General features: G+C 37.8%; 9 protein-coding genes and 1 pseudogene across 9 annotated transcripts; 5 read left to right on the top strand and 5 right to left on the bottom strand.

The window, feature by feature from the left end:
- Positions 1-12,394: 12,394 nt before the first annotated feature.
- LOC122012846 lies at positions 12,395-13,207 on the bottom strand. The gene has a single exon (XM_042569504.1). It carries the CDS (start codon positions 13,025-13,027, stop codon positions 12,431-12,433), a length of 597 nt encoding a protein of 198 aa, XP_042425438.1. The 5' UTR covers positions 13,028-13,207; the 3' UTR covers positions 12,395-12,430.
- Positions 13,208-14,032: 825 nt separating this feature from the next.
- Positions 14,033-19,127, bottom strand: LOC122010227 (exportin-2-like). The gene is made up of 2 exons (XM_042566691.1): positions 16,162-19,127; positions 14,033-14,289 (listed from the first exon to the last, which is right to left on the bottom strand). Exon 1 carries the CDS (start codon positions 19,066-19,068, stop codon positions 16,162-16,164), a length of 2,907 nt encoding a protein of 968 aa, XP_042422625.1. The 5' UTR covers positions 19,069-19,127; the 3' UTR covers positions 14,033-14,289.
- A 3,446-nt stretch (positions 19,128-22,573) lies between these two features.
- On the bottom strand, positions 22,574-28,414 carry LOC122011247 (annotated as a pseudogene).
- A 45,404-nt stretch (positions 28,415-73,818) lies between these two features.
- On the top strand, positions 73,819-79,701 carry LOC122010226 (starch synthase 1, chloroplastic/amyloplastic-like). Its single transcript, XM_042566690.1, has 15 exons — positions 73,819-74,112; positions 75,216-75,661; positions 76,251-76,328; positions 76,418-76,542; positions 77,599-77,680; positions 77,775-77,948; positions 78,062-78,143; positions 78,250-78,341; positions 78,425-78,487; positions 78,569-78,658; positions 78,748-78,872; positions 78,947-79,055; positions 79,133-79,188; positions 79,277-79,316; positions 79,403-79,701. Exons 1-15 carry the CDS (start codon positions 73,896-73,898, stop codon positions 79,556-79,558), a joined length of 1,935 nt encoding a protein of 644 aa, XP_042422624.1. The 5' UTR covers positions 73,819-73,895; the 3' UTR covers positions 79,559-79,701.
- Positions 79,702-79,869: 168 nt separating this feature from the next.
- Positions 79,870-80,709, top strand: LOC122010225 (phytolongin Phyl1.2-like). Its single transcript, XM_042566689.1, has one exon. It carries the CDS (start codon positions 79,981-79,983, stop codon positions 80,707-80,709), a length of 729 nt encoding a protein of 242 aa, XP_042422623.1. The 5' UTR covers positions 79,870-79,980.
- Positions 80,710-81,469: 760 nt separating this feature from the next.
- LOC122011245 lies at positions 81,470-82,798 on the top strand. The gene has a single exon (XM_042567640.1). The coding sequence runs from the start codon at positions 81,470-81,472 to the stop codon at positions 82,796-82,798; it is 1,329 nt and encodes a 442-aa protein (XP_042423574.1).
- A 3,209-nt stretch (positions 82,799-86,007) lies between these two features.
- LOC122012843 (reticulon-like protein B18) lies at positions 86,008-87,504 on the top strand. The gene is made up of 4 exons (XM_042569500.1): positions 86,008-86,252; positions 86,335-86,506; positions 86,908-86,973; positions 87,044-87,504. The coding sequence occupies exons 1-4, from the start codon at positions 86,036-86,038 to the stop codon at positions 87,045-87,047; spliced, it is 459 nt and encodes a 152-aa protein (XP_042425434.1). The 5' UTR covers positions 86,008-86,035; the 3' UTR covers positions 87,048-87,504.
- A 2,454-nt stretch (positions 87,505-89,958) lies between these two features.
- Positions 89,959-91,340, bottom strand: LOC122011244 (uncharacterized mitochondrial protein AtMg00810-like). The gene is made up of 2 exons (XM_042567639.1): positions 91,325-91,340; positions 89,959-90,977 (listed from the first exon to the last, which is right to left on the bottom strand). The coding sequence occupies exons 1-2, from the start codon at positions 91,338-91,340 to the stop codon at positions 89,959-89,961; spliced, it is 1,035 nt and encodes a 344-aa protein (XP_042423573.1).
- A 7,616-nt stretch (positions 91,341-98,956) lies between these two features.
- On the top strand, positions 98,957-100,469 carry LOC122010224 (uncharacterized protein At4g28440-like). Its single transcript, XM_042566686.1, has 2 exons — positions 98,957-99,368; positions 100,038-100,469. Exons 1-2 carry the CDS (start codon positions 99,122-99,124, stop codon positions 100,226-100,228), a joined length of 438 nt encoding a protein of 145 aa, XP_042422620.1. The 5' UTR covers positions 98,957-99,121; the 3' UTR covers positions 100,229-100,469.
- Positions 100,470-100,667: 198 nt separating this feature from the next.
- On the bottom strand, positions 100,668-110,988 carry LOC122010223 (nuclear cap-binding protein subunit 2-like). Its single transcript, XM_042566685.1, has 8 exons — positions 110,852-110,988; positions 110,520-110,743; positions 103,430-103,568; positions 103,303-103,336; positions 102,260-102,364; positions 101,179-101,232; positions 100,997-101,091; positions 100,668-100,911 (listed from the first exon to the last, which is right to left on the bottom strand). The coding sequence occupies exons 1-8, from the start codon at positions 110,867-110,869 to the stop codon at positions 100,840-100,842; spliced, it is 741 nt and encodes a 246-aa protein (XP_042422619.1). The 5' UTR covers positions 110,870-110,988; the 3' UTR covers positions 100,668-100,839.
- Positions 110,989-144,179: the final 33,191 nt, after the last annotated feature.

Below are 144,179 nucleotides of genomic sequence, written 5' to 3'. Positions count from 1 at the left end.
AAAATGACTTTGTAACTTCCATGAGGTGGCACCCATGATGATGTGGAGTAACATCATTGGTCCACATCAATGCCAACTCACCAATGAGGTGGCATAAAGTCAAGTCAAACTTGACTTTTATCTTCCTCTCAAGTCAAGTCAAACTTGACCAAATCTCTTCCATGGTTGATCGAATCCAACCATTTGATTCAAGCCAACTTAATATAATGAATTTAATTCATTTAATTAAATTGATTCAATGAGTCATAATCTAAATTAGACTCATTGAACACATGAATCAACTTGAGTCGAACTCAAGTTAGCCCAATTAGGATTACTCTTAATCCAATTTGATTCATCAAATGAATCTAATCCTCTTTGTTCATCATATGAACCTAATCTCCATCTAATTGTCCTTAGTGTGTGACCCTATAGGTTCTTGTAACGTTGGCAATACCCTAAATCCATTTAGGAGCATAAGTAATGAGCGGTATCTAGCAACACATCATTACTACCCAAGTTATAAGAATGTTGAGATCCAACATCACCTTGTGACTACTAATTGTAACTCCTCACAATATATGACAAGTGTCCTTCTATCCTAGACATCTAGATTGGTCAATGTGAGGCATAGACCGTGTCATCCTCTGACCAATCTAAATCTTGAACTCCAAGTAGACTCACTAAATCAAATGAACTCAATATCCTATATTGACTCATTTGGGCATGGCCATGCACTTCGTGGTCTCACTCTATCAAGAATACTGATGTCTCTCCCGTCATATAGGAGGGATAGTGTTAGAGTGTATACTAAAAGTCTAGCTTTTGGTATAAACATTTATCTAGAAATAAGAATCACATTGGTCAAATGTCTACATTTATGATAAATGTAGTTGTTCAATTAATTTATATTGTAGATAACATGGTGTGTGGTGTCACACACAGAGGATCATGTTATCAGTACCTTATAAATTATAAACAGTAACTCACGACCATAATGGAAAGGAACAAACCATTGGAAGGTCGTAGTGTAATTAGGTATTAGTTTATCTTAACTATATAATTACACTAGTACACTTAGAGTGTATTGAGGAGGACCATTAGAGGTCGTTTCTTTTATACTGACTTTATAAAGAAACAAATACCTCAGTTATTATGGAAGTGTGTGCTCTTAATCCTAATATAATAACAAGCACATATATTTGATATTTATTTCTTTAATTTATCAATGGGTGAGATTTAGTTCGATGAATCAATAAGCCCGATAAGTTGGGAAATGATATCACTTATAGTGTGTATTGTTGATTATAGAAGGAAACTGTGTCCTAGTGATCTAGGTTGAGAATGTCCTCAAGAGGAGCTCATAAGGATTGTCATGTTAAACCCTGCAGGTGGACTTACTCCGACATGATAATAAGGTTGAGTGGTACTACTCTTGGACTAAGATATTAATTAAATGAGTTGTCAGTAACTCGCTTAATTAATGGACATTTGACATCTTAAACACAGGGAGACTAACACACTCATAATAAGAAGGAGCCCAAAATGTAATTTGGGATTGGTGCGGTAGTTCAATAATAGTTCTTTAGTGGAATGAATTATTATTGATGGAATTAAGTTGTGTGTTCGGGCGAACACGGGAAGCTTAATTTCATCGGAGACCAAAACCAATTCCTCCTCTCGGTCCCTATCGTAGCCTCTTGTATATAGAGATTTATACCCACACATACTCAGCCTTCTGCTACCCAGCTCTCCAAGCTAGGGCCCCCTAAACAGTGAAGTCTATATGTACTAGGGCAAGCTAGCACTCAATGATCTCGTCATATGCGCTAAGGGAGGTGGTCCAAGCTTGGGTCATATCTACCCCTATGGTAAAGGATTTTTAAATTATTTCTTATGTGGATATCATAGTTTTAAAAGAGAGTTTAAAAATTAAATCTTTCCTTTTAAAGCTTTCTACAAAGATTAAGAAAAGATTTGAAATCTTTCCTTATTTGTAGATTGAAAGGAGATTTTATTTTAAGAAAACTTTCCTTTTAAATCATGATAATAATTTAAAAGAAGTTTAAAATTAAATATTCTCTTTTATTAGTTTCTACAAAGATTAAGAAAAGATTTGATATCTTTCCTTATTTGTAGATTGAAAAGAGATTTTAATTTTAGAGATAACTTTCCTTTTGGAAATTATCCACATGTTTAAAGAAGAATTTTAATTTATAAAATTTCCTTTTTATTAACCAATCATGAAGGGATAAAATTATTGGAGAAATTTTATAAATTTCTAGAAACAAATTAGGAAGTTTTAATTCTTGTGTGAATTAAATTTTCCTTGTTTTGGAATTAGAAGTCGGCCATTATTATTAAAAGAAGAAAATTGTTTTTAATTAAAATAATTTTTCTTTTTTATGACAAAAGAATTAAGGAATTTTTATTAAAATTTCCTTATTTGTCAAGACCAAGGATTATAAAAGAGGGGTAGAGGTGCCTTCATGGGTGATCAACTCTATTATTCTTCTCCTCTCTTTTCCTCGGTGGCCGGCCCTAACCTCTTCCTCTTCTCTTCTTCTTATGGCCGGTGGCAACCTCTCTTGGAGCTCTTGATGGTGGCCGGTTCTAGCTAGGAGAAGAAGGAGAGAAAGGTGGTTTTGTTTCTTGCATCCCTTGGAGCTTGGTGGTGGTGGCCGGACCTCTACTTCTCTTGGAGAATTGTGGTGGGCGAAACTTGCAAGGAAGAAGAAGGTGCTTGGTGGTTCTCATCTCGGAAGATCGTTGCCCACACAACGTCCGAGGTTAGAAGAGGAATACGGTAGAAGATCAAGAGGTCTTTTTAGAAGGTATAACTAGTAATTTTTCCTTTCCGCATCATGCTAGTTATTTATGGAAATAATACCAAATACAAGAGGCTTACGATTCTAGTATTTCGAATATGTTTTTCGAAGTTGTGTTCTTTTATTTTTCTTTTCCTTGTGATTTGATTGTTCTTTTGGTTGACCTAAAGTTATTTTAGGAAATTAAATATTAGCTTTCCATAAAAGGTTTTGTCTAGTCGGTGGTGGTTGTTCCCATATCCAAGAAGGTCATGTGCCTCGCCACGTCAGTACTGGGAACCAATTATGGAAATTAATATTTAATTAAATTAATAACTTAGGTGATTTGGATCAAACGTGTTAAGTTCCGCAGGAGATCCAAGTCTAAACCTTAAAGAACAAATAGATTAAGTTTTGGATCAAACGTGTTAAGTTCCGCAGGCGATCCAAAATTTAATTTAAAAGAACACATGGTAGCTAGGAAAATGTTCAGACCTTTGTACAAAATTTTTGTACAGTGGAACCTCTAGGTTTTCCGAGTAGCAACCAACAATTGGTATCAGAGATAGGGTTTTGCCTCTGTGTATTTGGTATTTAGTTTAATTATGCACATGTCATACATAATTTAGGCAGGTTAATAGTAGGATGTGCTAACTTTGTGGATGCAGGATCCAACTATTATGTCTTTTAGTTATTATGTGTGTGATTGGACCCTTGGACATGTCAAGGGCATTTATCTGTGTGTGCATGATTGTATTATAAAATACAGCAGGAGCTGTATTTAGTTTTATTAGGATTTTATTTTTGATCTAGATACATGTACATTCCTTTTATGGAATATAGGATCAAAAATGTAAAATTCTATTTATGTCGCGGATCGAATCTTGCAAAGCGTGGAACCTTCTAAGGACCAGAGGCGCAGCGGAACTAGGAGCAAGATGGATGCGACAGCTAGACCCGGTGGCGGTGGCCAAATATGGCAGCAGCTTGGGATGACAACACACGGAGGACAACTAGAGATAAAAGCCATAATAGTTGAAAATTAGATTTTCTATTTATTGCTTTTATATTGTCTTTATTGTGCATGTTGGTTTACATATTTAGTAGGCTAGCATAGTTAAAATTCCTCATTTATAAATAACTAAGTTGGAGAGGGATTTTTAAGTAAATCCCATGGTCTCCATTACTGGTTTGTAACTGATGCAAACAAGTTTGCGCGTTGGCTCTGAGTGCCTTCCTCCATAACGGATGAGCTTGTTTGTGGATCACTAGAACAGACTTCCATTTTTAGATGATTATAGGAAGTTAATTAAGAGCGTGTGATCTTCCCCAACGGAAGGAGCATAATCTTATTAATGGACTTAGTGTCAAGTAATGGTATACACTTAGACATATTTAATAGTATCCTCCCCAACGGAGTCACTACTATCACTTGTGTGACCAAAGGGAAACCAACTATTGATTTGTCATAAAACTAGATTGGCAATATAATAAAATTAATAAACCCCTCTTACAAATGTTTGAATTTGTATACGTCCACACTAACGTGGCATACAAGATTCATGGTGTTTGAGGTAATTTTATTTGTCAAAAGATTATATTGACAAGATAGTCAATGGGTAAAACCCTCCTCTTACAAATGATGAATTTGTATACGTCCACACTAACGTCGCATGCAAAATTCACGGTGTTTGAGGTGTTGGTGAATTTAAATAATATTGTTTGAGGAATCAATGTTATTTTAAATTCAAAGAGTTTTGACCAAATATTTGATCAAAGACAGATCAACTATTAATTTTATTCGTTATAAAGTAAAGTTGACGAGATAATAAAATTAATGAATAAAATCTCCTCTTCGATTTTGTATACACAAAATTCATGGAGATTTTAAGGAGTTGATCTTGACCAAATATTTTTGTGATTCTTAAAATATTTGTCAATCCCCTAGTAGTCATACTATAAGAAAGACTTAGCAATCCCAATTGTAATGATTGGAAATAGGACTTGGACATTAAGATAGACTGTCTTCTTAGAACTAAGAACAATATAGGTGTATTTAATTCATTAGTTGAAACATGTTTAGTGGTGTTATCTACCAGAACCTGGAGTGTAGATACAGATGTCATTAATCATGTCCGCAATTCATTGCAGGGTTCCAGGAAACCCATCAACTAAATGAAAATTAAAACACCGTCTACATGGGCACTACTGTAAAAATGGTAGCTATTGCAGTGGGAGATGTTTATCTTTTGATAAGAATAAAATATGGATTTTTTAGTAATTGTCTTTACGCACCAAGTTTAGAAAGAACTAGTTTTCAGTTTCTAAACTATTCAAAGAACTTGATATTCTGCCTCTTTTAAATAACAAAGTTGTTATTAAGGAAAAGAGGAAAGTTATCTGTTCTGGTACGTTGGTTGGCAATTTATAAATCCAATAACTCTCACGATGCAACAAATGGAGATTAGTAACACATCTTCTAACTTTAAGAGAAAGTAACCTTCGAAAATGAACCAATTATATCTTTGGCTTCTAAGACTAGGTTATATTAACTCAAGTAGGATTCATTGGTAGCTGATGAACTTTTGGGTTCATTAGTAGTGGAAATCTTTCCAACCTACGAGTCTTACTTGGAAGGAAAAATAACCAAGAAGCTTTTAAGTCTAAGGGGTAAGGAATCAAAGATATATTGGAATTGGTTCATTCTGATTTGTGTGATCCTATGAGCATCCATGCAAGAGGTTGTTTCAAATATTTCATCTATTTTATAGACAACTATTTGAGATACGGATATGTTTACTTGATGTACCGCAAGTCTAAGTGCTTTGATTAGTTCAAATAATACGAGGCTGATGTGGAGAAACGGCAAAGTAAAAGTATCAAGACACTACAGTAAGATCGTAGTGGCAAGTACCTCTTGGGAGAATTTAGGAATCATTTATCAGAAGTAGGGATTCAATCCCAACTAACTGCACCTGGAACACCCCAACAGAATGGTGTAGGAAAAGGAAGGTATAGGACTCTTATGGAAATAAGTAGATTGATGAGTTATTAAGAATATTATCAAAATCATTTTAAGGATATACTCTGGAAACAGGAGTGAATATAGTACCTTCTAAAGTCAGAACTCTCTACTCATATAGAATTGCTGAATAGGCGTAAGCCTATTTCGAAGCATATTCGGATTCGGGTAGTCCAGCACATATGCAGAAGAGAGACAATGATAAGTTGGACAGGAATTCACTTGTTTGTGGGTTATCCTAGTGAAATGAAAGTAGGTTTATAGTCTTAAAAATCAGAAGGTCATTGTTAGCATCAATGACCGATTTTTAGAAAAGGACTATGTAATAAACCATGTGTTCTTAAGGAAATAATAAAAGGCATGTCTAATCTAGTACCAACTGTATAGGATGAGATATCACAAGGAAACTGCAACACGTATCACAAATGATACACAATTGTAGAAAGTGCCTTGTCGTAGTGGGAGGGTTGTTAGGCAACCTAAAAAGATTCATGTTTTGGGAGAGTTTTTGGACTCGATCCCTGGAGGACATGAACCTGATCTCCGGACATATGACGAAACACTCCAAGATAAAGATGCAACATCTTGGCAAAGAGTAATGAATAATAGAATTAGAATATATGTATTCTAATAAAATCTGGAAGCTTGTGAAACCACCAAATGGTGTAAAAGCTTTTGGGTGTTAAAAGGTCTATAATAGGAAAAGAGGGATAGAAAGGAAGGTAGGAACTTTCAAAGCAAGGCTTGATGAAAAAGGAAACTTTTTCACTGGTAGTCATGCTTAAGTCTATCCGGATTCTTTTATCTATTTGGCAAGTGGATGTCAAGACAGCATTCCTTAATGGAAGTCTTGATGAAAGCATCCATATAAAGCAACCAGAAGGGTTCATTGCAAAGGGCTAAGAGCATCTTGTGTGCAAGCTTAGTCAGTCTATGGACTAAGGCAAAGCTTCAAGATCTTGGAATATCCGGTTTATCAAAGTAATCCAGACCTTTGGATTTATTGAGTAAACGGATAAGTCTTGTGTAAAGGTGTGATGGAAACGCGGTGGTATTTCTTGTACTATACGTAGATAGCATTTTTGATAGTTGGAAACAATATCAAAATGTTGTCAGAAGTAGGGGTATGGTTGTCCAAATAATTCGATATAAAGGACTTGGGAGAATATATATATTCTTGAGATCAAAGTAATAAGGGATTACAAGAAAAGAATATTTTACTTATCCCAAGCTTCATACATCGAAAAATCCTTGCTCGTTTTAAGCATGCAAAACTCCAAGAAAGGTTTCTTACCTTTTCAGGATGGAGTAACTTTATCTAAAGATATGTCTCTGTAGACATCAAAGGAGATAAAGGAAATATAGGCAGTTCTTTATGCTTCGGCAGTTAGACAACCTAATGTATGTTATACACGAGATCAGAAATCTGTTTTGCCAAGGGCATAGTTAGCAGATATCAAAGTAACCCTAGACAAGGACATTGGACTGCAGTAAAGCATATATTAAAGTACCTTAGAGGTGCTAGAGATTATATGCTAGCTTACAAGGCAATTAATTTGGTCCCTGTGGGTTACACGGATTTTGACTTCCAATCGCATAGGGACAATAATAAGTCAACCTCGGGGTTTTGTGTTTACTTTAGGAGGTAAAGTCATAACTATGGAAGAGTGATAAGCATAGGTGTTTTTCTGGACTCCACCATAGAAGCTTAGTATATGGCAAGCCTCTGAGGAAGCCATAAAAGCTGAATGACTTAATTACCTCAAGAAAGACTTAGATATGATTTCTAGTTTGTCCAAAGATTATTACAATTTATTGTAATAATAATGGTGCAGTAACAAACTCGAAGAAACCATGAGTCTATAAGGCAAGTAAACACAATAGAGCGCAAGTACCACCCAATACGAGAAATCGTATAAACGAGGAGAAGTTGTTGCCGCCTAGAATGCATCAGATGATGACCTATAGATCTTTTCACTAAGGTCCTTAAGGCGAGAGCTTTTGATGGACATGTTGAAGGGTTGGGAATCAGATGTATGGCAGCAGATATGGCAGCTTAGTCTTTTAGTATAAGTGGGAGATTGTTAGAGTGTATACTAAAAGCCTAGCTTTTGGTATAAACATTTATCTAGAAATAAGAATCACATTGGTCAAATGTCTACATTTATGATAAATGTAGTTGTTCAATTAATTTATATTGTAGATAACATGGTGTGTGGTGTCACACACAGAGGATCATGTTATCAGTACCTTATAAATTATAAACAGTAACTCACGACCATAATGGAAAGGAACAAACCATTGGAAGGTCGTAGTGTAATTAGGTATTAATTTATCTTAACTATAAAATTACACTAGTACACTTAGAGTGTATTGAGTAGGACCATTAGAGGTCGTTTCTTTTATACTGACTTTATAAAGAAACAAAGACCTCAGTTATTATGGAAGTGTGTGCTCTTAATCTTAATATAATAACAAGCACATATATTTGATATTTATTTTTTTAATTTATCAATGGGTGAGATTTAGTTCGATGAATCAATAAGCCCGATAAGTTGGGAAATGATATCACTTATAGTGTGTATTGTTGATTATAGAAGGAAACTGTGTCCTAGTGATCTAGGTTGAGAATGTCCTCAAGAGGAGCTCATAAGGATTGTCATGTTAAACCCTGCAGGTGGACTTACTCCGACATGATAATAAGGTTGAGTGGTACTACTCTTGGACTAAGATATTAATTAAATGAGTTGTCAGTATTTAATTAATGGACATTTGACATCTTAAACACAGGGAGACTAACACACTCATAATAAGAAGGAGCCCAAAATGTAATTTGGGATTGGTGCGGTAGTTCAATAATAGTTCTTTAGTGGAATGAATTATTATTGATGGAATTAAGTTGTGTGTTCGGGGCGAACACGGGAAGCTTAATTTCATCGGGAGACCAAAACCAATTCCTCCTCTCGGTCCCTATCGTAGCCTCTTGTATATAGAGATTTATACCCACCACATACTCACCTTCTTACCCAACCAATAGGGGCCGGCCAAGCTAAGCTTGAAGCTCAAGCTTAGGGTCGGCCAAGCCTAAAGGTTGGCCTTAAGGTGGCCGGCCAATAGCTTGGAGCCCAAGCTTAGGTGGCCGACCACATCATATTAAAAAGGATTTTTTAAAATTATTTCTTATGTGGATATCATAGTTTTAAAAGAGAGTTTAAAAATTAAATCTTTCCTTTTAAAGCTTTCTACAAAAGATTAAGAAAAGATTTGAAATCTTTCCTTATTTGTAGATTGAAAGGAGATTTTATTTTTAAGAAAAACTTTCCTTTTAAACCATGATAATAATTTAAAAGAGAAGTTTAAAAATTAAATATTCTCTTTTATTAGTTTCTACAAAAGATTAAGAAAAGATTTGATATCTTTCGTTATTTGTAGATTGAAAAGATATTTTAATTTTTAGAGATAACTTTCCTTTTGGAAATTATCCACATGTTTAAAAGAAGAATTTTAATTTATAAAATTTCCTTTTTATTAACCAATCATGAAGGGATAAAAATTATTGGAGAAATTTTTATAAATTTCTAGAAACAAATTAGGAAGTTTTAATTCTTGTGTGAATTAAATTTTCCTTGTTTTGGGGAATTAGAAGTGGCCGGCCATTATTATTAAAAGAAGAAAATTGTTTTTTAATTAAAATAATTTTTCTTTTTATGACAAAAGAATTAAGGAAGTTTTATTAAAATTTCCTTATTTGTCAAGACCAAGGATTATAAAGAGGGGTAGAGGTGCCTTCATGGGTGATCAACTCTATTATTCTTCTCCTCTCTTTCCTCATTGGTGGCGGCCCTAGCCTCTTCCTCTTCTCTTCTTCTTATGGCCGGAAACCTCTCTTGGAGCTCTTGATGGTGGCGGTTCTAGCTAGGAGAAGAAGGAGAAAGGTGGTTTTGTTTCTTGCATCCCTTGGAGCTTGGTGGTGGTGGTCGGACCTCTACTTCTCTTGGAGAATTGTGGTGGCCGAAACTTGCATGGAAGAAGAAGGTGCTTGGTGGTTCTCATCTCGGAAGATCGTTGCCCACACAACGTCCGAGGTTAGAAGAGGAATACGGTAGAAGATCAAGAGGTCTTTTTAGAAGGTATAACTAGTCATTTTTCCTTTCCGCATCATGCTAGTTATTTATGGAAATAATACCAAATACAAGAGGCTTACGATTCTAGTATTTCGAATATGTTTTTCGAAGTTGTGTTCTTTTATTTTTCTTTTCCTTGTGATTTGATTGTTCTTTTTGGTTGACCTAAAGTTATTTTAGGAAATTAAATATTAGCTTTCCATAAAAGGTTTTGTCTAGTCGGTGGTGGTTGTTCCCATATCTAAGAATGTCATGTGCCTCGCCACGTCAGTACTGGGAACCAATTATGGAAATTAATATTTAATTGAATTAATAACTTAGGTGATTTGGATCAAACGTGTTAAGTTCCGCAGGAGATCCAAGTCTAAACCTTAAAGAACAAATAGATTAAGTTTTGGATCAAACGTGTTAAGTTCCGCAGGCGATCCAAAATTTAATTTAAAAGAACACATGGTAGCTAGGAAAAGGTTCAAACCTTTGTACAAAATTTTTGTACAGTGGAACCTCTAGGTTTTCCGAGTAGCAACCAACAGATAGATCCCATCTACATCACTCACATCCCTCTGCATAATTTGTTATATACCCAGTAATCGCCTTTATAGTCCACCCAGTTACGGGTGACATTTGGCGAAACCAAAGTACATAACTCCTTATGCAGGGATCTATGGTGACTTCAGGTCTAAGGACTAGTAGTCATACTAATAGTCACATGAGAAAGTATATAACACTCATATAACGATCCATGATACTTTCTCATGGCGGGTCATTCAGTATACATTCTCTAATGTATACCCATGTGTCAACTTGATATCTCTATATCCATGACTTGTGAGATCAAGTCATCGAGTTGACCTACATGCTAGTCTTATTGCATTAACATTGTCCCTGAATGTTAATACTCGAATAGGAATGATTAAGAGTAGTGTTCCCTATAGCATCTCACTATCGATTCAACCAATCGATTGATATAGGTAAGAACCTTCTACTCAAGGACGTTATTATACTTAGTTTATTTGGCACCAATACAAGTAAGTATAATAACCAAACAAATGCCTTTATTAATATATAAAAATATGATACAATAAGTCCATAATACAATCATCAAATGATTAGCTCTAGGGCTCTAGCTAACAGTACGATCTTCTGGTTGTCCATGCCTGGTGTCGGCAGCACCAACTCCCAAAAGGATATCACTGGATATCAGAGGGAGTGTACTGGAAGGCCGAACGGGTTAGCCGCTCGGCCAAGATATCGCCTCTCTGGTGCCCCCATCGGTCGGCCAAGACCTCGCTACTTCTGCGCCTGTGTTCGCTCTGTGTCCACTCGACCGAAGCTACCCTTTGTCACTGTCAAGCCCTGCTGTTAGGCCAAGCGGAGTAGCTGCTCGGCCGAAATTGAACTTGGCCCATATGAAGCTCTGTTGTCTGGGCGAGCGAGGGAGTCGCTTGGCTCGACTTCTGCACATCGTCTCCCTTGAGTGTCGGTCGTTTGACTTCTCTTTGTAGCGAAGGCGGCGGCGGGTCGGAACCTTTCCTTGGTCGGGTATGCTTCGCCCGATCGGCGGGTCGTGACCTCCTCTGTGATCGAGGCATGCTTCGCCCGACCGGTCGATGTCATCTACACATTAATCGTCTTGATTTTGACCCCCTTTGACCTTCACCGTGGCAGCGGAATTGAACCCCTCATTATCATCGCATCATCGGCAAAGCCGAGGTAAATGTCTCCCTTATGTGCTAGTCATTATTCCAAAGTCTAATAGTCACCCGTTATTTACTTCCTTCGTGTTAGTTTTGGAACGGATTAGTGAAAATACTAGAGACGAGCATATTCACTTTTTACCATCATGATTCATAAATTTTGATTTATCTATATTTATATAAAGATTTACTTTAAATCTTGGATCAATTCTCAGTAAATATCTCTCTCAAGCAAAGAAATTATAGGTAAAATATCTTTCATCATTTATTTATCTATATTTGTACCGTGAAAGAAATTTTTACTGATTAACAAATTTTGATGCCCACTATCCAAGTTGAACAATTCGATTCGATTTATTTTTTCAATTCAACAAGAATTTAAAAAAAATCAAATTCGATATTTTATCAATTTAAAATCAGTATTTAACAAAATTTATACCTCTTTTCTATGTTTTTTGAAAAATGGAACGGTACGCAATAATAATCGACGTTCAAATTTAGAATTATTTATTAATTTATAACACTAATGGTAGAAAATGATTGATTAAATAAAAAGAAAATAAATCAAGAGAATAATTTTAAGTCTGATTAGCTTACAATGACACGCAACAAAGGGTTTAGCAAACAAAAGCTATCGAAAATCCATCGAGTTTTCCTGCTCATGGACTGAGTTGATCGTCCCTTTTTTTTTTTCTTTTTTTTTAGTTGGGGTTTCAGCAGATCTCATGTGGCAAAAGGTGCCCGACCCAAGGCCATCCTGAGCGAGGGGTTTCAGCAGATCTCGATCTCCGCCGAGATGGATCAGCAGCGGACTCCCAGCACGGATCCGTCGGCGGCGGAGACGGCGACGCGGCATCCGGCGGTGGCCTGTACGTGGTGCGTGAAGAAGCGCAGCACGCGGACCCGGCCCTTCACCCGCATCCTGGAGTCGACCTCGATCGCGGTGACGGCCCCGGGAGGGGGAGGCGGCGGCGGCGCGGCGGAGGGCAGCGGGAGGGCGTCGACGGCGAAGGAGGCGGCGACGTGCTGCGTGCGGCCGCCGGCTATCTGCCCCGCGGGAATGAACGCGAACCCCACCTGCATGCCGGCGTAGGCGAGCTGGAGGGTGCTGTCGTAGTGGGAGAAGGCAGCGCGGTTGGGGTTGCGGACGGAGGCGTACTGGTTGAACGTGAAGCGTAGGGTGCCGTTGGCGACGGCGAAGCCGGGGAATTGGACGGCGGAGACCTGGATCTCGGGTTCGCGGGGACGGAAGAGGACGAAGAGGGCCACGGCGGCGGCGGCGGAGACTAGGAAGAGGAACGCCGTCGCCAGGAGGCAGGAGGCGAGGTTGGTCCCGCCGCCGCCTCCGCCGCCGCCGTCGCGAAGCTGGCGGTGGTGAGGCGGGGGCGAAGTGGCCATGGCGGAAGCCGAATTGGGGTTTTGCCTTGGATTTCCCCTAACTGATTCTCCCAAATTGTGGTAGGGTTTTGTCCTTTGTGTTGTCTCTCATTTAAAAGCTAATAAATCAAAATTAAATTGATTTGTGTAGAGGAAGAGAGTGGGGAAGAGACAACTTTTTTATGACTACTGCTTTCACCTAATGCTGTACTATCAGTTCTATTCAACTCAAACTTTAGTATTTTTTCACATATTTTCTTAATCCTTGATCAATTTTTTTAATGAAGACAAAAGCAAGGCTTATAATTAACACATGGATTAGGTTTGGTTCCATGACAATGGATTCCAAGTAAAACTAAGTATTCTGTTAAAATTTAATTTAATTTGAATAAATCAAAAAATTTTGATGTCCTATACGATAGTCATGGCTTCCTATCTTCTCTATAGTCGCAGCTCATTGAGAGCTAGATCAACACAAACATGTGCATCTCTTCAGTGAGAGCTAGATCAGCAAACATGTGCGAAAACAATGTGGTGTGACACAAAGGAATGAGGTTGCTAGTCTGCTTGGATACTTACAATCCTAGCCATGGTCAGGGCATCTCCTTTTCCTAGCTGGTTTGACACGACCAGGTTGAACACCTTTTGTCCTAAAAGAACACTGCAACTCGCAACTGCAGCTCTTTTGCTTTCTTCTTTAGAAGACACGCAACTACCATCTTGGAGCACCTGTAGGGTCGTCTTAAGAGCTAGTGGAGGCAAAGCCAGACAGCACTTGAACTCGGCACTGGATGAAGGCATCAATGTGACAAGTTAGATATGTTTTTCATAATCTGATATTCAATTATGCATCCGCTAAAAAAACGAAGATTTTTTTAAAATAGGTTTTGAGTTTGACCATTCACACCTCAGAGAACAACAAATACAATCGCAACATGATTTCCTCAAACAGACATCACTCTTGCAAGTTGCAAAACATTAACATGCTCTGTATGCAAAACATGAGTGGTATTTTTCACAACTAAGAACCCTAACAAATAGAACCCTTGGAAACAAAACTGCAGGTCATCCTCTTGAACGTCCAACCCACACACCACTGTTTCAAGTTCCATAATATAAAATGACCTTCGAGACAATGCAACATGCTTTAAAACAGGTACCAAAACCCAATTGTGCAGCTTAATCCGTCACAACTATGTAATCCTGGAAGTTGAAAGAAGTGCATTTGTACAATGTATCCTCTGAGAATAACTATGGCACGTCACCTCCAGTTCGTCCAGTTTCTGTGAAGAAATAAGAGAGCATTCAGCAAATGAGACCAACTAGACATGGCAAGATGAGCATTTTTGTGCGCTAAAAATTGTCATGTGATCAACATTGTACGCTAGTCAAATAAATAAACCTCTGCCAACATAATGAATAGAGCAAATGAGTTAATTTGAAGCACTTAATTTAGCAAATGAGTTTCCCCAGTACAGGAACAAAGTAACACCAATTCTCTAAATATAAGATTCTCATGGGCTATTCTGGAAGAATTTTTTAGCCCCCGATCACAGAAAAGGAAGCAAATAAGTAAGAAAACATGCTCAAAAAAATTACATAAATTAGATATCCAAACTGAGGTATAAAATAGATGACATGAAGAGCAAATGGTAGTGATTTATCAATAGGAATGACTTTCGACTCATGAAGTTTGATAAAAGAGATTTTCCTTGATCGAATACCAAGAAATACATAGAGCAGACTTCAGAAAGTGCAGACATTATGGATTCTTTTTTTGCTGTCTATAAGAACAGGCATAATTGATTCTGGCAGGACAGTTATTAAAGTCTGTAATTGGCTATGAATGAATCAAGAATATCAGTTCTGACAGAAGTGATATCCCTCTAAATCCTATAGCTATTCCATTTATCAATCCCAAAAATCACTTATTATGTCAGGATATTTATAAAACTATTTCAACTTGGTTTCGATTTTAGTTCTACTTCCATCCACATAGGGGATTGACCTGTTAGAATAATGGGTTACATCCAGGTATCTAATGACTTGAGATAGCAAGTCAGTGGCAACTTATAAAATGAAACTTTGAGAAATGAGAAAATAACCCAAGAATGAAGATTTTTTAGTATTTATTTATATGAATGGAAATACTATACAATGCTGTTTCAATTATATAGGAATCAAGTCAATGAATCAAACGGTGAAACTTTAGGAAAGGAGTTACTACAAGGAGAATAATAAAGGAGACCAACATTTCTGAAAATAAATATGATCTTGGAGAAATCAATCAAAAAAGCTATTTATTTATAAAGACAGCTAATTAAAAAAAAAATAAAGAAAAGAAGGATTTACAAATGTTTTTTTTTAAAACATAGAAAATTTATGATAGTGTCCATAGATAATTCTTGTGGTGCTTTTAGAGGGACAGATTGGTGTGATTAAAAATATATAATGAATGTGAAAAATGATTTATAGCCTTTAGTCTTACATTAAGAAACAAAATAAAGATAGAATTTTGAAAAATTGCATAATTTTTATGAGTGTGGCACAACCAACGATACATTATAGATCAAAATGATAGACAATTAGGAAGCAATATAAAATGTAACAAAGATGAGAATGTGAAGATGGATATCTAGTATTATTAGAAATAATCAAATGAAAATACTACAATGTGGAGAACACTTAAGTGTAGCTTCAAGAGATGATTCAATGAGAAAAAGAAAGATATGTTGAGATGGTATGGACCTATTCAAGAGGATTAGTGATTGTGTTATTAGAATTGTTGAATCAATTAGAGTGAAAGGTGTAATGGTGGCATCAATGTAATTAAAAAGGTTGTAATTGATCTAAATATTGCTAGTAAGATAACCTTATATAGAGTACAATGAGGAATAGGATTTATATAGCTGGCTCCAAATATTTGGGACAAACAAAAATTGAACTACTAAGATTACCTCAATTAACTAACTAGGATATAGATGAGCAGATTAAACTCCTGATCTGGCACCAAGGAAGATTCATTTTTCTATAACTTAAATCAATCCAAAAATTTAAAACGTTTCAAGAGAGAATATAGTGTCCACGATATAAAGAAACAACACTTGCGGAAACCTATATACTAATAAATTAAAAACCACAACAAAACTTCTTACCTAAGCAATTATACAATTGTAGGTGGCACAAAGCTGGAGTAATGCAGTTTGATTAGCTGTATCAACATACGTCTGAATCACTGGCCCATACCTACCAGGAGAACTGGACGACAGTCTTGATACTGATGTCACAAAAAACTCCTTTGGATCCCTTATTTCCTTAAGAGGGTCTGATTCTTTCTTTCCACCATAATGAAGACGAGCAAAGGTTGCTGAGTAACCCACAGTTTCAGGAAGATCTGGCTCACCATTTTCTAGTTCCACGTATTGGTCTGGCTGAGCCAGCAAAGAGATGATACTATTGAGCATTCTGCCCCATAATTCACTGTATTTATCATCTGAAAGGATTGAAGACTCGCAGATCAGCCTTGTTGCAGCCACCAAAGCCAGCTTCCTTTCAGTGGCTCCTGAAATGAGCTTGAGATTAGGAATCCAAAACGTCTGAAGAATATTCAGGAATAACCCATTTTGAAGAGTATCTATGGACTCCACAAGCACACTGGGACCATGCTTAACCAAAAACAATGACATAAATACCACAAAAGAATTCACAAACTTAGCTACACGCCTGCTCTGTAGGCGGATGAAAATCGGCCTCCATATATCTGTAAGGTAAGGCGCTATAATTTCACAAGGAAGATTTTCCACCACAGCATTGAGGACATAAAATCCCAATTCTTCAGTCTTAGAAGCTGAAAGCAACCCAGTAGACTTCGATATGACCTGTTCCAATCTTCCTTCAGTCTTGAGCACATTGGGAATCTTCTGCAGATATGCCTGGAGTAGTTGAACTAATGCAGGGACATTTTCTGATCTCTTCCATGAATCATCAGAGAGAAGCATCTTGAATATCAGCATATAAGCTTCGGAAAGAGGTGGCTTACTCACATCAACAAGTTGGGAAAATATTTGGAAAGTATATGGCCAGAACTCAGCCACATCTTCAGCTAAAATTTTCTGGAGGATTGGGAACAAATGTATCTCAAATACTTGGATAAGTAACTCGTCATTCTCACAGGATCTTCCAATCAGGGCAGCAATAGACTCAAATAGGTAGTGGTTGAAGGTTGGGCTCCTTGGATTATTGCATACCACTGTCAGCACATAAGCCAAGCGATCAACACAATGTTCAGCAACCTTACTACTTATATTGCAAAGGCCAATTACTCTCATGATGCACTTCATGATATATGAATTTTCCTGTGACTCAGGCAACTGCAAAGCACTGAAGAGATTGGTCATCAACTGGAGCAGGAAAGGATTGACATCTGAAGCACTATATCGAGGAGTCAAACTGACTACATTTGAACCAGATAATGTTACTTTGTCCTTCACCATTAACAGCTTCTCAATGCAATTTGCTGCGTATGAATGGACTACATTTGATTCGGCCACAAGGAACCTCGCCAAATGGGGGAAAAGAGCGAGGACTGCTGGCTTAGGTATCTGCACACGGAAAACCGTGAAGAACTTCAAAGCACCAGCTTTCAGCATTGGAGAACCATTTATATCTTGTTCTTGTAGCTCAGGAACAATGACTGATGTGAAGAAGCTCTCTACATCCACGAGGTACCCAGCACTGCTGCCCACCTTTGGAGCAAGTGCAACCACGAGGTAGATTGCATTGTCCTTCTCCTTCCAGTTTTCCATCGGGTTGGCTGCATATAGTTTCAGCATCTCCTGTATCTGCATTGACACTAATGTTGTAACTTGTTCTCTGTAATTCAAGGCTATACCCTTCAGAAGCTCACAAGCGATCCGCCTCCTAGTATCAATATCACTGCCTTCAATATCCCTCCTAATATATTCAATGTAATTCATATCAAACAGCTCTTCATCCTCATCTCGAAGCCGGATGTTAGGGAAGACGATGCTTGAGCATATACCTTGGAGAAAATTAGGGCTACTAAAGAGTGAATGGTGAACGCTAGTGCTGACCGTCGTCAGGAACTTGATGGCTGTGACAGTAAGCTGATCGCGGGTAGGGGAAGAACCTGGAGTCATCAATAGCTGACACACGGTTAAAGCAAATTTTTCAAGGTAGATCTTGAACTCCTCCTCATTTTTCTCCATGTAAAGCTGAAGGTTCTCACAAATAGAAGCTCTGAGGGCATCTAATGCTCCCTCAGCCTCAACGGCTGGTGAGTAAGAAGTACCGAGGTAAGCGAGGAACTCGCTCATCCACTCGTTCATGTGCTCCTCGAAGAACTCAGGTAGCTCAACAGAATTGAGGGAGTGGAAGATTTCGGAGCAAAGGCGTTGTGACTCAAAAAGTGGGCGGAGGGTCTCAGGAGGGCCCGTGACATTTGAGGAAATGAGCCGGGAGGTCTTGAGGAAGATCTCTAGCAGAGGAGCAGCAAATCCGTCGAGGCAGTACTTGAGGTCGAGCCGAAGGGCGTTGTCATCGAATGAGCTGCGGAATTTGGAAAAGAGGGAAGTGGCGGCTCCGAGTAGGCCGTTGACAGAGTGATAGTCATCGGCAACCGCGGCTTTGCGGAGGGAATCGACGAGCTCTGGAAGCAAGGAAGGCCAGGACTTGGGGAAGTCGTGGGAACTGACGGCGGCGAGGGCTTCGGAGAGCTGTGGCTGGACGCGAGGCGGGGCGTTGAGCATCAAGGCGACGATATGCGCCTTGATCTGCTCCTTCTCGGGGGCGGATATTGCGTAAGCCGCATCGTCGGCTGAGGGGGCCCAGTGGGAGCGAAGGTGGTTCTTGAAATGAACGGCGGCGGCGAGGCGAATTTGATCCTCGACGGCGGGAGCGGCGACGAGCTGAAGAAGGGCGGTGGCGAATCCTGGCCGCTTCGCGGAGTCGGAGAGGGAAGCCTCGGCGGCACGGCGAGGCTGGGGTTCCGGCGAAAGCGATTGCAGGAACCACGTCGCTAGGGTTTCGGGGCGGATGTCCATGGGAGAAAGAGAGAGTGCCAAAAAAGGGAATAAAATATTTAATAATCGCGATGCGAATTTGAAACGGGGACAAGGATTGATGAGAGCCTTTTATAGGGAACGGGGAGGAGGGTCTACAGACGGGCTTCGACGCACAGAAGGTTCGAAACCTAGATCGGACGACTCCTATCTCCCTTGAGCTAGAAACATACCAAATAGGTTAACCCAGCCCAATCCAACCCAACCTGCCCTCAGCTCCATGGCTAAGAGATCTCATACGGGTGGGACCACTTATCGTCTAGCCCGACATGGCATACATTGGGATGTGAATGTTGTTATCGAATTGTGAATGAAAATTTTGATACAGAGATTATGTTAAGCATGGCATGTGATCTAGTCAAGAGGTTCCTAGATGAAGCACATCCAACGATGCCTAACTCATGGTTTCAAACTTGATTGTGCTAATCATATTTGAGATTGTCGACAATGCTTTCTTCTCATGATGCAGTCGACTAAGCGAGAATACTTACCTCCGCGAGGTATCTCTTCCGATGCTTAAGTCGTCATGGGTGCTCCAAGAAAATATATATATATAAAATATATGATCCGACGGTAAGAATAGGGGATCCACTTCCTGAAGGGTCCCAGTCTGAGGACGGATGGAGGGCTAACTAAGCGGATAAGAGCCGCGCCGAACAGTTGAGCAGGTCCGAGCGGAGCCAGATATAACCCAGCCATCGGCTTGGGTTTCCGACGCCAAGGCGGGAGGACTGAATGGCCGAGCGGGTGTCTGCCCGGCTGGAACCGAAGGGCCGAGCGGGTGGTCCGTTCGGCCAGGATAAGGGCGAGGACACAAAGGTTAGCCGAGCGGCCTATTCGTTCGGCTCGGGATATGGGATGTCAGCAAGGTAAGTCTGATGATTATGCCGTACACAAGATTTCACGATAAAGGATATTGCCGTCACATCATGGAGAGGTTGATACAGTAGCGGTATGGCCTTATGGATGCCCTTTTGACAGACCCATATGCCCTTCTGACAGACTCATACCTGGGCATGGTCGAAAGCAAGTGATTGCTTTGATTGACGCGCCCAGACTCCTTCGAGAGGTCTATATAAGGTCTCCATTTCTTCACCGGAGGTACACAAGTCTTCTGTTTCTAAGCCACCTCTTTGTTATTCCTCGCCTGACTTGAGCGTCGGAGGGCCATCGCCGGGACACCCCTCCCGGCTAGGTTTTGTTGCAGGTTCGCCAGAGCACTCGAGGATCCAGCAGGGAGCGCCACATCCTCAGCGTTCATTGATCCCTGATTCGGACAGGATCAATATAGATTATGAAAAAAATTTAGAATTTATATGAACATACCTCCTATTAAATTAACATCTTTCTTTCATAGTTGTGATGCACCATTTTATGACATTAATATCCTCCTTTTATAATGGTCGTCAACCACTATTATTATCTTCCTTCTAACAACGGTCACCCAAAACTTCCACCCGTTATTTCCTTTCCTTTAAACCTATGGATTCTGAATCTGATTTCAGAGCACCCTCTAACTTGGGACCCACATGATCATGTTAAGTTTCCGGAACTTAGTTCTTTCTTGAATCCCATGTATTGAGGGCAATAGGTGAAACCGTGAAAGGGGCTCTAGGGAAGGGTTTAACCGTTTAAGTGGCGTTCATGCATTTTGAGAAAAAGAATGCTCACCAACCAAAATTAGAGTGAATTAGTGTGTTTAACTTTGAATGAATCCAATAAATATGATAAAATAAGACTAAATCAAGAGGTTAATAAGTTAATTGAGACGTTTGACAAATTAAAATCCAATAATCTACTTTTTGACTTGTTTTTTTTTCACTGCAGACATTTTTATTTTGATTTATATTTTTTAAACCCTGAAACCAGATTTTATTCAAAAATTTATTTTTTATAACCTGCTTTTTTTACATTTTAATTTAATATCATCCGCAATATAACTTATCAACCCATAAATATAATGATATGATGATGATAAGTGGTCCCATCTTACTGTCATGGTGGAGGTCAAAGGAGGTCAAAATCAAGACGGTCAATACGTATAGGACATTGTCGGTCGGGAGAAACATGCCCCGACCGGGGAGAAGGATCCGATCCATCGTCGCTTTCGACACAGGGAGCAATCAAACAACTGACGCTCAAAGGAAACAAAGTGCAAAGGCCGAGTCGAGCGGCTACCCCGCTCAGCCAGACAATAGAAATATGCAAAGTTCAACTTTGGTCGAACGGCTATTCCGCTCGGCCTGGCAACAGGCCTCGGCCGAGCGGCTACCCTGCTCGGCCCGACGATAGTCTTCGGCAATAACACAGTGAACCTTCGGTCGAGCAAACATGCACGGAGGAACAGCGAGGTTTTAGTCGGCCAGACGGGCACTAGGGCGACAGAGTTCCGGCCGAGCGATCAACAAGCTCGGCCTAGCAATACACTTCTGATGATATCAAGTAATGTCCTTTTGGGAGTTGGTGCCGCTGACACTAGGCATGGGCCGCCAGAAGATCGTACGGTGGAAGCTTCCACTGTTACTTCAGAGATATGCTTGGCCTGTTAAGATACTGTGTCAGAGACACTTTACTGACAAGTCTTTTCAGGGAAAGTTTTGAGAAGTGTGCTCGCCTTAGGAAGCGTGCACGTATGCTACCGGAGCTCTATATAAAGGGGGGTCCAAGCATCGGCGGAGGTACGCGATACATGCGATATTCACTGTTTATACTACAGTTCTCTTGTTGCTCCGCTTCATTACTCATCGCTGGTAACTGACTTGAGCGTCGGAGGGTCAACGTCGGGGACCCCTTCCCTGACTCGGCACTGACATAGTCTGTGTTACAGGTCCGCGCGGAGTCCACCAGAGGTCAGCGTGACCACCACATCCCCGGCTTTCCGTCTCTTCGACTTTCGGACAGGATCATATTTGGCATCATTTGTGGGAACGTCACCTGCATTCGAGCCGAGAAGATGGAGGGCGTTGAACGACTCACCACTGTGACACTCGCTTAGGAGGAGTTTGAGATGCTCGTTCAAGCCCGAGCAGTAAAAATGAAATAGCAACAACAACAACAGGCACTAGTCGATCAGCCAGCGCCGCAGCCTACAACATCGGCAGCCGATAGACGAGCGGGGTCGGAAGACCGAGCGGAGCAAATCTCCATATGGGGACAGAACCAAAGGCCGACTAGCACACAGGGGGAAGCGTCGCCTGCGTCGATCCCCTTCCATTGAGCCTTGTTCCAAACCCTCTCAGAGATAGCCCAAGTGCATCAGGAGCGGGGATCATCTTCAGATGATGCTCCCGTTCGAGATACACGAAAAGGCAAAGCGCCCCGAAGCAACATGTCTCCCGAACAGATCAACCGACAGTTCTAAAAGGAGATCTTACAAGACCCTCTGCCCTGACACTATACCTCGCTGGCACTCGGGACGTACAACGGGTCGACCGACCAATATACAGACGGAGTAAAGTGCCGAGTCTTCCTCACGACTCTCTCCGGATCAATGCAGCATTGGTTCAGAAGACTGCCGGACGGCTAGATACGAAGCTGCAAGGATTTTCGAGCTGCTTTCCAGCATCATTTCGCCAGCAGCCAACGCTATCAGAAGACGAGTGTCAACCTCTTTGCCCTAAAGCAAGAGCCCAATGAAGCGCTCCAAGTGTACATCAAGCGCTTCAACCAAGTCACCATGGACATCCCCTCGGTCTCGTCTGAGACAATGATGAACGTCTTCACCTAGGGGTTTACCGAGGGAGATTTTTTTCCTGTCACTCATTAAGAAGCTGCCCAGGGACTTCGACCACATGCTCAAGAAGGACAACGAATACATCAACATGGAAGAAGCTCAGGCGGCCAGAAGAAAGGAGGCCCCGACCGAACATTCGACGCAGACCGAGCACCGACCGTCAAGCAGCCATCAACCGCCGAAGGGGTCGAGGGCTGAAGGAGCGCAGTCATACCAGGAGATTAGGATGCATGTCGTACAACATGTGGCTTCCGGTCAGCCAAAGGCATCGAAGGGCAAGGTATGAACGCTGATGTTTTATTCATTCCACCAGTCGGTAACCCACAACACACGGGATTGTCACAAACTAACACCAATCGTCAGCCGACCGACCCCAAGAGAATATTGTTGCTGATCACCTTCTCTCGATCGGCGACAGAGACACAGATCCGCTGAGCGGCGGGAGGACGACAGAAGGGCGCTCGAATGTCATCACCAACATCAGTGGAGGAATGAAACCGATCTCGCCCGAGCCCCGACCGAGCGAAATAGACTATCCGCTCGGGAAGAAGAAAATAAGAATAATGCTTCCTGAGGAGAGATATGTAGGTGCAGTGGAGGCCGGCAAGAGAGGGTGAATTACTAAAAACAAGAAATAAAACTACCCTCCTCAGATTTCAACTCAGAACAAATGCAGTAGTAAAATAATAGAGACGGAAAAAGCAGAAACAGAATTTTAACCTGGTTACAACCAAGAGGGTTGTTAATCCAGGGCAGTGAAAAACGCACTAAGAAAATTCTCCTTTGCTGAAGACGGAGAAGCCTTTTACACTCTAAATGCTCAGAACTACTGCTAGGAATTGCTTACAGAGTTGAATGTAGAAGTTGTTGTGAATTCCTAGCTCCAGGGGGCTTTAAATAGCCTCTGGAAATCTGATCTCGAGGGTCCAAGGCGCCTCCAATAGGGGTCCAAGGCACCTCCAAGAGGTGAGTGGATAAAACTTTATCCACGGCTTGAAACAGTCACTTTGACCTGTTGAAGGCGCCTTCAACAAGGTTGAAGGCGCCTTCAAGCTGGAGGCGCCTCCAAGCCTGTTGGAGGCGCCTCCAAGCTGGCAGCTTCAATTTCAGCTTGGTTTCTTCAGCTTCCGACGCTCCGTTCTTTTAGGTGATTGCGGCCAACCGGAATAGGGCTCACCCGAACCCAATTCCCGGCCTTCTCCTCGAGCAGCCTTCCGTCCCGGCTTAACGTCCCTCGAACGCCGCACACGCTCTTCACGCCCACCGGAGTACTCTTCCGCAGCTCTCTCGTACTTCGGACGCACCGAGCCCGTCGGCTCCCTTCCCGTGTCGTCCTTCTCGCTAGCTGCGTCTTCCGCTCGACTTCCTGTGCTCCTAAGCTCCTGCACACTCAGACATAGGGATCAAACACAGCAGGACCTAACCAACTTGGTTGATCACATCAAAACTACCACGGGGTCCAATCTCTCCCTTTTTGATGTGCATCAACCCAAGTTCAAGTTAGGGTTAAAATTGACATAAATAGTAATTTTAAAGGAAATTACTAAACTAACATATTAAGCATAAATTTGTAATAATTAAAATTGCAACACATTTTCAAAAAATGGGTAAAATTTTCATTTTGTAAAATTTTCATTTTCCTAACTTCCCCTAAACTTGTATTTTTCTCTCCCTCTTTGATCACAGCAAAAATGGGGTCCTAATTCTGAGAAACAAGATGAATTTTTTTTTTTTAGAAAACATTTCTAAGTTAAATTGAATTTTAAAAAAAAATTCTAAGCAAAAATGAATTTTTAGAATTTACAAAAAAATTTCTAAGTTTAAACTGAAAAAAAAATTCTAAGTCAATTAAAAAAAATCCTAAGTAAACATTTTTGAATGTTCCCAAAAAAAATTTCTAAGTCAAATGAAGTTATTTAGAATTTCTTTAAGAAAAAAAGATTTCTAACCAAAAAAAAAAATTCTAAGTTAGAATTTTCAAGAATAGTTAAAAACTGTTTGATAAAGTTTTCAAAGCATTATTTAATTCTTGTTTTCAATGTTTTTTCAGAAAGTTAATTAAATATTTTCTTTCAATATTTTAGCTTCCAGGTCGTAGCGAGGCACTAGACCTTCTTGGTTATTAGAGCAACAACCACTTCCTTAGACAAAGCTTCCATAAAGAATTTCAATGTTTAATTTTCTCTCTTAAAGCCTTTAAAAAAAATAATTTAGCACAGATTTTGGAACCCAATAGAGGTTCCTTCCTACAGGGTTATTCAAAAATTTAGGGGGTATATAGTTTCTTGGTACTTTTCTAAGTTGACCCTGATGGTTTCTAATGTACCAGTTCAATTTTTCATAAACTTTTAATTTTGAGTGTGGAAATTGATTTAAGCATGTAGTAGATTTCAGTTTTTCAATTTCTAATTTTAATTTAACATTTTCTGATTTTATACTATCGTACATTTCAAGTGGACATGCTTTTGCTAATTTCATTTTTAATTCTTTATTTTCTTTTTCTAATTCGAATAAGTCTTTAGAACGCGATTTAATAAATCAAAAAGACTGAGACAGAGTTAGATTGCGTACCTTACTTACCTGATCTGGTGACGCTCCCCTTCACTGCTGCTTCCTTCTTCTGATGTTCCTCCCCCTTCATCGATGCTCATCTCTGAGCTTGAGTCTTCTAGCTGATGGTTGGCCATCTGTGCTAGTCCCGAGAATTCTTCGATTTCCGATTCGGAGGATGATGAATCATCCCACGTGGCCTTTAGGTTGTGTTTGGTTCGAGCTGGCTTCTTGCTCCTTTCCTTATCCTTTTGTTTGCTCTTCAATTTTGGGCAGTCCTCCTTGATGTGCCCTTCTTCGTTGCAGTTGTAGCAACAGACTATCCTTCTCTTTTGATGATGTTTACTTGACTGCGATCTAAATTTGTTAGATTTAAAAAACTTATTAAAACGTCTTAGCATTAATGCAGCTTCGTTTTCGTCGATTGTCGCTTCGGAGTCAGGATCGTCCTTTTCGGCTCGTAGGGCAATGTTGAGGTTTGACTTCTCTACTAGATTTTCTGCAAGTCGAGATTCGTGAAGTTCGAAGGTTGAAAGCAATTGTTTCAATGTACTTACCTCGAGATCCTTAGAGATGTAGTAAGCATCTACTAAGGAGGCCCACTCGGGAGTTCTCGGGAAGGCGTTGAGCGCGTATTGAATTGAGTCCCGGTTCGTTACTTCTTCTCCAAGGTTGGTGAGTTGAGTGATCAGCTCTTTGATCCTCACTTGGAGTTGCGCTACCTTCTCGCCTTGGTTCATCTGGAGGTTCGTCAACTGGGTCCGGAGGATGTCGCGTCGCGCCAGCTTTGCTTCAGAGGTACCTTCCTGAAGCTCCAGGAATTTCTCCCAGAGATCTTTCGCGGAGTCGTAGCTTCCGATTCGACTTACCTCTTGTGGTGGTAGTACACTGAGCAGGTGGAACTCTGCCTTTCCGTTGGCGACGAAATCGGCTTGCTCCTTCTTGCTCCATGTATTTTCTTCTTTGTCTTTCGGCGCTGCAAAACCATATTTCATTGTAATAAGAATATCAAAATCCGTTTTAAAAAATACCTCCATTTTGTGCTTCCATGTGGCGAAGTCTCCGTCGAACTTCGGGGGATGGATGTTCGCTCTGGCCATCGTCTTGATCGTAGTGCTTCAGTTGGCGGTTAGTCCTTCTGAGGCGATCTGGCTCTGATACCAATTATAGGTGCAGCGGAGGCCGGCAAGAGGGGGGTGAATTGCTAAAAACAAGAAATAAAACTACCCTCCTCGGATTTCAACTCAGAACAAATGCAGTAGTAAAATAATAGAGACGGAAAAAGCAGAAACAGAATTTTAACCTGGTTACAACCAAGAGGGTTGTTAATCCAGGGCAGTGAAAAACGCACTAAGAAAATTCTCCTTTGCTGAAGGCGGAGAAGCCTTTTACACTCTAAATGCTCAGAACTACTGCTAGGAATTGCTTACAGAGTTGAATGTAGAAGTTGTTGTGAATTCCTAGCTCCATGGGGCTTTAAATAGCCTCTGGAAATCTGATCTCGAGGGTCCAAGGTGCCTCCAATAGGGGTCCAAGGCGCCTCCAAGAGGTGAGTGGATAAAACTTTATCCACGGCTTGAAATGGTCACTTTGACCTGTTGAAGGCGCCTTCAACAAGGTTGAAGGCGCCTTCAAGCTGGAGGCACCTCCAAGCCTGTTGGAGGCTTGTTCAACACTATACTTTGATTCTGCTCTCCTAAAAGGAACATCGGCTCTCACAATTCCGTCTCCATCCACCAAAACCACCGGAAATGTTTCAAAAAAAGTAGGCATACGACGTACAAAAAGCTCGCGCCCTTCTTTATCTCTAAAGACAGGGTGCCCTAACCATCCAACAGTTATTCCATCCCCGTTATCCATTGACCCTGCTCTGAATAATCCCCCTTTTGCCGGATTATTACCAATGTAATCATAAAAAGCTAATTTTTCGGGAATTTTAGACCAAGCTTCCGATAAACTTAGATTTTCGTCTAGTCCGGCGCTAACTCTTCGGTATATTTCTTGCTGAAAGTATCCTTGATCCCACTGATAACGAGTGGGACCAAATAATTCGATTGGAGTTGTTGCTGAACCATACCATATAGTTCCAGCAACAACGAAAGCTACAAAAAAAAACAGCAGCGATACTACTGGAAAGTACAGTTTCAATATTGCCCATACGTAATCCTTTGTATAGACGTTGAGGCGGACGGACACTAAGATGGAATAAACCCGCTAATATGCCCAATGTACCTGCTGCAATATGATGAGAGGCAATTCCTCCGGGAACAAAAGGATCAAAGCCTTCCGCGCCCCATGCAAGACTTACAGGTTGTACTTTTCCGGTTAGTCCATAAGGATCGGACACCCATATTCCAGGACCATACAAACCTGTTACATGAAATGCGCCAAAACCAAAGCAAGCCAATCCTGAGAGAAATAAATGAATTCCAAAGATCTTAGGCAAATCCAAAGAGGGTTTGCCCGTACGTTCATCGCAGAATATTTCTAGGTCCCAATACACCCAATGCCAGACAGCTGCCAAGAAGCACAAACCAGAAAACACAATATGTGCCCCTGCCACACCTTCATAACTCCAAATACCTGGATTCGTTATAGTTCCCCCTGAAATACTCCAACCACCCCACGAATTGGTTATTCCTAAACGAGTCATGAAGGGTATAACGAACATACCTTGTCTCCACATTGGATCAAGAGCGGGGTCAGAGGGATCAAAAACCGCTAATTCGTATAAAGCCATCGAACCGACCCAACCAGCAACTAGGGTTGTATGCATTATATGGACCGAAAGTAATCGACCAGGATCATTCAATACGACAGTATGAACACGATACCAAGGCAAACCCATGGAAATACCCCTTTATCAAAAAAACTAGACACTATGTCACTTTATTTTATCGCATTGGAATTGGAAAAGACTATACTATGTACCTAACTTTTCAGTAGATTCTGTATGAGAAAAGGTTAATATTTATTCCGTTTCATTGAAAATAAGGTAAAAATTCTGTTCGTAAGAACAAAGAGAAGCGGATCTATTCTATACCCGATAAGTACCAATACGCAATGGGAGGATTACTCCTACTTTCGGGAAACAAATACATAGATACTTGTTTATCATTCTAACGATTGATACGTTAGTTAAATTTTCTCTTTATTCATTCTGTCTTACTCTATAAACCTTTCAATCTATGTATAAAAATCTATGTATAAAATACAATACAAATAAAGAGAAAAAGAGATAAAGATGATAAAGTCATTGTTACGTTTCCATATTAACGTGAAGTATAGTACTCAATTTTGTCTTTAAATTAATGCCCGTTGGTGTTCTAAAAGTACCTTTTCGGAATCCGCGCCTCCAAGCTGGCAGCTTCAATTTCAGCTTGGTTTCTTCAGCTTCCGACGCTCCATTCTTTTGGGTGATTGCGGCCAACCGGAATAGGGCTCACCTGAACCCAATTCCCGGCCTTCTCCTCGAGCAGCCTTCCGTCCCCGCTTAACGTCCCTCGAACGCCGCACATGCTCTTCACGCCCACCGGAGTACTCTTCCACAGCTCTCTGTACTTCGGATGCACCGAGCCCGTCAGCTCCCTTCCCGTGCCGTCCTTCTCGCTAGCTGCGTCTTCCGCTCGACTTCCTGTGCTCCTAAGCTCCTGCACACTCAGACACAGGGATCAAACACAACAGGACCTAACCAACTTGGTTGATCACATCAAAACTACCACGGGTCCAACAAGATAGGCATGATAGTCAGAGGACTGACCGGCGGCGGCTCCAACCGAACCAAGAAGTTATACGCTCGGTGATTGAAGATCTACACCGTGGGATGCAACAAGGAAAAGGCCAAAGTGCCTCAGATCAGCTTCGGCCCCAACGACTTGGAGGGGGTGGAGATCCCCCATGATGGCGCGCTGATTATCTGAGCAGTAATCACTAACTACACAATTCACCAAACTTTTGTCGATATAGGGGAGTTCGGTGAACATTATTTTCAAGAAGGCGTTCGATCAACTACAAATTGATTGAAGTGAGATGCTACCTATGACGACCCCGCTGTACGACTTCACGGGGAACGAGGTACTGCCGCTCAGACAGGCCCGCCTGGCCATCTCACTCAGAGAGGAGCCACTGAGGAGAACCCGGACCACCAACTTCATCGTGGTGGTCGCGTCATCGGCCCACAATGTCATATTGGGCCAACCCACTCTCAACGAGTTTCGAGCGGTAGTATCTACTTACTGCCAGAAAATCAAGTTTTCGTTGGATGACCGGGTGGGAGAAGTCAGGGGTGATCAGCTGGTCGCTCGTGCGATGTTACGTCGAAATGGTCAAGTCCGAGGCTAGGAACGCTCGGAAGGCTCCGCGACTAGAGATAAACGCGATCACTGAAAAACCTCCTACATCCTACCTTGGCATATGAAGAAAAGGAGGAGGTCCAGATCCACCCCAGTCGAGAAGAGGCAACATCCTTCATCGCCGCCGACCTGGAGGAAGAAAAGAAGGCAGAGCTGGTCGCCTGCCTTAAAAAAAATCACGACGTATTCGCTTAGTCGACCCATGAGCTTCCCGGCATCTCCCCAAGTGTGGCTCAGTACGAGCTTCATGTTCGACCGGACGCTCAGCCAGTGAAGTAAAGAAAAAGGGATTTCAGCGCGGAGTAGAATGTGATCATCCGGGCAGAAATAGAAAAGTTACTGGAGGTCGACCATATTAGGGAAGTCCAATTCCCGAGCTGGCTAGCCAATGTTGTGTTAGTCTCCAAGCCGGGCAATAAATGGTGGGTCTGCATCGACTTCCGCGATCTGAACAAAGCGTGCCCGAAGGACTTCTATCCGCTACCCCGAATAGACCAGATGGTGAACTCGACGACAGGCTGTGAGCTAATCTGCATGCTCAACGCGTACCAAGGATACCACCAAGTGTTGCTCGCCCGGGAAGACCAAGAGAAGGTCTAGCTTCATTACAGCCGACAGAACATATTACTACAATGTCATGTCGTTCGGACTCAAAAACGTCGGAGCCACCTACCAGAGGCTAATGAACAAGATATTCCGACGACAGATCGGCAATAATATGGAGGTATACGTCAACAACATATTAATTAAATCCCTCCGAGCTGCTGACCTATGCGCAGATATCAACGAGATCGGGCATTGGAAGAATTGAAGCAATATCTGAACTCCTTGCCTGTATTGGCCAAGGCAGTTGCAGGTGAGCCACTGTGGATTTATCTGTCATCCAACGAACATGTCGTTGGATTGGCTCTGGTTAGGCAGAACTACCAAGATCAGCGGCTTGTATATTTTTTGAGTCAGATATTGAAGGATGCTGAATCTCGCTACACTGGTCTTTAAAAACTAGCATATCCTTTTATTCTCGTCGCTCAGAGGCTTCGTCCATACTTCATAATGCACACAATCATCGTGCTAACTAATAGTGCCCTGGGATGAGTCCTCCTCAACCCAAAAGCATCAAGAAGGCTAATCAAATGGACGACCGAGCTAAGCAAGCTTGACATTCAATATCAATCCTGAGCAGCAATCAAGACTCAAGCCTTAGCGGATTTCATCATTGAAGTTTAAAGCGAGGAGTCGGCAGCGACATGGAAGATATATATGGATAGCTCATCCACTCGGCAAGGGAGTGGAATCGGCATACTGCTTATCTCACCACAGGAAGACCGGATGCAGCTCTCCGTTCAGCTAGACTATCGAGCCACTAATAACGAAGTAGAATATGAGGCATTGATAGCCGGCCTGCAAGCTGCTCAGCATGTGGGAGCAGTTAAAGTTCTCATCCACTCGGACTCCCAATTTGCCGCCCAACAGCTATCCAGGACATTCGAGATAAACAACGCTCGGCTAAGGCTCTATGCAGAGGCTTTCGAGAAGCTGAAGGTCAACTTCCAAGAGATCATTATACAAAAGATCCCCCAATCAGAGAACCAGGTGGCGGATGAGTTAGTGAAACTAGCTAGTTCGTTGACTCTGATCATCACAGGTAAGTCAATTAAACAAGTATCGCTTGTGGCGCATATCGACCGAATGGAAGAAATAACATTCCCAAACAACTAGAGGGCAACTCTGACGAAGTTTCTGTGTTCGGGAGCTACACTTGTCGATCCGGAAAAAACCCGCTTATTGAAAAAGAGGGTCGGGCGATTCACCTTGATCGACGACCAGTTTTACAAGAGAGCCTTTTTCAAGCCCCTTCTCAAGTGCGTCAGATCGAAGGATGTCAAGTACATTCTACGATAGGTGCACCAAGGCTCTTGCAGAGGTCATCCGAGCGGCCATCTATTTGCCCAAAAGATACTCCTGGCAGGATATTTTTATCCAAGAGGATGTCTCTCGGACGGTGGTCACCTGCTTGTCCTGTCAGAAGTTTCACAACACGCCGCACCCATAGACCGAGGAAATGAAAGCGTCCACGCTATCATACCCATTCAAACAATGAGGCATGGATATCGTAGGACCTTTCCCCATGGCGATCGGGCAGCAAAAATTTCTGCTCGTCGCGGTCAACTACTTCTCTAAGTGGGTGGAAGTCGAGCTGCTTGCCAGAATCATCAAGCAAATGGTCATCAAGTTTGTTTGGTAGAACATCATTTGTCGGTTCGTCATCCCACGCTGACTCGTATCCGACAATGGAAGGCAGTTCGCCGACTAGAGGCTCAGAGAATGGTGTGAGGGCTATGAAATCCAACATGCCTTCACCTTTGTGGCCTACCCCCAGGGCAACGGGCAAGCCGAGGATGCTAATTGAGAGATCCTCAAAGTCTTATGCGCTCGGCTCGACCACGTTGGAGGCAGCTGGGTCGAAGAACTCCCAAGCATGTTATGGGCCCTCCGCATGACCCCGAAGGAGGCAACCGGTGTGACCTCCTTCCATTTGGTGTACGTTGGCGAAGCAGTCGTCCCCGTGGAAGTCAGAGTATAGTCTAATTGGGTGCAACACTACGTCGAAGGAAACGCTGAATGAAGGCTCATGGAACTCGACTTGGTGGATGAAACGCGGGCGAAAGCAGCGGTTCGGCTAACGGCGTACCAACAACGAATAAAATAGAACTACAACCAACGGATGATTCCGAGATCCTTCTAGGTTGGCGATCTCGTCTAGAAGAAAGTGAAGTTGGTCGGCGACGTTACCAAGCTCGAGGCCCCATGGGCAGGGCCTTTCAAGGTCGTGCAGAAACTCCATTCAGGCGCTTACTATCTGGAGGATGAAGAGGGAAGACATCTCGAGAGACCATGGAACACGAATCATCTTCAACCCTACAGGGCAGGATGAGAGGTGCGCGAGTAAATACTATACTTTTTTGTATTTTTTGTATGCCTTCCGAATGCAGGGCAACATATGAATAAAAAACGAAGACCTCTTTGAAGTGCATCTCCCTCAACGGTCGAGTGATGATCTTAAACATGAGTATGTGTCAACGGTCGAGCAACGACCTTAAACGCGAGAATGCGCCAACGGTCGAGCGACGACCTTAAACGAGTGTCTCCATCAACGATCGAACGACGACCTTAAATGCGTATCTCCATCAACGGTCGAGCAACGACCTTAAATGCATGTCTCTATCAACGGTCGAGCGACGACCTTAAACGCTTGTCTCCATCAATGGTCGAGCGGTGACCTTAAATGCTTGTCTCCATCAACGGTCGAGCGACGACTTTAAACGCTTGTCTCCATCAATGGTCGAGCAACGACCTTAAACGCATGTCTCCATCAACGGACGAGCGGTGACCTTAAACCCTTGCCTCTATTAACGGTCGAGCAGCAACCTTAAACCCTAGTCTACATCAATGATCGAGCGACAACCTTAAACGCGTGTCTTCATCAACGGTTGAGCGGCGACCTTAAACCCTTGTCTCCACCAGCAATCAAGCGGCGACCTTAAATGCGAGTCGTCATCAGCGGTCGAGCGGCGACCTTAAACTCGAGTCTACGTATATTCTTCAATAACGGTTGAGTGGCGACCTTAAACCCTTGTCTCCATCAATGGTCAGGCGGTGACCTTAAATCTAGGATCACATTAATGGACGAGCGGTGACCTTAAACCCCAGTATTCACACAATCCTCCTTAATGGCCGACCGACGACCTTGAACCCATGGCTCAGTGAGGAGACTCAAAAGCCCAAGTCTTCAAAATATAGTGACCGTTCGACACTATTCTTCAAGACATCCTTGGGACTGATCGGAGGTCCATGGAGTCAGTATGTCACTGAATTCAAAAGGGATCAGTCGGCTGGATGGACTAATTACAAACGATTGGAGTCACAAGGCCACGAGTTCATGCAATACTCAAAGAAAAAGAAGTCGAAAAAACATGCAAGGAGATAAAACTCGTCCGAACGGATGAGCATTCATTAAGACTTCAAAATTTTGATATTTTACAGAACCCTCAGCTCACTCAAGATAGTTCAGGACGTCGTCCGACAGTGCAACAGTGAGCTCGTCCCAGTTGATGACGCTGCTTGTCTGAGCTGCCGACAGATGGCCACCCTCCCTGAGCTGCCGACAGATGGCCACCCTCCCTGAGCTGGTCGATCATCCCATCGACGGCTAGATTAAAAAGGCGCAGAGCCCGATCGGTGACCTACTCGTTAAAAGCATCCGAGTGGAGGGAATTCTTCTTCATGACCTCAAAACGGCTCTACTCGGAATCTTGATAGGTCTTCAGGGTTGCTTGGGAGCCCTCTAGCTCATCCTTGGCGGTGGTCAGTGCAGTGTCATTGGAGGCGAGTTGGCCGCGAAGGGTCGTTTCTTCGGTCGACTGACTGTGCCGCTCGGCGACCAGGAAGTCTTCAGCTTCCTTGAGCTTTTGGGCAAGGGTCTGGGCTTCCTTATTCTTCTCCTTAAGGTTGGCAATGGCCCGGTTCTTCCGCACGTTAGCCGACTCGATTTTATTATCAAAAGTAGTGACCTACTTGTTTAGCCGTTCCAGCATCGTGGTCTGCCCGGCGCTCTTGGTTTGTTCGGCCTCAAGCAGTTTGTTGCTCTTCTCCAGAGCAGCTCGAAGCTTGGCGATCTCGGTGTCTCTTTGTTCCTGAGCGGCGAAGGATTGATCGCTCGATGCCTTCATTTGTTTTACTTCCTCCTCCAAAAAGGCGAGCCTATGGTACATGGCCAGGCTCTCCACCCAGTACTACAAACAACAAAGCGGATATGAGTGTCAAGCGGAAGTAAACTAGGCAAATGTAATAACTAACCCCAGTAGACATCTGGATATAACTGTTCGTAAGTGCCCCGGAGGCATCATCGCTGCACGAGCCCATGCATCCTCCCATATCTTGGCAAGCGACCCTCGAATGATGATCTGATGTTCGAGAGCCTGGAACTTGACGCCAAATTCTTGTCACTCCTTAGTCGGCAGATGTAAAATCACTGTAATGTAGCACTGGTCTTTCGGAGCGGACTGTGTAGAAGTGGCACGCTCGAACGACCGTGATGAAGAAGCCGGTCGGATACTCGACTTCTTGGTCTTACTTTGGTGGCAGGAAGGCCACCGACGGCGCGCAAACCGTCCCCTGAGGCAGATCAGATAGTGAGGGTGTTCGATCTGACGATTCGGGGGTAATGGGCTCTTGGACATAAGTAGGGGTCGATGTCTCCATCAGTTTTGCGGAGCGCACCCCTGAAGTAGCAGAGCACGAGGAAGGCTTTTCCCGGTGCCTCTTACGTCGGGCGAGTGGCTCATCTGAGGAAGCGGAACCCAAATCCTCAACTGGAATGAGCGGACGCCGTTCAAAAGCTTGGGAGCCCCCGGTCGCTCCCCCACTCACCAAAACGGGAGTCATCTGGCTCTCATCCTGCGGCTCCTCATGCGAGCCGATCGGCTGGAGGCCTCGGCTCCCCAGTTCTTCAATAGCGACCGCATTGATCGTGACGTCTGCGAGCTTCGTCTTGCCGGCTAGACGTGTATGTAGCATGACTTCGGCTGCACGAAAGGAAGAAAAATCAGTTAGAATCAAAGAAATGAGTAAAGTGGTCGCATACCTAGGCTGAACAGGAGCTGGGTGCGGATCGGACTCAAGCTAAAGATGTACAGGACACCATCCAGCAGCAGCTTGTGGATGTCATACTTTTGAGCAGCCAACATGAAAGCTGCGTTCAGGTAGTCTGATCGACTCTTGTACTTCTTCAATGGAGGCTGAGCCGCTACGTCAAGCTGCCAATGTGTGGAGAAATTCGGTCACTCGGGAAAGCACACATAGAAGAAGTACTCCTTCTAGTGTTTATTGGAAGTTGACATTTTATCAAAGAAAACCAAGCCCACTCAGGTTTGAAAAAGAAAGGTCCTCGACTCGGACGACTTCAAATAGTAAAAGTAATAGAAGAGCCGGGGAGTGAGTGGAATGTCGTGCAGGCGAAAAAGGACAACCACTCCGCACAACAGACGAAAGGAGTTCGGCACTAGCTAGTGGAGGGAGACTCAGAAATATTTACACATGGAAGAGAAGAAGGGATGGATGGGAAACCGCAGACCGGGAGTAAAATGGTCTCGATAGAAGGTGATACAACTAGGTGACGGAGAATTCGACCGATCGGAAGGAGAAGGAAGGATAACTTCAAATTCAGGAGGAAACTCGAATGCAGCCATTAAACTTTCAGCATCGCCGGCGTCAAACCAGGACTCGGTAGAAGTGTATTAGGGCCCCAGGATGCCAGCGGAGGGCTGCGATGAGCTTGCCATTGCAAAACAAGAAAAAAGGAGAAGGAATGGAGTGGCGGAGGGGTCGCCGGGACACAGACACCGGAAAAGACGAAGACAAGAAACACAGAAGCCAGAAGACGTGAAAACGAGAGATCAACGGAGGGAGCTTACTGAAAATGGGTCGTCGGTGAAATGAAGAAGCAAGAAGAAGCGACGGAGGGCAGTGGAGGAGAAAGATCGCTGGAGCACAGAGAGCCTGGCATCGAGGAGCACGAAGATGAAATAGGCAGAGACGGCGACACGCACGGGCTTATATGCCTGGTGGCCGGTCAACCAGAGCCGTCCGATCTAGGTCTCAGAAACCTAGGCTGAGATCTGACCGTTGAATTCAAACTGTCAAATGTCACGTCAATTCCCTATCACGTCAGGCGTGCGGTGGCAACGGTCGTGACACGTGGCGCATCACCACGGGTCGACAATTAATGAAGGCATGGGAGCGTGCTCAGCCTTAATGAGCGGAGATTTGTACAATTTCCAAGAAATATGGGTGACGTCAGCCTGGCTCGCGCTCGCTCGAGAGAGTCCAAGCAGAGATTTTATAAGTGTAAACCTTCTTCATGCCGATCGGATGGAGGGCGCTTACCTACGACCGAACAACCAACTTCAACAGGCCGACCAACAGGGTGGAGTCTCATCTCAATCAAAAACCACACAGTGTCGAAGACCGATCAGGAGGAAATCTACTCAGACAATTTTCCAGTCAGTCGGACTTACAGCCTCCTTCGACTAGGCTTGAGGGAGAGGCTTGTGATGCGGTGATGATGAGGGGTCCCACCCTGCTGCCATGGTGGAGATCAAAGGAGGTCAAAGTCAAGACCGTCAACATGTATAGGGCATCGGCCGGTCGGGCGAAGCATGCCCCGACCGAGAAGAAAGATCCGATCCACCGTCACCTTCGACACGGGGAGCAATCAAACAACCGACGCTCAAGGGAAATAAGGTGTAAAGGCCAAGCCGATCGGCTACCCCGCTCAGCCAGACAACAGAAATATGCAAAGTTTAACTTTGACCGAGTGGCTATTCCGCTCGGCCTAGCAACAGGCTTCGGTCGAGCGGCTACCCTGCATGGGCCGCTAGAAGATCGTACGTCGGAAGTTTTCACTGTCACTTCAGAGATATGCTCGGTCTGTTAAGATACCGTGTTAGGGATACTTTACTGACAAGTCTTTTCATGAAAATATTTGAGAAGCGTGCTCATCTTGGGAAGCATGCATGCGTGCTACCGAAGCTCTATATAAAGGAGGGTCCAAGCATCGGCGGAGGTACGCGATACATGCGATATTCACTGTTTAGGCTATGGTTCTCTTGTTGCTCCGCTTCATTTCTCATCACCGTTGACTGACTTGAGCGTCGGAGGGCCAACGCCGAAGACCTCTTCCCTGGCTCGGCACTGACGTAGTATATATTGTAGGACCAAGCGGAGTTCACCAGAGATCAGCGTGAGTGCCATATTCCCGACTTTCCGTCTCTTCGACTTTCGGACAGGATCACATAACTTTATAGCACAAATATTAACATTTAATAGCATTTGCAATTTAGCTTAATAACTATTATTAAGTAAATATCTAACGTGAAAAGATTACTTTTATACAATTTTAATTTTACAAGGTAATTAAACTCTTCACATTGATCATGTGAAAAAAGAGACTAAATAATTATCTAAATTATTTAAAAGAATATAATATGAAAATATCTCTTAGATAAAAGTTAAAAATAATAATAATAATATTTTTTTATTTTAACTTTAAAATTAGACCGATGAAGTAGTTTTACAAATTAAATCTAAAAATAAAATTTTGACTTGGTTTTTAATTTTTATAAAAAAACATAAAATCAGATTTTATTCTAATTTGTACATTTTTACAAAAGAGTCATCGGACATGCGCATGGGAAAATCACGGGCTTTACGCCCTAAGTAAAAGGCTTTTAGTATAATATAGAAACTAATCATTTTTAGCTTCTCCTTCTTCTTTGTATTTTTTTTCCTTATTCGCTTTAGTTTTCTCGGTCCTCATTTTATTCCTTTCTTATCCGGCGGGATAGTGATTAACAAGCAGATCGGTAAGAAGATGAAATTGGGAAGAAAACCAAAAAGAGAAAATCAATAGAACAGACAAATCCGAAAATAGAAACTTTATTATCAATAGAATAATTCTTCGAATATTTATATAAATTTTATAAAAAAGAGAAATAAATCCTAAGTTTAAGAGGTGCAAAAAAAAAATCTAGGGTCTTCAAATAGAAACCTGTCGACAAAAATCATGCAGCAAAAAAAAGATGACAAATCAACTCACCTTGCTTTCGGTCACAAAAAAAATATTTAAAAAAAATGAAAACAAGGACAATTTTGATTTCTGATTGATTTTGTTTTTTTAGCTATAATGTCTTTCAATTTTGAATTTGAAAAAAATTAAACTTAAATTAGAAATAACAGTTCGAAGAATATTTACAATCAAAATATATGAAATAAGTCTAGTAAAAAGTAAACTAATTCAGATGTGAACAATTTAGTACCTTGAGAAGTAGACCTTGGATCTTTGGGTTTAAAAGAGAAATCCGTGGCGTAATGCGAAAGGAAATCGTGCGTTACTTTCTTCTCTGTGCATTTGCCAAATTACAACAATTTGCCAACAAATACGCACAAAATCGATTACTGTTCTAATAAATCCACAGCCTTACCTTCAAGCTCCATCAATTCGAATATATTTCCATATATTCCACCCGATCGAAATGAACAACTTAGAGCAGAATCAATATGATAGAATTCTGCACAAGCCCTAGCGGAGAAATTGCAGAATCCGAATGCATTAAAGAGGGCAACAACTAATGAACCATCAAAATCGGAGAAAACAAAAGTGAGGAGAGATTACAAGGTGGCTCTGCTTTAGCCTTTGAGACGCCAGGAACAAAGCGAGGGGTCTCGACATGCCTCTCCTTATCCCGTCTACCTTTCGTTTCCTCCCTCGCTTTTTTAATCACTCTTCGTTTATGTCGCCGAACGCCGTCTAACAAACAGCCGTCAGCGTACCATTAGCCCCCAGCGCTCGTACAAGACAAACAGGCGCGCTGCCTTACATGGGGAGGGGGGGGTTTTGTCATGTCGTGGGCAGTAGGCTAGTGGATCCAGTGACTGCAGTTTGCTCTGTTGCTCGAGCTCGTCTTCATCCTCACCCCTCACCCCTCGACCTCGGACTACAGCTTGCAAGTAAACATTGAAAAGAGCCTCGGCAACAGCAGACCAATCGATTGTTGTCATCTCCGTGCACCCTCCGTGTCATCAACAGACACCGACATCCTTAATCTGCCATCTCCGTGCACTCTACAGTCTATTGCATATTGATCGATCCCTAATTTTTGGTGAGCAAGGGGGAGTTTCCGCACACCCTCACATCTCCTTGCCTCCGCCACTACATACCTCAATTCCTATTTCATAAAAAAAAAATTATCAAAAAATAAAATATTCATAATAGAAGAAAATTATCAAAATAAAACAATAACATTTGACAACCCATGACCCATAAATATCAAAAATATCCTAAATATCATAAAAAAAAAAATAGTAAAAAATCTTTGGATTCTCTAAAAAAAGGCCTAAATGATTGATTTTAAGCTTGAAATTTACTGATTATAAGTTTCCCCTAAAAAACATAGATTTTAAAATTCTGCACACACGAGCGCTGACATAGTATATTTCTGAGTCTTGAGTCAAAAATTAAACCCTTCGAAAGATTGGATCCTCCATGTTGGTCTTACATCAATCATCTCGGGTTGAAAATAACTCATCTTCGAATTTATAATAGTATCATCAGTATCCACAGTGTAAGATGTCAAGTGTTTCATATTGAAGACATCAGAAGTCTTCAAATGATTATGAAGGCGCAACTTGTAGGTATTATCATTGATTTTTTGCGGTATCTCACACAGTCCAATCTTCCAATCCTTCAACTTATTATACTCGTCAACAGGGAAACGATCACGGGTTAATATAATCCAAAAAAAAAATCTTCAACCTCAAAATGTACCTGGCAATAATGACTATTAACATGTGTTGTACTTGGTATTGCTATTAAGAATTGTCAGTTTCACTTACTTATGAATGCTCTGAAGATGCTCTACAATCTGATCAGCTTTAGGATTGAATCATCCTACATGAAGAACAGGGGCTAAGTTCAAAATTTCGGATGGATTTCACCCATAGATAAACTCAAAAGAACTCAATCCTATGGTATTGTTTATTGATTTGTTGTAGAGAAACTTTGCTTGAGTTTCTCCATTATTTTGGCTTAGTTCCTATGAGATATTTCAGAAGGTTGTCCATGTTGGATCGTGATGTTTCGTTAGAGGGGGGGGGGGGTGAATAGCGATTACGAAATTCGTTCGAAAAGAGTTACGCGCAGCGGAAATAGAAAAATAATGCTAACACAAACCAGTTTTACTTGGTTCGGAGCCTGTGTTGACTCATACTCCAAGGCCCGCACACAAGGGTGCTTTTGGTGGGCAATCACTAGCAGTTCGAAAAATTATTACAAACTAAATGCTGAAATGCTAATGAAAATTAAAGCGATACCGACAAGAAAATTAAGCAAAGAAGAAAGAGCGCGTTGTCAGAGCTTTGTTAGCGTCGCAGGAGCGCAGAGCAGCAGGGCAAGCAGTAGAAGATCTCTCTTTGAATTATTGTTCTGAAGCTCTCCTCTGACCCTCCTTTTATATGAGGCTCGGGGCGCCCCAGATCCCTTCCGGGCGCCCTGGTGAGACGTGGCAGGTCCAACCAGCGAGCTCCATGTGGCGATGCGCGATCTGGATAAAAATCACCTCCCGGGCGCCCGGATCCCTTCCGGGCGCCCGGACCTCCAGGCGCCCGGATCCCCTCCGGGCGCCCGGACCACCTTTCTCCAGAAACCAGCTTTCCTGCAAGACAAAGTTAGTCTGAGGTGAATAAATAGTGTATATCCTGCAAAACAGAGTGTTAGCATAGTTCATAAGTTTGGCATAAAAAATATGACTTAGATTCTGTCTTTCTGAGACTGGAATCTAGTCACGATCTCGACTTAGAGATCCGAAATGGATCTAAGCCGGATCGACGCCTAATGTTCCCTTCCCGAGAACGTGTCCTCACAGTCACTCCCTTCCAGTGACTTACCTTCACTTACCTGCCAGACGTCCGGTCAGCCCTTCGACCCGTCTGGACTTCTCACCAAGCGTCCGGTCAGCCCGTCAACCCGCTTGGACTTCTCGCCAGCTATCCGGTCAGCCCGTCAACCTAGCTGGACTTCTTGCCAAGCGTTCGGTCAGTCCATCGACCCGCTTGGATTTTGTGTCAGACATCCGGTCAGCTCGTCGACTTGTCTGGACTTCGTCTACACACTCGGCCAGAGTGTTAGATCACAACAAACCTAACTTAACCCGATTTGTCATTCATCAAAACCTGAGTTAAACCGTTAGTGCTAGCCGCACCAACAATCTCCCCCTTTTTGATGGAATGACAACCTGGTTAAGTTAGTAAAAATATACGAGAGAAAAAAAAATTAAGCATTTTGTTCTAGCATGAGGTTTAAGTTAGTTTTTAATTTTGTTTTTCTAACTTAACCATCTATCCCTCCCCCTTTGGCATTCATCAAACAAGGATATATTTTAAACTTAAGAATACAGAATAAAAAAATATGTAGAAAGCGATGTCAAGTTAACTTGGGGGAGTTTGAACATTCAAAGATTTGTTTAGAATGTTAAATTAATTTTTAAGACTAAGTTTTTAAGGTAGCCAAAATAGTCTTTTGGAAAATAGCTAAGTTTGAAAGAGTGGCTAAGCATTTAAAGACTTGCAAAAGTTAATTTTCAAAAATGACTTTGCAAATTCATAGAGGATTTTCAAATCAGAAATTTGAAAAGTTAATTTTCTAATATAAGTATAAGTTTCAAATTTTAGGATCAAGGTGAATTTTCAAAATATGTTTCAATTTTGAGGTGTTTTTCAAATATAAGTTTTCACAGTCAAAGTTTTAAGGCAAAGTTGAATTTTCCAAACATCATTTTTCAGATTTGAAAAAGGATTTTAAAACTGAGTTTTAAAAGATATTTACCTTTCAAAATTGATTGAAACTGAGTTTAAAAAAATATAATTGAAGAATTTAATTTTATAAAGGCTAGTTTTAAGAGAATATTTGAAAAATAATATTTCAAAAACTAAGTTTGAAAAAACTTTTCTTTTCAAGACTTATTAAGTTTGTCAAAGTTTTAGATTTGAAACCAAAGACCAATTTGAATACTGAAAAAAAATATTTGAAAAAATATTATGTTTAAGGTGGAGAAAATAATTTTGGTGTTAAGTGTTGATTTAATCCTCTCCCTAAACCTGACATCTAAAATAGCTGTCTAACCAATTAGGTACTTACTGACTATCAGAAGATAGCAGCTTTCACTTGGTTAGTCAAGTTAAGTTCATTGTGATCAGTTTAGCGATTGACTGAACTGAATAACTTAAATTGATCAATGTATGTTTTGTATTTAACGCCCAGACTTATATCGATGGATTGATATAAGCATCTTAAGTCCAGGCAATTGGCCTATACATCTCACCCCTTTCTATGTTTGTCAAGTACAAGCAACGTAAACCTAGGGTGTTGGTGAGATACTCAAATACTAGTCCTAGGGGAACATGATTTCTAAAGGGATTTTTCTAGTCTAAGGCTAAAGTTGTTTTGAAATTCTAAAGGTATGAAGGTTTTAAAACAAATGGAAACAAGTTTAACCTAGAATTTAAAACAAATTAGAATTTTGAAAATCCTAGTCTATTAAATTAGAGTATAACCAATCAGATCTGAAAATGAAGATCAATAGAATAATATGTACTACAAAAAGTTGTAATAGTGTCATAACAATGCTACGTAATAATCACGACTACTGAGACGATGATGGAGGTGGTCCGGAACCCATCGATCGAAGCAGTGCCAATATCTCAGTGTGACGAGCCCGGTCGTCCTCTCGTAGGTCTCGTCGCAGGTCGGAGATCTCCTGCCGCACATCTCGCCGTAAATCAGAGACCTCCTGTCGCACCTCTCGTCGGAGATCGGAGACCTCTTATCGTATGTCTCGTGGAACTCGGAGGACTCCTGCTGGAGGCTTGACATGGCTCTCTCTAGTCCGGATACTCGATCGGCTAGAGTGCGAGGAGCGGGACGTGGGGCTCGAGCTGGTGCTGGGGCAGGAGCGGCCTCGTCAAGAAAGAGTGCGAGAAAGAACTCATCGGCCTCCTCCTGCTGTGCGTCTGGGTCAGGCTGGTGTTGTGCCCCCCTCTGCCAGGTCATGATACCCTCATCATCTATATGAATACTAGCTAGGGAAAAGTTCCTAGCTCCTATAATGTCAAACTCGGTCATATAGCAGATGTCATCTCTGGTGACATCAATGCCCAAAGAGGACATATATGCTGTCAGAATGTGACAGTAGGGCATATAAACTCGCCCACTCGTCACATATCCAACCGAGTAAATGATGGTGGAAAAGATATGCAGGCTAATGTCAATATCTAGCCTATGACACAGAGCATAGAGGAGAAAGGAATGGAATGGAATGGGCGCATCATCGCGATGTCGCGAGTGCTTAGTGGTAGAATGCAAAAGACTAAGACCCTATAAAGGGCGTAGTCCTGGACTCGAAGCGTAAGTGACCTAAACTGGGTCACTATGGGTACTCGCTCGCCCCCGAAAAAATACGAATAAATCGTATCAAGAGTGATATGCGAGTAGAGATCTCCAAAGGGTAGCTCCCTGGGAGGATAGCACTGAAAGGGACAGGTAGACTCTCGTAACTCCAGAAACTCTCGGATGGCAGTAGGGGACCATGTGATATCAGTCCCAGCTGCCCTAGTAGTGTAGGTAAAGTCATCTACTTTCACTAGGTTGTTATAAAATTCTACACGCAAACTTATGTTTACTGGGATAGTACACTCAACAAGTTCTGAAAGTTGTAGTGGTTTATGGCTTCTATAGCTGGAACGCAAGAGCATAAAAAGAACGCTTTATCTATACATTTAGTCCTAATGGCCATGTAGATGGTTGACTCAAACTTAATCCTAAGCTCATCAGTGGGAAACCTAGGATCAACACTGGGAATAGAGGGACCAGCACCAGATTTAGAACGTTTCCTAACCAAAATTATACTAATTAACGAAAACAAACATGAAATAATATTCTTAAACTTTAAATAGAAGACAAGAATTTTACCGAGGAGCCATTGCTAAAATAATTTTAGAACTGACGACCTCGGTTGATTCACGACCGCGTAATAACCGTAGAACGAGAGAAAAATTTAACTTTGAATGCTTTCGTAATAAAGCTTGGAAAAAGCTTAAACGGAAGCTTGGAGGTGCAAAGGTAGGGGGCGCTCTGCCCCCCTATATATAGGGGAGTCCGGGCGCCCGGACCTGTTCCGAGCGCCCGGGGTCAAGTGGGGCGGGGCCCGTATCCCCTCCGGACGCCCCGGGTCCATATATCAGGGGCACCCGCCCCTGGTTTTTGACTCTGGTATTGGTTTTTTTTTTGAAATTTAAGTTTTTTTTATTTAAAATGAATTATTAGGTTTAGAAAAAATTTAAGTGTTAATTTTAAAATAAATTTTTAAGTTTTTTAAAAAATTTAAGTTTTAATTTAAAAATAACTTTTTAAGTTTAAAAAAATTTAAGTTTTAATTTTAAAATAAATTTTTAAGTAAAAAAAATTTTAAGTTTTAATTTTAAAATAAATTTTTAAGTAAAAAAAATTTAAGTTTTAATTTAAAAAAAAAAGTTTTAATTTTAAAATAATTTAAGTTTTAATTTTAAAATAATTTTTTTTAAAAAAAATTAAGTTTTAATTTTAAAAAAAATTTAAGTTTTAATTTTAAACTAAAATTTTAAGTTAAAAAAAAAATTAAGCTTTAATTTTAAAATAAATTTTTTAAGTTTAAAAAAAAATTTAAGTTTTAATTTTAAAATAAATTTTTAAGTTTAAAAACAATTTAAGTTTTAATTTAAAAAAAATAAGTTTTTATTTTAAAATAAATTTTTAAGTTTAAAAAATTTAAGTTTTAATTTTAAAATAAAATTTTAAGTTTAAAAAATTTAAGTTTTAATTTTAAAATAAATTTAAGTTTAAAAAAAAAATTAAGTTTTAATTTTAAAATAAATTTTTAAGTTTAAAAAATTGAAGTTTTAATTTTAAAATAAATTTTAAAGTTTAAAAATTTTAAGTTTTAATTTTGAAATAAATTTTTAAGTTTAAAAAAAATTAATTTTATTTTATTTTAATTTTAATTTAATTTAATTTTAATTTAATGTCCTTAGCCTTCTCACCCGATCTATGTTTTCAATCAGGGAATCCTATAATTTTGTGAGATGAATTAGATTCAATTTTGGAGTTTGTTTTTAACTTGTGTTAGATTCAGGTTTAGTTTTGGGTTCAACAAATAGACGTTCTCTGGATAAACTTCTGCGCTATGGTGAGTCACTCGGACATCATTAAAGTAATCATGCCTTCGAGGTTTTCCAAATAGTCCTATCCACTGGACTTAGTACAAAACCTTGGTCTAATTGGTTAGGATTCATAAAGGATAGCTTCGGTCAGTTCCACTTAGCCAAATGCACCAGGTTGAAGCCATATCTTCCTAGACATGCATAGACTAAGCTTCCCTAACATACTATCATCTAATATTTTACCAGTACCATTTTTCAAGTTAAACTTGAACCCTTTTTAACTAATCCTAATTACCCTACCGGGTAGGTTGGTTAGGGTTACCCTGCTGAGTATGTTAGTTTTGGAGGTGCCAGCTATTCTGGATCCTCCCCCTGAATTAATTATCATTTAATTTAACTTTGTTCTCGGTTTATGTCTATTTCTTTTATAATTAAATTTCACTTGATGATAGTTTACATTTTGTTGAGTTTTAATATGTTTAGATTTTAAACCTTTTGGTTCAGGTTTGTATTCTGGTTTATTTGATTTATTTGACTTTATATAATATATTTTATCTTTAGGGATGTAGTATTGATTAAGTCCTACTTGCGTGATTAAACACGCTTTCGGAATCCAAACTTGTTTTGTTGGTTTGTGTTGGGTTATTAATGACTTGAATGTTTTATTTAAGTTTGACTTATAGCCAAGTCCGATTTTATTATAAGTTGCTTTTTGATTATTTAATATTAAGTCTAAGTTTTTGGATCTTGTTGTGAATTTTTCTAACATTTCTTTTAAATTATTAATTTTATTTTTTAGTGATAAATTCTCCTCCTCAAGTGTTAAATCTTGAGTTGGATTTGAATTTTTTATTTGTTTCTTGATATTTTGATTTTCTTCAAAAAGCAACTCATTTTCTTTTTTCTATTTTAACTAATTTATTGTTTAAGCAAGAAATAATTTTTAAAAATTTCTTATTTAAATTTAGATATACCTCTTCAGGACCTTCGGAAATGAGTACGGACTCGTGGCTTGATTCGGGTTCGGACCCGTCTTTCGATTCTTCCTCCGATTCTTCTTCGCGGGCCATCAGCGCGAGGTAACTCTTGTTCTTTTGTTCTTCGGCTTCCGATTCATCTGAGGAAGTGTCATCCCACGTTGCTTTAAGGATCTTCTTTTTGGTCGTCCTTTGTTTCTCGTTTTTCAATTTCGGACACTCGTTCTTGTAGTGGCCCTTTTGTTGCATCCAAAGCATGTCACAGTCCTCGGGTCGGTTGGAGAGTTGATCTTGTGAAGGTCCTTTTTGGTAAAGCTCCTTTTCCTCCTGGTGAACATTTTCCTTACCAAGTTCACCAGGTGCTCTTCATCTTCAGAGTTCTGATCAGAGTCGTCTTCAGGTTCAGACTTGTTTTTTATCTTCTCCTTGGAGGAACCTGCAAACAAAGCTATACCTTTCTCGGCTCCGACGTTAGTTTGTTCGTATAGTTCTAATTCACAAAACAACTCGTCTAATTTAAGTTTAGATAAATTTTTTGAATTTTGTAGGCATCCACAATAGATGCCCACAAACTATTACGTGGAAACTGTAGGACCGTTAGATTCGATAGAGGGGGGGTGAATATCGATTCGAAAAAGACGAGTATAAACGCAGCGGAAAAATAAAATAGACACAGATGTTTTTACTTCGTTCGGAGCCTGTGACGACTCCTACTCGAAGGCCCGTGGTCCTTGACCACTTTCGTTGGGCAATCACTAACAAGTCGAAATATGATTACAGAATGAGTACAGGAAATGCAAGTGAAAATAAAGCAATACCGACAAGGAAATTAAATAAAAACCGAAGTAGCACTTTGTCGGAACTTTGTTGGCGTCGCACTGAACGTCGAGCAGCAAGACCAGCAGTAGAAGAGTTCTCAGCTTAAATTGAATTCATCTGAAGCTCCTGTCTGGGGCTTCTTTTATATGTTGTTCCAGGCGCTTGGATCCCTTCCGGGCTCCTGAAATGTGACATAGCTGCACAAACCATGATGCTCCACGTGGCGACGACTCGGCTGGATAGAATTCGCCTTCCGGGCGCTCGGATCCCCTCCGGGCGCCCGGACCACCTTGTTTCAGAAAACTCCCTTTTCCTGCAAAACAAAGTTAGTCCGAGGCAAATGTATATCCTGTAAAACAGATTGTCAGCACAGTTAAAGTTCAACAGATAAAATAAAAAGAGTATGACTTAGATTCCGTCTTTCCGAGACCGGAATCTAGTCACGATCTCGACTTAGACATCCGAAATGGATCTAAGCCGGATCGACGCCTAATGTCCCCTTTCTGGGAACGCGTCCTCACAGTCACTCCCCTCCAGTAACTTACCTCACTTACCTGCCAGACGTCCGGTCAGCCCGTCGACCCGTCTGGACTTCTCGCCAAGCGTCCGGTCAGCCCGTCGACCCGCTTGGACTTCTTGCCAACTATCCGGTTAGCCCGTCGACCCGCTTGGACTTCGTGCCAGACATCCGGTCAGCCCGTCGACCTGTCTGGACTTCTCCTGCACACTCGATCAAAGTGTCAGACAACAACAAAACTAACTTAACCTATTTGTCATTCATCAAAACCTGGGTTAAATCGTTAGTGCTAACCGCACCAACAATCTCCCCCTTTTTGATGGAATGACAACCTGGTTAAGTTAGTGTTAACATATGCAAGAAACAACATGCATTTATGTGGTTTTTAAAGTTAGTTTGTATTTTCAAATTGGTTTAGCTAACTTAACCACCTACCACCTAACCCTCCCCCTTTGGCATTCATCAAAAAAAATAAGCAAGGGTAAATAATCAAAGTGTTGAGTTACTGCAAAAAGTAATTAGATATTTTAAGTTTGGTTTAATTTTTAACACCAAAAAATAGTCAAAATGACTTGGGGGAGACAAGTTGAATTTTTGAAAAATATAAAGTTAATCAAGTTTCACTTTTCAAGTGTGTAAAGATTTCCAAGCATATGTTACAAGAACTGAATAAGTTTAAATATGCAATAGTCAACTTTTTAAATCAGGTTTAAAAATTAGGTGGGATTAAACTTCCAATTTTGCAAACACTCAGATAAATTTAACTTTTTTTTGAAAAATAGTGTTCAAAGAATAAATTAGTTTTAAAATAGATTAAATTTTTTTTTTTAAATTAATTTCTCCCCCTGAACTTGACACTTAAAATTTGAAAATATTTGCTAAAAATATTCAAAGTAGATATATATATATATATTTTTTTTAAATTGAGGTAGAATTTTCTAGAGAGATTTTAAAGAGAAGATTAAAAAATAACACTTAAGGAGATAATTAAAAAATAAACCTCCCCCTTAATTTGATACTCCTTTAATTTATTAATCCTCCTTATTTATTACTTTCCCTTAATATAAAATTTTACAACCGTAACATATTTTTGTACCTAAGTGCTTTTAGACGATTGTATAATTATCTTTATAAAATTGTTCATTTAAATTTGACTAACCGTAATTAATGTTAGATTAAGTTGAAATAAATTAACCTTTAGTGTAATGTTAAGTAAGATAAGTTGTTATTAATTCAATAATTGATCAATATTAATAATTTATTGATTAAATTTTGCTATAATCTAAATTTTGTATTAATTGATGAAGGTGTTAGTTATAATTTAACTTTTCATTTACTTCTTTTTAAGTTGGATTGACTTAGTTTAAAGTTGGTGGTAATTTGAAGTTAAACTCGTTATTCAACAAGGTTAAGTAAGGTTCAATTTAAGTTAAACTTTAATTATGTTTTAATAAAAATAATTAATATTTTAAAGGTTGATTAAGAAAAATGACTTAGAGTAATTTTAATATTTTTACTAAGGTTAAACCTAGGTTCTGATCAAATCAAGCTTAGTTCTCAAATAAAGTTAAACTTAAATAGTTAAGTTCTACTTATTAATTACATAATTAAATTTAAAGTTAAAGTTAACAGAATTTAAGTATTTAAGTTAGGTGTCTAAGTATTAAATGAATTTAAAAGAATTATAATAATTATTATTTTTAAGGGATTTCTAACAGAATTTTAAAATGATTTTTATAATTATTTAATGAAAATTAATATACGTTCAATTCAATTTTGATTTTAGATTAAAATTAATATCAGTGATTAATTTAGCTTTAAGTTTTAAGTTTAAGTTAAATTTTTAAGTTTTAATTTTCAGTTAGGTTAAATTAAGTTGAAAAGTAATGTTTAAATTAAGTTTTCATGAGTTTTAATTTAAGATCTAATTTTCAGTTAAGTTAAATTAAAAAATAATTTTAAGGTTAAAATGATATTTAAGATTAAAAATGAGTTTAAAGTCAAAATAATAATTTTTAAAGTGAAAACGGTCTATAGAAATAATTTATTATTATTACTATTTTTTTTAAATTAAAAGAATTTTATTATAGTGAAAAAATAAGAAGAATTTTTCAAAATGAGACATAATTTTTAAAATAGTTTTTAAATGATTTTTAAAAGTTTTTAAAATAATTTTTGAAATAATTTTTAAGTTAAAATAATTTAAAAATATAATTTTTAAGTTTAAAATTAAAATTTTGAAATTAATTTTTAAGTTTAAAATTAAAATTTTGAAAATAATTTTTGGGTTTAAAATTAAAATTTTGAAATTAATTTTTTTTTAGGTTTAAAATTAAAATTTTGAAAATAATTTTTAAGTTTAAAATTAAAATTTTGAAAATAATTTTTGAGTTTTTAAAATTAAAATTTTGAAATTAATTTTTAAGTTTAAAATTAATATTTTGAAATTAATTTTTAAGTTTAAAATTAAAATTTTGAAATTAATTTTTGAGTTTAAAATTAAAATTTTGAAATTAATTTTTAAGTTTAAAATTAAAATTTTGAAATTAATTTTTAAGTTTAAAATTAAAATTTTGAAATTAATTTTTACGTTTAAAATTAAAATTTTGAAAATAATTTTTGAGTTTAAAATTAAAACTTGAAAATAATTTTTAAAATTAAAATTTTGAAAATAATTTTTAAGTTTAAAATTAAAATTTTGAAAATAATTTTTAAGTTTAAAATTAAAATTTTGAAAATAATTTTTTAAGTTTAAAATTAAAAATTTGAAAATTATTTTTAAGTTTAAAATTAAAATTTTGAAATTAATTTTTAAGTTTAAAATTAAAATTTTGAAAATTATTTTTATGTTTAAAATTAAAATTTTGAAATTAATTTTTTAAGATTAAAATTCAAATTTTGAAAATAATTTTTGAGATTAAATTTAAAATTTTGAAATTAATTTTTTAAGTTTAAAATTAAAATTTTGAAAATAATTTTTAAGTTTAAAATTAAAATTTTGAAAATAATTTTTAAGTTTAAAATTAATATTTTGAAAATTATTTTTAAGTTTAAAATTAAAATTTTGAAATTAATTTTTTAAGTTTAAAATTAAAATTTTGAAATTAATTTTTTAAGTTTAAAATTAAAATTTTGAAATTAATTTTTAAGTTTAAAATTAAAATTTTGAAAATAATTTTTCAGTTTAAAATTAAAATTTTGAAATTAATTTTTAAGTTTAAAATTAAAATTTTGAAAATAATTTTTAAGTTTAAAATTAAAATTTTGAAATTAATTTTTTTAAGTTTAAAATTAAAATTTTGAAAATAATTTTTAAGTTTAAAATTAAAATTTTGAAATTAATTTTTTAAGTTTAAAATTAAAATTTTGAAAATAATTTTTAAGTTTAAAATTAAAATTTTGAAATTAATTTTTTAAGTTTAAAATTAAAATTTTGAAAATAATTTTTAAGTTTAAAATTAAAATTTTGAAATTAATTTTTTAAGTTTAAAATTAATTTAAGTTTAAAATTAATTTAAGTTTAAAATTTTAAAATTAATTTTTAAGCCTTATTCATCTCACCCGATCTATATTATCAATCAGGGAATCCTATGATTTTGTGAGATGCAATTGGTTTGATTACAGAGTTTTGGTTTAACTTGTGTTAGATTCAGACTTAGCTTTGGTTTCCACAAATAGGCATTCTTCGGATAAACTTCTAAGCTTGGTGAGTCACAAGGACATCATTAGAAATAACCAACTTTTCAAGGTTTTCCGAATAGTTCTATCCACGGAACTTAGTACTAAATCTTGGTCTAACTGGTTAGGATTCGTTTAAGGGTAGCTTCGGTCAGTTCCACTTGGCCAAATGCACCAGATCGAAACCATATCTTTCTAGACATGCGATGCCCAAGTTTCCCTAACGTACTATCATCCAAAAATTTCACCAATACCATGATTCAAGTTAAACTTGGTCTCTAATTCTAATTGCCCAGCCGGGTTTGTTAGTTTTGGGTTACCCTGTCGGGCAAGTTAGTTTTGGAGGTGCCAGCTATTCTGGAGCCTCCCCCTGAATTATTGGTCATTAATTTAAGTTTTGATTTTAGGCTTGTGTCGATTCTTTTTATAGTTGTAGTTAACTTGGTGATAATTTTGTTGTTTTTTAAACTGTTTAGATTTTGAATTTGATTTAGGTTTGTATTTTGGATTTTGGTTTGGTTTATTTAATTTTATATAATGTATTTTTTCTTTAGGTATATAATATTGATTAAGTCCTACTTGCGTGGTTAGACACGCTTTTGGAACCCAAGCTAGATTGGTTGACTTGTATTGGGTTATTAATGATTTGAAGGTTTTATTTGAATTCGACTTATATCCTAGTCTGGTTTTATTATAACATGCTTTTTGATTATTTAGGATTAAGTTTAAATTTTTTGATCTTGTTGTGAATTTTTCTAACATCTCCTTTAAATTGTTTATTTCATTATTTAATGATATCTCCTCCTCAAGTGTTAGATCTTGAGTTGGATTTGAATTTTTTAATTGTTCCTTGAGGTTTTGATTTTCCTCAAGAAGTAATTTGTTTTCATTTTCTACTTTGGTTAATTTACTATTTAAACAAGAAATGATTCTAAAAAACTTTTTGTTTAAATTAAAGTATACCTCATTCGAGCCTTCGGAAACAAGTACGGACTCGTGGCTTGTTTCGGGTTCAGACCCGTCTTCATCTTCCGTTTCGGCTTCGCGGGCCATCAGTGCGAGGTGGCTCTGATGTTTCTGCTCTTCTTCCTCTGATTCGTCCGAGGAGTCGTCCCACGTTGCTTTGAGTGCTTTCTTTTTTGTTGGTTTTGGTTTGTCGAACTTTAGTTTTGGGCATTCGTTCTTGTAATGTCCCTTTTTGTTGCAACCGTAGCAAGTCACGTTCTTTTGTTCTGAGGGAGAGCTGATCTTTTGAAGATCCTTTTTGCTGAAGCTCCTCTTTCTCCTGGTGAATATTTTTCTTACCAAGTTCACCAGGTGTTCTTCGTTTTCGGAGTCTTGGTCAGATTCTTCTTCAAATTCAGGCTTGCTTTTCTTTTCTTTGGAGGACCCTGCAAATAGAGCTATACCTTTCTCGGCTCTAGCATTAGTTTGTTCGTGTAATTCTAATTCACAGAAAAGCTCATCTAATTTTAAGTTAGAAAGATCCTTAGAAATTTTGTAGGCATCCACTATTGATGCCCACAAACTATTACGTGGAAAGGCGTTTAATGTGTACCTTATTAAGTCTCTGTTCTCCATCTGGTTGCCTATCGCATGGAGCCCGTTGAGGATGTCCTTGATCCTCGCGTGTAGTTGATTCGCCGTTTCACCTTCCTGCATTTTTATATTAAAAATTTTATTTAAGAGAAGGTCTCGTTTTGTTACCTTGGCGTTGCTCGTTCCCTCGTGCAGCTCGATCAACTTGTCCCATAGCTCTTTAGCGTTTTTGTGTGGACCGACTCTGTTCAGTTCTTCTCTTGTCAATCCGCATTGTAGAGTGTTGATCACCTTATTTTCTGTTGATGCTTTTTTCTTGAGATCTGCTGTCCAGTCTTCAGGATCCACTAGATTCCCGGCGTTGTCCACTGGAATTTTGTAGGGTCTCGTGATGCTCATCCACTGGTCGAAGTCTGTTTTGAGGTAGACCTCCATGCGCTTCTTCCAGTAAGGGAAGTCGTCCCCGTTGAAGAGTGGAGGTCGCACTGTGCTGAATCCTTCTTGTTGGGACATTCTGTGCACAGGTAAATAACCAAAAAAAAACCCAAGACTTGGTCTTGGATTAGTAGTGCGAGAAGAGAAAAATAGAAAGGAATCTAGATTCGTGTTGCACTAATTTAAATTGATTAGAGAAATATTAAGTTAACGAAACAACAGTTTTAAAGTTAATTAAAAAAAATTCACCCCCTGTCTGATTGGTGGTTGCACCAAATCAGAGCGGTACCGGCTCTGATACCACTTGTAGGACCGTTAGATTCGATAGAGGGGGGGGGGGTGAATATCGATTCGAAAAAGACGAGTATAAACGCAGCGGAAAAATAAAATAGACACAGATGTTTTTACTTCGTTTGGAGCCTGTGACGACTCCTACTCGAAGGCCCGTGGTCCTTGACCACTTTCGTTGGGCAATCACTAACAAGTCGAAATATGATTACAGAATGAGTACAGGAAATGCAAGTGAAAATAAAGCAATACCGACAAGGAAATTAAATAAAAACCGAAGTAGCACTTTGTCGGAACTTTGTTGGCGTCGCACTGAACGTCGAGCAGCAAGACCAACAGTAGAAGAGTTCTCAGCTTAAATTGAATTCATCTGAAGCTCCTGTATGGGGCTTCTTTTATATGCTGTTCCAGGCGCCTGGATCCCTTCCGGGCGCCTGAAATGTGACGTAGCTGCACAAACCATGATGCTCCATGTGGCGACGACTCGGCTGGATAGAATTCGCCTTCCGGGCGCCCGGATCCCCTCCGAGCGCCCGGACCACCTTGTTTCAGAAAACTCCCTTTTCCTGCAAAACAAAGTTAGTCCGAGGCAAATATGTATCCTGTAAAACAGATTGTTAGCACAGTTAAAGTTCAACAGATGGATAAAAAGAGTATGACTTAGATTCCGTCTTTCCAAGACCGGAATCTAGTCACGATCTCGACTTAGACATCCGAAATGGATCTAAGCCGGATCGACGCCTAATGTCCCCTTTCCGGGAACGCGTCCTCACAGTCACTCCCCTCCAGTGACTTACCTCACTTACCTGCCAGACGTCCGGTCAGCCCGTCGACCCGTCTGGACTTCTCGCCAAGCGTCCGGTCAGCCCGTCGACCCGCTTGGACTTCTCGCCAACTATCCGGTCAGCCCGTCGACCCGCTTGGACTTCGTGCCAGACATCCGGTCAGCCCATCGACCTGTCTGGACTTCTCCTGCACACTCGATCAAAGTGTCAGACAACAACAAAACTAACTTAACCTATTTGTCATTCATCAAAACCTGGGTTAAATCGTTAGTGCTAACCGCACCAACAGAAACGCATTCAGTGCATACCTTATTAAATCCCGGTTCTCCATTTGGTGGCCTATCGCGTGGAGCTCGTTGAGGATGTCCTTGATCCTCGCGTGCAGTTGCTTGCAGTTTCCCCTTCCTGCATTTTTATATTAAATATTTTATTTAAGAGTAAATCCCTTTTTGTTACCTTAGCGTCGCTGGTTCCTTCGTGCAGCTCGATCAATTTGTCCCACAGCACTTTGGCGTTCTTATGTGGGCCGACCCGGTTTAGTTCTTCTCTAGTCAATCCGCACTGTAGGGTGTTGATTGTCTTGTTCTCTGTTGATGCCTTCTTTTTTAGGTCTGATGTCCAATCTTCTAGATCCAGTAGATTCCCGGAACTGTCTACTGGTATTTTGTAGGGTCTGGTGACGCTCATCCACTGGTCGAAGTCCGTCTTGAGATATACTTCCATTCTCTTCTTCCAGTACGGGAAATCATCCCCGTTGAAAAGAGGAGGTCGTACTGTGCTGAAGCCTTCAAGCTGAGACATTTTAAATCCTGCACACAATCAAACAAATAGACAGGCAAATTCCCAAGACTTGGTCTTGGATTAGCAGTGCGGGAAGAATTAAAAAAATAATAAATGAACTAAATTGGTGTTGCACCAATTTAGATTTAATTGTAACGAGAAAACTTTCCAAACAGATAATAATATCAGTTTGGAATTAAACGTAAAATTGAAAGCGAAAGAAAGAGAAGAAAATTCCCCCCCCCTTTTCTGATTGGTGGTTGCACCAAATCAGAGCGGTACCTGCTCTGATACCACTTGTTGGATCGTGATGTTTCGCTAGAGGGGGGGGGGTGAATAGCGATTACGAAATTCGTTCAAAAAGAGCTACGCGCAGCGGAAATAGAAAAACAATGCTAACACAAACCAGTTTTACTTGGTTCGGAGCCTGTGTCGACTCCTACTCCAAGGCCCACACACAAGGGTGCTTTCGGTGGGCAATCACTAGCAATTCAAAAAATTATTACAAACTAAGTGTTGAAATGCTAATGAAAATTAAAGCGATACCGACAAGAAAATTAAGCAAAGAAGAAAGAGCGCGTTTTCGAAGCTTTGTTAGCGTCGCAGGAGCGCAGAGCAGCAGGGCAAGCAGTAGAAGATCTCTCTTTGAATTGTTGTTCTGAAGCTCCCCTCTGACCCTCCTTTTATATGAGGTTCGGGGCGCCCCAGATCCCTTCCGGGCGCCCTGGTGAGACGTTGCAGGTCCAACCAGCGAGCTCCACGTGGCGACGCGCGATCTGGATAAAAATCACCTCCCGGGCGCCCAGATCCCTTCCGGGCGCCCGGACCACCTTTCTCCAGAAACCAGCTTTCCTGCAAGACAAGGTTAGTCTGAGGTGAATAAATAGTGTATATCATGTAAAACAGAGTGTTAGCACAGTTCATAAGTTTGACATAAAAAGTATGACTTAGATTCCGTCTTTCCGAGATCGGAATCTAGTCACGATCTCGACTTAGAGATCCGAAATGGATCTAAGCCGGATCAACGCCTAATGTTGGCGTCCTCACAATCACTCCCTTCCAGTGACTTACCTTCACTTACCTGCCAAACGTCCAGTCAGCCCTTCGACCCGTCTGGACTTCTCCCCAAGCGTCCGGTCAACCCGTCAACCCGCTTGGACTTCTCGCCAGCTATCGGGTCAGCCCGTCGACCTAGCTGGACTTCTTGCCAAGCGTCTGGTCAGTCCGTCGACCCGCTTGGACTTTGTGCCAGACATCCGGTCAGCCCGTCGACCTGTCTGGACTTCGTCTGCATACTCGGTCAGAGTGTTAGATCACAATAAACCTAACTTAACCCGATTTGTCATTCATCAAAACCTGAGTTAGACCGTTAGTGCTAACCGCACCAACAATCCAGACTCTGATTCACCACCTCGGTTTGTCCATCCATCTGAAGGTGATAAGCACTGCAAAAGTTCAACAGTGTACCTAATTTTCTCCATAAGTTCTTTCAAAAATGACTGATGAATTTGGGATCTCGATCTAAAGTCATGAATCGAGGAACATCATATAAACATACGATCTCCCTGAAGTAAGGATGGTCAATCCAAGCATCCTCCATAGTCTTCCTATAAGCTATGAAATGTGTCATCCTTGAAAATCTATTAATCACAACTAGAACCAAATCTAAGGTTCCTTGGATATAGGGTAATCCCAATATAAAATTTATGTTGACATCAATCTAAGGAGCTTCAAGAATCCCTTTAGACTACATTGGTGAGAACCCCTTTAGACTGTTGGCATACAAAATATTGATCTACAAAGTGAGTCATATCACTGGTCAACTTGGGCTAATAAAAATCGACAGAGATAAGGGTCAACGTCTTATAACATCTGAAGTACCTCTCATTATAAAACGCACTCATGATCTACTGCCTTAGAGAGCAATCTAGAACACACAACTACAACCCATGAAATAAATGCCATTATGCAAAATAAAATCATGTATCTCCTGGAATATCATAATGAATGAAGAGTCAGTTACATACATATCTACGAAAACTTCAAAGCTTACAACTTTGGTCCTCATGGTAGTAAGTAATGAAGAGCAATGGCTTAAAACATATATGACACGGTTTAGACTCTTGGATTAGTGTCTTAGTATAAAAGTGACCTCTTGCAAATAAGTCACCCACTTTGCATGTCATCTATGTTAGAGTGTATACTAAAAGTCTAGCTTTTGTATAAACATTTATTTAAAAATAAAGAATCACAGTGGTCAATATCTACATTTATTTGTTAAATATAATTTGTTCAATTAATTTATATAGTAGACAACATGGTGTGTGATGTCACACACAGAAGATCATGTTGTCGGTTCTTTATAAATTATAAACAGTTGCTTGCGACGAAGATGGAAAGGAACAAATCGTTGAAGTAGTCGTAGTGTAATTAAGTATTAGTTTATCTTAACTAATAAATTACACTGATACACTCCAACTGTATTGAGTAGGACCATTTTAGGTAAGTTCTTTTTGTATTGACTTTATAAAAGAATTAGACCTTAGTTATTATGGAAGTGTATGCTCTTAATCCTAATATAATAACAAACACATATATTTAGTATTTATTTCTTTGACTTATCAATAGGTGAGATTTAACTCGATAAGTCAATAAGCCCGATAAGTTGGGAAATAATATTACTTATAGTGTGTGTTGTTGATTATAAAAGGAATTTGTGTCCTAGTTATCTATGTTGAGAATGTCCCCAAGAGGAGCTCATAAGGATTGTCATGTTAAACCCTGCAGGTGGACTTAGTCCGACATGATAATGAAGTTAAGTGGTACTACTCTTGGAGCTAGATATTAATTAAGTGAGTTGTCAGTGACTTACTTAATTAGTGGACATTCATTATCTTAAACACAGGGAGACTAACACACTCATGATAAGAAGGAGCCCATAATGTAATTTGGGATTGGTGCGGTAGTGCGATAATAACTCTCTAGTGGAATGAGTTATTATCGATGAACTTGAGTTGTGTGTTCGAGGTGAACACGGGATACTCAAGCTCATAAGAAGGCCAAAACTAATTTCTCCTCTAGGTCCCTGTCGTAGCCTCATTAAAGCCTCAAGTCCATCCAAATATAAGCCTATCTTGGTGTCCAAGAAGGGGTCGGCTCAATGCTTGGTGACCAAGCAAGGGTCAGCCACATTATCCTCTTAAGGGGCCGGCCCCTTGCTTGGTGCCCAAGCAAGAGGGGGTCGGCCACATTAATTCAAACAAGGAGGGGTGTTTTGAATTTTTTAAAATCTTCTCTTTGTAGAAAACTACAAGTTTTATTTAAAAGTTTTAAAACTTTCCTTTTTTAACCATCCTCATGGTTTTAGAAAAAGGAAGAGAAGTTTTAAAATTTAAATTTTTGTAAACATGTTAAAAAAAGGGAATTTTTAGAAGAGAAGTTTTAAATTTTAAAACATGGTTTTAATTTTTAAAACTTTCCTTTTTAACATCTACTTTAGAAAATTAAAAGAGAGCTTGTAAAATTTTATAAGAGTTTATAAAATTTTTACAAAAGATATTTTTTCCTTCCTTATAGGGGCCGACCACCCTTGCTAGCCAATAGGATTAAATCATCATCCAATCAAATTAAAACTAATCTATGGTTGGTGATTGATTCAATCAAGAGGAAAGAAAAGGAAAAGTAAAAGGGAAAAGGAAAAATAAGAGGAAGATTTTAATTTTTTATAAAAATCATTCCTTATTTGCCTTGGGCAAGTATTATAAAATAAGGGGAGGAGAAGCTTCATGGGTTAATGAATTTTTTTTCTCTCTTCTCTCTAGTCTCCTCCTTAGGGTCGGCCCCTAGCTCTTTATCATGCTAGGGCCAGCCACATATTGCTTGTGGTTCCTTTAAGTGGCCGGATACAAGAAGGAGGAGAAGGAGAAGAAGAAGAAGAAGAAGGAGGCATCTAATTCTAGTCTCTTGCTTATGCTCTCTCATGATGGTCGGATCTCTTCCCTTCCCTTTCCCTTGCTCTCTTTGATTCCTAAATTGGTGGTGGTGGCCGGATTTTAGAGGAGGAAGAAGAAAGCTCTTTGGGTGGTGTTCATCTTGGAGGATCGTCGCCCACACGACGTCTAAGGCGAGGCGAGGAATACGGCAGAAGATCTCGAGGTCATTAACATACAAAGAGAAGGTATAACTAGTAATTTTCTTCCACATCATACTAGTTATTTTTCTTTGTATGAATTCCAAACACAAGAGGCATTAGATCTAGTTTTTCGAATTTATTTTTCGAGTTTGTGTTTTCTTTATTTTTCGAATTTGTGATTCGATTGTTCTTTTTGGTTAACCTAGAGTTATTTAAGAAAATTAAATATTAGCTTTCCTTAAAAGGCTTTGTCTAGGCGGTGGTGGTTGCTCCCGTATCCAAGAAGGTCATGTGCCTCGCCATGCAGTCCTGGAAGCTAATTTTGAAAATTAATATTTAATGGAATTTATAACGTATGTGGATTTGAATCAATAGTGTTAAGTTCCGCTTACGATTCAAATCTACACCATTAAGAACAGATAAGTTAAATTTGGAATCATTGATGTTAAGTTCCGTCTGTGATTCCTAATTTAACTTCTAAAGAACACAATAGGTTATTTAAGGAAAGGTTCGACACTTGTACAAAATTTTTGTACAGTGGAACCGATACGATTTTCCTAGGACTAACCAACAATCTAGTCAACTTGTGTTGACCATTAATGTACTTCAAGGCTTCGTGATCAGTAAGCATGATGAACTCTTTCTGTACTAGGTAGTGACATCAATGCTTCAAGGACTAAACAATGATATAAAACTTTAAATCATAGGTAGAATAATTCCTCTTGGATTCAGGCAGTTTCTCATTGAAGAAAGTAACTGGATACCTAGACTGACTCAGAACACCTCTTCTACTAATGTCGGATGCATCATAGTTAACTTCGAATACTTGGTCAAAATCAAAAAGTGTTAGAGTTGGTGCCTTGGCCATCTTCTGCTTGGTAGTTGAAAACTAGCCTCTTCTTTTTCAAGCCACTTGAAATCTTATCCATTGAGACACTCGATTATGAGAGTAATCAGAGTACTGAATTTTCTGATGAACCGATCGTAGAAAGATGTCAGGCTATAAATGTTAGACCCCGTGATTTTTTTGATGTGATCAACCAAGTTAGCTTGGGTCATGTTTTGTTTTAATCCCTGTGTCTAAGTGTGCAGGAGCTTAGGAGTGCAGGAAGTTGAGCAGAAGATGCAGCTAGCAAGAAGGATAGCACGGGAAGGGAGACAACGAGCTCGGTGCATCTGAGGGATGAAAGGATCTAGGAAGAGTACATCGGTGGATGAGAAGAACGTGTGCGACGTTCGAGGGACGAGAAGCTGGAGCGGAAGCCTGCTCGAGGAGAAGGCTGGAAATTGGATTCAGGTGAGCCCTATTCCGGTAGCCGAAATCACCCAGGAGATCGCAACAGCAAAGGAGCGAAATGGAGCTGCAAGTGCTGCTGGAGGCGCCTTTAAAGGCTATTGGAGGTGCCTTCGCGCCTTCTATGGAAGGCGCCTTCGATGAACAGTGCGAAGGCGCCTTCGATGAACAGTGCGAAGGCGCCTTCCAAGGCTATGGAAGGCGCCTTCGGCCAGTCAAACTAGTCGTTTGCAAGTGAATAAAGCTTCATCCACTTGCCATGCAGGAGGCGTCTTTCAAGCCCTTTAGAGGCACCTTCAAGCTTCGGATGGTATCAGAGTCCAACCGTCTCAGAAGGACTAACCATCGACTGAAGCATCAAGATCAAGACGATGGTCGGTACAAGCATTCACCCACCAAAGTTCGAGGGAGACTTTGCACAATGGAAATGTCGGATGGAGGTATTCTTCAAAAAAGATTTTGAAATTCTTTTAATAATGAAATATGGTTTTACAGTTCCAAAAGACAAAGAAGAATATCAGTGGACGAAGAAGGAACAAGTCGACTTCGTGGCGAACGATAAAGTAGAATTCCATCTGCTCAATGTTCTTCCACCCAAGGAAGTAAATCGAATCGGAGATTACAAATTAGCAAAGGAACTTTGGGAAAAGTTCCTGGAACTGCACGAAAGAACTTTTGAAACAAAGCTTGCGAGATGAGACGTGCTCCAGAATCAACTGACGAACCTCCGGATGGAAGAAGGAGAGTCAGTAGCACAACTACACGGAAGAATCAAGGAGTCGATCACTGGACTAACAAACCTCTAAGAAACGGTAACGAATCAGGATGCACAAAGGTATGCTTTAAATGCATTCCCAAGAACACCCGAATGGACAACTATAGTAGACTCCTACTATATATCCAAGGATCTCGAAGTAAGTATTTTAGAAAGTCTCTTCTCTACTTTCGAATTACATGAATCTCGGTGTACAGGACAAAGAAAAGGACCGAGTCAGACCGTTGCCCTGAAGGTAAGAACCAACGATTCAGACTCCGAAGAATCAATTGATGAAAATGAAGCAGCGTTAATGGTAAGGAAGTTCAATAAATTTATTAAATCTAATAAATTTAAATCACAGATGAGAAAATAGTATTGAAACAAAAGGACCATCCGATGCTACAATTGCAAGGAAGAAGGGCACATCAAAGATGACTACCCGAAACTAAAAAACAAAGGCAAGGAAAAGAATAAGAAGTCAGCTCGGCCCAAATATAATCTCAAAGCCACGTGGGACGAGTCGTCATCCTCCGAATCTGAGATCGAAGCATACGTCGGACTAACCCTAACGTCAATCCATCAAGAAGAAGATGAGACCAGCTCAGAGATGAGCATAGATGAAGGGAGAGGATCATCAGAAGAAAGCAGCGATGAAGGGGGGCATCAGAAATTGAGGTAAGTGAAGTACGTGCTCTCTCTCCCAAGCAGTTCTTTAATTTTATTAAATGTCTTACTAAAGATCTAGTTAAACTAGAAAAGGAAAATGCTGAGTTGAAATTAAACTTAGCAAGGGCATGTCCCCTAGAATTGTATGATAATCTAAAATTAGAAAATAGAAAATAGAAATCGAAAAATTAAAAAATGACCATGCATCCTTAAAATCAAATCACTTTCAAAAATCAAAACTTAGAATTTATGGTAAATTAAATTGGTATATTAGACATCACCAAGGTCAACTTAGAAAAATTCTCAAAGAATATGTACCCCCAAATTCTTAGTTAACCCAATAGGAAGGAACCTATATTGGGTTTCAAAGTCTTACTTAGATTGAACATCTTTTTTAAGGCTTTCAGAAAAAAAAATTTAAATTCTTTAAAAGACTTTGTCTAGAAGTGGTTGATGATTCAATAACCAAGAAGGTCTATTGCCTCGCCATAGCCTGGAAGTCGATTATTGAATTAAATATTTAATTGACAAACTGATAAGCTTGTGAAATTAATTAAGATAATTACTTTCAATGTTTGTCAATTTTTGGAAAACTCCATAAATTAGAAATTATTTTAAATTTCTTTTACTTGTTTTTATTAAATCAAGTTTTTTTTCCTAAAAACTTAAATTTCTATATTTTTTTATGTGATCAAAGGGGTATGAATAGGTACAAGTTTAGGGAGAGTAGGGGGAGATGGAATTTTTTCTCAAAATTTTAAATTTTTGTTAACTCTATTATAAGTCTGAATTAGGGGTGTCAAAAATAAACCCGACCCAACGACCCAACCCGAATTGACCCGAAAAAAATCAGGTTCGGGTTGGGCATTTTCGGGTTCGGGTCGGGTTCGGGTTGGAGGGTTGGAGAGCAAAAAAATTTCGGGTTGGGTTGGGTCAGGTTCGGGTTGACCCGGGTTGACCCGGGTTGGCTTAAATATAGGGTTTTGTTGGTTTTTTTGGGGTTAAATCAAATTTTATTTTAAAAATTTAGATGTTTTAATGTATATTAATATCATGTTTGTATGATAATGATGGAATATTGAGATAAAAGTGAAGAATTATAGGGAAAATAGCCCAAAAAAGTCGTTTTGAATCGGATTTTCGGGTTATATGGGTCGGGTTCGGGTTGGGTTAAAAAAAAAAACTCAACCCGACCCAACTCGACCCGACCCACCCGAATTGACACCCCTAGTCTGAATTTTGATAAATCAGCTTAATTCATACTTAGTGTTGCAATTTCTTTATTGCAAACTTTATACTTAAAATGTTTTATTTACAAATTCTTTTATTACTGTTTGTTATTATCCTAACTTGAACTTAGGTTAATGCATATAAAAAAGAGGAAGAATGTTGAAACTCGTGGTTGTTTTGATGTGATCAACCAAATTAGGTTGGGTCTTATTTTGTTTTAATCCATGTGTCTAAGTGTGAAGGAGCGTAGGAGCACAGGAAGTCGAGCGGAAGATGCAGCTAGCGAGAAGGATGGCACGAGAAGGGAGTTGACGGGCTCGGTGCATCCGAGGGACGAAAGGGCTGCAGAAGAGTACATCGGTGGACGAGAAAACGTATGAGGCGTTCGAGGGATGAGAAGCCGGAGTGGAAGCCTGCTCGAGGAGAAGACCGGAAATTGAGTTCGGGTGAGCCTTATTCTGGTGTCCGAAATCACCCAAGAGATCGTATCAGCAAAGGAGCGAAATGGAGCTGCAAGTGCTGCTGGAGGCGCCTTCAAAGGTTGTTGAAGGAACCTTCGCGCCTTCTATGGAAGGCGCCTTCGATTAACAGTGTGAAGGCACCTTCCACGGTTATGGAAGGCGTCTTCGGCTAGTCAAACTAGTCATTTGCAAGTGGATAAAGCTTTATCCACTTGCCACGCTGGAGGCACCTTCCAAGCCCTTCGGAGGCGCCTTCAAGCTTCGGATGAGATTTCCTAGGGACTATAAAAAGACCCCTGGATCTAAAAAATCAACAAGAACTTGAGAACAACTACTGTAATCATTTCCTAGTCTTTTTTAAGCTTGTCAAAGAGTGTAAGTGGTTTCTCCGCCTACAGAGAAGGAGATTTTTCTAGTAGAGATTTGCAACCGTCTTAGATTAACAACCACCTAAATTGTAACCAAGTCAAATCTGTTTGTCTCATCTTTTTATTAGTTGTTTATTTTTGAGATTATAATTATTGTGATAGTGCTACTAATCTTGGTTGGAAAAAGAGAAAGATTTTTGTTTTCTTTACAGATGTTGCGTCCTCTTACCGGCCCCACTGTGCCAACAATAAAAACTCCTGATATTGTGCAAAGTCCTCGACTGAGGCCTCTCCAAGACTATGTTTATCTTTACTTGATTTGCATGCACACCATCAGTAGACATAATAAAGCCAAGGAAAAGTATCAATATAGTAAAAAAAGAATACTTTCATGTTGACAAATAAGTACTCTCTCTTCAGTTTTTCAAAAACAGCATGGAGGTGATCGCAATGTGATGCACATGTTAGGTTGTAGATGAGAATGTCATCAAACTAAACCACCATAAACATCCCCATGAAAAGCCACAGGAATATATTTATAAACCTCATGAAGGTGTTGAGCTCATTGGACAATTCAAAAAGTATGATTTGATAGCTCATGTTGTGTCTTGAATGCGTCATCTCCAAGCCTTATTCTGATTTGATAGTATCTGCTTTTAAGGTTAATTTTTTAGAATACCTTAGAACCATATAGTTGATCCAACATGTTGTCCAAGCGGGGAATTAGAGACGTGTATTTCATTGTAATTTTGTTGATTGCTCGACTATCAACACACATACTTCATGCTTTTTTGACACTAGTACGGCAACACTGGACATGTGCTCATGCTTTCATATATAGCCCTTCTCTAGTAATTTCATCACCTGTCGTTGTAATTCCTTTGCCTCCTTGGGATTGAGATGATATGTTGGTCAATTAGGCAAACTATACCCTAGAATACGGTCAATTTGATGAAGGATATCCCGCATAGGTTATAGCCCAGAAAGAAGATCCTTTGACATCAGCTCATCAAACTCTGCTAGCAACAGCTGTACTTTGGCTAGTATCTCAGCCCATGTCTGGGACATCACTCTGGCATGGCAGCAAAGCATAAACAATGCCTCCCTACTCTATCTCATCTAAGAACCTGGATATAAAAAGCAAATTAATAGTTTGACTTCTAGAATTATAGTTGTTTCTTCTCATTACGGCGCCGACACAATTTTCTTTCTCTTGATGTAAAGGGTGTAAGTATTCATCTGTTCATCGTAGATGATGCTACGATCATACTACTAAGGTCATCTTAACAGTACATGACATGCATCTATGACCACCATATCACCCAAGCACTACAAAGTATTTGCTACTAATTGAAAATTGTACAAGGCATTATTTTTTTACCGTTACCTCACCGTCTTTGTTCAGCCACGACAACTTATATGGCTTAAGATGATGGTTTATCTTCGGTTGTAATTTTTTTTGACAACCTTCTCAAATACTACGTTCTCACAACTGCCGCTGTTAATGACCATCTTGCAAACTTTATTCGTGACGGTGTAGGTGGTGTGAAAGATATTCGCTCTCAACCATTCATCCCCTGAATCATCCTTGGGAGTGAGTAGATTCTTACGAATGACTAAGTCTCATGATCATCACTGTAAAGCATGTCGTTTTCTTCATACATTGATTCGCCAACTGTTGTTGTCTCTTTTTTCACATCTTCTTTGTGTTAGTGCAATATTCCCTGGGTCGGGTTGACCAGGTTGACTAAGCTTGAGTTGACTCAAGCTTGAGTCTTGATATTTGAGTTTCGATATTTGACAATGCATGAAGATTGCAGATACAATCATCCAATTGGGGAGATTATTGATACAATTCTCCTTTGGTCAAGGACTGACCAGTTTGATGTGAAGAAGAGTCAACTAGATCAAGGTTGACCGGATACTTGACTGGGAAAGTCCTAACGAAAAGTGAAGCCAGGTGAAAGACCTAATAAGTGAAGCCAGGTGAAAGACCTAGTGAATGAAGCTGGGCAGGTGAAAGTCCAAGTGAGTGAAGTCGGGTAGTGGTAAAATCCTGGTGAGTAAAGCCAGGTGAAAGACCTAGTGAGTGAAGGTATGCAGTTAGAAAATTCTGGTGAGTAAAGCTAGGTGAAAGACCTAGTGAGTGAAGCTAGGCAGGTGAAAGTCCCGGTGAGTGAAGTCGGGCAGTGGAAAAATTCTAGTGAGTGAAGTTAGGTGAGAGTCCTGGTGAGTGAAGCCGGACAGTGAGAAAGTCCCGGTGAGTGAAGCTAGGCAGTGAAAAAATCCTAGTGACTGAAGCCAGGTGAAAACTCTAGTGAGTGAAGCTAGATGAAAGTCCTGGTGGGTGAAGCTAGGTGAAAGTTATGGTGAGTGAAGCCAAGTAGATGGAAAGCTCTAGTGAGTGAAGCTAGACAGAAGGAAAGACCTAGTGAGTGAAGTTAGGCGAAAGTCCTGGTGAGTGAAGCTAGGCGGATGGGAAGCCCTAGTGAGTGAAGCTAGGCAGAAGGAAAGACCTGATGAATGAAATTAGGCACGTGGAGATCCAGGTGGATCAAGGTCGACCAGACACTTAGTGTTGGGAAGCCCAAGTAGGTCAAAGGATTGACCGGATACTTGGCACGAGGAAAACCAGATGGGTCAAGAATGACCGAACATCTGGTGGAAGTCCAAGTGGGTCATGGAGGACCGGACACTTGGCACGAGACGGTAAGTCCAAGTGGGTCAAGATTGACCGGACACTTTGCACGAGGAGAAAAATCTAAGTGAATCAAAGGATTGACCGGACACTTGGTGAAGAAGTCTCAGCAAGTCAAGATTGACCCGATGTTAGGCATGAAGAGTTCCAACAGGTCATGGTTGATCGGAAGTTGGATATGGGGATCCTAGACTTGGTTTAAGCAAGTCAAGGGGAGGTCAATCGATCAACCAATCGATTGGCATAATGCTGCGACAAACAGCATCCCAATCGATCGGGCGATCAATTGTGAAGAAATGTCGCGAGCACAGAATGGGCCCTAATCGATCATCCAATCGATTGGGCACCTCTAATTAATCAGGCGATCGATTGGAGACTATTTCTCATGCGTTGACGCAAGGAAGGCTGAATCGATCAGCCAATCAATTCAAGCCTCCCCAATCGATCGACCCATCGATTGGGAAACGACCGTTGCGCTAGATGCAAGTTTTGGACAGCTGAGATTGCTGCGATCTAACGTGACAATCGATTGGGAGCAAGTCCAATCGATTGGGAGCCCTAGGAGCACACAGTGTAAAGCCCGTGGCGAGATTTCTTCTTAGCAGAGCTTACGCGATTTTTCACTTCTACTGTTCGCCAGATTTCGAGTGGGGAAGACCAGTGATGTTGCACTCTCCAGTTGGTCCAGAGGCGTTCTCATCAACAAGGTCAAGCAAGAAGAGGGTTTTTCATTTTCATTCTTGTATTTTCTTCTTGCGTGAGTTGTATCTTGTTGTGTGAGTCTTATACGAGATTTTTCCACCTCCGGTAGTTACCGAGAATGAGAGTTTTATTCGTGGAGTGAGTGTCATATGTGGATCCTTGGATTAGTCACCTCTTCTTGAGGTGGATACCAAGTAAATCCTTGTGTTAGTGTTGTAAGTGTTGCTTCAAGTTCATTCCGCTGCATATCATCATCATGAAGAAAGACAACGAAGCGTGACGAGTTATTCACCTCCTCCCTCCCTCTAACTACAAATCAACCCTAACACTTTGATCAATAAATTTTTGCATTTCAGATCAGCAGGAGCAAGTTTCCTGCTTGGTTCTCCCTATGTCCTTGTTCACCACATTGATAACATCTGATAGGAACCTTAAAATTAACTTGTGGTGGGTACTACTGTGACGACGAAAATCTTGAGGGTGAACTGACCAACTATTTTGGTTATCTTTACCCACTAGTTTCCAATTTTGTTGCTTTTCAATCGTAGTGCATGTTGGTAGGCCTCTGAAATTGTTAACAATGAATGAAGGTTGAGGATATTTTGCAAGGCCAAGCGCAACCCCCTTAAGTATTGTGCCACCATCTGCTCCTCCATCTTAGACAAATTATTTTGTGCAACCAACTGGAAGCACACTCTGTCTCAACAAGTGAAGTTGTTGAAATAGAGTTTGGGTTTAGGGTCTCACATTCTTCTTCATCTTCTCTAAGTCAATTATTTGGGATTTTTCTAATCTGTCTCATGAGCGTTGCATCTGTTCCCATCTATCGATGCTCGCCCCTTGAGTTTGATGGCAATCAATTCACTTTCTTCCGATCCAAACTTGCTTATAATCGAAGATTCACTCTAATTCATTGATCCAATCAACAAAGTCCTCCACTTGCAACATACTAGAAAATTTGGACAGTTCAATCAGAAAATCGGGTCTCCATAAGGCTCCTCTCGACTATGGTGCTCTTTGTATGTAGTCCGCTAGTAATAAGAGTTCTCAAAAGTGGACTCAAATCGACGATCTAAGATTTCACGATCTTCATGCATTCACACCTCTTTTACTATACGCTGGGTTAAATCTGTAACTTGCCTCTGTAAATCCTCATTCGTCAACTCATGAACACTACGATCACGACGCCCAACTTTCTCAATCGGAATCTACTTGTTGTTGCGCCCATGATGACTTTCTATTGGATATGACACTCGGCTTCCTTAATCAAAATTTGTTTGCTCTAATACCAACTGACACCGGATAGGATAATAATTATCTTACGGGCTGATGAAAATATCAAATTGAAAAGAATACAAGAAGAGAAATAACCAAGAACACAGAGAAACCTGGAAAAAAAATTTATTATCAATAAAGGATGATTTTTAAAACATCGAAAGAGATGTTTATATACATTTTAGATCCTAAGACTTAAAAAAAAAAAAAAAAAGTCCTAATATACTATCTTGATTCCTAACTTGTATAGGGAAGAAAATAATCTTATCAGAAAAGGAAAAAAATCATAATAAAAGGAAATTATACAAACGGGACACTAACATAGATAATCCATGACCCATCAATATTAGAAAATATTAAAAATATCTTAAATACCATAAAAATAAAAATTATTAAAAATAATAAAAAGATTTTTAAATCTTCCGAAAAGAATCTAAACAGTTGATTTTGGCTCAGAAACTTAATGGTTATGAGTTTCCTTATAACAAACATAAACTTAAATTCCATACGCGTGAACACTGATATAATAATTTGATAATGAATTTCAACTAAAAAATTATATCATCTAAAAGATTGAGTCCTCTCGTATTAATACTGTATCACCTTAGTTCTCTCTTAAATTCTATCGTGGCCAATCTCCTCTTTCCTTAGTCAAAAAATAGAGTCGTCAATTTAGATGGGACCCATCGGATTGATCTACTCTGTCAAATAATTTAAACGGGTTGGGTTAGAATTTTATCAACCCAAATCTGTCATGGGTCAACCCGCCTAGATCAGCGACCTGCGCAGGTCGAGCCGTGACGAGCTTGGATTGACCTGCGGATTGAGAAACACATATAAACTAAGTTTTATGTTATTTTATTATCTTTTTTTGTTATAATTTTAAAATAAAATAGTACTTTTTATCCAACATAAGTATTTATTTGTGTCGATATGAATAATTTTTTTTTTTTTAAAAAATAATGAGCCCGTAGGGTTGACCCATCAAATCCACAAATCATCTTGGATTGAGTTGACTTGAAAATTTTCTAACCCACAATATTAACGGATCGATCTGTCCCGTCCTATCAAATGATTGACCCATCATGAATTAGTTCCTCTGACAGTTCTAGCCAAAAGAAAGTGAAAGGACTTTTAGGGAAGGGTTCACGTGTGGTTTGTGCAACTTAGAGACAGAGACAAGGAGAGCTCGAGAATAAAAATCAAAATGGATTAGTATTTTTAACTTCGAATAAATCCAATAAATTTGATAAAATCAGACAAAATCAATAGTAATAGTAGTGAGTAATCGATTCAAAACCAAATGAATCTAACCAAACAACACCGATTAAATTATTTTATTTAGCAATATCAACTAAATTTTATTATTAAAAATGAACAAGTAGTTCCTATTCAATTTAAGTACGATGGCTTATCTTATTATTTTATTAAAAAATTTCCTCATTTACTAATTAATTTTGATGAAGCCTAAAATAAATTTATATTAATATCCTTTTTTCTATTCACACTAAAAATAATTTTAAGGTTTATTAGTAATTCCATCAGCAAAACAATCAGTGATCTAGAGTTCGAGACTCAGCTGCGGCTTATTATTATAAATTTTTCTCATCATTAATTTTCTCTGGTTGTTTTATATAAAAAAATATAGTTCTTATGATCAAAGATTTTAAGCCGACAATGTTAAAAAATATACTTTTCTTAACGTTTTTACTAAGATAAGTATAATATTAAATTAAATCAATTTTTTACAGCCCGTTAATAATTAATTATTAGTTCTGAACATAAGATGACACTCGAAAATCCAAACGATTCAGATTTTCAAAGACCCAAATAATTCAAATTTTCAAAAGGTAGATGACTCTACTAATGACTCTACTTTAGTATTTTAATGCTAAAATGCTTTAATTAATATAATTTCGTTATAAAGGGTCAATATAATTTCAATGTATTATATTACACATGCGATGCGTGTGCACGATCACTAGTAATATAGTAATCAAGCCATGAAATTTTTAATTTCAAGGGTTTAATGGATTTATAAATTTTGAAATCGAAATCAAATACAAGAAAAAACCTACATTTTATTTTAAAAAAGAGTTAATTTTATGAATTAACTGAACCGTAATTTTGAATTTGATAAATAATTCAATTATTTGATTTGATTTAACTGATCATTTATTTTTTGTCACACAAATTTTTAAATTTTTTATTTATATTTTTAAAAATTCTGAAAACTAGATTTTATTCTAGATTTTATTTTTTTTTATAACGGAGCCTGTTTTTATTTTAATTTTTATTTGACATAATCAATAATTTAACTCGTCAACCGCATATATAATTTTATAACACATTTATTATAATTTAATTAACATTTAATAGCACTTTAAATTTTAGGGTGTACGACTTTTTTAGGCACAAGTATCTAATCTTCGAACCAATTAATTCACGAATAACCAGTTGCATCTTATAAAATTTTTTCATCAACTATTAAAATAATCAAAAATACTAATAGAGATCCATCCACCCGTAATCTTAAGTCTAATAAACGGAGAAAAATCCTCTATAATATATCACAACTTATATTCAGGATTTTAAATCTCTAAATTCGTTAAGGAAGGACTTAATATTACAACTTATATTCAGGCATTAAGCTTTTATCTACTGCTCTTTGTCCCCATGTCGCATAAATGATGAGCGCATAAGATTTTTGATGTAATAATCAAGGGTCGATTTTTAGGAATTGATGATCTAAAATTTATCTCACCATACATATTGTTGGATCGTGATCGTTCGATAGAGGAGGAGGAGGGGGGGGGGGGGGGGGGGGGAATATCAATTTAAAATTTTATCGAAAAGAGTTAAGCACAGCGGAAAAAGAAATGAGCCAAAGACGACACAGAGATTTACTTGGTTCGGAGCCTTTGACGACTTCTACTCAAGGCCCGCACACAAGAATGTTTTCAGCGGACAATTACTAATAATTCGAATAGTAATTACAGAATTGATGTACATGAATTAATTAGTAAAATAAAAATCGACAATTAGAAAAGGAAACAAACAAATTAGAACTTTGTCGGAGAGCTTTCACAGCGTCGCAGGAGCACTAGAGATCGAAATGAGAGTTGTTATTCTGACTCCAGTCTTGACCCTCCTTATATATGAGATTCAGGGCGCCTGAAACCTTCAGGGCACCCTGGTTGTGACGTAACTGAGCCAACCAGTGAACTCCACATGGCACAGTGACGTTGGGAATGGATTTTGCCTCCGGGCGCTTAGGTACCTCCCAGGCGCCCGGACCCTGTTTACTGCTCTTTGACTCGCATGAGATCTCTGACGTAATAACGTCGATTTTCAAAAATTGATGATCTAAAATTTATCCCACTATATGTCTGACATCTATGTACATATACATCTTTCTTTATATTTATGAGACCGACAATAAATTATCGTTAATATAATGAATCTATATTTTTTTAATCTACTGCTCTTTCGTATTAGTCAAGTGCAAAAGGATTAAATAATTATCTAAATTATTTAGAAGAATATAATATAAAAATATCTCATAGGTAAAAGTTAATAATAATAATAATAATAAATTTTTCTCTCATTCAATTTTAAAATTACATAAATTAAATTCAAAAATAAAAGTTTGACTTGGGTTTTGATTTTTTTTTACAACTATAAAATCAAATTTTATTATAATTTTTAATTTTTTTATAAGAGTGGAGTCATCCGTACACGAGCTGGAAAACAAATAATATATAAACTATTTTTTTTCCTTATTAACTAGAGAACAAAAAAAACAAAATGGATTAGCGTTTTTAAGTTTGGACGAATCCAATAAACCAAATCGCATGAGTAATTAATCAAAATCAGACCAATCCAATAAATAAAAATTGATTAAACTATTTCTTTTAATTGATAAAACGAATCGATCGATCTTTATCATCAAAATCAAATAAATTAAACTGACATAATCGATTAATTAGATTGATGTGATTAATCGATTGATATTGTATAGTTAAATTATCAATTTAAGTCACGTAATTACTATTTGATTAAGTATATTTATAATATAATAGTGGACTGATAAAATTTTGATTTAATTGATTTATCAATTTTAAATAAATAAATAAATAAAATATTTTATTACAAAAATTGATTAATTCAATTTAATCGTTTTTATGGCTCACCTCTACAAATTAATGTGTTAATAAATTTATTGAGTCGTTTTGCTTATTAAATCCAATAATCCACTTTTGACTTGTTTTTTTACATAAACAGAGATTTTAATTTTAAATTTATAGTTTTTAAAATCCTGAAAACCAAATTTTATTTCTTATAACCTGAAACCTGATTTTTTTTTTTATTTTAATTTTACATCATCCGTAATATAACTTGTTAATCTCCATAAATATAACTTTTAACACACATATCATAATTTAATTAAAATTTAATAGCATTTACAATTTAGTTTAATAATAATTATTAAGTAAATATCTAACGTGAAAAGATCACCTTTATACAATTTTATGTGGTATTCTGACTAACTCTTTCACATTAATCATGTGAAAAAAAAACTAAATAATTATTTAAATTATTTAAAAGAATATAATATGAAAATGATCACGTAAAAGTTAAAAATAATAATAATATTTTTTTTCTTTTATTTAACTTTAAAAATTAGATTAATTGAATGGTCGATTTACAAATTAAATCTAAAAAAATTGACTTTGTTTTTAAATTTTTAGAATTTTTAAAAAACGATAAAATTAGATTTTATTTTAATTTTTAAAATTTTATAAAAGCTGAGTCAGCAAATTGAACATGAGAAAATCACGGGCCTCCCTTTATATAAACTAATTATCTTTAGCTTTTTCCTTATTCGCTTTAGTTTTCCGCCTCCTCCTCTCTTTATTCCTTACGTCTCTTCCCTCCCATCGCCTCTTGCTCCGCCCCACCGCCCATGGAATTGCTGCGCGCTCGACCCTCTCCCCAGGCCGCCGCCAGCTTGAGGCCGTCGTATCGGCACCGTTTCCTCTCCGTCGGACCGCTTCGTCGGAGCATAGCGTTGCGGTGTAAAAGAGAGGACCAGGACTGGCCGACCCTGGCTTCCGGGAAACCGGCGGAGGCTGAGAATGGCCCGCTGATGGCTCTTCCTACCGCTCGGGTTGAACTCAATGGTGAGTTCCTTTTTTTTTTATTATTAAATTTTTCTTTTTGAGTTCGTTGACAATGAGTTACTTCGGCGTAGTAATCTGCGGGAGGAGTCGCTGTGGATCGAATTAGGTTTTGTTTCTGTTAGTTCGTAGTACGGATTTAAATTGCATTAGAAACGATTAAAGCCTGTGTCTTTTCGAAGTACCTTCTGAATGTTTGAAACCTTCGATTTGCCCCCGTCCGCCGTTAACAGTGACGGCGGAGTCGAAGGCGGAGGCCTTTGCGACGAACGCGCCGGCGTTCTTGGTGCTCCCCTCCAAAATTTCCATCTGTGTAAACGAAGATTTTCTAAATTCGGGGGTACCAAGATAAATTTTGAGGTGTGTTTTGAAAAAAAAAATAATCATAAATATTTAGAATATTTTTAAAACAGACTCACGGTGGCTGATCGCCTGATCCAAGCAATCCAGTGGGGCCAATTCCATCGGGGTCACAAAATGAATATAAGATTTTAAAGGTTTACATCCCGATGAAAATTCAACGAACCCACTGGCCCATGCTACTTTCGGCCTCCAAATTCATTCTTTAATGAACCGTCAGTTCTGCCCATATAGTTTCCTTGGTTTGTGTTAACTTGTAATTGCAATCGTTATTCTTTTTCTTGGTTATGTTCTTTTACTCTTATCAACTGGTGGCGAATCCTATCTTTTTTTTGGTTTTGACATATTTGATTTCTATGATAACTACAAAAGATTAAATTTTTTGAGAATACTGATACATGCTAAAGATAGTATTATAGTTGGTCGTAAAATTTGTGTGGCGCATGTTGATTAGATTTTGTAGATGGGTCAATTTGTGTGGCGCATGTTTACCATCAGCTGGTCATTATTTGTAGAGGAATTAACAACAAATTCAATGCCTTGCTTTTCTGATTTATGTTTTAGATTCAAATGAAACATTTATCTACAATAAACTTCAATTTGCTACATATTATTTTTTTAAGCTTTTTTTAGTTCTTGTTCCTTTCATTGTTATCATTATTATTATTTCGTGTGTATGCATGTATACATCCGTAGTAGTTTCTTAATTGTCATTCTTTCTGATAAGATGTTAATTTAATATATAGGCAATGGAATGGTCTCAGTTTCTGGAATTCTTGATACCATTACTGAAGTTGAAGATTCTAGCCTTTTCTCTAATACCATTGTCAACGAAATTGAGCAAGACAAAGTTTTAGTTTCTGGCAATGTTCTGGATCTTACTGCAGAAGAGAATGAAATTGATGAACAAGAGAAATCCAAGGCTAGTATAACTCATAATATTATTTTTGTTAGCTCTGAAGCTGCTCCTTACTCAAAAACAGGAGGATTAGCGGATGTTTGTGGTTCATTACCTATTGCTCTTGCCTCAAGAGGACATCGAGTAATGGTGATCACTCCAAGATACCTAAATGGTGTTTCGGATAAAAACTTTGTTAATGCAACTGATCTCATGGTGCGCATCAAAGTTTCATGCTTTGGAGGAGAGCATGAAATCTCTTTCTTTCATGAATACAGAGAGGGTGTTGATTGGGTATGCCCTTTTAATCTGGATACATGCAACTATATTCTTCCATTCTTGTATATGAAATGAGATGAATCTTAGTAATTGACTGATGCTTATTGTGAGATGTAAAGTTGTTAATAATCTATCTGCACTGACATGTTTATTCATTTAGAATTGGATATTCCTTCAGTAATATGCAATTTTCTAAGGTGTAATCTATCACCATCCTGATTCACCATATTTTAATTTCTGAGACTCTTGCACAAGGAAACTTCTTATTTTGGCGTGTTGAAAAGATTCATACATTCTGATTTCAGAGTAGACTGTTTGTTATCAGTGGCATAAAACAATACCTCCTTTTATGGTTATGGTGTTCATTCTGAAATTGCACTTGTTCCATCTTTCTTTTAACCTCTACCTGTTTGTTTACCATAATTTTTTTAATCAGACTTCAAATATTTGGCTAAGAGAGAAAAAGCAATGCATCTCATTCTGACTGCCAAGTCGCAAACATATGTTCATGCATGCGTGTTTAAATATTACCAAACAGATGTCCTTCATCACAGCAGCCGTATTTATTCTTAAATAATCCGTCTCATTTGTCTTGTGTAATTAGGTATTTGTTGATCATCCTGCTTATCACAGACCTGGAAATCCGTATGGCGATTCAAGTGGAGCTTTTGGTGACAATCAGGTTTGCCCTAATGAAATTACCAACAAAATATGTGATTATAAGAGTACATTTTCTGCAATCATATGAAAAAGAAATGTTTAATTTTGCAGTTCAGGTTTACAATCTTGTCATATGCAGCTTGTGAGGCTCCATTAGTGCTACCTCTGGGAGGTTATACATATGGAGAGAAAAGCCTTTTCGTTATTAATGATTGGCACACATCACTTGTATCAGTGTATGCACCTACAATCCAACACTAATTCTTACAAATATTGTTGAATGTGATTTGTTTATATGATTATATTCTGGAGCAGAATCTTTTTTAAAAACATTTTCTTGGGAGAACACATTTATTTTATGGCCCAGTATTAGCTGATTCTTGCCTATCAAATTCTTCTGCACACTTCTTTTGGATCCTCAAAGAACTCAAATTTGAAAGTCAATTTATTATGAGTATAATAATGTCTTAGGAAGTTTCCTTAGACCGACCATAATACATAATCAACTAGCTGTTTAGTGGTTTCCCAATAACAACTAGATTACAACCAGTGACTGCATATTTAGTGATCTTGTTTCTGCAAAGTCTAATCAATGAATGCACATGAAATTATTGACAACCACGAGAAACTTGGCAACCAATCTCAAGGGTCAGTGATATTTTACTTGCAGTGATGGTATGTATAAGTTTGATGAAAATATAATTAATAATGGAACTGATTCATGTAGATAATATTGTTACTTGGTAGAGCAAATAGCTGTCGTTAATTTGTCTCCATTGAGTGTAATTCCTGATGATGAATTTACAGTTTGCAGTATGTATATAACCTATCTATTTGTCTTGGAACACACAAAAATATGAATTTTGTAACAGTTAAACTTTGATGTTTTAAGCATAACACCATCTGTTTTCCGGATACTATGAATTGGCTATATTCCTTGAATTTGAGATGCACTTTTGACTCAAGCATACTACTTGCATTGCTTGAAACTTATGTACAATGTAGATAATCCATTTTGTTCACCAAGTTGTTGAAAAATTTATTGAATAGGACTATTATGGGAAATATGCTGCATATTGCATTAACTAAAAGAAACATTCAGACTATCCTTATCCTTTTAAATGAAAGATGATGATCAAAGACTTCATCTTTGTGTTGACGTTACTGCCAAATTTATCATCTTATTTATTTGAGAATTATTAGAAATAATTTCTATGTTGTTTTTTCTTTAATTGTTTATTTCATTAAAAGGCACTCTCTTTTGATGTTTTTTTTTAATGCATTTAACTTAGTCTTCTGGCTGCAAAATATCGTCCACATGGTGTTTACAAAGATGCTCGCAGCGTACTTGTTATTCATAACCTCGCCCACCAGGTAAATATATGTTATTTAGATGTTATTTCCTGATGTTGGTACTCATATCTACTATTTGGATTCTCATTCTTTTCACTTTGCTTTCTATCGGAAGGGTGTAGAACCAGCAATTACATTTAGCAACTTGGCACTGCCTACAGAGTGGTATAGTTCTCTTGAATGGATTTTTCCTACTTGGGCTCGAAAGCATGCGCTTGACAGGGGTGAGGCGGTTAATTTTCTTAAGGGTGCAATTGTTACATGTGATCGAATAGTCACTGTCAGTCAGGTCCTTTTCTACTCTTAACATCTTTTCCTCTTTATATCAATCAAGTATTGTATATGGTTAAAGGAAGTATATTTCTCTTGCCTGTTATTTTATCTATTTGCCACTGGTGACAGGGTTACTCTTGGGAAATTACAACTTCAGAAGGTGGGAATGGTCTAAATGAGCTTCTAAGCAACCGAAAATATGTTTTGAATGGTATTCAACTATATAACATATCTCCATTCCTTTTATAAACATAATCAGATTTTAATATAACTATAAAGGGTGTGAAGGTTCTCTCATACTTAGTTCTTTGTCCTAGGAATCACAAATGGGATTGACGTCGATGAATGGAATCCTACTTCAGACAAACATATTCCGTTCCATTATTCAGTTGATGATCTCTCTGGAAAGGTTTGTTAGAATGGTGGTTATTTCCACATGTCATTGGGATTGATTTCACACTTTTCTCACTTGTAGTGAATTAAACTATGCAGACTCAGTGCAAAGCAGCTTTACAGACAGAGCTTGGTCTTCCTGTCAGGCCTGATACCCCACTGGTGATGTTCTTTAAAAGTCATCATCAATGACATGTTTATGGCTTATAAATCTCATTGTGAAGTGATGATAATGGTTCGCAGATTGGATTCATTGGAAGATTGGATTATCAAAAGGGCACTGATTTGATCTGTTCAGCATTGCCAGAGTTGTTGCAAGATGACGTCCAATTTGTAAGTGCATTTTTTTCACAAGTGCTTCCGTTTGTGGCAGTATCGATCTCTTGTTTCCTTCTCACTCGATGTGCTTTATCCTGTTTCAGGTTATGCTTGGATCAGGGGATGCAAAAACTGAAAGTTGGATGCGTTGGGCCGAATCTGTCTACAACGAAAAGTTCCGTGGATGGGTCGGATTTAACGTCCCAGTTTCTCATAGAATAACTGCTGGGTATGAAACTATCACTAATATGACGTTCGATCATGAGAAAGCAAACTCTGATACTTTTAACTTTGTTCGATCAGTTGTGACATATTCTTAATGCCCTCGAGATTCGAACCCTGCGGCTTGAATCAGATGTACTCCATGAGATATGGGACTGTCCCTGTCGTCAGCTCCACCGGCGGCCTCAAAGTGAGATTTGAAGTGCCGTAGTTTATTTCAGCATAATTCAAATAAACTCCTGACCTCGTTTCTTTCCTTCGGTTCAGGATACTGTTGAGAATTTCAATCCCTACGCAAACGATGGCAGTGGTCAAGGAACAGGGTGCGTACTTTATATATGATATGGTCGTATATGATCTGCTCATTTCCAAAATGATTTTTATGATATTTTTGGTCGGAAACATTGATAGGTGGAGATTCTCACCGTTTTGCAAGGAGGCCATGCTAGCGGTGAGTCTTGTAGACTGTCTTATCTTTGTTATTATTAGGATGGAGCCAGCAATTTCATATTCTTCCTTTCATTTTGATGTTTGCAGGCATTGAGGATGGCAATTCAAACGTACAGAGAACATAAAACATCCTGGGAAGGGCTCATGCAGAGGGGAATGTCAAAAGATTACACCTGGAACAGTGCTGCGATCCAATACGAACAGGTCTTCAACTGGGCATTTACAGATCCTCCATACGTTTGATCGGTGGTGGATTTTGTCGGCCTTCTGGTTAATAGCAATTTTTTTATATATATAATTTCGTTAATGCACCCAATTTTGATCTTTCTTGTAAAGTAAATAATGTTCCTATTTTATTTTTCTAGAATAAAGTTCATATTTTTCGAGTTCTTCGTGCCATTGTAATAATTCATTTTCTTGAGCCTCCAAATCCATCCATGGTTATAGAAAGAGGGACCGAAATGTAATTGATGTGAAACTGTGGGGTTTTCTGAGGGGCCAATTTGAAATGTTCTATTAATGCAACCTCGGAATCGGGGGAGTGTCCCATTGATGTTATCGTCGAAACAAAATTATAAATCGTATATGGATCGTGATCGCTGGGTTAAGAACGCCCGACGTCTCCGCCCGGTCTCGAGCAATTCCACGGTTGTTAGCCCACTCTGATGGTTCCTTTGCTCGCCGCCGATCCTGAGCATCCGATTATCTATGTGTGCGTCGCCCATGGTACCACCGTCCTCGCTGAGCTCTCTCGCTGCGCCGCCGATGCACCCCTCGACGGCGACGAGAACCACCATCTGCCTTCGCAGCTCGCGGACCAGTGCCTCGCCTTCGCGCCCCGCTTCCACCGCCAATACTCCCACACTGCCGGCGGGCGGATCTATGCATTCCTCATGGCCGACCCTCTCGTATTCTTCGCCATCGCCGACGACGACAAGCCCCTCGCCCCCCTCCTTCTCCTCGAGCGCCTCCGCGACTCATTCTCCTCCTCTTCGGTCCTCCATCGCCGCTGCTCCTCCTTATCCGAACCCCTCCCACGGCTTTTCCTCCAGGAGGACTTCCTCCCGGAGCTCCGCCGCATGGTTTTATCCCTCGGCTCCTGGACAGAGGAGCCTCCCCCATCGACCGCCATCCCTAATCCCGTTACCAATGTTCCTCTTCCATCGCACTCAGACGAGGATCAGAATCAAAAGAAGAAGAACAGTAAGATGGCGATTTCAGTCGTCGATCGCGACATTGACGATTCCGACCCTGGAAATGGTGATTCGAACTCGGCTCCCAAACTCTGGAGCCAGTATGTTCGGAAAATCATTCTCATCGATCTCCTGCTCTGCTCCCTTCTCCTTGTAGCTTGGATATTGGTTTGCCGGGGCTTCCAATGCATCAGCCATTGACATCCATCTCGATGTGGTTGCTGCTGATCTCTGCTCCATCATTACGAGCTTGAATATCGCTGGTAACCGATCTCCCAGCTCTCCCTTTCTTTATTGCTTCGAGTTGATTTACCTTTCCGTTTGCTTTTGATTTCACACCCCCTTGTTTCTCTGTCTGTATCACGTCTGCATACAATTGTTCTTGTGAGTTTGAGGAATTGATAAGAAGCTTGAACTTGAGGAATTTCACTCTCATTTATGTAGTTGTTTGATCAAATATAATTTATTAGACTCAAAGATTCTTGGATAGGTTTTGATGTTTGGATTGAAAACAATGGATTTCTTAATCTTTGCCTAGGAATATATTCTTTTGGCATTTTAACATCCTAAGTGAATATGGAGTTCTTACTTATCGGTATTCATCCCTCGAAAACTAGGTTAATGTTCCAGACAAAGATTGAGCACTACTTTAGCTAGCTAGCAAAATTGTATGAACGATGTGTTTGTTATTCCTATCTTGTCTCTTAAAGTTATTCCTCCCTTTACTTTTCTTCCACACAAGTTGTTCCTATATCTTCATATTCCTCCCTTTTTTCTCCATTCACCGGAGATACGTAAAAACATTTGATTCGAGGAGTCGTTGGAAGGTAAGCAAGCTCCTTCACAAGTTATTCCCGATACCATACTTAACTCCTTGCAGACGAATAGGAATCAGTTGCTGAGACTTATTATAATTGTGATATAATTCTTGTTAGATAGTTTGCCATTGCTAACCTCCTATATGGAAGAAAGAACGAGTCGGAACCAGTTTCAACCGTTTCGCTTTTGGATGCCATCCTGGACTAGCCCGAATGGAAGAACTTGGCGTCCTACTCCAAACAGACAAAGATCGATCGCCGGTTCTTCATCCCAGCCTTCAGCCCAGGCAAAACCAATATCTCCCATGCCAACATCAGCATCTCCAAGACCAACCGCAGCTCGAAAAGGTTCTCAACAGCCATGTATGAATGTACCACACAAGCACCATTCGGCGCAGCCCCATCCCAGAGACCAAAATAGCAGACCGCCAGTGCAGTCTCGGACGAAGATCAAGTCCCCATCGACAATGAGAGAAGCCTCAAAAGCCCCCGTGCAGATTCAACCGAGTTCGAGAGTTGCTCAGGTGAAGTCACGGCCTCCATTAAAATGTTTTCTGCCTGAAACAAAGAGCAACCCAACAAATCAGCCAATTTCACAAACAATAACCTCTCCCTCTTCAGCCATCACATTGCTGCATAAGTTGCAGGCACAAGCCACATCTGTAGAAGAAGATACAAAACTAAGTTCTAAGTCGTCGGCGAACCCCGTAAGGCGGGAATCGAATCTCCGACATGTAACTGTTAATGCCATGGAGAAACCTGAGCCTTCACAACTACACAACGTAGAAGACACATCCAAACAAAGTGAAGACTCAGACTTGAAACCTGAATCCGTCAACATAAAAACCGAAGTAGCCTCGGTGTCCAGTGATGTTAACATAGAACAGAGACGGAGTTCTAACGAAAAGGAGCGCAAAATTACAATTTTCCCTGTGTCGAAAGATTCATTTACCGACGGCAAGCGAGCTATTTACGAGGAGGAGATCAAGGAAGGCCTTTCTACACTAAAACAGAAGATAACTGCTGCCAATTCTGGTCAAGGAAGGAGCAAAGGTTCATCAGTGAATGTCATTACTTTAGCAGGCAAAAACAATGGAGCATCCATGGTTATAGGCTACGACGATAAGCTCGGTGAGGACAATCGCAATGGAGAGACGGCTTTCGCCTCCAGCATCAACAATAATGTTCAAAGCATCAATAACTCGGCCATCGAACAGAGTTCATGCAGTGTTAGGCACCCAGGTGTCCACTTGAAGGTCTCTAACCGATCATCGGAAACTTTGGCTTCCGATAAGGCAATGAAGCCTCAAAATACTGAACCGAGGACTTTCGCGCCACTCCAAGGCCAAATGACCTCTCAAGAACCAAGAATCCGAAGACGATGCCTTCGAGCATTGTTTATGGAATCCAGCGAGAGCGATATCGAAAACCCCCCAAAAGCCTCGACGTCATGGATGCCGCTTCAGCTGTGAAGAGAAGAGGAAAATGGAGAAGGGTACAAGTAGAGGGAGCCGAAGAGTCGATTGAATTCCGAATTGTGTGCTGATGTATCAATGCTAAGTCATGTTATATGAAATACTGTTATCATGAGGTATGGAGTTCAAATCTCGGCATAGTTGAGATAAATGATTCCCTCATGTGTCAGTCACTATTCAAAAGACTAATAGTCACTTGTGATTTACTTCCTCTGCATTGACTTTGGGATGGGTTGGCAATGGCTCGAGTAAAATCTTTGACTAGGGGATTTTTTATTCCAACTCACAATTTATGGCTGAGTTAGTAGACTTATGAGAGAACATGATTGTAAATGAACTGAACATTTACAAATATGTTTAATATTCGATTTGGTAAAAGTTTATTTATATCTCTTCAATATATACAAAATCAATTAAATAAATAAATTTGAATAACTTATTAAATTAAACAAATAAGTTTGAACATAAGTGTTTAGCTTGTTAGGGGGCGTTTGGTTTAGGGGAATAGGAGTGGGGAATGAGAATGAGAATCATTGATTAGCATTGTTAATGTTTGGATTATAGGAATAAGAATAGGAATAAGGGAATGAATCCTTGAAATTGGGTAATAACTCATTCCCATGTACCTCCCCTTCAATGAGTCATTACCCTATTTTCATCAATCAAAATATTCTCTTATTCCAAAAATACCCTTGACCTAAAACTAAAATTTTCTCCCTTAATATCAAATATCAAAATTTATTTATTTATTTTTTCTTCATATCACTTCTCTCTCCTTGTTCTCTCTCATCATATTTTCTCTCTCACCATTTTATCACACATTTTCTCTCTCCTATCACACTCTCTTTCCTCTTTTTTCTCATCATACTTTCTCTCTCCTCAATCTCTTCCATCACACTCTCTTCCTTCTTTTTTTCATCATATTTTCTCTCTCATCGCATTTTCTCTCTCCTCAATCTCTCCCATCACACTCTCTTTTCTCTTTTTTTTTTCTCATCACACTTTCTCTCTTCTCAATCTCTCTTATCACACTCCCTCCTTTTTTTTCCTCAACACACTTTCTCTCTCATCATACTTTCTCTCTCATCATCTCTCCCATCACACTCACTATTCTCTTTTTTTCTCATCACACTTTCTTTCATCATACTTTCTCTCACCTCAATCTCTCTCATCACACACTCTCTCTCCCCTCATTTTTTCTCATTACATTTTCTATCTCTTCATCCTCTCCCATCATAATTTCTCTCACATCATATTTTATCTCTCATCATGCTCTCTTCTATCACACTCTCTTTTCTCATTTTCTCTCATCACGCTTTTTCTCTCTTCATTCTTTCTCATCACATTTTCTCTCTCATCATATTTTCTCTCTCATCATACTTTCTCTCTCATCATTCTCTTTCATCATAGTTTTCTCTCACATTCATCTTTCTCTCACATCTAATTTTTTTCTCTTATTTTCCTTTAAGGGTAAAAAAGGAAATATTGACTTATTCCGATAGAAAGTATGCAACTAACCAAACATTGCTTTTAAGAGTGATTCTCATTCCGATTCTCATTCTCATTCCACAATACAATGATTCTCATTCTGATTCTCATTCTCATGCTCATACCAAACGCCCCCTTAATATTATAAACAAAGTTTGTAAACAATGTTCGTTAACTATGTTCATTAGTCAAACTTTTTTATCAACATACTATATAAAAAAAATTTAAAAATGAACAAATAAGTTTAAATTATCAAACTCAATAACTAATCAAACAAGGAAAAATTTTAAATAATCAAACAAGTTTGAACTGAAAGTTCGATAACATTTAAATGAATAAAATTCAAATCAAATTTGAATTGAAACCTCGATAGCATCTGAATGAATTAAGTTCAAGCCAAACTTGAACTTAAGCTTAAGCTCATAAAAAATAAACTAAATCAAATTTGAACAATCATTTCACAGACTTAATTCATTTTACACTCGATTTAACTTGACTCAGTTATTTCATCAAACAAGTTTAAATATCTCAAAACTTATCTCAGCTTAACTTATTTACAACTCTATAAGGGGTAAACTAAATGAAGGGTAAATATTTGCTTAGATTCAATTGAGTGAACAATTCGTTCCTCTACTTGCGAGTCAACTAAATGCAAGAGTTCAAAGAATAGAATATAGAAACAGTCCATTAAAATTGAATCTAGTTGACTAAAGAGTCGTTTGAGTTGGTTATGAATTGTACGAAATTAAGGTAAAAAATGCGCTCCATTTTTTTTTAAATCATTAAAGTTCCACTTTGGTTTTTGTTATGCACCCCATCTTACTAGCATATACAATTACCTAAATGTTTTTCAATATAGTGTTTCTATTTTTATTTTCCATACAAATTCTAAACTGTCAGACGCATTACTGTTTTATAGTTGCAACATGTTGCAATAATTATGATTTTATAATTACTATAACGTAATATTTATATTATAATAATTATAGTTTTATAGTTGCTACAATATGAATTCAACCCTATTAATTTACCTTATTTTAATAGTTATGAAATCATAATTGCTATAACTATTGTAACGTCTATTTACTATAATATACATTCAATCTGCTCAATATTCATGTTGTAAAGTTAAATTATGATTTCATAATTATTATTATGCGCTGATTTAAAATATGGACGGAAAATAATAATAAAAATAATATACCGCAGGACAATTTATTAATTTTTCCATGAGCTTCTAGTGGGATAAGAATGAATAAAAAATAAAATAAAATGAGGCACCCCTTTTATGATTTGAAGCTGCCCTACGATTTTTAGCCCTATTTTCTTTTACTTTAGATTTGCATTCCATTTCCAACCGTGAATTAATCATAAAGTTAAGTTTACTCAATTCTCTTTAATTAACTAGCAATTATAGATAATAACAAAAAAAACCACGTGATTAAAATCTTCCGCTTTTAACGGCTACTTCGATTTAAAAGCAGCAACGGCGACTTCTCTTCTTACTAATTAACACGCGCTTCGTCGTGTCCTCAATTCAATGGATTCCTCACCGCCTCCTAAGACTCCCTACGTCCGCTCCTCCGCCGAGCCCCGGCACCGGAGCAAATCCGTTTCCCTCCTCACCGCCTCCGGCGAGAACCAGATCATCCCCTTCCACGCCAGCACGCCTTCCAGCAAGCACCACGCCCCCCCCCCCCCGGCGCGGCCCCCTGCGGGAGACGGAAGAGCCCAGCCGCCGCGGCGATGGCGCTGATGGTGTGCGCGCCGTCGCTGAGGAGATCCCGGCGGTCCAGGAGGAGGCTGGAGAAGGACATTGTCGGAGAGGAGAGGGGGCAGGATGGTGATGGCGTTGACAATGGGAGAGCGAGGAAGACGAGGCGGAGTAGATCATCCAAGGTCGCCGATAGCAAGGAAAGGTTGAGTCCTGTGCCCTTCTTGCCTCCTCCCTGTCCAGTAACAGGTACTATGTTCATCAATCTTTACTATTTGTCTATTTTAGTAAAATAATATTTTAAAAATTGATTCTGATGTATCTCAACAAGAATCGAGAGACACAGCAATCGACTGCGAGGATTGTCGCGGTGCCCTAGACGGGATACAAGAACGTATCTTCGAACTTGTGATGTGGAAAAATGCAGCTAAATCCACCTTGTGGTTCGGCCTAGGCACCATGTTCTTCTTGTCTTCTTGTTTCTCGGAGGATTTTAGCTTCAGGTAAGACTTTAACAATCGATTACATAAAGTTTCTTCAGCATAGGAAGTTCAATTTTAGGGTTCATTGAATTCCTTGCAGCATGGTTTCTGCAATGTCTCAACTTGGCCTTGTAATTTTGGGCTTAGCCTTTTTCACTTTTTCAAGGATTCCATTCCTCAAAGGTTCATTCCTTTTGAACCTTCTCTTCAACACATATAACTAATTTTGAGTTCTTATCAGTAATTTAATTCCATTATGTTTGCATCAGATTGCACCTATTCTCCTTTCTGGGACCATGTATGGCCACTTGATAACCCTTAGGAGGTTCTTTGCAACTTGTAAGCGCAATGAGAAAAAAAAAAAAAAAGTGGTGTTGGATTTTACTTTTGCACCTATTGATGATCCTATTATTTTGTGATAGGTTTTTTTGTGAGTTTTACTTTGCCAAAACTCTATTCTTGCTACTCGCATCAGATTCATTGCAAAGGTATGGACCATTACCTAAATCTCCCCTCACTAACTAGCATTAAACCTCACAAACTTGCATAATTTGCCAGTTGAGAGCAGCTTATATTGCATTCAAGAAGCATGGAAATCTTGACCGCGCAAAAAACTAATAGCAGTCTCCACAGCCACATTATTTTGGAATTTGTTCAGTGTCAGGTCGCGTATCTTTGCAAGTACAAGAACAGACTTATGATGTTCATATGTTATTTCTCAAGGTGTGAACTAATCTTCACTAATGATGGTTGTTCCTCATGTACGCAACTAATGCAGCTTTGTTTCATATTCTTTAGCATTTATTTCAGTGGTAATACTTAGGTATAACCATCAACACGTAGAAGATAGCGGGAAGGTAGAAAGTAAAGAAGAGATTCATTAAGCTGATTTACCTTTAGAACAAGAACAAGTTCAACTATGAAGCCCATGTATATTTAGTGTTGAGCTAATCCTTGACTTTTAGACCAAACATTCTGATGTTATCATTTTGTTCAAGTGTGTGCTCTTGAAATCTGTATTTCTGTGTTGTAATATGAACTAAAAATGTAACTCTTTGTTTAAAAAAAAGTTAGTCAGCTCTTAAGCACCATCCAAATGATGATAAGAGAGAGATTATTGGATAAATTGGGCAGGACAACAATTCTGCTGCTCATACTGATAAATTCAGGTGTGGAAGATGACTTTCATTGAATGTTGTTTTTTATGGGGGGTATTCAATCAAAAGATTGAATGATTTTCATTGACTTTTTTTTAATGATAGACTTTTATGGAGTTAGTAAATATGTTCCTCCTCATGTCAACATATTTTATTGTTTAGAGGGGATCACACTTACTTGTTTTTTTAGTACAAGTAGCTACAGGTTTTGCTATGACTTTTTACTACCGTCTGACTGTTAAGTTCAATACATAATGACTGTGTATGGAATTTATGGTTTCCATTGGTGTAAATCCAATCACCTAAATTTGAGATGAAAAGCAATTCCCCATAGGTAGTAAATAGTTATCCATTAAGCGGAGGAAATGGTATCATAAGAAGCAAAAAGATTGATACCTAGCTAACTTTCCTAATTAAATATTGTTGCTGTATAGAACGGACTAAGAGGGTCAACTACCTAGCTAACTTTCCTAATTAAATGTCGTTACTGTATAGATAACTCTTATTGTGAAAAGAACTATTACCCTATAATTGATAATTAATGGGTAGAGCCAAAGAGTGTGAACTATACAAGTTCACAATACCATTTGATTAAATGAAAGAAGAAGCTCCGGTGTATAGAGAGGACCTCGCCGTTTAAGAAATAACCATAGAAACGAAGGAATCCACTTTTTTTTAGTATCATTAGAATTTATTATTTTCAGGTGAAACGGTTCGGTCTGGGTGGGGCTGCCCGGGCCGGGGCATTACAGATGGTATCAGAGCGACCTTGCGACCGTGAGTGCGCCTGTGGCAGGAGCACCCAAGGCACCACCTATCGAGGGAGATTCTGGGATTTGTCTTTGGTGTGATTCATGGTTACACAACGAGGGTGTTGTGTCTTTAAGTAGGGGTGATTGTAATACCTCGGTTCTGAGATTCTGGTTAAGTATGGCTTAAAAAGGTTAGCTAGTACTATCTATATCACCAAGGTGCACTTTCCTTTTCGGAAGCCCAAACTTAAGAACTCCAAAGTTAAGCGTGCTTGCCTTGGAGAAATCTAAGGATGGGTGACCTCCTGGGAAGTTTTCCAAGGTGTGTGCGAGTGAGGACAAAGCACGCTGAAAGGACCTCGGGTGGTCTGTGGAGCTAGTCGTCAACCCGATGGGCAATTCTGGTGGCGTGCCCAGTTCAGTTCAGGTGGGGCCCGCCTGGGCTGGGCGTTACAAATGGTATCAGAGCGACCTTGCAACCGTGAGTGCGCCTGTGGCAGGAGCACCCAGGGCACCACCTAGCGAGGGTGACTCTGGATTTGTCTGTGATGTGATTCATGGTTACACAACGAGGACATTGTGTCTTTAAGTGGGGGTGATTGTAATACCTCGGTTATGAGATTCTGGTTACACAACGAGGACAAAGCACGCTGAAAAGACCTCCGGTGGTTTGTGGAGCCAGTCGTCAACCCGATGGACAATTCTGGTGGCGTTCCCAGTTCGGTCCAGGTGGAACCCGTCAGGGTCGGGGCATTACAGATGGTATACTAGAAAAAAGGACCAGATTATGCAATGATGAGAATAAATAAGAATATTTGCCAAAAGCAATTGATCAATTATCTTTTGAGTAGATTGATTTTTATTGACTTATGTAGAATCTCGCATAGTTATGAAAAGAATTTTATGAAGTTTTATAGACTTTTTTGTAAGACTTTTACAAACATTTATAAATTTTTTCATGAAAACTTGTGGATTTATGAGAAAGAAAAATTCGTTTCGTTATTGTCAATATGATAAACATCGCTTCACATTCGATTCGCTATTGTATCTCTCCATGCATTGACATTTGCTCGTTATTGTTCTTGAGTATCAGATAATTGATCAAAGCAATTGACACCATAAACTTGTTCTGGTAAGGATGATGAAGCTGTTGAAAATTGGACCAACAAACAAGTAAATAAATTACTTGTCTTACACTAACAATAACAACACTACAACACCCTTTTTGTGGATCACTCACAATTATAAGACAAAGAAGAAAAATAAAAAATTTTGACTCACAAATTGATACTTGATTAATGAATGAAACTAAATACAAGGTAGAGTATTTATAGTACTCTTCATACAATCTGGACCGTTCAATTAAATTAAATCCTAGCCATTGAAATTCTAAATCTTATCCATGAAATGAGAAAAACACTCTTGACCACATATTTAATTTTATCTTTTACCAAGTTGTCATCTTTATCTATTAGAAAAATAAATAATTAAATAGCAAATCTTATCTATAACTCTTATCTTTTATTGGATAAGTTTTATCCTTTATTTGGGTTGGAGTTGATATTTAACACTCCCCCTCAACACCAACCCTTTGTACTATGCCGAGTTGATCACGAAACCTTTTGAATTTGCTGGCGCTCAAGCCTTTTGTGAACAAATTTGCAACTTGATCATCTGTACTGATTTGTCTCATCTCAATTTCTTCTTGGAGAACTTTTTCTCTGATAAAATGATAGTGCACTTCAACATGTTTAGTTCTTGCATGAAAGATCGGATTTTTCGCCAAACGAATTGCCGATTGATTGTCACAATATATTGGAACTGCATAATCAACTAGTTGATGTAGGTTATTTAATAGTTGAATCAACCATGTGCTTTCTTGAGCTGCCATTGCTGCTGCTCGATACTCAGCTTCAGTGCTTGATAATGATACAGTTGGTTGTCTCTTGCTGCACCAAGAAATTGCTCCAGAACCAAGCTTAAATAAGTAACCAGTTGTTGACCTTCTGGTGTCATGATCTCCTGCATAGTCAGCATCACAGTAACCAACTAACTTACAGTCTCCAATTCTTTTATACACAAGACCATAATCAATTGTGCTCTTCACATATCTTAGTATTCGTCGAACTGCTTCCAAATGAAGCTTCATTAGATTTTGCATGTACCGACTTATTACACTAACTGCATAAGAAATATCAGGTTGAGTTAAGGTTAAGTAGATGAGACTGCCTACCAATTTTTGATACATAGTTGTATCTTCTAAGCTTTTTCCTTCATGTGCACACATTCTGAAATTTGATTCCATAGGTGTTGAGATTGGTTTGCAGTCGAGCATTCCGAACCTTTTCAACAAGTCTTTGGAGTACTTTTGTTGACAAAGGAATATTCCTTTTTGTGTGCGGTCAATCTCTAAACCAAGAAAATGCTTGAGTTGTCCAAGTTCTTTCATTTGAAATTGGACTGATAAATTCTCTTTTGTCTGAAGAATTTCTGATCCATCGTCACCGGTGATGACTAAGTCATCAACATATACAAGCACGATAGCTAGTTTTCCTTCATTTGATTTGACAAATAGGCTAGAATCTGCAGATGTTACTAAATAACCACTCTGAGTTAGAAATTCAGCAATCTTACCATACCATGCCCTAGGTGCTTGTTTCAATCCATAGAGCGCTTTCCACAGTTTACACACATATTCAGGATGATGTTGGTTTTGAAAACCTATTGGTTAGATCATATGAATTTCTCGATCCAATTCTCCATGAAGAAAAGCATTTTTCACATCCATTTGCCACAGATTCCAATCTTTGTTGGTTGCAAGTGCAAGTAGAACTCCTACAGTTGTAAGTTTCACCACCGGACCAAACGTTTCATCATAGTCTAGTCCATACTGTTGAGAGAAGCCACGAGCTACCAATCGTGCCTTATACCTTTCAATTGACCCATCTGGACGACGCTTTATTTTGTAAACTCATTTGCACGAAATGGGTTTCACATCTCTTGGTTTTGGTATGAGATCCCAAGTCTGATTTTGTTGCAGTGCATCAATCTCTTGTTTCATGGCTGTCATCCACTCAGAACTTTGTGATGCTTTTTCAAACGTCTCAGGCTCTACTGCTTCTTCAACTATGGCTGCATTTGCATATTTTGGATTTGACCTTCGTGTTCTTGTTGACCTTCGGAGTTGAGATTGTGGAGTTAATTCTTCCACTTCATTAGGCCTTTCTTCTTCATTTGGATGTTGATATATGCCGGTTTGCCAAGGACTCTGAGCCACTCTTTGCTCTGCATCATTTTCATTTGGACCTCCTGATTCATCTGAACCTGATTGAAGTTGAACTATATGCTCCCTCATCTTTTGTTGTACTTTATCTTCAAGGTCTTTAGATTCTGGCAAGACCTCCTTCTCTGTGGTCCACCAAGAAGATGCTTCATCGAACACTACATTTCGTGAAGTGTAACATCTTTCGCTTGTTGGATCACAGCATTTCCACCCCTTTCTCTGGCTATCGTATCCCACAAAGATGCATCTAATAGCTTTCTTGTCAAACTTGCTTCGTAAGTGATCAGGAACAAATACATAACATACACATCCAAATACTCGAAAGTAGCTAACTGTAGGTTTTTTGTTCCATAACTTCTCAAAGGGTAAAATAAATTCTAACCTTGGTTGAGGAAGTTTATTGATGATAAAAGCTGCAGTCCTCATTGCTTCAGCCCAAAAACGTCTAGGTACATTCTTCTCATGCAGCATATTTCGACAAATTTCTGCAAGATGTCGGTTCTTTCTTTCTGCTACACCATTCTGCTGTGGTGTGTTGGCACAAGTGTATTGATGATATACTCGACTTTCTCTCAAGTATTGAGAGAACTCTCTTGAGCTATATTCTCCTCCATTGTCTGTGCGCAAGCAACATATCTTTTTTTCCAATTCTCCTTCGACTGACTGCTTGAACTCTTTGAACATTGAGAAGGTATCAGATTTTTCTTTCATAAATAAAATCCACACATACCTTGAGAAATCATCAATGAATGTCACCATATACCGCATACCACCAATTGACGACTGCTTAACAGGCCCGAATACATCAAAGTGAACTAACTCCAATGGTTCCTTTGCTTTGAAGTTTGACTCCTAATATGGTAATTGGTGTGCTTTACCATACTGACATCCTGCACATATTGTGTCTGTTCGTATGTCTAGTTGAGGAAGTCCCTTGAGCATCGACTTCTGCATCATCATGTTTAATTTGGAATAGCTAACATGACCTAGCCGCATGTGCCATATAACTGCTGTCTCACTTTTTTTGTCTTGTCTATATATGCAAACTCTGCTGACATCACGTAGAGCGACTCTAATCGTTGACCCTCCATTGTTGGTGTTTCTGAAATTTTGAGGTTTCGATATACCTTTACATTTTCAGGACCAAATAGAACATAATGACCTGAAGATGTTAATTGGGCCACAGACAGTAAATTCTTCTTCATTCCTGGGACATGATAGACATCTTGAAGAGACACTTGGTTAGAATTATATCGAGGCGTAATTACCGTCTTACCAACATGTGCTATTGGTAACCTTGAGTTGTCGGCTGTAACCACCATACGAGCTCCTTTGTATTGAGATAAGTTTTGCAATTTTTCTTTATCACCCGTCATATGATTTGAGCAGCATAAATCCACGATCCAATCATTTTTGTAGTCAATCTGTTCTGGCGTTGTTGTGAGAGCCAAGTCTTTTTCCTCCGTAGCCATCAAAGCTTCAGCATCCCAATCATCTTCGCTATTCTCTTTAGAATTGGAAGTAGCAGTGTTGCTTTGAACGAACCTTTTCTTGGATCAACAATCTTTTGCCATGTGGCCCACCTTCCCACAATTGTAGCACTCGCCAGAAAATTTTTTACGATCACCATAATTCTTCGAGGCTCCCCCTGGACGAGAGCCTCCATTCCCATGATAGCTTTTTCCTTTGTCGCCATCCTTTTTAGATCTACCAGTGTGCCGTTTGAAGTTGCCTTTATTTTTGTTGGTGTAGAGCGTTTCTTCTTCATCTTTTAGTGAGAGTCCTCCCATTTGCTTAGCCATAGCTTCTTGACCTGCAAGTAAATTTTCAAATTCAAGAAGCGATGGCTGTGTTGGCCATCCTTGTATAGCAGCAATAAATCCTCGATATTCTGGCCTCAATCCATGAATAATTATTCTTTTTATCCTTGCTTCCCCAATAGGAGCTGATGGATCTAGCTCTGAAATTTTGCAACATATCAACTTCACCTTGTGGAAGTATTGGGCAATCGTCTTGTCACATTGCGCTATTGACAATAGCTCGTTCTCCAGAAGTTGCAATCTTGTATCATTCTTCTTTGAAAAAAGTGTAGCAAAGATATCTCACACTTCCTTTGGTGTTTTGGCATCTCGGATGTGCTCCAACATTTCTTCTTCAATTGTGATCTTTAAGGCAAACATTGCTTTACCTGCCTTAATCTTCCATTTTCGCAAAATGCCATTGGCGTCTTCTGCCGGCTACGTAGCTTCACTACCACCAACAACCTCCCAAAGATCTTGACCTTGTAGGTAAGACTCCATGCATGTTGCCCACGTATTGTAGTTTTTGTTGTTGAGCTTCTTGATACCTCCTACTACTTGAAGGTCCCCCATCACGTCGAAAAGCTTTGATTATACCAAATAAGTTTGATTAAAAAACTTGTAAAGCATAAAACTCCTCACAATCTAAGATAGCTCCACCAAGAATAATCCCTGATTAACTTGGCTCTGATACCAATTGTTAAAAATTGGACCAACAAACAAGTAAATAAATTACTTGTCTTACACTAACAATAACAACACTACAACACCCTTTTTGTGGATCACTCACAATTCTAAGACAAAGAAGAAAAACAAAAAACTTTGACTCACAAATTGATACTTGATTGATGAATGAAACTAAATACAAGGTAGAGTATTTATAGTACTCTTCGTACAATCTGGACCGTTCAATTAAATTAAATTCTAGTCATTGAAATTCTAATTCTTATCCATGAAATGAGAAACACTCTTGACCACATATTTAATTTTATCTTTTACCAAGTCGTCATCTTTATCTATTAGAAAAATAAATAATTAAATAGCAAATCTATCTATAATTCTTATCTTTTATTGGATAAGTTTTATCCTTTATTTGGGTTGGAGTTGATATTTAACAGAAGCTTCATTATCTGTTCAACTAGAAATTCATCAGAACAGCACTCCTTACGAATAAAATTATGCAATCCAGCCCAAGCCAAACTTTTTATAATAAAAAATTTATTTTAAAAAAGATCATAAATTTAAAAAAAAAACTAAAGAAAAAATTTAAAAACGGTAAACTAAAAAAAATCGTAAAAAAACGTAAAGTAAAAAAAAATAAAAGTTAAAAAAATCATAAACTAAAAAAACATACAGTAAAAAACTTTAAAAAAAACCTAAACTAAAAAAAACATAAATTTCAAAAATAAACGTAAACTTAAAAAAAATAGAGAAAAATATAAAATTCAAAAATAATAATAATAAAATTCAAAAAAATCATATATAATTAGTTTTATAACAAAGGGTAACACACCCCTAAATAATCTCTATGGTAGATTGTCGACGTGATCAAGATGGTAAAGGAATAACATCGAGAACAGTGTTAAATTTAATTAAGATGGTGAAAATTCTTTGTTGAATATGCCCCAAGTTGGATTGTGTACTATTGTATTGGTAGGCTTTGGACGGGACTCAAAGAAATAATCAAAATCGAGGAGCGAAAAGAGAAATGACTTATTTGTAAAAAGTTAAAATGATTTGAAGTTTATAAAAATCTCAAAGGTTAGGAAAAGACTTTTTATTTTATATTTAAAATTTTACCAACTATTTTGGAGAACACTTATTGGTTAAAATTTATATCCAAGGAATTCTAAAAGAATCCATAAAAATCTTTTAAAATTTTGAATATCAGAAGATTTTTATAGTGTTTTAAAAAGTCGAGTTTGAATACCACATGACTTTTTAAAACTCTATAAAAATTCAATTTGGATATCATTAAATTTCTATAGAGTTTATAAAAGTCTAGATTGAATACACCTAGACCTTTTAAATCCAAAAAATCATTCAAAGTATATGTATTACAAGAGTCTTTAATGGTCATTACAAGTGAAGATCACTTATATTTCTCCTATTATCTGTCAAAAAGAGGAACAATTTAGAAGTGTCTCTCCACCTGATGGATTTGCCTTTGAAAAGGGAGATGTTTGTTCAAGATTTCATGACCATGTGGGTCGCATTATCCTCTGTTTTAATACTATCAAACTACATGATTTGACATTCTATTTGTGTGCGCTCATAGTTAGTTAGTTACTGAAGGTGATTATTATTATTATTATTTACGCATGATCATTCAAATTGAAGAAGCATCGAGTTTGGGGTTTTGGCAAGGTGTTCTCAAATCTTTAGCTTTCATAGAGTTTCGAAAGGCGCATGATACTACCGAACTAGTTGCTCGTTTGAAAGTTAATTTGTGTTTGTTTACCTCAAAGACACAATAAAGAGGAAGGAGATGAAAAAAAAATGTAGAAGGGGGGGAGACATGGATGAGGGAAGAAAAGAGAAGATAAAAGTTTGTTCACATGAAATGGAGAACAATGGAATTCATGGTGATGCTTGAAGTCAAGAGGAAAGGCAATGAGACTTTGTTTACATAATGAAACTTTGTTCACATAATTTATCATTTTCTCTTTTCCTATCAATTTTGAATGCCCTTTTATGTCAAAGTAAATATGATGGAAGGTTGTGAGATTTTTGAGATTTTCCATTGTGATTTAAACCTACACAAAAGAATAAATCACGACTCGCACAACCCATAAAAAAAAATGAGTCGTACCACATTGGATTTGATTTGCGAGTTGAGTAGTTAGACATGATCCAATTCCAAGTCATGTCGGGCGCAATACAAACTTAAACTAAGCACGAACAAAATGTATTTAAAATTTTATTATATATATATATATAGTCTATTTTAATATATATTTTAAATTTATATTATCTTATCTAAAAGGCTTGATTGACTCACCTTGTTAGTTAATGTCGTGGATTGTGCCCCATGATATGAATATAGATTGATTGAGCTTGAGCTCGAGCTCGAGCTCGAGCTATAAAAAGTAATGATACGCAAAGGAAAAAAATTTCATGAAAAAGTTCAGGGATAGACACATAAATTCATGGCCCATCATATTTATTTTTGTGAGTCCGTCATTTTATGTGTCTATCCTTGAGCTTTTCCTTGAGATTTTTCCCTCTGCAAATCATTTTTCACCTATAAAATCACTCTTCCTGACATCGCTACAGTACAATAGTTTTTTTTAAAAATATATATATATTTGGGTAAAAATCAAAAGGGTGTTTCTTTTTCAACGAACCTATATTGATTTATTATCAAAAGGATGCCCTACCCTTTTGTAAAATGACACAACTGTCATTCACTATAAAATAACAACTTATTCTCATTATTATCTCTTCCATATTTTTTTCTATCTAAATCAGCGAATTGTAGCATATATGAATCCGTAGCTGCTGCACAATTGAACTATGGGATGGAACCCATAATAATCGAGTTTCAGGCTAAAAAAATATTATTTAATCTTTTTTAAAATGAAAAATTTGCATGCAATCATCAATCACAACTTAAACTTTGGATGCAATCTTCATGTCCAAAAAAATTTATTTTCACTTCCTAACCAACATAATGGACATTAATTTACCTAATTATCCTTCATTTTTTTTAGGTACAAAAATTCTAAAATAAGTATAATTACTCTTAAACTCAACATATTAAAATAGAATTTATTATATTTTCTATCAAATTGAGAATGACTTTTTTTCCACCTCAATTCAATTGGATAGAAAATATACTAGATTCTCTTTAAATGTTGCTAAATTGGATGAAAAATATACTAGATTATGTTTAAATAGTGCTGAATTTAAGAAAAATTATATTAAGAGAGCAAAAAAAGTTGTGTTCAATTTAATAGAAAATATACTTGATTCTAATTTAAAGTGTTGAATTTAAAAGGAATTATACTCATTTTAAACTTTTTGTATCTAAAAATATGAGAAGTAATTAGGTAACGAAGTTTGTATAAGGAAGTTGAAACAAACAAAACTTTACATAGAGAGTAGAATCAAAGTTTTTTGACATGCAAATTACATAGAAAGTTGAAGTTATAATTTTTTTTCTTTCAATTAACTATTTTTTTAAATCTCTCAATAAATTTAGTCTTAAATTTTTTTTCTATATTATAACCATTACAGAATTATATATATTAGAATTGTATGATAACTCAGTTATATTAAGAGAAAATTTGTATGTAATCCCTATTGGTAAATACAACTTTGCATATACTCCCAATTGGAAAAAATCTTTCTTTTCACTCCCTAGTCTAATATACTTACCTAATTGTCCCTGATATTTTAAGTATAAAAAGTCTAAAAATGAGTATAAATCCTCTTAAATTCAGTACATTAAACTAGAATATAGTATATTTTCTATCAAATTGAGTACGATTCTTTTTCCACCTCAATTGGATGAAAAATATACTAGATTTTCTTTAAATGATACTAATTGGATGTAAAATATACTAGATTTTCTTTAAATGATACTCAATTGGATGAAAAATATATTAGATTTGTTTCAAATGTACTGAATTTAAGAGGAATTATATTAAATAGGAAAAAAGTCGTACTCAATTTAATAGAAAATATACTCGATTCTAGTTTAAAATGCTGAATTTAATAGAAATTATACTCATTTTTAGACTATTTATACCTAAAAAATATGAAGGATAATTTTAATAGAAAATACTCGAATATACTATATTTTCTTTAAATGATACTCAATTGGATAGAAAATATACTAGATTTTCTTTTTACATGGTGCTGAATTTAGGAGGAATTATATTAAAACAGAAAAAAAAAAATATGCTTAATTTAATAGAAAATATACTCGATTCTAATGTAAAGTGCTGAATTTAAGAGGAATTATACTCATTTTTGGATCTTTTGTACCTAAAAAATCTGAGAGGTAATTAGGTCACAATATTTGCATGAGTAAGTTGAAGCAAATAAAATTTTATATGCAAAAAATAAAAAAAAAGAAATTTATGAATAAAAATTATATGTAAAATTTAAATTATGATTGGAGATTTTTCTTATTTTACTCTTATATTAATTACGAGTTCACATTGTAACAATTGAGAATCGGATATTATACTATTGAAGCAATTATTATTTTATTCATCAATTTAATAAGAAAAAAAATAAAAATAATAAAAAAATAAATTTATTTTATAGTGAACGACAGCTGTGAGGATAAGAAATTAATATTAAACACCCTTTTATAATAAATCATCGAAAAGAGACGTGATTTCTATTTTTGCCCAAAATATTTATATTACTTAATTTAATTATTAATTTCAGTATAGAAAAAAAAAAAAGTGAGCTGGAATCCAAACTCTGCTTTCCAAATAATTACAGTAGAAGCCACCAATGAAGAGAAGCTCGAATCGTATTCCGTTTATCCCCTTTCTCAACCTCTCTCTCTCTTCTCGCCTCTTTTTATTGAATTGTAACCTCTTTCATCGCTCCTTGGCATTCCATTCCGGTCCTCCTCCTCTTGCTTCGTCTAGGGTTAGGGTTCCTGGTGATTAGATCGTGCCTTGATGGAGCCGCAGCAAGGGCAGGGAGCAAAGACGGCAAAGCGCAAGCCCGTCTTCATCAAGGTGGACCAGCTGAAGCCCGGCACCAGCGGCCACACCCTCATCGTCAAGGTCGTCAGCTCCAACATCGTTCGCCAGAAGGACCGCCCCGCCGCCGCCGCCGCCGGCCAGCTCCGCCCCGCCCGGATCTCCGAATGCTTAATCGGAGACGAGACCGCCTCCATCGTCTTCACCGCCCGCAACGAACAAGGTATGTGTGCCTTTTCGTCTCCTCCTATTGTTCTTTTCGTCGCGCTCTTTGTCTCTATCTAGATCCGACGACCGATCCGAGGCGTGCTGGCGTCGTGCCTTGTGACTGAAGCAGAATCTGTAGATTTAGATCCGATGCCACGCGGAGCGAGTGATTCTGTAGCGCGATCATGACACACCTTTAATCAAATGCATGCTGTTCTATCAGTTTTATCAGTTTGTTGGGTCTTCAAGCAGGACAGCCCTTATTAGTCAGTTCTATCATTACATTACATGTTTATTACATGCTTCATCATCTACAAATTCAAACTCAGCGTTAAACAGTCATTTTCAACTCGCATCTACCTTGACTGGAACGCAACATCTAACTTATTTTCCTGCACTGTTTGTGGTACTTTCGCAATATTCAACAAATTTCTGATGTAATCTGCTTAGTGAACTGTTGTCATATGGCTACTTTGTGACTTTCTTAATTCTGGCATTCTAAGTTTTACACACAAAGATTGTTTTTTTATGCGTAGACTGCCTTTTCTGACTTGTTTACTTCCATTTTTTTGAATGACAATCATACAACCCAACTGTCATTTGCTACAGCCTAGTTCTAATAATCAGTTCTAGAACATCTATACCAGTTGGTATTAATTTCCTTGTCAACTTCCTAATTTGGCAGTTGACTTGTTGAAGCCTGGTGCTACTGTCATCTTGCGCAATGCCAAGATCGATATGTTCAAGGGCTGCATGCGGCTTGCTGTCGATAAGTGGGGGCGAACTGAGGTTACTAAACCTGCTGGATTTGAGGTAAACAAGGACAACAACTTATCTTTGGTCGAGTATGAGCTGGTGAACGTCGATGGAGAATGATCGAAGAAGAGAGAATGCTTGCAAGCTACTATCATGGGACGTAGTTTGATGAACATGCTTTTTCTGACTTTTACGTTTGGTAGTCATAAACTTATATGATCCATTAGAGCGATAGTCGAAGCTAAACAAAGCTCACCAGTCCTTGTGGTGCTTGTGTTTCTTCATGTTCATGTCTGGTACTATATCCTAACTATTATGAATGGAATCAAAGATATATATATGGTTTGAGTTGTTCAGATAATTATCTCGTCGCATATGATTATCATTTGGATCACTGCTCTGCCATGGTTACTCAAAGCTCGATATTGGTTTTGAGTATTTCAGTCCAGGGAAAATAACTCAGATCAAGAAGTATCTCTGTTTTTGTTATGTTTTCAAAACTGACCCAATCACAACTATTGGTATGAATATTGGGGTTTTGTGAAATTCAAGTTCAGTCTTTAAGGCAACATAAAATGCATTTTGGTTAAAATCTTAGGTAGCAGAATGTGTTGGAGAATAATGCAACTACAAACTCCACATGAAGTCCTGCATCACTAAAAATTCTAGTGGCATGTGATTGCAGCAAGAATTCACAATACAAAAGTGATATCGCATTGGCTTCTTTGTTGTTACCGACGTCTTCTCCGGTCATCATCTTCTTCGTCGGAGTCACCACTCTCTCGAAACCGAGGGTTCTTCTCCTGAGGAAGAAATAGATAAAGTAACTATCTCGCGGAGCAAATAATTTGTATTGAATAAAAGGAAGAAAACGCCCGGGGTACAAACCGGTCTCTGCTCCTGATCTGTAGTTTTCCTTGATTCATAACTTGATACTCTTTCGGACGTGGAGCGATCGTCATCTCTATACCGTTTTCGATGATCTGTTCACATCAAACGAACAAATTTTAACTCCATGGTGAGCAGGTCACAATCTCAACGAGCTTTAGTGGATTATTTACGAGAAGTACCTCTACCATGCCTATATGACCCGCCATGTCCATGTTCTCCGCCATGCCTGCCATCTGCAAGTAAGTATAAGCATATTGGGAAATCCTCGAAGCTATTAGAAAAACAAAATCTCGATAAATTGAAGCAAAAAATATGCTCTTCAACATATGCATAGAAGAAACAAGTGTCTAGAACTACACTTTTTTCCCACCTGCTACGCTTAAAATATGATATGATAATATTGGAACAACTTATCTTGCAACAAATCCTATTTTTCATGCTCGTACTAAGTATGTAGAGATTGATTTTTATTTTGTTCGCGAGCGTATGACGACTCAACAACTTTCAATTTCTTATATCTCTACGGAAGATCAAATTACTGATATATTTACTAAATCATTATCTAAACAACGTTTCACCAAGTTAACATTCAAACTCAACGTTCAAGCACTCTCATTGAGTTTGTCGGGGGTAATGACAATAATGGAAATATTCTCCAATTGATTTCAATCAATTGAGAGTTATTATATTTAGCGCACAATCAAGATCAACATGAATCAAATATGAAAAATAATATTTCCAAGTCTATTATATTACTATGTTTATAATTATTATGAGCACATGTCTTATTTAATCTTTCCATTATTGTTTTGTACAATTTGTATAAATAAGTCTATTAGCTTTAGTAATAAGATGATCAAAAAGCTTTATATTGTTTCTTTCTTCTACCTATTAATTTCTACATCTAGAGCTACCTATTCTCCTTCATTATATCAACATGCATAGCCTCCAATTTAGGCACCATCTTATTGCAATTTTTTTTTCTTGATTTAAAAATAAAACAAACAAATATGCCTTGCTCCGGATCTATCTATCAATTTGTCAATAATTAGGAAGGTCATTCGAAAGGTGTGACGTCTCTAAAGAACATTCAGCTATAAAATGGACCTATTGCTACCCATCTCAACAAACATAGAAAATGGAGTTTCTGAATTACAAGTATATGATATGGCACCAGAACAAGTCCCCTAAAAAATATAATTTTCATGATATCTAATGAAAGATGTAAACATAGACAACACCGAAGATTGCGATACTTACATGGGCCAGCCGGTTGAAAAGCACCTAGAGCATCTGTACCATAATCTACTAATTCTCTCTGTGCTTCTAGCTCTCTCTGAACCATCTTTCCATAGCCACCTCTACGTAATGCTTGTCAAGGAAATATAAATGATATACAAGATACAAAGAACATATTAGATATCAATCCGAGAAGCCATAAGCTACCAATTTGGAAACAACCTTATTCCAGTTTCTCTAGCAAGATACAAAAAGCATGTTCATTTAGGTATGAGCAAGAAAAGGTAAAATGATTAAAACATTGCATAAGCCTATCAAATATGATGCTTAAGAAAGTTTGTCGAGCACGCCAAGGTAGAAATCATAACAAAACACTGATATAAGTTCATACATCAAAGGTGAACACAGTCGATAAAAACTTATTCAGGATCAGCATCTAGTAAAGCAAGGCACTATAACCACATTTCTAATTGTTGATTCCATGAGTTTCTAGGTTATTGCATACTTCTGAAGTTTTCAATCAAAACATATTTCTTAACAATAAGATATCTAAAACTATGTTTATACATCAAATTGACCCCCAAAAAGTTCTTGATGGCTAATCAGTTTTTTCTAAGCTTTACATCAAGTGGTCAAAGAATAAATTGATTTACATCGAGCTTTACTAGTACTCAAACTGTACATCAAGTCATCAAAGAATTAATACTTTGCAGAATATATTTATTCCATAATCTATGTCCTACAAGAAAGTAAGTTAAATTGATTCGTGACAAATCAGTTTAGTTTCTCTCTTCTCCAATTTGTGAATAAATTTCTTTTTCTAAAACAGCAACAACGGCTGACTTGTCTAGTTGTCAAGGTGATAAGAGAAGTACTAATACTCAGATAAAACACCAAGTACATCAAAGAATTAAAGATCTCGCTTTGTGTCAAGACATGTTTTCAGGATGCAAGAATGAGAAGTTAACTTCGTATACGAAAAAGCCTCTAAAAGCTTCGCCAAAGGAATCCTTATCATGTTAATTCATATCAATTATCAACAAGAAATACAGTTCAAAGGATATCTGGATCATAGTCAGTACGATATTCATCTCTCACCTGTGAAGATAAACAAAATGACCTATTAGGAATACTCATATGTAATGCTTTAAATTTACAAGATATCTTAAAAGAGAGTAAACAAGACATCACTTGTCCACCACTTCGACCACGACCCCACTGCCTGCCTTCCTCAAACCCCCAATCAAAATCTACACGTATCAGACGATCATCGAGCATTGTCCCACTAATATACTTAACAGCATCTTCAGCATCCTCCCTAGAATAGTACCTAGGAAAAACTTCTGATCTTATTAACCTTACGTTTAAACAAAATAAGAAATTTAGTGCAAAGAAATGTCTGAGAGAGCATATTGGAGCAGTAAAGACCTCAAGAGAAATTAAGATGTCACTAAGAATAATCTTACTCAAGAAGCACAAATAAGCACATACATAATTTATAGTTCAAACAGATAAAACTCCCAAAGCTCAATTGCACCATTGCTCAGTAGGGTCACAACAACAGATTCCACTACACTAATATACTTATTGTTAGCACAAAGGCAATACAAAATTTAATGATCTTATACAAGATACAACATACTGGGTTCTTGTTATTGTGTAAAGAAATAGTTTAGCGACAAAACATGAAACAATCAATTACTTTTCACAAACTTAGCATGGGATTGCCACAGAACCAACTCACTGATCAATGTCTTGCCACTTAAATAAACATGTTGACACCTTCTTAGCAAAGTTTGTATCCATTTAGTAGACGATTGAAGTTCCTAGCATCAAAGAGAACTAGAGAAACATTTCAAGAGAGAACTTTCTCAAAATGAAAAATAATCTTTTAGATAAGCTCTTGGTAAATGTAAAACTGTCAAAATAGGAACTCAAAGCACCAGTGAATGAAGCAACAAGCTCTGAAAATAAGTTGCATATCAAAGTCTTTATTCGATTAATTTGTGGATATCAATTACCTAATCTAGATAAACACTACCTTTTAAACATTAGAGAAATCGTTAGTCCGTTGATAAATATCAATCCCCTCAAAAGTGAGAATTCCATAGCACCTTGTCCAATAGTAGGAATGTAGAACATCACCTAATAGAATTTACAGCAGACTCTTGATTACTACATACCTGTACAAGGTTTTGTTAGCCAAGCACTAGCAAAAAGATGGGCCTAGGTTGAAGCTTTGGGAATGATTATCTTGTAAGAACAGGGTAATGAATGTCATAGAATGAGGATCTGTTGTAAGAACAGGGTAATGAATGCCATAGAATGAGGGTATGTTGTAAGAACAGGGTAATGAATGTCATAGAATGAGGGTCTGTGTGAGGGTGACTAATGTTTCCCAAGATGCAACAAATCAAGATTCTCATTGCAAACATACAAGGAAATACAGTAAAGCACATGAGAAAGAAAAATCGCACATGCACAAGCAACAAGAAGATTTTTGGCAGGAATTTGTGAGAGATGCAGCTACATGAATGTATCTCTGAAGTGTCCGTGGTTCTTAAGGATTTCCATGAGCAAGTGAATCTCCAATGCACAACAATGTCTCGTGCAAACAAGCAAGTTCAGAAAGAGATTTCTAATTTCTTCATTTTCCGTGTTCTTGTGCTAGGTTCAGTAATTTTTCTTTCTTTCTAGCTAGACACAACTTGTATTTATATTTTTCGGTACCTAGATGCCTTATATTTCATATGGTTTCTTGGAGAATGATGATATTTTTTGAAACATTATTAGAAATGAGTCTCCCACGTTGTTAAACCTGAGTGCTAGCGCCTCCCCAATATGGGAGCTCAATGCTTGGTATGTATTAGGACCTTTGGTAACACTATGGCAGAACTTCCTCTCTATTCAACATTATGTTTATAAAAGGGGTGATAACAAAAGTCCAAGTTCCTAGTTCCATCATTTCAGAGGACTTCTGCTGTTTAGAATGAAGAATAGTTTCAGATTCCTCTGAATTGTGGTAATGAAACAAGCCCTGGAATAAATGCAGATGATCTAACACTTCTAAGTAACATGCTGACATAGAGAAAAAAATGGAAATACGGATTCATAGCACCTTTACTGTCTCATTAACTAGCTATGAGCCCGTCATATACAGAGTTGGCAGCAAACAGTGTGTTGTGCAAAGAGAGGGCAATACCTCTCAACCTTTCTGAACCGCGGAAGAAGAGGAAGAGAGAAAAGAGATCGCGCGGAACAACAAGACAAAGACGCACAAAAGAGAGCAAACACCAGGAAGGAGAAGAAGAAGAGAAAGAAAAAGAGTTACCGTGGTTCGGCGACTTGTCTACTCCACAAAACGGCCGAAGCTTTATTAGAATTCTCTTCTACACAAGAGAATCACATCTAATGATTCTTGTGTTGTCTGATCTACAATGGGTTTACAATGATCCCTATAAATACTGCTAAACCCCCAGACCCGGTAAAAACGTAACAGAATTTGTTATGAAAAACATAACAAAATTCTGTTATATAAAATCTTAACAGAATTTTATTACGAAAAATCTTAACAGATTTTTCTTCCATGACATCCCTTCATCCAAATATGAGCCACTCGTCAACAATCTCCACCTTGGCGAATATTCACCCCTTCGAAGAATACGAATATCTGGACAAAACTCCATCTGGATCTCTGGGTCTGGGCTTCCTTCCTCTAGCATCTAGAGATATGGATCAAGTTCAAGCAATGCTTAAACTTCTCTGTGGTCACTCAGCATATCTGCAGCATTGTCTGTAGTGTGAACCTTCTCAAGTTGAATTTCCCCGGAAGCAATCAACTCTCTGATCTTGTGAAACCTCACATCAATGTGTTTGGTTCTCGCATGATACACCTGATTCTTCGCCAAATAGATAGCACTCTGACTATCGCATAACAACTTGACTCCACCTTGCTGAACACCCAGTTCTCTGACCAACCCTGTAAGCCATAAAGCTTCCTTCGCTGCTTCAGCTGCTGCCATGTACTCGGATTCCGTAGTAGACAATGCAACAATAGATTGTATCATAGATTTCCAACAAATAGGTCCTCCTGCCACAGTGAATACGTATCCTGTAGTAGACCTCCGTTATCTAAATCTCCGCATAGTCTCGTGATCACGCACTCAAAGAACTAAAGGATCTTCCGGTTGTCTCGAACACGATGCCATAATTAGTTGTATTTCTCAAGTATCCGAAAATCCATTTCACCACATCCTAATGTGGTCGAGGATTTGAGAGAAACTTGCTTACCATACTAATCGCTTACAAATCTGGTCTCGTGCAAACCATGGCATACATCAGACAACCAACTGCACTGGCATAAGGAACCTTTGACATCTCTTGGATCTCGTCATCCGTCTTTGGACACTGTGTACTGGATAACTTGAAGTGATGCGCCAAGCACGCTCACCGACTTTGCATTCTTCATGTTGAACCTATCCAACACCTTCTCCACATAGCTACGTTGAGACAACCATAATCTCCCTGCAACTCTATTCCTGTGAATCTCCATCCCAAGAATCTTCTTGGCCCCTCCCAAATCTTTCATGTCAAATTCCTTGCTCAGTAGCCTCTTCAATTTGTCAACCTCTCTCATCTTCTTCGCAACAATGAGCATGTCATCTACGTATAGTAGTAAGAAAATCAGTGATTCATCTTCAAGGCCCTTCACATATATGCAGCAGTCATACTCGCATCTCCTATATCCGTTTTGAATCATGTATGAATCAAAACGTTTGTACCATTGCCTAGGAGATTGTTTCAGTCCATAGAGCGATTTCTTCAACTTACAAACCAACTGCTCTTGTCTGGACTGACTAAATCCCTCAGGTTGTGACATAAAAATCTGCTCCTCCAAATTTCCATGAAGAAATGCCGTCTTCACATCCATTTGCTCCAAATACAAATCGTGATGTGCCACCAAAGCCAATACCGCTCTAATTGACGTATGTCTTACCACTGGAGAGAAAATTTCTTCATAGTCAATCCCCTTTCTTTGTGAATACCCCTTTGCTACCAACCGAGCCTTAAACTTCACTTCTTCTCCCTCTGACATTGCTTCTTTCTTCTTGAATATCCACTTGCACCCTATAGCTTTCTCTCCTTCAGGAAGTTCCTCTAGATCCCGCGTTTGGTTCTTATGCAACGACTCCATCTCCTCTGCCATAACACTTGTCCACCTGTCCTTCTCAGAGCTATGTATCACCTCCTGAAAAGATGTAGGGTCTCCGCTACTAGTGATAAGTGTATAAGATACCAAGTCTTCGAATCCGTATCTAGTTGGTGGTTTTATGACTCGTCTCGTTCTACCACTAGCTATAGTGCGATGCTCCATGTGCTCTGAGCTAGAATCATCGAAGTCATGAGTCTCTAGCTCCACCTGCACAATATCTTTCTCTTTGTTGCTTTGTGGTGTTTCCTTTCCTTCTTCCTGAGTACGTTGTAACATAGCTTTCTCGTCAAACACCACATCTCTGCTGATCACCACCTTGTTTGCCTTAGGATCCCAAAGCTTGAAGCCTTTAACTCCTTTCTGATAACCCAGAAAAATGCATTGCTTTGACTTTGCATCCAGCTTTAATCTTTCCTCACTAGATATGTGCATATAGGCTGGACATCCAAAAACTCGAAGATGAGAGTATTCTACTTGATTCCCTGTCCATACTTTCTCTGATACTTTGCCTTCTAGTGCTGCCCTTGGTGATCTATTAATGAGATAACATGCCATGTTAACTGCTTCCGCCCAGAAATTCTTTGCAAGCCCTGCATTCAGCCTGAGACATCTTGCCTTCTCAATGATTGTCCTGTTCAACCTTTCCGCTACCCCATTCTGCTGAGGTGTCCTGCGAACCGAGAAGTGCCTCATTATCCCATGCTGCTCACAGAATTCCTGAAACTTTGAATCTGTGTACTCAGTCCCATTATCTGACCTAAGGCATTTGATCTTCCTTCCGGTCTGGTTCTCTACTTCAGTTTTCCACAATTTAAACTTTGCATAAAGTATACCCATACCTTTCGTGAGAAATCATCAGTAAAACTCACAAAATACAAGTGCCCTCCACGTGATGCTACACTGGCCGGTCCCCAGAGATCCGTATGTACGTAGTCCAGAATCCCCTCCGTCTTGTTTGTTGTCGTCTTAAATTGCACTTTGCTCTGTTTCCCAAGAACACAGAATTTGCAGAATTCAAGCTTGCACGTTTTGACACCCTTCAACAAATCTCTCTTGTGAAGTTCTAGCATCCCACGTTCACCCATATGCCCTAGCCGCATATGCCACAAGACAGTACTATCCGATTCAGACTCCACCGAGGCAATTCCACCTACAACTGTAGTCCCTATCAACTTATAAATGTTTCCTGCTAGCTTTTATCCTTTTATTACCGTCAAACCTCCCTTGTTGACTTTTATCACCTCGCTGACTTTTGTAACTACAACCAATATCATCTAGTGTGTCTAGTGAGATCAACTTCTTCCTTAGCTATAGTATCTATCTGACATCAGATAGGGTTCTGATCACACCATTAAACATGTTGACTCTGACGTTCCCTAGGCCAAGAACTCTGCATGACACATCATTTCCCATCAACAATAAACCAGAATTCACTGCCCTATAGGTGTCAAACCACTCCTTGTTTGGAGTCATGTGATATGAACATACAAAGTCTAAAATCCATACATCCGTCAATTGCTCCGAACTCGACATAACTGATAGCATATCTCCATCACCGCTCTCTGAATTTTCTTCAACTATGTTTGCAGACTTTGTCAAATTACCTTTGTTCTCTACACCATGTTTCTTTATCTCTAGACAATCTCTCTTTATATGACCTTTACCTCCACACTTGTAGCATGTGATCACCTTCTTCCTTCTCGGCTTAGAACAAGTCTTGTTGTTGTTATCATATCCATGTCGAGATTTGCTCCTACCACGCTCTTGGTTGCTATTTACCACAAGTCCTTCTCCTTGAGAAATTTCATCGCTTGTTTTCTTCCTTTGGTGAAAACCTAGCAACGCACTTGTGATCTCCTCGATTTGAGAGTTTTCTTACCCCACATCAAAGTAGTAACCAAATTCTCATACGTAGGAGATGAAGGTAGAGAATTCAACAACATTAACGCCTTGTCTTCGTCTTGATCTTCACATCAGCCCGCTTTAGATCACTTACAACCTGGTTGAATACGTTGATGTGCTGGCTCAGATCGGTTCCTTCTGTCATCTTCAGCCCGAATAATTTTTGCTTAAGATACGCTGCTCCAGATAACTTATACAAAGAAACGTCATTCCTTATTTCTCTTTCGCCTAGCTTACATCCGTAAGACAAAGCTTGATTTTGCCACCACTTTCACCTAAAGTTCTTCCTAATCGGACTAGTTTCCTTTCTCCTAGCGCCTTCACCATGCCTTGTTGCACCAACAAGTCCTCGACCCTTCTCTGCCATAATCCAAAGTTCTCGGTTCCATCAAACTTCACCATATCAAACTTCATAGAAGTCGTCCCCGACATGTTGAAGAAATCCGCCAAAACCTCGCTCTGATACCAATTGTTGTGCAACCTCTAATGCTAAAGAAGAGGAAGAGAGAAAAGAGATCGCGCGGAACAACAAGACAAAGACGCACAAAAGAGAGCAAACACCAGGAAGGAGAAGAAGAAGAGAAAGAAATTTGGTTACCGTGGTTCGGCGACTTGCCTACTCCACAAAACGGCCGAAGCTTTATTAGAATTCTCTTCTACACAAGAGAATCACATCTAATGATTCTTGTGTTGTCTGATCTACAATGGGTTTACAATGATCCCTATAAATACTGCTAAACCCCCAGACCCGGTAAAAACGTAACAGAATTTGTTATGAAAAACATAACAAAATTCTGTTATATAAAATCTTAACAGAATTTTATTACGAAAAATCTTAACAGATTTTTCTTCCATGACATCCCTTCATCCAAATATGAGCCACTCGTCAACACAGTGCTTTTGAACGTATTGCATATTAGCTATTCCTGTTTTAGTTTTCACTAATTTGTGAAACGTTAAGTATTTGACAGATTGGTTCGTCATTCATAACTCTTAGCAGCCTACCCATCTTCTAATTACTCGGTAAAATGAACAGAGAAAGTGGATGCTTAAAAATGCTACTCTTAGTGAAACCACCCAGCTTGAAAGCCTGAAATTGGCATTTTGGTGTAATATCTATGTAAAGTAACGCTAGCCTAATGCCAAGTAAAGGGAAAAGCGTCTTACAATACAAAGGAGAAGCCGCAAGGGGTCTTTGTGTTTTTGTCCAGCCCCATGATGATCTTCTTTATCTCTCCCGCGCGGGAGAAGAGCTCGTAAACCTGTTCCTCAGTGGAGTAGAATGACATGTTGCCGACATAGACCGTCGTCGACGCCTGAAGCGCCCGCTCGTACTCCTCCTGGTTGCCGTGGAACCTCCTGTCCCTGTAGGCCGACAGCTTAGCGAGATCCTGTAGACGGCGAAAACAACGGCACAAATCAAACAATCCATCTCAAAACGGAAAGGAGACGCAATAATGAAACAAATCGTAGCAGTATAGGGTGGGAAATTGGACGACCTTGAACAAAGAAGCCATCTTAGTTAGCGTTAGTGATCCGCCGAAGTTACGATCGAAGAGAGGTTGGGGAAAGTAGGGCTTTTTTAGGTTAAACAACAGGCGGGTCGGCGAGGAAGAAAGAATAAAAATATCATTTTGCTCCTATAATTTATGTAAAATTATCAGCTTTTAAGTTTTCCAAATTATTAAATGGTTAGTTTTAAAATTATAAATCACGTCCATTTTATTCCTAATCTATTGACTATAAAAAAACTTAGTTTAATGGATTTTCATTTAAAAATCAGTCAAATTAATTTTTATATATACCAAAATTTTAAATAAATATTGAAAATCAGTTGACTAATTTAAATTTTATCAAAATTAATTTTAAATAAAATTAATTGATAGATCAAATGATCTTAAATTGACATTACACTAGTTTAAAAAATCATCTCAATTCAACGTTGAAGGAGTATCAGATCAAATCAGTGATTTGCCGAAGTGACAATCAAAGAGAGAAAGAGATAGGGGAAGGTAGGACTTTTTAGGTTAAATGGAGGGCGGCTTGGTAAGGAATAGAGAATCAAAATATCATTTTGTTCCGATAATTTATGTAGAATTTTCAGCTTTTTACTTAGTTAAGTTTTACAAATTATTAAATGATTAGTTTAAAAATTATCAAATCACATATCTATTTTTTATTTTATCCTCAATTTGTCTACTATAAAAAAAACTTAGTTGAATTGATTTCTATTAGAAAATAAGTAATGAGTCATGGCGTTAAAGGAGGATCAAATTAAATCAGTGATTCACCGAAGTGATGATCGAAGAGAGAGAGATAGGGGAAGGTAGGGCTTTTTATATGACAAAAGTGCAAATAACCAAGACATGGGGGAGGTTATGCTCGGTCACATCGAGTTTTGACCCCAAGACCTCACACCTCATGTTTTAACCATTGTACCATCCCGAGGGGACTAGGAATGTAGGGCTTTTTAGATTAAATAGAGGGCGGCCAACAAGGAAGAGATAATCAAAATATCATTTTGCTCATATAATTTATATAGAATTTTCAACTTTTTCCGTAGTTAAGTTTTCCAACTTAATAAATGATTAATTTTAAAGTTATCAAATCATGTACTCACTTTTTATTTTATTCCCAATTCATTAACTATAAAAAAACTTAGTTAAATTGATTTCTGTTAGAAAATCAATTTATTGATTTTTAAAACCAGTCGAATTGATTTTTATTTATACCAAAAATTTAAACAAATCAGTCGATTAATTGATAATGAAAGTCAGTTGACTGATTTACTTTTTTATCAAAATTGATTGATAGACCAAACGACTTTAGATTAACATGAAACTAGCTCATATATATTCAGTATTCGTCTACTTCTTTTAATTATATTTATACTCTTAAATATCAATTTGACTAAAAATATCAAGAACAATGACTTTTTAAATGAATTAAAATTTTCGAACATATTCATATTCAAAAAATTATTACTCTCAATATATTAAGTCAAATTGATATTTGAGAGCCTGAATATATTCAAGAGAACTGACCAAACACATAAAAATTAGTTTCGTGTCAATCAAACATTCTTTAATCTATCAACCAATTTTATCTAAAATTGATTTTGATATAAAAATAAATTAATCGATTAATTTACTTTATCCACTTATTTACTTTAAACTTCAGCCCATAGAAAAATTAATTTGGCTAGTATTAAAAATAAATTGACTAATTTTTAAATATAAATTTATTCGATTGATTTTTTTATACTCATAAAAATAAAATGAAAAGTGTGAACATAAATTGATAAATTTAAGCTAACTTATATAATATATAATTTAGTAATTTTAAAATTTTAGGGACTCCGTGATTTTATGGCAATTTACTGAAACGCGCATGCATTTCAAAAATTCAAATCAGTTAGTTTGTTTTGAAGTCAGATGGCAATGAAAAAGGCCTTTTGTAAAATTAATATATAATTTAGTAATTTAAAATAGTAAAATACATGATTAGTTCAATAAAATTCTCATAAGTTTATCATTAAAAAATAATCAGTACCAGTAGAGATGTACTTGTGTATTTCATTGTATTCTAATAGTTTATTTACTAACCAATTAAATTGAGTAGGATTATTTATTGTTAAACACCTTTATAATTCTAATAATCTATTTAAGTTGCATTTTAAAAGCAACTTAATAATGTTATAATTGTCAAAGATTTAAAGACAAAAGTGAGATTATAATTATTATACTCTCTAAAAATTCAGATTTATTTTTTTATCATGTATTTTTGCACAAATACCTTGATGCTTTTTACATTCATTAAAAATAACTAAAACGAGAATAAATTTATAGACAGTCGAGTGAATCCTATCTTCTCAATGTGAGAGGTGGGGGCAAGCAGGATGAAATTAATCCAAGAACTGATGCTTACTTTAATTCATTCTACCTAGAGCAGTCAGTATCCTTCTTGTTATGTATCAGTAAATTCTCAACTCAATCGAATCTAAATCTAAAGTAAATTGTGAATCAAGACAGATTAGTCTAAGTGACCATTACAAAAATAAATAAATATAGAAAATATTAAAAAATTTAAGTTTGATGATAGATTAAGCGAATCAACTCACTCGAATTTTAAATTTTTCATTTAAATTTTTTTTTCTCAACCCCTTGCCAACTTGAGGCCGGCACGGACCAATCCGTCTAGACCAGTAATCCGTACATACTGACCCGTTTACATTGGTGGAGCCAGCCCGAGTTATCTATTCGGGCTGTGAGTCACAAGCGCCAACGTTATCCAAGCTAATCTCCTCTTTCTCTTCCGGTTTCTCCTTTTCTTCTACTATTAATTTGAGTTTTCTCTCTTTTCATCTCTGCTGGGCACCCTGGCTACCGCCCGAGTAGGGATGTGTTTGGCTCCGCCCTTACCCGTTTAAACCCGCTCTTAATCTACTTAAATATTTTGTTGTAATTTATCATCAAATATTTTGTTGAAGCTGGGGCAAAAGGCCCACACGACACTAGCATGCTTAACTTTGAACAACCTTTTGTTGGTCATTTGGCCCTTATCAAAGCCTTTTAGAATATAAGAGCTATAATTCATTCATTAAGCCAAGTCAATAACTACATGCTCTTAATTGTATTTCAAATTTATAAATCAATAAGAAAAACGGTGGATGGTTCATCCTAGATGTCTTTATAGTCCATCCTTAAATTATATAAAAATAAATAAATTATAAAATTAACTTATAGTCGATCGTTGAGTTGGTGAGAGATGGTAGGAGTTTTTTTATCTGAAAACATATGTTCATAAAAAATTGATCTCTTTTCTTATTTTTAATAAATTTATCCCTCTCGGATCAATTAGGCATTCGTTGGAAAAAAAGAAAAATTGTTAAGAAGAAGAAGATATAGTAGTAGTAGTTATCCACTGCATGGCGCAGCAAGGCAACACTCAATGGCCTGTCGTTGTCTACTGCGATGCCTGAATTATTGGAGAGCCCTCGCTGTTCAATGCAAATCAAACAAGTTTTTAGCAGCGTAATAGCGGTCTAGTAATTTGATCATTCTCATTTTATTCTTATGATAGATTTGATTGATTTTTTTTATTTTCTTTGTCATTTTACTTTCTTCTCTTTCCTCCTATATAGGAATATAAATAAATCAAATCGCTCATGAACTATTTAAATCTCAATTCGATAAAAATTCATTTAAGTTCGTTTAAGGAGACTCGTTAAGATAAACAATATCAAACTCAAGCTTCATAATATTCAACTCGTTAGCTTGTGATCATATTCGTTAAGCTCATAAATCAGCTTTTAAATAAAAATAATAATAGTTTTGATATGAAATTTATAGAGTTTACACTCTACTTATAAAATATATAGAAAAATATATTAAATTTATTTATTAAATAAAATTAAAAGTTTTAATAAAAATATTATAATTTTATCTAAATATATAATTTAATTTTTAATAAATATTTAAATTTATAGTTTATAATTATTAAGCTCGTTTACGTTCGATAAAAGCTCGAATAAGTTCATGAGCCATGAATATATTCGTTAGATAAAGTTCGAACTTGTCTCGATTATAAATGAGTCAAATTTAAACATTCAAGAGTTCGACTCCTATGCACCCCTACTCCTATGCATGCAATATCTCTTCTCTTTCCTCTCATTTTTTTTTTCTTCGTTTCTCTCTATATAGTGTTCTTCCTATGCATGCATGCATGCATGCATGATAACGTAAATTTAAGAAGTCTCCTGGGAAGCTGATTCTTCTAAAGACATTTTATCACTCCTGAGAAGTCAAAATAAGCAATGGATAGTACCGTTTAACTTCTTGCAACCCCAGAAATTCATAGGAATTGAAATAGGTATAATCAGAGCTCTCTAGGTTCATAAGTGAGTTTCGACCAAAACTCACAAATGGACCTAGAGAGCTCCGATTGCACCTATTTCAGTTTCTATCGATTTCTGGGATTACAAGAAGTTCAAATATGCTATTCATTGTTTATTTCGGATTCTCAGAAGTGTTAAAATATAATAAGAAAGAATCATTAAAATTCTCTAGTTATGCCTGATATAAAATCATACTAGGGATATGGAATGATATCAGGTCCACCGTGGAGAATTTTGACGATTCTTTCTTATTATATCACTACAAAAAAACAGTCTATTAGGGACGACAGTTTGCAACGAATTTAAATTTTGTTCCAAACTTTCCAACAAAATTTGCAACAAAATAATAAATTGTTCCGAATTAGCAACAAATTTAGCAACAAAATAAAATCGTTGCAAATTAGCAACAAAAGATATTTTGTCGCTAATATTGTTGTAAGTTAGCGAAAAAAAATTGTTGCAAATTTTGCAACGAATAATTTGTTCGTTGCAAATTTTGCAACGAATATATTGTTCGTTGCAAATTTTGCAACGAATATTTTGTTCGTTGTAAATTTTTGCAACGAATAGTATTTTCGTCGCAAATATTGAAACGAAACTATTATTTGTTGGAACTTCCCAACAAATATATAATTTATCGCAATTTTACAGTAAAAAATTTGAAGGCTAGAGTTTCCAACGAATCTGGAATTTGTTGTAAATTTCCAACGAATTGCAGATTCGTTGCAAAGTATGCTGTGGCTTAAAAACCCATTTGACCAACCTGGAGACCTCGGAATCGGATGAAACAAGTTCCTATGTGCTCCTCTTGGTATCCTGATTCTATAGATGAGCTCAAATATTTTTTTAAAAAATAAGATGAATTTTTAACATTTAGGTCAATTGGATTAATTTGAATTTGAGCATGAAAGTGTTAAAAAATGATGTTCGAGTGCTCAGAACGAGGGGAAATCAGTTTGTTGGCGTGCGTAAGGTTCTCGTGATTATATCCATGAATTAAAAATAATTACGGAGCAAATTTATTTTGATTTGTGAATTTTTAAACTTGAATTTAATTTTTCTAACACATTGGGGATTGAAAAAATAAAGGAAAAAATATATGAAGTAAAAAAATATTTGAGGACACATATGAAGTCAGGATAAATAGAGAAGCACACAAGAACCGGTTTCATCCAATTCGGAGGTCTCTAGGTCAGTCAACCGTGATTTTAAGAATATGTAGGGTTTCCAACAAATCTGAAATTCGTTGGAAATTTCCAACGAATTGCAGATTCGTTGCAAAGTATGTTGTGACTTAAAAACCCGTTTGACCGACCTAGAGATCACGAAATCGGATGAAACAAGCTCCTATGTACTCCTCTTGGTCTCCTGATTCTATATATGAGCTCAAATATTTTTTAAAAAAATAAGAAGAATTTTTAACATCTAGGTCAATTGGATTAATTTGAATTTGAGCATGAAAGTGTTAAAAAAATGATGTTCGAGTGCTTAGAACGAGGGGAAATCAGTTTGTTGGCGTGCATAAGGTTTTCATGATTATATCCATGAATTAAAAATAATTACGGAGCAAATTTATTTTGATTTGTGAATTTTTAAACTTGAATTTAATTTTTCTAACACATTGGGGATTGAAAAAATAAAGGAAAAAATATATGAAGTAAAAAAAATATTTAAGGACACATATAAAGTCAGGATAAATAGAGGAGCACACAGGAACCGGTTTCATCCAATTCGGAGGTTTCTAGGTCGGTCAACTATGATTTTAAGAATATATAGGGTTTCCAACGAATCTGAAATTCGTTGGAAATTTCCAACGAATCTGAAATTCGTTGGAAATTTCCAACGAATTGCAGATTCGTTGCAAAGTATGCTGTGGCTTAAAAACCCGTCTGACCGACCTAGAGAGCTCGGAATCAGATGAAACAAGTTCCTATGTGCTCCTCTTGGTCTCCTGATTCTATAGATGAGCTCAAATATTTTTTTAAAAAATAAGATGAATTTTTAACATCTAGGTCAATTGGATTAATTTGAATTTGAGCATGAAAGTGTTAGAGTTTTAAATCAAATTGGAGTATAGTTGAACTTGCTAGATTTTAAAAAATGATGTTTGAGTGCTCAGAACGAGGAGAAATCAGTTTGTTGGCGTGCGTAAGGTTCTCGTGATTATATCCATGAATTAAAAATAATTATGAAGTAAATTTATTTTGATTTGTGAACTTTTAAACTTGAATTTAATTTTTCTAACACATTGGGGATTGAAAAAATAAAGGAAAAAAATATATGAAGTAAAAAAAATATTTGAGGACACATATGAAGTCGGGATAAATAGAGGAGCACACAGGAATCAGTTTCATCCAATTCGGAGGTCTCTAGGTCGGTCAACCGTGATTTTAAGAATATGTAGGGTTTCCAACAAACTGGCAGATTCGTTGGAAATTTCCAACGAATTGCAGATTTGTTGCAAAGTATGATGTGGCTTAAAAACCCGTTTGACCAACCTAGAGAGACCTCAGAATCGGATGAAACAAATTCCTATGTGCTCCTCTTGGTCTCCTGATTCTATAGATGAGCTCAAATATTTTTTTTAAAAAATAAGATGAATTTTTAACATCTAGGTCAATTGGATTAATTTGAATTTGAGCATGAAAGTGTTAAAAAATGATGTTCGAGCGCTCATAACGAGGGGAAATCAGTTTGTTGGCGTGCGTAAGGTTCTCGTGATTATATCCATGAATTAAAAATAATTACGGAGCTAATTTATTTTGATTTGTGAATTTTTAAACTTGAATTTAATTTTTCTAATACATTGGGGATTGAAAAAATAAAGGAAAAAATATGTGAAATAAAAAAAATATTTGAGGACACATATGAAGTCAGGATAAATAGAGGAGCACATAGGAACCAGTTTCATCTAATTCGGAGGTCTCTAGGTCGGTCAACCATGATTTTAAGAATATGTAGGGTTTCCAACGAATCTGAAATTCGTTGGAAATTTCCAACGAATTTCAGATTCGTTGCAAAGTATGCTTTGGCTTAAAACTTGTTTGACCGACCTAGAGACCTCAGAATTAGATGAAACAAGTTCCTATGTGCTCCTCTTGGTCTCCTGATTTTATAGATGAGCTCAAATATTTTTTTAAAAAATAAGATGAATTTTTAACATCTAGGTCAATTGGATTAATTTGAATTTGAGCATGAAAGTGTTAGAGTTTTAAATCAAATTGGAGTATAGTTGAACTTGCTAGATTTAAAAAACGATGTTCGAGTGCTCAGAACGAGGGGAAATTAGTTTGTTGTCATGCGTAAGGTTCTCGTGATTATATCCATGAATTAAAAATAATTACTGAGCTAATTTATTTTGATTTGTGAATTTTTAAACTTGAATTTAATTTTTCTAACACATTGGGGATTGAAAAATATATATATATATATATATGAAGTAAAAAAAAATATTTGAGGACACATATGAAGTCAGGATAAATAGAGGAGCACACAGGAACCGATTTCATCCAATTCGGAGGTCTCTAGGTTGGTCAATTGTGATTTCCAACGAATCTGCGAATTCGTTGGAAATTTCCAATGAATTGCAGATTCGTTGCAAATATCCAACAAATAATATTTTTGTTGGAAAAATGTTGGAAGAACCCTAATTATTTATCCGGACCTGGCCCGATCTCTTCTCCTCACCTCTTCTCTTGACCTAATTTTTCCTTGCGTGACGACAACTGCGACAATTTTTTCACCCTTCTCTGGACTGGTAAGCCGCCTCTCTGGACCAGACTCGATTTTTTCCCCTGATCTCGCGGCGTCGCCTGGCCGCTCGCGGCCTTGCCTGGCCGGTTGCGGCCTCGCCTGGCCGGTCGCGGCCTCGCCTGGCCGCGAGTGGCCGTGAGCAGCGGCGCATGGCAACCCAGCCACCGGAGCCTCCGGATCCAAGCCGGAGGGTGCCGTCCGGAAGCCCAACAAAGACATACTTGAGCACGACCGCAAGCGGCAGATTCAGCTGAAGCTTTTAGTACTGCAAGAAACCCTAACCGATCAAGGGTACACTGAGGCCGAGATTGCTGAAAAATTCGAGGAGACGAAGAAGACACTTGAGGCCGAATCCGCTGCTGTCGTTGTTGGCGAGGATGGTGGAAGCAGTCGCAGTCGGAGGGATCATCCTCCCCTGCTGAACAAGAGGTATTGATCTCGTGCTTTCTGGTTTCTTTATTTGGTCATTCATCTGGCTCTGGTTGTCCACAAGTTTATGCCTAACCTAATTTGTGTTACTTAGAGCTCTAGAGTCAATCATTTGATGATTGTATTATGGACTTATTGTATCATATTCTTATATAAATAAAGACATTTATTTTTGGTTATTATACTTACTTGTATTGGTTTCAAATAAACTAAGTATAATAACGTCCTTGAGTAGAAGGTTCTTACCTATATCAATCGGTTAGTTGAATCGATAGTGAGATGATATAGGGAACACTACTCTTAATCATTCCTAGTCGAGTATTAACATTCAGGGACAATGTTAATGCAATAAGACTAACATGTAGGTCAACTCAATGACTTAATCTCATAAGTCATGGATATAGAGATATCAAGTTGACACATGGGTATGCATTGGAGAATGTATACTGAATGACCCACCATGAGAAAGTATAATGGATCGTTATATGAGTGTCATATACTTTCTCATGTGGCTATTAGTATGACTACTAGTCCTTAGACCTGAAGTCATCATGGATCCCTACATAAGGAGTTATGTACTTTGGTTTCGTCAAACGTCACCCGTAACTGGGTGAACTATAAAGGCGATTACTGGATATGTAACGAATTATGCAGAGGGATGTGAGTGATGTAGATGTGATCTATCCCTCCTATATGACGGGAGAGATATCGATATTCTTGATAGAATGAGGCCACTAAGTGCATAGCCATGCCCAAATGAGTCAATATGAGATATTGAGCTCATTTGATCGAGTGAGTCTACTTGGAGTTCAAGATTTAGATTGGTCAGAGGATGACATGGTCTATGCCTCACATTGATCAATCTAGATGTCTAGGATAGAAGGACACTTGTCATATATTGTGAGGAGTCACAATTAGTAGTCACAAGGTGATGTTGGATCTCAACATTCTTATAACTTGGGTAGTAATGATGTGTTGCTAGATACCGCTCATTACTTATGCTTCTAAATGGATTTAGGAGCATTGCCAACGTTATAAGAACCTATAGGGGGTCACACACAAAGGGCAATTAGATGAAGATTAGGTTCATTTGATGAACCTAAAGGATTAGGTTCATGTGATGAACCAAATTGGATTAAGAGTAATCCAAATTATGCTAATTGAGTTGGACTCAATTTGGTTCATGTGTTAAGTGAGTCTAATTTGGACTTAGACTCATTGAATCAATTTAATTCAATGAATAGAGATTCATTAAATTAAAATTGATTTGAACCAATGGTTAGATTTGATCAACCATGGGAGAGAAGTGGTCAAGTTTGACTTGACTTGAGAGGAAGATGAAGAGTCAAGTTTGACTTGACTTTATGCCACCTCATTGGTGAGTTGGCATTGAGTGGGCCAATGATGATGCTCCACATCATCATGGTTACTTAAGTGAGATGCCACCTCATGGGAGTTACCAAGAGTTGTGACTCTTGGTATCCCATGGAGGTTACAACCTCCACAAAAGTGGCCGGCCACTTTGATTTCATGTGGAGAGTTTCATTTTTTTTGTGGTAACTCCCATCTTCTTCCTCTCTAGCTTTCTTCTTGCTCTCCCTCTCCTCCATTACTGATCTCTAAGGTTGTTAGCACATCCTTAGAGATTTTTCTCCATCTCTTGCTTGTGTGGATACACATAGAGAAGTGTCTACTTTGACACTTTCGAGATCCGGCGAACCGAGGACGAGCGGGATTGCGAAGGGCTTCGCATCAAGGGTATAACCTTTCTTCTTTGTAGATCTACTGTAGATCGAGGTTTAGAAACTCGTACTCGTAAGTTTTTCGAAAGTTTTATCTTCACACAGATCCGGTGGCGGGGGTTTCGGGGTTTCCGCGACACGAAAAAGCTGTTTTCGTTGCCCGAAAAATCCAACAGTGGTATTAGAGCCACGTGCGAAGACTTGTATGAGTTTAATTTTATTTTTTATGAAAAATATAGGTTCTGTAACTTTCTGTAAATTTTGGTTTTTTTATAGTTTTTATGGGTATTTTCCTTGTAGAAACGAAGCACAAGTGTTTTGACACTTGTAGGCTTCGACTACCGAGAAGTTTTTTCCAAAACGACAAGGTTTCGCCCCAAAATTTTTTGGGACAGCGGGCTAAGACACTGTAGGATCGCTTAGGGACACTCGCGATGGTTAGATCGGGGGTAGGGGCGCTGCCCCTGGCCCTGCAAGGGGATTCGTTTCGCGATTGCGCCCGAAAACCACTAAACTGGATCGCCGGGAATTTTTACTTGTAAAAATTGGTATTAAAATTGCAGAAAATTATAGAAAATACATAATTTAGGATTATGTATAATTTGTGATAGTCATGGCCCCAAAAGACCTAATTGGATTGGTATATTTTGTGTTGTAATTCATAATACGGTCTGCGTGCCGTCATGTGATTGTATGTGCTGTATTTTTTATACGCAATCTGCGCGTCGTGCCTTTCTCTATTTATTCTTGTTGTAAATTAGTTTAGACTCGAATGTAACTCGAGTTTCAAAATTGTAATGTATAAAATTGGAGCCGTGGAAGGTCCACTCGAGACGGAGTTACGAGGAGGACGCAAGCAACACAAGGTGGTCAAAGGGAGGAGCTTGAGAAGCTGTGGACCCTAGGTTGACCATCCGATCTTCTCATTGGCTTGAGAAGATCGTAGTAGGGCCATGACTAATCACAAATAGTATAATTAATTGCTTGTGTGTGTGTATTTGATGCATGCTAGTAAAGTAGTTAATTAGCGCCTTAACGATTCGATTCGATCAATCACGTATATGATACATCTCGACGATTAGATTAGATCTAAGTCGCGCACATGATGCACCTCCTCTACGATTATATTTGATCTAAATCGAGTATATGATACACATCGTCGATTAGATTAGATCTAAATCGTGTCAACTCAAATGCTTACCATGCCGTGATACCTATCACTATCTCGTTCACATGTATTGTTGAATCTGCCAAAGCAGAGCAACACATATTATCTTGGTAGGGTACGGAGGGACAATCTTGGTCCCGCTTATCAATGCATGGGCGAGTACAAACTCAATTAGATTGAGTATTCCTTGTTAACTCGGTTGGATCGAGTACAACTATAGGCATTTTTCTAACGGTTGGAAAGATAGGACATAAATCACATTTATATTAATTCTTGGGCGTATTAGGCAAAGCTAACTCAAGTTTTAATATAACTGCGGATAATGATCCTATAAATAGGGCTGTAAACGAGCCAAGTCAAGCCGAGCTTTGGGGTGTTCAAGCTTGTTTGATAAGATAATCGAGCCGAGCCGAGCCGAGCTTAAAATGAACCAAGCTTTTGAAATGAGTGTTCAAGCTTGGCTTGGTTTATTTTTCATGAGCTTGAGCTTGTTTGAAGCTTGGCTTGAGCTTGGTTCGTTTAGATGTTATCAAGCTCTCAATTCAAGCTTGGCTTGAGCTTGGCTTGGGCTTGGTTCGAGCTTGGCTTGAGCTTGGTTTGAGCTTGGTTCGTTTAGATGTCATCAAGCTCTCAATTCAAGCTTGTTTGATTATTTGAAACTTTTAATTGTTTGATTAGTTATTAAGATTGATAATTTAAATTTATTTGTTTTATTTTATTATTTATTTAGCATATTGAAAGAGTTTTATTAATAAATATGGTTCGTGAACATTGTTCACGAACGTTGTTCACAAATATTGTTCACGAACGTTGTTCACGAACGTTAACGAGCTGAACACATATGTGTTCAAGCTTGTTTGTTTAGCTTAACGAGCTGTTCAAGCTTGTTTATTTAATTAATCTTATGTATATTGAACGAACATAAACAAGCTCTTACCAAGCCGAACACCAAGCTTGTTCACGAACGCTTTGTTCATTTACAGCCCTACCTATAAACAAGAGTTGCATAGAGATGTAATTGGTAAATCGTTACCTACCGATCATACTAAATCTTGGGCGTATTAACCAAAGCTAACTCAAGGGTTAGTATGATGTGGATCTTGTCCCACATGAATTATAGAATTCAGTGGAAGAATCATTTAGTTAAAGGTCTAATTAAATGAATTAAAAGAATATGATATTTATTTTCTGCATTTTTTTGTTGTAGATAACCATGACGTCGAATACGAACTCTTTTTTCCCTGCGTTCTATTCTTGAGAAGGACAAGCTCAACGGAGCAAATTTCCTGGACTGGTACAGAAACTTGAGAATAGTTCTCACCCAGGAACGTAAACTATACGTTCTGGAGCAGCCCATTCCAGAGGCTCCTCCTGCCAATGCCCCGCGAGCTGACAAAGATGCTTACAAGAAGCATCAAGATGACGCATTAGATGTGTCCTGTCTAATGCTCACGACCATGAACTCTGAGCTTCAGAAGCAAACGAGTTGATGGACGCTTATGATATGGTTGAACATCTTCATCAACTGTATCAAGGACAAGCAAGGCATGAGAGATTTGAGATCTCAAGGGCACTATTTCAGTGCAAGATGTCAGATGGGGCTCCCGTAGGCCATATGTACTCAAAATGATTGGGTACATAAAAAACCTACAGAGGTTGGGATTCCCGCTTGGCCAAGAGCTGGCCACTGACCTGATCTTACAATCCTTGCCGGATAGCTATAGTCAGTTCGTTCTAAACTACAATATGAAGGAAATTGACAAGCCACTGCCCGAGCTGCTTAGCATGTTAAGAACTGCTGAGATGAACCTTAAGAAGGCAAAGCTCCACTCTGTTCTGATGGTTCAGAAACACAAGGGCAAGGGCAAGCCCAAAGGCAAGGGAAAGTCCCAAGCCAAGGGCAAAGGCAAGGCACTGAAGCCTAAAGGAGGGGTCGCCAAGGATGCTACCTGCTTCCACTGCGGTCGGACCGGGTATTGGAAGAGGAACTGCATAGGATACCTGGAAGATCTTAAGAGGAAGAGAAATAAGATTTCTACTTCAGGTATAAATGTTATAGAAGTCAACCTATCTATTTCTTTATCGTGGGTATTAGATACCGGATGTGCTTCTCACATCTGTACTAATATACAAGTGCTGAGAAATAGCAGAGCATTGACGAAGGGCGAGATAGACCTACAGTAGGCAATGGAGCACGGGTTGCTGCTGTTGCTGTAGGAACTTACTATCTATCTCTACCCTCTGGGCTTATACTAGAATTAGATGAATGTTGTTATGTCTCTACCTTAACTAAGAACATTATATCAGTTTCTTGTTTGGACAAGAAAGGGTTCTCTTTTATAATAAAGGATAAATATTGTTCTGTTTATTTAAAAGATATGTTCTATTGTAGTGCACCTCTGATGAACGGACTCTATATTCTAGATCTTGAAAGCCCTATCTATAATATAAATACCAAGAGGTTCAAGTCAAATGACCTGAACCAAACCTATCTCTGGCACTGTCGCTTAGGTCATATAAATGACAAGCGCTTATCCCAGCTCCATAAGGATGGTTTGCTGGACTCATTTGATTTTGAATCTAATGAGACGTGCGAGTCATGCCTACTAGGCAAGATGACCAAGACTCCCTTTAGTGGGCACAGCGAAAGAGCGACTGATTTGTTAGGACTTATACATAGTGATGTATATGACCCTTTCCATATCGCTGCTAGAGGCGGTTATAGGTATTTCATCACATTTATTGATGACTTCAGTAGATATGGTTATGTGTACTTGATGACACATAAGTCTGAATCCTTTGAAAAGTTCAAAGAATTCAAGAATGAAGTACAAAACTAGCTTGGTAAGAGTATTAAGATACTTCGATCAGATCGAGGTGGAGAATACCTTAGCCATGAGTTTCGTGACTACGTAGCTGAGTGTGAGATTCTATCCCAACTCACTCCTCCTGGAACACCACAGTGGAATGGTGTATCCGAAAGGAGGAATCGTACTCTATTAGATATGGTACGATCTATGATGAATCACATAGATCTTCCGACATACCTTTGGGGTTATGCTATAGACACGACAACTTTTATACTCAACTGAGTTCCATCCAAGGCCATGATAAAGATACCATATAGAATATAGACTGGGAGAGATGCCCAGGTATCTTTCATGAGGATTTGGGGTTGTGAGGCTTACGTTAGGCGTCAAGTCTCAGACAAATTAGGACTCAAATCCGACAAGTGCTATTTCATTGGATATCCCAAGGAAACTAAGGGATATTACTTCTACATTCCTAGTCAGCACAAGGTAGTTGTGGCAAAGACTGGGGTCTTTCTAGAAAGGGACTTTGTTTCTAGAAAGACTAGTGGGAGTACGTTCGATCTTGAAGAAGTTCAAGATGCAGACCATAACACTGAAGCCTCGATGGAAATTGAACTGGAACCACAAAGTGTTGTGGATGATGTAGTTCCACAAGGAGTTGAGGAACAATAACCAGTTCAAGTAGACATACCTCTTTGCAGGTCTGATAGGGTACGTCGTCAGCCTGAGAGATACTCATTTCTCTTGTCTGACCATGATGACATTGTGTTCATAGAGGATGAGCCTACCACCTATCAGGAAGCTGTGATGGGACCAAATTTCGAGAAATGACTTGAGGCCATGAGATCCGAGATGGAATCCATGTACACCAACCAAGTATGGACTTTGGTTGATCCACCTGAAGAGGTAAAACCCATTGGGTGTAAGTGGGTCTTTAAGAGAAAGACTGACATGGATGGACTTATCTATAAGGGTCGCTTGGTAGCTAAAGGTTTCAAGCAGATTCATGGTATTGACTATGATGAAACATTTTTCTCCAGTAGCGATGTTTAAGTCCATTCGGATCATACTTGCTATTGCAGCTTACCATGACTATGAGATATGGAAGATGGATGTTAAAATCGCATTTCTGAATGGAAACCTGCTCGAGGATGTGTACATGACACAACCTGAGGGTTTTGTAGATCCACAGCATACTAGCAGAGTATGCAAGCTGCATAGGTCCATTTATGGACTAAAGAAAGCTTCTCAGAGATGGAATCTTCGATTCGATCATGCAATCAAACAGTTTGGTTTCATCAAGAATGAAGATGAACCTTGTGTCTACAAGAAGGTTGTAGGGGGCATATTTGTCTTCCTCATATTGTATGTGGATGACATACTACTCATTGGGAAGGACATCCCTATGCTTCAGTCTGTCAAGACTTGGCTAGGGAGTTGCTTCTCAATGAAGGACTTAGGTGAAGCATCCCGCATTCTAGGGATACAGATCTATAGAGATAGATCTAAGAGATTGCTTGGCCTAAGTCAGAGTGCATACATTGACAAGGTACTCCTTCGGTTTGCTATGCAGAACTCCAAGAAGGGATTTCTGCCGATGTCACATGGCGTGAGTCTTTCGAAGACTCAAGGTCCCTCTTCTAGAGAGGAGAGAGACCGCATGGATCAGATCCCTTATTCCCCAGCCATAGGATCTATCATGTACGCCATGCTATGTACTCGTCCTGATGTCTCGTATGCTTTGAGCATGATGAGCAGGTACCAGTCAGATCCAGGTGAAAGTCACTGGATAGCGGTCAAGAATATTCTTAAGTACTTAAGAAGAACTAAAGAATATTTCTTGATATATGGAGGCGATGACGAGCTAGCTGTAAAAGGTTACAGTGATGTCAGCTTCCAGACCGATCAGGATGATTATCGATCGCAGTCAGGGTTCGTATTTTGCATAAATGGTGGTGCTGTGAGCTGGAAGAGTTCGAAGCAGGACACAGTAGCTGATTCTACGACAGAGGCCTTAGTACATTGCTACATCAGAGACAACAAAGGAGGCAGTTTGGATCCGCAAGTTCATCACTGAACTTGGGGTGGTTCCCAATATCGTTGACACTATTGAGCTCTATTGTGACAACAATGGAGCCACTATATGAAAATTGTTAATAGACTTCGGATATTATCCGAAGTAATAGGTAATTAATTACCGAAGTAGACGCACGTGAAGTAAAAGGGTAAATTTTTTACTTCACCACACATTACCGAAGTCTATCACCGGTTCAAAACCAGTTCAAAATCGAACTGTTTTTGAAGTAAAAAAGTTATATTACTTCATCAAGAGCTTTAAAAATACCGAAGTAAAATCGATATATTACTTCATAAGTTGCGTTATTTGACGAAGTAAAATATGTATACGACTTCACATTTTTTTAATTTTGGTATAGTAAATGTTTTATTTTACTTCCGCATAATTTGACTTAGTCGAAGTATTTATTATCATACTACTTCATCATAGTATAGAAGTAATAGAGCATATTTTACTACAACAAAAAACTTCAAATGTAGCAAAGTAATTGATACGAACTACTTCCCAAATTTGATCAGTAGTGAAGTAAATAGTTTATTTAACTACACCACTATTTAAATTTGTAGAAGTCTTTTGTGTTGTATTACTTCAGTATTTATTCTTACCGTCGAAGTAATTGATAATATTTTACAATATAATTTTAATTGGCCAAAAGAGTATATGATCACACAATATTTTTCACCATCAAAATTAAACAAATATATCATAAATATGTATCACATACAATCCAAAAGTGTATTCATAAAAGACACGTATAACCATAACTCAAAATTTTTTGTATCCAAAAATCCCTAAATACAATCCAAAATTTATCTCGCAGCCTACACTTAAGCACCTATATAGAAGTAGACGAATTCGCTCCATTCACTTCTGACTTCATCATACTGAGATTGATCGTAATACTATTTGTTTTTTGATGTTGCAAACTGAAACATAAACAGAAGTTTGAGAGTCAATGTAAAATGATTCAATATTTCATAAAGAAGATATTCTATAAAGAAGAAATTCACCTTCATCTCCAATTGGGGATATTCATCCAAGACTATCTCTTTCATGTATCGCATTATACAATATCCACATTCAACACCACCTTTTTGCTTTAGATTACCCTAATTAAATTGAAAATGTCATCAATAAGTTATAATCCAAATAATAAGAATTATTAACTGATGTCTAAATACATAGTCATAATACATACCGTCAATTGTTTAAAACCAGGTCCTTTTGAAATACCCCTTGATGCATTGTATAACTTGACCCCACTACATTGTAAAAAATAGAAAGTTATTTTTTTCAACCTCTAATGAATTTAATGTATATATTCACAATCAACATAATCTACTACTTACTTGGTCACAATAGTTTGCCAAGCATGATCTCGATTCCTATTACTCAAAGAGTCCAATAAATATATCATATTCTTATCTTCATTAATTATAGTCAGAATCCAATGGTACCTGGACAAATGAAAATATAACATTGACTAGTATGTAGTAGGAATTGATAAATAATTAAAATCTTACCCAGTATTGTATGGAATGAAGCAGATACTATCTCTGTTTGATGCTCTCAACTGCTCAGCAATATGTTGTGACAATTTACTGCATTCTTCGCCCACACCACATGTTGGTATGTGACCAAGATCCACAAATGAAACATACTCAGCTCTATTTTCTTTCTTCAAGTATTTGTAAAGGTTACTACAAGATAATTGCAAGGTAATGATAAAGTAATGACAAATCTAAATATACCCCATGTAAACCAAACAAAAGTATGTGAATTAATATTGCAAACGAAGCATAACATTTGAACAAATATTGTATTTAAGATATAACATACCCCATGTAAACCAAAATTTGCCTAGCACCTATCTCTTTCATCTCCATAAAGCACAAGATATCTTCTCTTAGCAACCATACACTTTTAGGACATCCAAACATAGCTTCATCAAATTCTATGTGCATACTCTCATCTTCCGGCATCAATTTGACAACATATGAATAGATATACTTGCATGCCATCGATAATGTTTTTTCAATTTCCTTGTACTTATCCTGATGACCATGAACATCCAATAGAGCAAATGATTGTGGTTGCACATTCTTCTACAATAATTTAAAATATTTATATGAGTATTCAAATGATAATTAAGATTTTTTTCAAATACCAATTATTCATAGAAACTGAAAGTACCTTTTTTGTTGGTAGAATTACCAACTCTTTAGGCCAAGCAACAATTGCTCCAACAGCATCATTGACAATTGTTGGTCCAGACCGAATTGGGATTGGGAGCTCTGCTCTTTCATCTATGACAACATCAATAGATACCTTGAAATTCCCTTCCCCAAGTGGAACATGATGAATCAATATATCTGGGACTCCTTCTGATAGTATTGTGTCGTACGCCACCACATTTTCACGTTGTTTCACGGCCAAGTTACATTTTCTCCCCTTTAAAAATAATAACAAATTGTATATAAATATCTAAATTTGAAAAAAAAAAGAATCAATTTGACATAAAATTGTGAAATATATAACCTCCAAGTTTGAAGTGTTGCATTCATAAACCTCCACATCATCTCTCCATTTTGGGTCATTCATGTTTGAGGACTTGTTCGATATCACAGCCTCACAGTTTGATTATTAATGACCTGAGCAAGTTGAGCCTTCAATTTCTCTACTTCAGTCTTCAAACTCTTATTCTCCTCCAATTGTTCTTTGAAGTTGTCGGTCAAATCCTTTGGGACTGATTCCCTATTACTTCTTGCAGTTTTAAAGTAGAGTTGGGGTTTTACACATCCACCCATACCTCTAACCCGTCCATAGTGTTCCTGGTTGCCTAAGGCGGTAGTTAACACATCATTCATCCCAGAAGATTTGAACTCTCCTTTGACCTTCTTTTCCAACAAGTCATCCTACAATTTGGGATGTAACAAATCAATCTAAAAACTCCAATATTATTTATCTAGGAAATTTGAAAATTAGATAAAACTAAACATTTACAATTTTCTTAGCGACTTCTGCTGTCTCCATATTTGTTATATTGCCAGATTTGTCCTCACGAGCTTTACGCCAAAGCATTGATCTATCAACTTCCTCATTTTCAGCAATTAATTTTTTCTGCCTCTACAATTCCAAAATTGACCAGTTAAATAATATTGAGTAATTACTTGAAAATGATAAATAAAATGCTCCATAGCTTACCAATTCGGCCTCCAAACCAATGTAACCCTTGCGAGACAGCCGATGATGATATTTATAATGCATTGTCCGCTTTTTTTGCTTTTCATGAATACCCTACATCATTATATTCTTGAATTAAGTATGGAAATAATCTGGAAAGCAAAAAATTAACACCATGTGAATTGCAGAAATAATCAGTACAACATTGAGCAGGTTGAACAATAATCAGTACAAAAATTTCAAGAGGTTGAACAAAATTAACACCATGTGGAAATAATCAGTACAACTCTTGATATCAATCCATCTTATTTATACTCAGCAGGTTGAACAATAAGGAAGGCAGAGAAAGCATAGTCATATCAACACAAGTCATAATAGGAAAGTTATGTTACAATTGCAGAAAAGTTTGGAATTTCAAGAGTATTTGATAACATATGGGATCTTGCATCAAAGTACTCGTGTTGAAGTGAACATTGAGCATATTTGATAACACATGGGAACTGCTTACAATTACATTTGTTAAAACAAAAAGTAAATAAGAATACGCCAAATCATCACAAATCTGATAGCAAATTCAATTAAAGTATCTAGCCTTTGTTAATTGAAACACGAAATAAGAGAGGACATATATACATGGGTTTTGTTTCTGCAGTTCACTAAGAGAGGACATATATACTTGATGCTAATTGAAACACGAAATAAGATGCTAAGGTAACTAGTGGGACAGTAGCTATGAATCTGATGCTAATTGAACACGAAATATGACTGACAAATGCTGGCATTTGGTCTTTCATTATGATCAGTTGGATATATCCCTAAGGTCATTCTTTTGGCAAATCCTGCAACTTCTTCAAAAAAGAACTCTTCTAGTTCAATGGAATTTGTCTCAACTATAATCACAAAGCCACTTAGAGCAAGCATGCTCCAAGTATATCTACAAAGGGTTATGGGTTGTGGAGATGGGGAACTGACATGAATTGTAAGATAAATAATAAGGAATTGCCACTGAATTTTCTGGGGAATGTAATACCCCAGCGTGTTCCCATCTTGGCCATGACAACACATGTGATCCAAGCAACATGATAAGATTTCTACTAGAAGTGATAAGATTTATTAGAAGTGATAAGATTTCTACTAGAAGTGATAAGATTTCTATTGTCTTCTATAAAAATACCTAATTTTTGAGAAGTTCTTCTAACTGTTGCATCTTTGATAACCACATGCCACTTTGAGCATTACAGATGTCCACAAGATGCAATCCTTCTAATGTTTAATATGAACATAAAAGAAAACATGACAATATTCATATGACATACCTCCCATGATGGATGAAGTCTCTCATCTACAAATGCTTTCCAAACTGCTTTTGGGATCTGATATTGACCCGGTGGAGAACTTAATTTTTCAGGATTGTCTTTATTTGGCCAAACAAATCTACTAGTGAGTTTATTTTTGAAATCTCTCCACTTTTGAGACGCTGAACTCATCACAGCAGCCTCACTTTGTGGTGCTAATTCGAACACATTCTGCAATAGAGAGTTGGAATATTAAAGAAGGCAATGACAATAGATTAAAGAAGGCAATTATACAGCTAACTTGATTTGGGATTGTATGTATATATTAATCTTACCGAGATCTCTTCCCACAATTTTTTTTTATATTTTCTGGAACAATAGGCCAAGACTTTATGTTGATTGGCACCATGGTTCTAGCAATAGAGCCGATGTACGATTGCAATGCCTTTCCATTTGCATTGTATAATGGTCGTCCCAAGTTATCATAATCAATCTTTGCTTTTTTTCCCCATCTTGCAGCTGCAGTGAGTTTACACATTGATGTAGGCCCTCGCTTGTTTTTCTGAACATCTACAGAACGTCCTTCTCCATCAGTAACTCTATGTAACTTTGCATCGGCTGCTCCATGTAACTCCACATCAGCTACTCCCTGTATCTCCTCAACTACTACTCTCTGTTTTTTACGACCCATCGAGTATTATCTGCATAAGAATATAAATAAAACCAATATTAAAATCTGTACAATAGCATAAATATTTACAATAACAGTAACATAAACATGATATATATAATTACAATAACACAAACATAAATAAATAACAACACAAGAATAAACATGACATAAAATTGCAAAACATCATTTTTTTCTTTTTTGTGACCCAAACACCCTCAGCTTCTGATCTAAAGTATCTTTCATGAGCAGGAATGCAATGAGTATCAACATCATCAATTGGTCGAGAGTCGGGAATACTGCTCCAATCATCATCATCTCCCACATAACATCTATTTGGAACTGGGAGAACAATTGACCACCCATTTTTTAATGGGTCATCAATATAAAAGACTTGGTTGACTTGACTTGCAAGCACAAATTCATCATTCTTTTGTCCCCGTTTGTTCAAATTGACCAAGGTGAAGCCACATTCATCGTTGTTGATTATGCCTTTGTCATTTGCAACCCATGCACACTTGAAAAGAGGAATGTGAAATTGATGATAGTCTAATTCCCATATTTCTTCAATCACTCCATAGAAAGACACATCAGTTAGTAAGGGATTCTTATCTTTAGCACTACAGACAAGCATGGTGTTGGCAACTAAAGAAACTCCACTGTTTTGGCAAACTCTGTCATCATCTTGCGCCTTTGTTTGGTATAAATTACCATTTATCACATAACTATTATACTTAAGGATTTGTGCACGTGGTCCATGGGCCAACCATGTTAATGTTGATGTCGTTCCATCATTGCAACTGTCAATTTCAGCAGCCACCTGGCATGTAGTCAAATTGATTATGGTGATTAAAAACAAAAGTTACAAATTATTCACCACAAATGATAGTAAAAAATTGATGAATTTAATATCCACCTTTGCACGAAACCAGTCAATAAACCTCTTGTTGTGAGCATCTTGTATCCACCTTTCATCTTTCTCTTTTTTGGGAAACATTGATTTCAAGAAAATTTTATGTTCACTGCAGAAATATTAATATATAAATTTGTGTGAGAGTAGATAATCTCTATTATGTATGCAGAATTATAAATAATACAATTCACTTACATTATATATGGAGATACTTCTTCCATATTTTCTAATACAGTCAAATGTGCTTGCTGCAGATCAACTTGTTGCACTATAATTGGTGTGTTGCATGCTTGGAAGCCAGAAACATTTGCTTTTGGGTCTCGAATTGATTGAGGGACCCCAATAGGATCAACGTCATTAAGGTATTCCGAACAAAACTCAATTGCTTCTTCTGCTAAATATCTCTGAACAATGCAACCTTCAGGATGTTTTCGACTACCTACATAACTCTTAAACACCTTCATGCATCTTTCAAATGGATACATCCATCTGAAGTAAACTGGTCCACATAATCGGACTTCTCGAACAAGATGGACTGTTAAGTGAAGCATGACATCAAAGAAAGATGGGGGAAAATATTGCTCCAATAAGCAAAGTGTAACAACCAAATCAGATTGTAGCTTATCTAACTTGGCTACATCTATAACCTTACAACAAATATCTTTGAAGAAGAAGCATAATCTTATGATGGCATATATAACATGTTTTGGCAGCGCATCACGTATGACTATTGGCAGGAAATGCTGCATTAAAACATGACAATCATAGGATTTCAAGCAAGTCAACTTCAGCTGATCCATGCACACAATATTGTTCATGTTTGAAGAGAAACCTTCCGGAACTTTTATATCCTTTAATGACTTGCACACTTGTAACTTTTCTTTTTTTGTGAAAGAGCACGCAGCAAGAGGAAGATATGTTCTCTTCTCACCAACTATAGGTGTTAATTCAGGTCTAATTCCCATCTCAACCATGTCCATCCTTGCTGCCACATTATCCTTGGTTTTTCCTTTAACATTCATCAAAGTGTTAATTAGGGATTCAAAGACATTTTTCTCGATGTGCATAACATCAAGACAATGTCTAACATGCAGGTGTTTCCAGTAAGGAATATTAAAAAAGACTGACTTCTTCTTCCAACATTTTTTGAAATTTGTTGCTTCTAAATTTTTTTCATCTATATTGACTTCCAACTTATTAGCCTTTGCATTCTTTTTTTTCCCTCTGAAACTTAGCTTCTTACCAAACTCACACCTTATGTCAGAAAGTTTGTCAAACAACTTAATCCCAGATAATGGTCTAGCTGCTTCTCCAAGTTCTTCCATGCCATTAAACTCCTTCATTTGCCTACGATAGGGATGAAATCGTGATAGGAATCATCTATGGCCAGCAAATGACATTTTCTTCCCATTTTCCAAGTGCTTTGCATAAGTATCTGTTAGAATGTATACTAAAAGCCTAGCTTTTGGTATAAAACATTTATCTAGAAATAAGAATCACATTGGTCAAATGTCTACATTTGTGATAAATGTAGTTGTTCAATTAATTTATACTGTAGATAACATAGTATGTGGTGCCACATGCAGAAGATGATGTTATCAGTACCTTATAAATTATAAACAGTAGCTCACGACCAAAATGGAATGGAACAAACCATTAGAAGGTCGTAGTGTAATTAGGTATCAGTTTATCTTGACTGTATAATTACACTAGTACACTTAGAGTGTATTGAGTAGGACTATTTGAGGTCGTTTCTTTTATACTGACTTTATAAAGAAACAATGACCTCGGTTATTATGGAAGTGTGTGCTCTTAATCCTAATATAATAACAAGCACATATATTTGATATTTATTTCTTTAATTTATCAATGGGTGAGATTTAGTTCGATGAATCAATAAGCCCGATAAGTTGGGAAATAATATCACTTATAGTGTGCGTTGTTGATTATAGAAGGAAACTGTGTCCTAGAGATACTAGGTTGATAATGTCCTCAAGAGGAGCTCATAAGGATTGTCATGTTAAACCCTGCAGGTGGACCTAGTCCGACATGACAATAAGGTTAAGTGGTACTACTCTTGGACTTAGATATTAATTAAATGAGTTGTCAGTAACTCACTTAATTAGTGGACATTCGATATCTTAAACACAGGGAGACTAACACACTCATAATAAGAAGGAGCCCAAAAATGTAATTTGGGATTGGTGCGGTAGTTCAATAATAGTTCTCTAGTGGAATGAATTATTATTGATAAAATTAAGTTGTGTGTTCGGGGTGAACACGGGATGCTTAATTTTATCGGGAGACCAAAACAAATTCCTCCTCTCGGTCCCTATCGTAGCCTCTTATTTATAGAGTACTATACCCACCTATACCCACCTTCATACCCATGAGAAAGGGGCCGGCCAAGCTAGCTTGTGGTTCAAGCTAGGGCCGGCCAAGCCTTGGTTCATGGGTGGCCGGCCCTAGCTTGAACCCAAGCTTAGGTGGCCGGCCCCCATTAAATTAAAAAAAAAATTAATTTTAATTTTTATTATGTAGAAGATATAATTTATTACAGAGGATTAAAATTAAAATATCTCTCTTTAAAAAGATCTACAAAAAGATTAAAAGAAAGAGATTAGATCTCTTTCCTTATTTGTAGATTGGAAAGATATTTTATTTTTTCTCTCTGAAAAATTATTCACATGTTGAAAATTAAAATTATAGAAATTTTTTTTTATCAACCATGAAGGGATTTTAAAAGGAAATTTTATTTTTAAAATTTCCAAAGACAAAAAAGGAAGTTTTAATTGTTGATTAAAATTATCCTATTTGCTCTACATGAGGTGGCCGACCATATACAATTAATTAGGAAAATTTATTTAATTTTTTCTTAATTAATTGTTGTCAAGGAAAGTTAAGGAAATTTTATTATAAATAAATTTCCTTATTTTCCAAAGCCAAGGAATATAAAAGAAGGGGTAGGGGTGCCTTCATGGTGAACAACCTCTATTATTTCTCTCCCTCTTTTCCTTGGTGTTGTGGCCGGCCAACCTCTCTTCCTCTCTTCCTCTTGGTGGTGGCCGAACCTTCTCTATTGGCTTGGAGCTCTTGTGGTGGCCGGATACTACTCGGAGAAGAAGAAGAAGGAGGAGAGAAAAATTATATCCCTTGGAGCTTGGTTGGTGTTTTGTTCTTCGTCCTTGGTGAAGCTTCTTTGTGTTGGCCGAACCTAGCTAGGAGGAGAAGGTGCTTGGTGGTTTCTCATCTCGGAAGATCGTTGCCCACACAACGTCCGAGGTTAGAAGAGGAATACGGTAGAAGATCAAGAGGTCTTTCTAGAAGGTATAACTAGTAATTTTTCTTTCCGCATCATGCTAGTTATTTATGGAAATAATACCAAATACAAGAGGCTTACGTTCTAGTATTTCGAATATGTTGTTCGAACTTGTGTTCTTTTGTTTTATTTTTCCTTGTGATTTGATTGTTCTTTTCGGTTAACCTAAAGTTATTTTAGGAAATTAAATATTAGATTTCTATAAAAGGTTTTGTCTAGTCGGTGGTGGTTGCTCCCATATCCAAGAAGGTCATGTGCCTCGCCACGTCAGTACTGGGAACCAATTATGGAAATTAATATTTAATGGAATTAATAACTTAAGGTGATTTGGATCGAACGTGTTAAGTTCCGCAGGAGATCCAAGTCAAAACCTAAAAGAACAAATAGATTAAGTTTTGGATCAAACGTGTTAAGTTCCGCAGGCGATCCAAAATTTAATTTAAAAGAACACATGGTAGCTAGGAAAAGGTTCAGACATTTGTACAAAATTTTTGTACAGTGGAACCTCTAGGCTTTCCGAGTAGCAACCAACAATTGGTATCAGAGCTAGGGTTTTGCCTCTGTGTATTTGGTATTAGTTTAATTATGCACATGTCATACATAATTTAGGCAGGATAATAGTAGGATGTGCTAACTTTGTGGATACAGGATCCAACTATTATGGCTTTTAGTTATTATGTGTGTGATTGGACCCTTGGGCATGTCAAGGGCATTTATATGTGTGTGCATGATTGTATTATAAAATACAGCAGGAGCTGTATTTAGTTTTATTAGGATTTTATTTTTGATCTAGATACATGTACATTCCTTTTATGGAATATAGGATCAAAAATGTAAAATTCTATTTATGTCGCGGATCGAATCTTGCAAAGCGTGGAACCTTTTAAGGACCAGAGGCGCAGCGGAACTAGGATGCGACAGCTAGACCCGGTAGCGGTGGCCAAATATGACACACTTGGGATGACAACACACGGAGGATAACTAGAGATAAAAGCCATAATAGTTGAAAATTAGATTTTCTATTTATTGCTTTTATATTGCTGTATGTGCATGTTGGTTTACATATTTAGTAGGCTAGCATAGTTAAAATTCCTCATTTATAAATAACTAAGTGGGAGAGGATTTTAAGTAAATCCCATGGTCTCCATTACTGGTTTGTAAGTGATGCAAACAAGCTTGCGCGTTGGCTCTGAGTGCCTTCCTCCATAACGGATGAGCTTGTTTGTGGATCACTAGAACAGACTTCCAATTTTGGATGACTATAGGAAGTTAATTAAGAGCGTGTGATCTTCCCCAACGGAAGGGGCATAATCTTATTAATGGACTTAGTGTCAAGTAATGGTATACACTTAGACACATTTAATAGTATCCTCCCCAACGGAGTCACTACTATCACTTGTGTGACCAAAGGGAAACCAACTATTGATTTGTCATAAAACTAGATTGGCAATATAATAAAATTAATAAACCCCTCTTACAAAATGTTTGAATTTGTATACGTCCACACTAACGTGGCATACAAGATTCATGGTGTTTGAGGTAATTTTATTTGTCAAAAAGTTATATTGACAAGATAGTCAATGGGTAAAACCCTCCTCTTACAAATGATGAATTTGTATACGTCCACACTAACGTGGCATTCAAAATTCACGGTGTTTGAGGTGTTGGTGAATTTAAATAATATTGTTTGAGGAATCAATGTTATTTTAAATTCAAAGAGTCTTGACCAAATATTTGATCAAAAACAGATCAACTATTAATTTTATTCGTCATAAAGTAAAGTTGACGAGATAATAAAATTAATGAATAAAATCTCCTCTTCGATTTTGTATACACAAAATTCATGGAGATTTTAAGGAGTTGATCTTGACCAAATATTTTTGTGATTCTTAGGATGTTTGTCAATCCCTAGTAGTCATACTATAGAAAAAGACTTAGTAGTCCCAATTGTAATGATTGGAAATAGGACTTGGACATTAAGGTAGACTATCTTCTTAGAACTAAGAACAATTTAGGTGTATTTAATTCATTAGTTGAAACATGTCTAGTGGTGTTATCTACCAGAACCTGGAGTGTAGATACAAGATGCCATTAATCATGTCTGCAATTCATTGCAAGGTTCCAGGAAAACCGACAACTAAATAAAAGGTAAATCACCGTCCACATGGGCACTACTGTAAAAATGGTAGTTGTTGCAGTGGGAGATGTTTATCTTTTGATAAGAATAAAATATGGATTATTAGAAATTGTCTTTATATACTAAGTTTAGAAAGAACCTGATTTCAGTTTCTAAACTATTATAGAATAGATATTGTGTTTATTTTGATAACAAAGTTGTTATCAAGAAAAATAGGGAAGTTATCTATTCTGGTATGTTGGTTGACAATTTATAATCCAATAACTCCCACGATGCAACAAATGGAAATTAGTAACACATCTTCTAACTTTAAGAGAAAGTAACCTTCGGAAATGAACCAATTATATCTTTGGCATCTAAGGCTAGGTTATATTAACTTGAGTAGGATTCATTGGTAGCTGATGAACTTTTGGGTTCATTAGTAGTGGAAATCTTTCCAACCTGCGAGTCTTACTTGGAAGGAAAAATAACCAAGAAGCTTTTAAGTCTAAGGGGTATGGAGTCAAAGATATGTTGAAATTGGTTCATTCTGATCTGTGTGATCCTATGACTATCCAGACAAGAGGTAGTATTGAATATTTCGTCTATTTTATAGACAACTATTCAAGATACAAATAAATTTACTTAATGTACCGCAAGACTAAGTACTTTAATTAGTTCAAAGAGTACAAGGCTGATGCGGAGAAATGTTAAAGTAAAAGTCATTGTGGTAAGATCGTAGTGGCAAGTACCTCTTGGGAGAATTTTGGAGTCACTTATCAGAAGTAGGGATTCAATCCCAACTAACTGCACCTGGTATACCCCAACAGAATGGTGTAGAAAAAGGAAGGTATAGGACTCTTATGGAAATAAGTAGATTGATGAGTTATTTAGAATATTACCAAAATCATTTTAAGGATATACTGAAACGAAAATTATAGTACCTTCAAGACATAACTCTACAGTATTGAATAGGTGTAAGCCTATTTCGAAGCATATTCGGATTCGGGTAGTCCAGCACATATGCAGAAGAGAGATGATAATAAGTTGGACAGGAATTCACTTGTTTGTGGGTTATCCTAGAGAAATGAAAGTAGGTTTATAGTCTTAAAAATCAGAAGGTCATTGTTAGCATCAATGATCGATTTTTAGAAAAGGACTATGTAATAAATCATGTGCCCAAAAGAAAATTTGTTCTTAAGGAAATAATAAAAGACATGTCTAATCTAGTACCAACTGTACAAGATGAGATACCACAAGGAAACTGCAACACGTATCACAAATGATACACAGTGCCTTGTCGTAGTGGGAGGGTTGTTAGGCAACCTAAAAGGATTCATGTTTTGGGAGAGTTTTTGGACTCGATCCCTGGAGGACATGAACCTGATCTCCGGACATATGACAAAGCACTCCAAGATAAAGATGTAATATCTTGCCAAAGAGTAATGAATAACAGAATTAGAATATATGTATTCTAATAAAATCTGGAAGCTTGTAGAAACACCAAATGGTGTAAAAGCCTTTGGGTGTAAAAAGGTCTATAATAGGAAAAGAGGGATAGACAGGAAGGTAGAAACTTTCAAAAGCAAGGCTAGATGAAAAAGAAAACTTTTTCACTGGTAGCCATGCTTAAGTCTATCCAGATTCTTTTATCTATTTGGCAAGTGGATGTCAAGACAGCATTCCTTAATGGAAGTTTTGAAGAAAGTATCCATATAAAGCAACCAGAAGGGTTCATTGTAAAGGGCTAAGAGCATCTTGTGTGCAAGCTCAATCAGTCTATGGACTGAGACAAAGCTTCAAGGTCTTGGAACATCCGGTTTATCAAAGTAATCCAGACCTATGAATTTATTGAGTAAACAGATAAGTCTTGTGTATACAAAAGGTGTGATGGAAACGTGGCGGTATTTCTTGTACTATACGTAGATAACATTTTTGGTAGTTGGAAACAATATCAAAATGTTGTCAGAAGTAAGGGTATGGTTGTCCAAATAATTCGATATAAAGGACTTGGGAGAATGTATATATTTTTGAGATCAAAGTAATAAGGGATCGAAAGAAAAAATATATTTTACTTATCCCAAGCTTGATACATCGGAAAATCCTTGCTCGTTTTAAGCATGCAAAACTCCTCGACAGGTTTCTTACCTTTTAAGCATGGAGTGTCTTTATCTAAAGAGATGTCTCCGATGACATCAAAGGAGATTGAGGACATGTAGGCAGTTCTTTATGCTTCGGCAGTTAGACAACCTAATGTATGCACGAGATCAGAAATCTGTTTTGCCAAGGGCATAGTTAGCAGATATCAAAGTAACCCTAGACAAGGACATTGGACTGCAGTAAAGCATATATTAAAGTACCTTAGAGGCGCTAGAAATTATATGCTAGCTTACAAGGTAGTTAATTTGGTCCCTGTGGGTTACACGGATTTTGACTTCCAATCGGATAGGGACAATAATAAGTCAACCTCGGGGTTTTGTGTTTACTTTAGGAGGTAAAGTCATAACTATGGAAAAGTGATAAGCATAGGTGTTTTTCTGGACTCCACCATAGAATCTTAGTATATGGCAAGCCTCTGAGGTAGCCATAAAAGCTGAATGACTCAATAATCTCAAGATAGACTTAGATATGATTTCTAGTTTGTCCAAAGATTATTACAATTTATTGTAATAATGTTGGTGCAATAGCAAACTCAAAGAAACCATAAGTCTATAAGGCAAGTAAACACAACAGAGCACAAGTACCACCCAATACGAGAAATCGTATAAACAAGGAGAAGTTGTTGCCACCTAGATTGCATCAGGTGATGACCTATAGATCATTTCACTAAGGTCCTTAAGGCAAGAGCTTTTGATGGGTATGTTGAAGGGTTGAGAATCAGATGTATGGCAGCAGATATGGCAGCTTAATCTTTTAGTATAAGTGGGAGATTGTTAGAATGTATACTAAAAGCCTAGCTTTTGGTATAAAACATTTATCTAGAAATAAGAATCACATTGGTCAAATGTCTACATTTGTGATAAATGTAGTTGTTCAATTAATTTATACTGTAGATAACATAGTATGTGGTGCCACATGCAGAAGATGATGTTATCAGTACCTTATAAATTATAAACAGTAGCTCACGACCAAAATGGAAAGGAATAAACCATTAGAAGGTCGTAGTGTAATTAGGTATCAGTTTATCTTGACTGTATAATTACACTAGTACACTTAGAGTCTATTGAGTAAGACTATTTGAGGTCGTTTCTTTTATACTGACTTTATAAAGAAACAATGACCTCGGTTATTATGGAAGTGTGTGCTCTTAATCCTAATATAATAACAAGCACATATATTTGATATTTATTTCTTTAATTTATCAATGGGTGAGATTTAGTTCGATGAATCAATAAGCCCGATAAGTTGGGAAATGATATCACTTATAGTGTGTGTTGTTGATTATAGAAGGAAACTGTGTCCTAGAGATACTAGGTTGATAATGTCCTCAAGAGGAGCTCATAAAGATTGTCATGTTAAACCCTGCAGGTGGACCTAGTCCGACATGACAATAAGGTTAAGTGGTACTACTCTTGGACTTAGATATTAATTAAATGAGTTGTCAGTAACTCACTTAATTAGTGGACATTCGATATCTTAAACACAGGGAGACTAACACACTCATAATAAGAAGGAGCCCAAAAATGTAATTTGGGATTGGTGCGGTAGTTCAATAATAGTTCTCTAGTGGAATGAATTATTATTGATAAAATTAAGTTGTGTGTTCGGGGTGAACACGGGATGCTTAATTTTATCGGGAGACCAAAACAAATTCCTCCTCTCGGTCCCTATCGTAGCCTCTTATTTATAGAGTACTATACCCACCTATACCCACCTTCATACCCATGAGAAAGGGGCCGGCCAAGCTAGCTTGTGGTGCAACCTAGGGCCGGCCAAGCCTAGGGTGGCCCTAGCTTGAACCCAAGCTTAGGTGGCCGACCCCCATTAAATTAAAAAGAATTTTAATTTTAATTTTTATTATGTGGAAGATATAATTTATTACAGAGGATTAAAATTAAAATATCTCTCTTTAAAAAGATCTACAAAAAGATTAAAAGAAAGAGATTAGATCTCTTTCCTTATTTGTAGATTGGAAAGATATTTTATTTTTTCTCTCTGAAAAATTATTCACATGTTGAAAATTAAAATTATAGAAATGTCTTTTTATCAACCATGAAGGGATTTTAAAAGGAAATTTTATTTTTTAAAATTTCCAAAGACAAAAAAGGAAGTTTTAATTGTTGATTAAAATTATCCTATTTGCTCTACATGAGGTGGCCAGCCACATACAATTAATTAGGAAAATTTATTTAATTTTTTCTTAATTAATTGTTGTCAAGGAAAGTTAAGGAAATTTTATTATAAATAAATTTCCTTATTTTCCAAAGCCAAGGAATATAAAAGAAGGGGTAGGGGTGCCTTCATGGTGAACAACCTCTATTATTTCTCTCCCTCTTTTCCTTGGTGTTGTGGCCGGCCAACCTCTCTTCCTCTCTTCCTCTTGGTGGTGGACGAACCTTCTCTATTGGCTTGGAGCTCTTGTGGTGGCCGGATACTACTCGGAGAAGAAGAAGAAGGAGGAGAGAAAACTTGTATCCCTTGGAGCTTGGTTGGTGTTTTGTTCTTCGTCCTTGGTGAAGCTTCTTTGTGTTGGCCGAACCTAGCTAGGAGGAGAAGGTGCTTGGTGGTTTCTCATCTCGGAAGATCGTTGCCCACACAACGTCCGAGGTTAGAAGAGGAATACGGTAGAAGATCAAGAGGTCTTTCTAGAAGGTATAACTAGTAATTTTTCTTTCCGCATCATGCTAGTTATTTATGGAAATAATACCAAATACAAGAGGCTTACGTTCTAGTATTTCGAATATGTTGTTCGAACTTGTGTTCTTTTGTTTTATTTTTCCTTGTGATTTGATTGTTCTTTTCGGTTAACCTAAAGTTATTTTAGGAAATTAAATATTAGATTTCTATAAAAGGTTTTGTCTAGTCGGTGGTGGTTGCTCCCATATCCAAGAAGGCCATGTGCCTCGCCACGTCAGTACTGGGAGCCAATTATGGAAATTAATATTTAATGGAATTAATAACTTAAGGTGATTTGGATCGAACGTGTTAAGTTCCGCAGGAGATCCAAGTCAAAACCTAAAAGAACAAATAGATTAAGTTTTGGATCAAACGTGTTAAGTTCCGCAGGCGATCCAAAATTTAATTTAAAAGAACACATGGTAGCTAGGAAAAGGTTCAGACCTTTGTACAAAATTTCTCTAGGCTTTCCGAGTAGCAACCAACAGTATCTTCTCCGCATACTGGACAAGCATAATAACCATGTGTAGTACATCCACTAAGGTTACCATAGGCAGGAAAGTCATTGATGGTCCATAATAAAACTGCTCTAAGAGTGAAAAACTGTCTTCGATAAG

This window comes from Zingiber officinale, chromosome 8A, assembly GCF_018446385.1.
Source record: "Zingiber officinale cultivar Zhangliang chromosome 8A, Zo_v1.1, whole genome shotgun sequence".
Taxonomy (NCBI): domain Eukaryota; kingdom Viridiplantae; phylum Streptophyta; class Magnoliopsida; order Zingiberales; family Zingiberaceae; genus Zingiber; species Zingiber officinale.
This window is presented reverse-complemented; position numbering and strand designations above follow the sequence as displayed.

What these genes read in the sequence shown, in the direction of transcription:
- LOC122012846 (XM_042569504.1), bottom strand. Translation starts at nt 13,027, where the DNA reads ATGGCCACTTCGCCCCCGCCTCACCACCGCCAGCTTCGCGACGGCGGC.
- LOC122010227 (XM_042566691.1), bottom strand. Translation starts at nt 19,068, where the DNA reads ATGGACATCCGCCCCGAAACCCTAGCGACGTGGTTCCTGCAATCGCTT.
- LOC122010226 (XM_042566690.1), top strand. Translation starts at nt 73,896, where the DNA reads ATGGAATTGCTGCGCGCTCGACCCTCTCCCCAGGCCGCCGCCAGCTTG. An exon ending in GAATAGTCACTGTCAGTCAG is followed by an intron (nt 77,949 to 78,061) that starts GTCCTTTTCTAC and finishes CACTGGTGACAG; the next exon opens with GGTTACTCTTGGGAAATTAC. An exon ending in CCGAAAATATGTTTTGAATG is followed by an intron (nt 78,144 to 78,249) that starts GTATTCAACTAT and finishes TCTTTGTCCTAG; the next exon opens with GAATCACAAATGGGATTGAC.
- LOC122010225 (XM_042566689.1), top strand. Translation starts at nt 79,981, where the DNA reads ATGGTTCCTTTGCTCGCCGCCGATCCTGAGCATCCGATTATCTATGTG.
- LOC122011245 (XM_042567640.1), top strand. Translation starts at nt 81,470, where the DNA reads ATGGAAGAAAGAACGAGTCGGAACCAGTTTCAACCGTTTCGCTTTTGG.
- LOC122012843 (XM_042569500.1), top strand. Translation starts at nt 86,036, where the DNA reads ATGGCGCTGATGGTGTGCGCGCCGTCGCTGAGGAGATCCCGGCGGTCC. An exon ending in TCCTCCCTGTCCAGTAACAG is followed by an intron (nt 86,253 to 86,334) that starts GTACTATGTTCA and finishes TATCTCAACAAG; the next exon opens with AATCGAGAGACACAGCAATC. An exon ending in TCGGAGGATTTTAGCTTCAG is followed by an intron (nt 86,507 to 86,907) that starts GTAAGACTTTAA and finishes ATTTTGTGATAG; the next exon opens with GTTTTTTTGTGAGTTTTACT.
- LOC122010224 (XM_042566686.1), top strand. Translation starts at nt 99,122, where the DNA reads ATGGAGCCGCAGCAAGGGCAGGGAGCAAAGACGGCAAAGCGCAAGCCC. An exon ending in CACCGCCCGCAACGAACAAG is followed by an intron (nt 99,369 to 100,037) that starts GTATGTGTGCCT and finishes CTAATTTGGCAG; the next exon opens with TTGACTTGTTGAAGCCTGGT.
- LOC122010223 (XM_042566685.1), bottom strand. An exon ending in TGCGGCTTCTCCTTTGTATT is followed by an intron (nt 103,569 to 110,519) that starts GTAAGACGCTTT and finishes AGTTTTTCCTAG; the next exon opens with GTACTATTCTAGGGAGGATG. An exon ending in TTTTCAACCGGCTGGCCCAT is followed by an intron (nt 101,233 to 102,259) that starts GTAAGTATCGCA and finishes ACTTACTTGCAG; the next exon opens with ATGGCAGGCATGGCGGAGAA.